Source organism: Talpa occidentalis, unplaced genomic scaffold (genome assembly GCF_014898055.3).
Source record: "Talpa occidentalis isolate TD23 unplaced genomic scaffold, MPIMG_talOcc4v2.1 talOcc4.4, whole genome shotgun sequence".
Taxonomy (NCBI): Eukaryota; Metazoa; Chordata; class Mammalia; order Eulipotyphla; family Talpidae; genus Talpa; species Talpa occidentalis.
Window position 1 is genome coordinate 133,307,397 of NW_023604295.1, and position 101,053 is coordinate 133,408,449.

The 101,053-nt window shown below is 37.8% G+C and overlaps 1 protein-coding gene and 1 pseudogene across 1 annotated transcript; one reads left to right on the forward strand and one right to left on the reverse strand.

Annotated features, from left to right (window-relative positions):
- Positions 1–3,442: 3,442 nt before the first annotated feature.
- LOC119257959 (probable ATP-dependent RNA helicase DDX60) lies at positions 3,443–70,623 on the reverse strand. The gene is given in 39 exon segments (XM_054701040.1): positions 3,443–3,806; positions 9,713–9,775; positions 10,936–11,087; positions 12,403–12,545; positions 14,509–14,656; positions 15,707–15,828; positions 17,908–18,049; positions 18,270–18,374; positions 22,174–22,374; positions 24,274–24,378; positions 26,281–26,433; positions 27,694–27,841; positions 29,516–29,674; positions 32,457–32,581; positions 32,887–33,015; positions 34,858–34,962; positions 38,895–39,004; positions 39,101–39,243; positions 40,326–40,441; positions 41,368–41,463; positions 43,494–43,613; positions 45,596–45,745; positions 47,134–47,289; positions 47,815–47,981; positions 49,814–50,066; positions 51,535–51,602; positions 51,605–51,691; positions 53,872–53,987; positions 54,456–54,561; positions 56,924–57,079; positions 58,002–58,143; positions 59,904–60,062; positions 61,512–61,673; positions 63,754–63,870; positions 66,569–66,910; positions 67,115–67,304; positions 67,771–67,831; positions 68,026–68,093; positions 70,476–70,623. Coding segments are annotated over 39 exon segments (5,229 nt in total). The 5' UTR covers positions 70,520–70,623; the 3' UTR covers positions 3,443–3,706.
- Positions 70,624–74,361: 3,738 nt separating this feature from the next.
- Positions 74,362–75,053, forward strand: LOC119257010 (thioredoxin-dependent peroxide reductase, mitochondrial-like; annotated as a pseudogene).
- The last annotated feature ends 26,000 nt before the right edge of the window (positions 75,054–101,053 follow it).

The window sequence follows — 101,053 nt, forward strand, 5'->3', positions numbered from 1 at the left end:
TCCCAATTTTAGCAGAAGATATACAGCTATAGATTGAAAAAATGAAGTAAATCCCAAGTAAAACAAAAGATACAAAGGAAACATAACTAAGCTTCTGAAACTAAGGACAGAAGAGTATTGAAAGCACACGGAGAAAAGCAGCATATAACCAACGCCAACAAAAATGACAATGGATTTCTCACCTGAACCAGGCAGGTCAGAGGAAGAGGCATGACTTTTTTCAAAACCTGAAATTTTTTAAAGCTTGTCATTAGAAATTCTACAATTCTACCAGTTCACTAGCAAAACTACTCTTCAAGATGAGGTAAAGGAATTTCTCTAAATAGAGAGGAAATCATCACAAAAAAGAACCTGGCCTTTCAGAAAGTAAAGAAAATCAGAATGGGTGAAAATAGGACTAAATAGGATAGTCTCGTGAGTTTTTAAATCATATTTGATGCTGAAGTGAAATTTTGAACATCATCTGATACGGAGCTCCAGGTGTGTATTCTTAAGACAACTACATAAGTGAGGAGGGTAAAGAACCGAAGAAAAGGTTAGGTGCTAAAACCTATAGGAGGTGATACTCTTCAAAACACTATAAATAAAAATGGAATCCAAAAAATATCATGTAAGGCAGGAAAATAAACACAAACCCAAAATGGAAACAACCCAAAAGTCTTTCTTTTTAATTTTTTAATTATTTTTTTTATTTTTTACATCATTGTTCATTTTGAAACAATATTTGCTTCCACCCCTCAGGTGGAGTCCCCATAGTTTCCTTCCCCAATGCACTCGTGCACCATCACCTCAGCCCCTGTGCTCCTCCCTCCCTCCCTCTGATCCCTCTCCCTCCTCCTCCCCTGCAGATTGTCTCTGATTTATCATTGTCTGTTTTAGCTTTGTTGTGTTTTGTGCTGTTATTATTTTTTTACACTGATGCCTTATTGGGTCCCCTATATTCCTGCTATAAGTGAAACCATCCGATATTTTTATTTTTCCTTCTGGCTTATTTCACTGAGCATAATTCCTTCTAGTTCCATCCATGTTGCTGCAAATGGCATGAGTTTATCTTTTCTGATTGCTGAGTAATATTCCATGGTGTATATGTACCACATCTTCTTGATCCAGTCATCTGTTTTTGGGCATTTGGGTTTTTTCCAGGTTTTACCTACTATAAATAGTGCTATAGTAAACATAGGGGTACAGGTGGTCTTTTGAATCAATGTTTTTGTGTCCTTTAGGTAGATCCCCAGGAATGGAATTGCCGGGTCATATGGTAGCTCCATTTTTAGTAGACTGAGGAACTTCCTGACAGCTTTCCATAGTCAACCCAAAAGTCTTTCAATGCATTGAATGGCTTTTAACAAACTTGGATATGTCCATATTGTGGGATCCTATTTAGCAATTAACTATTGCTACAGGCAAAACCTTGGAAAAGGGGGTGTTGGGAATTATGCTAGGGAAAAAAAGCCAATTTCAGATTCTATGCTGTATTGTTCCATTTATAGAAGTCTCACAATAACAAAATTACAGAAATAGAGAAGAGTTAGTGGTTTCCAGAGGTTAGGGACTTGCGGACGGGTAGAGAATCGGGTAGGGGGGAGTTGAAGGGAGAGCTGGTGTATCTCCACTGTGATTGTAGATACACAAACCTACAAAGGCAATAAAATTGCATAGATCTAAATACACACAAATGAGTAAATGATATAAAACTGAAGACATCTGAATAATGGTTTATTTTTACATTCATTTCCCAGTTCTGATATTGTATTATACTATTTATGCAAGACTTTACCTTTCAGTAAACTGATTACATCTATATGGGATTTTTCTGGGTTATTTCTTGTTACTGCATCTGCATCTACAATTTTCTGAAAATAAAAATTTTAAATAAACAGCTATTCAAGAAGATCCTCTTTTCCTCTCTTGGGAAAAAATATCATCTTTTCCTCTCGGGAAAAAACATGGGAATAAATTATGGCCATATTAATCATTCTCCATTAAATCTCACCAGGGTCTCTGTGTATGCTTCTTAACAAGAAAATCACATTATAATATTATTACAATTAAAATATAAAATGACTTCAGAATTCCTATGTAAACTGTCTTCATGAGTAGTTCCAATGCTGTTGCTAAAAATTAAAAAGGGCTGTCCATTAGGATTCAACTCTGAGGGGCTGGGAATAACCCACTCTTTTAAGAATACCAGATCGCAAGACATAATCTTATTCTAAAATTTAGAGAGCCAGATTGACTCAGTCATATGGAACAATACATCTTCATGTCTCCCTCAGGTTTATGAAATTACTGGGGTAAAAAAAACCCAATGGGATAATATATTGTCTTTCATTGTTTCAGCGATTAAGAAGCAACAGAAATCATTTTGGTTTCTTAGTTCTTGGCTTTCCGAAATTGTTTGTAGTATGTATTTGAAAACAACGAAAATTGTTTCAGCAAAAAGAAATAGAAACCCCTAACATGGTACATCTACTAATGAATCAGTTTCAGGAAATAAGAGTATTTCATCTCCAAACAAAATGAGCCACAGATATTTTTCTAATCCAATATCATTTATGTATAATAGTGTCATCTATTATACATATCACCTATGTATAATAATGTCATCTGAGTAGTAAGAAAGAATTGACCTTTTGCTCTGAGGATGAAAGGTTCTACTCAAGTTTAGAGTCTAAAATAGAATGTTATCTGAGGTTGAGGCTATGCAGGGAAAATGATTATGTATATAATATTGAATATAAAATGTGTGCAAATGGGTTAACAGATGCATAGATTTAACACAAAGACACAAGAAGTAAGCAGATTAAACTCATTTTATTTATTTATGGTTTTCCAGTCACTTGGATACAATTAAAATCAAGCCAAATCATCATGTATGTTTTTATTTGAAAACATTTTAAAAATTATACCAATACTCTTATTTATATAAATATATTAAAATTTAGCTTACACTTACTAGAAGTTACTGATACCCAAATATCTAAGTCACATACGCTCATGTAAATTAATCTGAGAGAATATATTTTCATTTCAGGACACTGTAATCATTTACTCTAACTTATAAAACTTTTTACAAATTATGACATTGAGGAGAAAAACAACTGAGAATATATTTGTTTAGGCCTCACAGAGTAAAAATTTACTCTTTAATCACATCAAAAATCCTTGCAATCTGTAAACTAGCTGGTACATAAGCAGCATCACTCAACTTTATAAAGAAACCAAATTTGAGATATTCAATAATATTAAAAAGGAATTCATGAGAGCACACGGTAGGTTCGATGGCAACTCTGGCTCCACTGTGCTTGCTCTTTCTACGTCGTTATATATAGCATTTCTGACGAAAAGCAGGAGAATCACAAAACATGACTTGAGAAAAGCCTAAGGCAATATTTTAAGTAGTTTGGATGGACATTTGTTTTTACTTTTTTTTTTTTTTAAAGATTTATTTACTTATGCATACAAGAGCTGGGGTACAGGCCAGAGGTGTGAGGAGTGAGGATTCACCAGAGACAGGATGGGGAACAGAACAGGCAGATGATTGAAATACACTGCTGAGGGGAGCAACGGGTGAGTCAGGAGAGGTCTGCTGTGCCATGTGGGTAGCTCCCTGGCCGGGGATCGAAATCATGCTGCAGAGGCTGTGGATCGCTTCATCGGTTGCATCTTAACCCTTTGTGCCACCAGGGAGGCCCGATGTTTGTTTTTAGACAACACTAAATTTATTAAAAAAGGTTTCACTCAGCTGTTCAAATGCTAAGACCACATTGTCTTCTTCATTTTCACACAGCTCTCTCAAGGAAACACTGTAAATGGAAATACATATATTATAAATGCAACAAACCACCCACTTTAGTGAGGGTATTATAAGCAGGACTTTCCTCAAGTACACAGAAATAAGTAAATCTCACTGGAAGATGAAATGTTAGTAAAATATAAACACTGATAAGAAGCATAATTATCTAAAAATAAAAACCTTGTACTAAATAAATAGAACAAGTTCCATGCAGTTCCTGTCCATGTCTACTACCAAGATTTTGAAAGGTCACAAAATTCCACATTCCTATCCCTTCTTCCTTTAAAAGCTTCCCTTCCTGGGATCATACTCAGCAAAATAAGCCAGAAAGAAAAAGAAAAATAACGGATGGTCTCACTCATAGCAGGAATCTAGAGAACCTAAATAAGGGACCAGAAAAAAGAATAACTTTAAGAAAGAAAAACTCAAATAATGAAGCTGGCAAGAGGGAAGAAACAGATAACATTCAAAGGAAAGCCAATCAGGCTGACATCAGACTTCTCCGAAGAAACACTACGGGCAAGGAGAGAGTGGAGGGACATAGTCAACAGACTCCAAGAAAACAGATGCCAACCAAGAATACTCTATCCCGCAAAGCTCTCCTTCCTCTTTGAAGAAAGAATATGGACCTTCCCAGACAAACAGAAACTCCGGAATTTCATTGCAACTAAACCCCCACTCCAAAAAATACTACAAGGAGTCCTAAAGCCAGAACCTCAGAGGGACGAATAACAATGAAAGAAGGCCAAAAAAAAAAAAAAGTTATTAAAAGAATAAATAAATAAAATCAAAGGAAAGACAAACACAATGGCAAATACAGATGTTAACATATCAATATTAACTCTAAATGTAAATGGACTAAACTCTTCAATAAAAAGACACAGAGTTGCAGCCTGGATTAAGAAACAAAACCCAACCTTTTGCTGTCTCCAGGAAACACATTTAGCTACAAAAGATAAAAATAGGCTCAAAGTCAAAGGATGGAAAACAATCCTACAAGCAAATGGGCCAAAAAAGAAAGCAGGAACAGCTATACTTATATCAGATAAAACAGATTTCAAACTCAAAAAGATAAAAAGAGACCCCAATGGTCACTACATTATGATCAAGGGGACAATACTTCAAGAAGAAATAACACTCATTAACATATACTCACCAAACGAAGGAGCACCAAAATATATCAGACAACTGTTGTCTTCTCTGAAAACAGACATCAGAGAAAACACATACGTAGTGGGAGACTTCAACACACCACTATCAACAATGGATAGATCAACAAGACAAAAAATAAGTAAAGAAACCAAAGCTCTAAATAAGGACCTAGAGCAATTGGGCTTAACAGACATCTATAGAACACTAAACCCCAAAAAAATGGAGTACACATTTTTCTCAAGCGCACACGGATCATTCTCCAGGATCGATCACATACTGGGGCACAAGACAAACATCAACAGATACACCAAGATTGAAATCATACCAACCATCTTTTCTGACCATGAAGGCATCAAACTAGAACTAAACCATAAAAAGAAGGCAAGGAACTTTCCTACCTCATGGAGATTAAAAACCACACTACTGGAAGACCACTGGACTAATGAGGAGATCAAAGAAGAAATTAAAAAATTTTTTGAATTGAACGACAAGGAGGACACCAATATCCTAAATGTATGGGATGCAGCAAAAGCAGTAATAAGAGGAAAATATATAGCAATAGAAGCTCACATCAAGAAACAAGAAAGAACTCAAAGAAACAACCTAATCTCGAAGCTCAAAGATCTAGAAAAAGAACAACAAAAAAACCCCAAAACCAGTAGAAGAAAAGAAATAATAAAAACCAAAGCAGAAATAAATGAAATTGAAACTAAAAAAACAATCCAAAAGATCAATGAAACCAAGAGCTGGTTCTTTGAAAAAATCAATAAAATAGACAAACCCTTAGCCAGGCTCACAAAGGAAAAAAGGGAGAAAGCACAAATAAACAGGATCATCAATGAAAGAGGAGAAATCACAACGGACACAGCAGAAATCAAAAGAATAATCAGTAACTACTATGAACAGTTATATGGAAATAAGTTTAATAATCTAGAGGAGATGGACAAATTCCTACAACTCTACAATCACCCAAAGCTAGATAAAGAAGAAATAGAACACCTAAACAGACCAATTACAATTAGCGAAATTGAAATGGTAATCAAAAACCTCCCCAAAAACAAAAGCCCAGGACCTGATGGATTTACAAATGAATTCTACCAAACATTCAGAGACGAATTAGTGCCTATCCTTCACAAACTCTTCCAAAAAATTGAGAAGGAAGGGACAATACCAAACACGTTCTATGAAGCCAATATTACACTAATACCAAAACCGAACAAGGACAACACTAAAAAGGAAAACTATAGGCCAATCTCCCTAATGAACACTGATGCAAAAATCCTCAATAAAATTTTAGCCATCAGAATCCAACAATGTATCCATAAGATAATTCACCACGACCAAGTAGGATTCATTCCAGGGGCACAAGGATGGTTTAACATCCGAAAATCAATCAACGTTATCCAACACATCAACAAAAAGAAATATAAAAACCATATGATAATATCAATAGATGCTGAGAAAGCTTTCGACAAAGTGCAACACCCATTCATGATAAAAGCCCTTGAAATTCTTGGGATACAAGGAACATACCTCAACATCATAAAGGCCATCTATGACAAGCCAACAGCCAGCATCATTCTCAATGGTGAAAAGCTGAAAGCAATTCCATTAAGATCTGGAACAAGACAAGGATGTCCACTCTCACCACTGCTTTTCAATATAATACTGGAAGTCCTAGCCAGGGCAATAAGACAAGAGAAAGACATCCAAGGAATCCAAATAGGAAAAGAAGAAGTCAAACTATCACTATTTGCAGACGATATGATATTATACATAGAGAACCCCAAAAACTCCACAGAAAAGCTAATTCAACTCATCAATCAGTTCAGTAAAGTGGCAGGATACAAAATCAACATGCAAAAGTCAGTAGCCTTCCTATACACAAACAATAAATCTGAAGAAGAAGAAATCAAAAAAACCATCCCTTTTGTTATTGAAACAAAAAAAATCAAATATTTGGGAATAAATCTAACAAAAGAGATAAAGGACGTATACAAAGAAAACTATAAAACACTGTTAAAAGAAATAGAAGAAGACACAAAGAAATGGAGAGACATCCCTGCTCGTGGATTGGAAGAATAAACATTATTAAAATGGCCATCCTTCCAAAAGCAATATACAGATTCAATGCTATTCCAATCAAAATTTCAATGTCATTCTTCAAAGAAATAGAACAATTATTGATGAAATTCATATGGAATCACAAAAAACCCCGAATAGCCAAAGCTCTCCTGAAAAAAAAAGAAGGGAATGGAGGCATTACACTCCCAGACTTCAAACTATACTACAAAGCCATAATCATCAAAACTGCATGGTATTGGAACAAGAACAGACATACAGACCAATGGAATCGAATAGAAAATCCAGAAATAAATCCACAGATTTATGGTCAACTAATCTTTGACAAAGGAGCAAAGACTATGCATTGGAGCAAAGAAAGTTTGTTCAATAAATGGTGCTGGGAAAACTGGGTCGCTACATGCAAAAGAATGAAGCTTGACCACTACCTCACACCATACACAAAAATCAACTCAAAATGGATTAAAGAACTAGACATAAGACCTGAAACCATAAAATATATAGAAGGAAATATAGGCGAAACACTACGTGATCTGCACATCAAAGACATCTTTACAGACACATCACCCAAAGCAGTGATAGTGAAGGCAAAGATAAACAGCTGGGACTACATCAATTAAAGAGCTTCTGCACAGCAAAAGAGACAATAACAAAAACAAAGAGAAACCCCACTGACTGGGAGAACATTTTTGCACCCAACACTAATGATAAAGGACTGATCACAAAAATCTGCAAAGAGCTGATGAGACTCAGCAACAACAAAGAAAATAATCCAGTCAAAAAATGGGCAGAAGAGCTAAAAAGAAACTTCTCTGAAGAGGAAATGCAAATGGCCAACAGGCATATGAAAAAATGTTCAACATCACTTGCCATCAGGGAAATGCAAATCAAAACTACCATGAGATACCATCTTACACCAGTGAGAATGGCACATATTAAAAAAACTAGCAACAACAAATGCTGGCGAGGGTGTGGAGAAAAAGGAACTCTTCTGCACTGTTGGTGGGAGTGCAAACTGGTCCAACCACTGTGGAGAGCTGTGTGGAGATTTCTGGACCTACTAAACATAGAGCTTCCATATGATCCAGCAATTCCACTCCTAGGTATTTACCCAAAGGACACAGAAACATCAATTCCAAAGAACACCTGCACCCCTATGTTTATAGCAGCACTGTTTACAATAGCTAAGCTTTGGAAACAACCCAAATGCCCAAAAATAGATGACTGGATCAAGAAGATGTGGTACATATATACCATGGAATATTACTCAGCATTCAAGAAAGATAAACACATGCAATTTGCAGCAACATGGATGGCGCTGGAAGGGATCATGCTCAGCGAAATAAGCCAAAAAGAAAAAGAAAAATACCGGATGGTCTCACTCATAGCAGGAATCTAGAAAACTTAAATAAGGGACCAGGAAAATGAATAACTATAAGAAAGTGAAAATCAAAATCAACAAAAAACTATGAACCAGAGACACTTTTAGGCGGGCGGGGGCGGGAGGGGAGGGATTGGGGTCAGAATGGGGGCTGCAATTGTATGGGGAATATAACAATAAAATTTATAAAAAAAAAAAAAAAAAAAAGAATTATCAAAACAAAAAAAAAAAAAAAAAAAAGAAAGTGAAAATCAAAATCAACAAAAAACTATGAACCAGAGACACTTTTTGGGGGGTGGGGGCGGGAGGGAAGGATTGGGGTCAGAATGGGGCATTTGCAATTGTATGGGGGAATATAAAAATAAAATTTAATATTAAAAAAAAATAAAAAAAAAAAAAAAAAGAAAAACTCAAAATCAACAAACAACTATGACACAGAGACACACTATGGTGGAGCGGGGAAGGAGGGATTGGGGTCAAAATAAGGGGGTTGCAATTGTATGGGGAATTTAAAAATAAAATTAAAAAAAATAAAATAATAGCTTCCCTTCCTTTCTTCACACATCCCTTACAGACTCATTTTGTGTTCTGTTACTGTATCCAGTATCTGCTGAAACCTTTTCTAAAGGAAGACAGAATAATGTCCTCCAAAGCTATGAATGTGGTAGGTTTCATAGCAAAGAAGAATTAAGATTGCAGATAGAAATTCCTACTCAGTTGACCTTGAAATGGAAAAATTAAGTTGGCTTAAACTACTAAGTTTGTAGCAATTTCTGACAGCAACAGTAAGAAACTAATATGCAGGTGGCAAGAAAGGAGAAAGGAAATCCAAAAATAAATAACGCAACTTGCTTGATGAAAGACTGAAAACAGTCATGATCTGATTATTTACCTTATTTTCAGAGTTTGTTTTTTTCTTAGTGTCTTCTTTGATCTGTATCGACAAAACTAAATTTCCTCCTAGTTATAAACCCATCATTGTGACCACAAGGCACAACTGTATGTACATTGCATAGTGAAATCTTATTGACATCTATGCCTTCAGTGACTGGGTTTATTTTGGTACAGTGTGACTAGGACTAAGCCTCTAGTCTAGGTGGAATTTTATGTCAAAGGAACTGTGGAACTAATTCCATTACAGAGACAATACCACAGAGTATTAAGAAGTTCTGTAAAACCTTTGGGGAGTTGAAATTCATAACACCAATTAGACTCAATGACATCTGTAAATATGAATTCAACATTTTTAAATTATTATATTTTTAGAGCTCTGAAATTAGTATTTAAAATATATAACACACCTGATACTTTTAATGGTGAGTGCAAAATCTTTCAACATGTTATAGGCTTCTCCTTCATTCATCCTAAACAAAACAACATTTAGAAAATTAATAGTATAAAAAATTAACTTATTTCAGATGGAAATGTTGGATTTATTAATAATTTACTGAATATTGATCAAAAATTGATTATTTACAAGGATCATTTCTTTCATAGACTCCCAGATAATGATTTAATCGATGGGAATGATGATTATGAATTCCAAAGTAACAAGTGTCAGAACCACAAAGAATCAATGAACCCGAGAGGTTGCTCATCTCAGGAGAAAACCAATGTAAGAAATTAAAGTTCAGAAGGATGAAGGGAGCTAAAAAACCAAAAGGATAAAGACAAATGAATTATTTACTAATAAATATCACAACTACTCTATTCACAAAAATGAATCATAATTTTTAAATGATCATTTTTCAAGTGTGTCAAGTTTTATATATTTTAATATATATTGTTCAAAATTGTATGTACATTGTATATTTAAATCCTGATTGGTGTGAAATCCTACAGACACCTATGCCTTCAATGCCTAATTTCTCTAATCCTGATTTTTTTTTTTTGGTGGAATCCTGGATTTTGATTTACCCCTGCTTACTCTCATTGAAAATGGTTTTCTTGCTAAATGGCTAAAGTAAAGATCATGGTCTCAATCCTCAATAATGTGAATTATTATATGCTTTATGTATACTCTTCTCAGATAATGGAGAGCATGGCACTATTTCCTACTGCTGTTCAGTTTGCAAAAGTCTAATAATGAATAAATAATAGAGTAACAAATGAAAATATATCTGTGAATATGTGCAAATATTTTTATCTGTAGAGGATATCTTTATGTCAAATGAGTTACTGTAAGCCCCAAGATATGGCTGGTAAAATATGAATAAAAATAACAAGAATTGCACGATTAGGTTACACTTGAAATTATAAGAACACTTTTACTTAAAATTTGTTAAGTTCATCCATTTGACATCAATAAAGAGATGGAGTATAGATAACCATAGAGATGGAGACAGATATAGAAATACAGGTAAAGTAGAAATGAAAGACATGGACATGGATATAGACAAAAAGACAGAGGTAAGAAGTGGAGGTAGAAATAACAAACCTTGAGGGAGAACTGTAACAAGAGAGAAAGAGCTTGTTAGAGAGCGAGAGAGCAAGAGAGAAAGCCAGAGTGAGCTCGAGAACATACCTGTTGTCCTGGACTAATCCTGTCAGGGAACCATGTCTATAGAAATCCAGTGCATAAGCATTAAGAGGCATTCTTCTTCCTTGGCAATCATATTTCTTTGAACTCAGCATAGGAGCCTGATTATGATTGATATTGATTGTGTCCACAATGGCCTGCAGAAATACAATTTCTCTTAATTTGCCATTTATGAGTAAGGAATGTTCATGGTTTCTTCATCATGCTTTATAGTCACTACTGTTGATCAATATTTTTAAAGCACTTTCCTCAAGGGAAAGGAAAAGAATGTCTTCACATACACTGGTCTGGAGAAATCCTAAGCAAACCTAAAGAATGGATTGGCTCTGTCCATAAACACTGCTGCCTCACAGCATAATAATGACAATTTCAATCATCCAGATTTTAAATATTAAAAAAATAGGTAGTTTCCAATTTGAATTCAACAAAATAGAAAGTGAATCTAATCAAGTTGTCAGTTAAGATAAATTAAAAGTAAACATTGATGATGATATGAGGCATGTAACTCAAAAGGAATTAGAAAAATTGTGTATTATTATTATAACAAAAGTTGTCCCATTCTTAACATCTATTTGACTAAGGTATCTTAGTATGCACATTGAGATCTGAAATTAGAACACTGTCTTATTCTGAAAATAAGTAAATATTCATCCAATATTTTATATGGACTAATTCAAAAAGAAATAGCCTATCTCATTAATATATGCATTTCCAACACAATATTAAATTTACTTTTAATAATTACCAAAATTTGTATTATTTTCAAGTTTCTGTAATCAACAGAAAATAACTATGAAATTGAAAGTATACACTATTTAAGCTAAGAAATATGATGGAGAGGATGATTCCTTGGGAGGGAAGAAGGGCAGGACAGATAGATACATATAGCGGTAGCATAAGGTAAAATTATACCAGGGCAAGTAAAATCAAAATAAAGTGTGAAACCTTAATATCAAATGAAATAAAGCTTATTTTCTATTTCAATTTTTGCATTAAAATGTAAAATTAAATTTCTACAAGTTTATTCCAACATTCAAATGGATTATCCAGTATCTTCTAAATATGTCCAATTCCTTGTATTCCATCTAGGACATCAGTGATCCAGAATATAAATGGAGTTTACTGTAACATAGCAAAACTAAGAAAGCCTGAAAAAAAAATTTATGTGCTCTTTTCAAGGCAAACCTGTCAATCTCCCTAAAGTCTTCAAAAATGGAAGTGATAGTGCCTGGGAACTCTAGAATGAAGCAGGATCCCTCAAGTCAACACTAAGAAATGAATCATACTGGTCTCAAGAACATGTATCCAATTTTCTGGATATACCTGAAATTTCTGCTACATCTGGCATTTTTGTTTTCAATTTGGGAAAGCTGAAGTCCTTTCTAGGCTGACCAGAAGTATAAACCCATTCTTTCTGAAATGCCTTTATAGCAAACCACATTTTCCACTTACATGGTTTGGAGTTCCTGGTTGAAGCAAATCACTATCAGAGTTCCCCGAGAGACAAAAAAATGGAGAAACAGCTACTCTTCCTTCCTTGCAGTTCATCAGGTGAGATGCAAGTTGGGAGTCTTCACATTTTTCCCCTGTGAAATCTGACCAGAGTAGGTTGGGATAGATTAGTTTTTAAAAATCAGCCAAATTGTTAAAGCTTACACATGTGTTCCAGACCATCTCACTTAGACCATGCCACAAGAGGACCCACTCACAAGTTTCCAGGTCCCATAACTTTTTTTTAAGATTTATTTATTTATGCATACAAGAACTGGGGTACAGGCCAGAGTTGCCAGGGATGAGAGGATTCACAGAAGAGGCAGACTGACTGGAATACACTGCTGAGGGGAGCAGCAGGCGGCCAGGGATTGAAGTCGTGACTGCAGAGAGCTTCATAGTACTGTACTTAACCCCTTGTGCCACCATTAAGGCCCTCCAAGTCCCATATCCTAATAAAGACTAAATAAGATATATCACATCGGGCCTCCCCTGGTAGTGAAGCGGTTGAGTGCTGGGCTGCGAGGCTGCCCGCAGCCTCTGCAGCACCAGTTCATTCCCCGGCCAAAGGCAAGGGTCCCACCAAAAAAAAAAAAGATATATCACATCAAGTGAATAGCACATCTTGGCATAGAATACATTCCAGAAAAGTTAGCAGTAAATATTGCTATCACTATAAATATTACTATAAAAATTTGTATTATATTTTAGTTGCTCTGATCAACAGGAAATAAAAGGCTATAAACAGTATTTTCTACTTACACTTCAGAATTATTTTCAGAAGTAGTATTACTTCGGTATTTTTTTCCCCCACTGAACTCAGACTTGGCCTCAGAAACTTTCCAAGTAGTCACTGTTAGCTTTAGGTTTGGAAATGGTATGTGAAAAGGACATTTTTTTTCCTATTTGTGTTCTTATAAAGCACCATGCATGTTCTTATAAAGCATCATGCATAGAAACATGGCTTTGAATTTTAACAGAATAGTCACACTCCGTCATGCCTCCTGAGGGTGCTCAGAGGCTCCACTACCAGCGTCTGCTTTTTGTCATTTTAACGGGGCCCAGGAAACTACAAACTCTACTTCCTTGACTTTTTTCTTATTTTTTTTCTTTTTTTAAAGATTTATTTATTTATGCATTCAAGAGCTGGGGTACAGGCCAGAGGTGTAGGGGGTGAGAGGATTCACCAGAGACAAAGTGGGGAACATAACAGGCAGACTGACTGAAATACACTGCTGAGGGGAGCAGCGGGCGAGTCAGGTCTGCTGCGCCATGTGGGCTGCTCCCTGGCTGGGGATCAAACTCTTGCTGCAATGGCTGCGGATTGCTTCATAGGTTACATCTTAACCCATTGCGCCACCAGGGAGGCCCCTTTCCTTGACTTTTTTCAGTTGAGGATGTTTGCGGATAGTGAAACCAGGAAATTACTACGCAGAGTGAATGCCTGCCTTTTACCCTGGTCACCTTTTCTTGCTTACTTTTTCTTGAAGATTCCACCTAACAGTTTATGAAACATAAAAGCAAAGTTTAAAAGCATTTACGATGCGACAGATGCCATTTTTAAGATATTCACATATATTAATCATTTAAAGTTCACCCAAACTAGGTAGCCTAGTATTCTCTTTCTAATATATTTACTAAGAAAGCTAAGGCATGATCATGCCGTCATTTCTCCAAGGTCCATCTGATAACAAATAGCAGAATTAGCGGCTGGACTCAGGTAATCTCTCCAAAGTCTATGCTTATGCACAACCAACATTATTTCCCCTCAGGAAAAGTAAATAGCCCTTAGTTCCTCTCCATCTCACAGATTACTCCATCTTCTGGGCCTGAACCAAAAGCAACCTTTACCAAGGCTTATAAATGACTCTTAAGCTTCATTCTCTCTCGTCCTTTTAACTTCTAATAATCGTAGTTTCTTTCTTTGGAAAGCAGAAGAGAGCCTTTTACTCTAAGGAGGACTTATCTTTCAGGAGAATCCAGGATTCTACTCTTCTGGGGTAAAATATTCTTCACAAGGTTATTTACTCTTTAAATTATTCTACAATGGTGCCAAGATATACCTACCTATTTTCGACAATGGGAGTTGATACTCCTGTTTCATATCAGCCAATTTGGAAACAATTCGTAGGAAAGAGGCAAAATCCTCTGAAATGTTCTTGTTATACTCTCGTAAAGCAGCATCAAAATCCTCAGGAAGGTCTTCCAGGAACACCTAAATCATAAAGAAGATCATCAAGGACACCTAGAGGTCAAATATTTTTTGGAGACGTCTATATACCACTCTTGAAAACTAAAACTTGGGAAAAAGAACAATGCAATATAATTCTGTAGCTGTTTATTCAAGGTCACTTTCTCATTCCTTCATGAGGTAAAACTCAGATTTTGTTCTATTTGCTTCTATAAAAAGTAACACCTTTTCTCTCAATAATTTGCCTTCTTGCTATTAAATCAAAATCATCTTTTAACAGGAAGCATGCCCTTAAATAACATTAGACTTGCAAATATGTCAAAGAATCTAATAACACACTTGGTGGGGAAAGCAACAAAGTACAATTGCATAGACCTTACTTGACTATGAAGGATTTTAAAACCTCACTGGATTTATTTTTGCCAATATTTTGTAAACTATTATTTCATCTCTAGTCTTAAAATAGATATTATCTGTGTGTTGACAATTGCCTGCCCCTTTCCTACTAATTGGTCATATATTTTTGTTTTTTCTCTTTTTTTAAGCTTCAGGGTTTTTTCATCAGTAATTATTTATAACAGGATCTGATAGCCTTCAAGTGATGTTATACTCCACCAGAAGGAGTGCCTCTCTTTTCACAGATTTATAGAGGGAAATATGAATTACAGATTAAACATACCATTGAAAACAAAAAGAACAAATTATTCTACAAATTAATCTTGTGTGGGAGCTTGTATTATTGTGTGCCTCAACTATTCAGTGTCTTTGCTTTGATTATTCTTTGCTGTGACTGTTCCGTGCCTCTCCCCGTTTGCCTGCTTGCTTGTTTGATCTTTTTACTTTCTGTCTGATTCTAAATAAAAATGAGACTGCCCTTGGAGCTGGGCTGCACTTTCTTGGGGTACTCTCTCTAGGGTTCTCATTGTTCTGGACATGGACTCTGGGTAATCCATTTTTCATCCCGCCACCACACGTCACAACGAGACAATAAAATCTCACTCCTGTTGCATCAATTCTGGCAGGATCTATTAAATTATCTTAATTACTAAATATTATCAGAACTATAAATCTTACCTTTGATTGATGAAACTTGATATTAGCTTCTTGGAAATTTGCTGGAAAATACCTTCTTCCAAACAGATGTGCCAATACCAACAACAGCTTTTCCATAACATCTTGAGAAAAACATTTTGATCCTATGCAAAATAAAATTTCTTGTTTTAAATGTAATAAAGTTAGTTAATCCCAACTTCTAATATTTAAATTGAATGCTACATTGAATTTTATTTCATGGGAACTAAAAATTAATGACAAATATAGCAACTAAGCAATGACTAAATCTGCTACCAGTTTTACATCTATGCCTTCTTTCTTTCATTTTTCCCCACTTTAGTTCAGACCCCACTCACCCCATCCACAAATTGCCTTATCACCTGACTTAGATGCCGCTCTTCAGTCTATCCTAGTAGGTGAATGTTTTTCCAAAGCATTTTATGATCATATCTCTCACCTACTCAAAAAACTGATTGCAACTCTGTGCTTCATAAAAACAAACTAGGGCCTCCCCTAGTTGAGCTCTGGGCTGTGAAGCGGTTGAGCGCTGGGCTGTGAAGCTGCCCGCAGCCTGAGCAGCGTGAGCAGCGCCGGTTCGATCCCCAGCTGCCGGCGAGGGTCCCACATGGCACACAGACCACTCCTGCCACCCGCTGCTCCCCTCAGCAGTGTACTTCATCTGTCTGTTCTGCTCCCCACTCTGGCTCTGGTGAATTCTCTCACCCTCCCACGCCTCTGGCCTGTACCCCAGTTCTTGTATAAACAAATCTTTAAAAAAAAAAGAAAAGAAATAAAATATGACCCACTTGACTTACTCTGTATTCTTCACAACAATGCACTCTAAGGTAGTGGCTACAGAGGTGTTACATTTAATAACTTGGGCTGTAGAGCCAATTACTTATATTTGAATCTTGGCTCTTAACACTAAAATTTTGTGACGATGGCAATTTATTTAATGTCTCTTTGTCTCAGTTTCCTCATTTGCAAAGTAATGATAGAGGTATTATGGCCTCATGATGTCACCAGACTTACTTTCTCTATCTTTATAATCATCTTTATACACCCAACCCCTACTCCCAACACACACACACACATACACACATCAATAAAAACAACTGTAATTCCTATGGCTTGAAATTATTTATTCTCTTACAGAGCTTTATTTTATTTTTTTTGGGGGGGGCAGGGGTGGCGGTGGACAGAATTTCCTGGGGTATCTTTGTTTTGCATGACAAAGAATTTACAGAGAATAGTGACTAGACCTATTGTGCAAATTGCAGTTTTTCTATCAGTTAATGATAGAAGATAAAGTAAAATAATGTGTGAAAGGCATTGAATTCACCAGGAACTGAAAACTGGAAGAAATTTAAACACAAGAAAGAACAGTTTGTGGGGATTTATTGTTTAAAAATAAAACTCAAGACTTGCAATAAAAATTGGTAAAATGGAATATGAAGAAGCACTGCAAATGGTAATTAAAAAAAATATACACACTGGCAAATAATGACACTATTTAAATACACTATACAATTATATTCAAAGAAAATATAACTGAAAGAAAAGATTCACAAGTATTAACAATGAGCATTATTTTTAACATAATGCTTTCCTACATCCTTTGTCAGGAGCATCTATTATATTTAGTTAGAAGAAAATGCTTATTAAAAAGTTATATATTACTTAATATGCTCTGAATCCTGGAGCCAAGGACTCCCTGAAGTTAATAATCCAGAGTTGTTGACATTTTGAAATAGGTACAAAATATGGCTATATTCCACATAATCTATATTAGTAGCTATGAAACTTTATCTTCTCTAGATTATCTAAATATTTGGGCCTCCCTGGTGGCGCAGGGGTTAAGATGCAACCTCTGAGGCAATCCGCAGACACTGCGGCACGAGCGCGATTCCTGGCCAGCCAGGAAGCTACCCACATGGCGAGGAAGACCTCTCCTGACTCGCCCACTGCTCCACTCCGCAGTGTACTTCGGTCAATCTGCCTGTTCTGTTCCCCACTCTGTCTCTGGTGAATCCTCTCACTCCCCACACCTCTGACCTGTACCCCAGTTCTTATATTCATAAATAAATAAATATTTAAAAATAAATAATCTAAATATTAATTAATACTCTCTTTGCAGAAAAAAAAAATATTTCTGAGGTGCTAGCTTCACGTCAGTTTCTGCGACGCTTTTTGGACTACACACTACAATACACCTGGCTTACCTTTTCTGGTTGGCTGACAGAGATCATGGAAAAGGCCTCTTACAAGAAAATGGACAAAAGCAAAATTAGAAGGCTCGTGATAATGCAAATGTGATACGAGTCCCGCAAACCCTGTTGGATGACCTTCTTGATCTAAATAGCCCTAAAAAGCAAGAATTATTTATTAGTCTGATGACTCAGTTCATCACATACACTAATAAGTTACTAAGCGCCAATATAAAATAGTGTATAATACTAACATAAGAGAGACTGACAATCACTATATGGCCCAATTTTTATTATTCTATCACTTATTAGTAAGATAAGAAACAGAGATAGATAGTAGCCATCCTATATCACAAAAAGACAAAAGCACATCATACCTCTTTTATCAGGAACTGCAAAGAAAACAAAAAGTAAAGCTTTAACATTTCCACAGCCCTGGGCTTTTTGAAGGACAGCAGTGAGTGCTTTAGCACTGACAGCACCTGCAAAAACAAGAGTACTTTCATTCATACAATGTTAGTGCTAGGAAATACATTTGCAAATGATAAATAGGTGCAGAGTATTTTTTTTATATATTTGATGTTTTGACTTTTTTTTACAAAGATTTATTTATTTATGCATATGGGGTACAGGCCAGAGATGCAGGGGGTGAGAGGATTCACCAGAGACAGACTGGGGAACAGAACAGACAGACTGACTGAAATACACTGCCGAAGGAAGCAGCGGGGAGACAGGAGAGGTCTGCTGCGCCATGTGGGTTGCTCCCTGGCCAGTGAGGGATCCAACTCGTGCCGCAGAGGCTGCAGATTGCTTCATAGTGCGGTACTTAACCTCTTGCACCACCAGGGAGGCCCTGTTTTGACATCTTAAAAAAACTTTTCTGGTTGGGAAAAAAATCCTCCTCACGGGGCTAGTGAATTACTATAGAAAATGACAACTTGCGTAAGCTTGTGTCTCCTGTGCAAACCAACCAAACCCCAAGTTTTCCCCCCAATTACTTTCTTACCTTACACTCACACACCAACCCAATTATTTCCTCTGTCCTAAATCAGCCAAAGGTCAGATCGGTGCCAGGTAACTAGAGAGCACTGCAGACCCCAAACCCCAGCGGAGTTGTTCAAACAGGACAGTCTGAAACTGCTTTCTCTGCCAATGCTTGCCTTTCCCATGGAAACACCCACGGCTGAAACCGTGCCCAGCCCTGGTCTCCCCCAGCCCCGGCTGACTGCCCAGTGCCTTTCACACGTGGCCCTGTGTGGGTAAATTTGCTTTCCTGAATCTCAGCTCTCTCTCCTCTTGTGACCACACTGACAGTCCATCATATAAAAGAATACAGGGCCTCCCTGGTGGCTCAGGTTGTTAAGCACAGCACTATGAAGCTATCCACAGCCTCTGCAGCATGAGTTCAATCCCTGGCCAGGGAGCTACCCACATGGCTCAGCAGACCTCTCCTATCTTGCCTGCTGCTCCCCTCAGCAGTGTGTTTCATCATACTGCCTGTTCTGCTCCCCACTCTGTCTCTGGTGAATCTCTGACCCCCCCCCTGCACCTCTGGTCTGTACCCCAGGTCTTGTATTAAATAAATAAATCTTTTTTAAAAATTACAAAATAAGATAAATACTACCCATGTCACTTATATTACATAGATACCGGCAATATATAAGAATCAATAATTAGATTCCATAACATTTGTTTTACCAAGTTTTACATGGCACATTCTTCCTTTAACAACACAGAACACTTAAAACAGAATTAGAAGAAATGAAACATTGCTAAAAATCTGGTAAAAAGTATGAATTCAGTTCAAAGGCTTATAACTATTAGGTTGATCTAGAAGAAAACAAGATATATGATAATATATTATTCCATGGTCTCCCATGTTGCCAAAATAATGAAACTTGGCTGAATAAAACTACTTTGGTTTCCAATATAAAGCAGTAACTAGGTGGTATTTCAGGTATCTTTCAACTGCTCACTAAAATGTCAGTGAGGGTCAAATAAAAGAGACACTTAACAACATCATCAAAATTTAAGCCAGGCTACCATTAGGCTAGAGAGGTAAAAGAAAGAATCGCTATTCACCACAAGGCTAGCAGACAAGGTAGCAGCAAAGAAGTGAAGGAGAAAGGAGGAAGGAAAAAGACATTTGCTTTTACATTTACAAAAAGAGCTGACTTAAGAAAATTGTTTTCCTTATGCAGCAAAAGAATTTCTTTAAAAAATTATTTGGCATTTTTCGCTGCTCCCGTCAGCAGTGTACTTCCTCAGTCTGCCTGTTCTGTTCCCTACTCTGTCTCTGGTGAATTCTCTCACCCTCCCGCACTTCTGACTGTACCCAGTGCTTGTATAAATAAATAAATAAATCTTAAAAAAAAAAAAAAGAATTTCGGGTTTAAAACTGATAGCTCCCTCAAAACAAAAACATAACAAAAGAAAATGTCAAATTTAAGAAATCTTTCTTAGTTCCAAAACTACCAACAAGAATGCACTTAACATACTACTGAACTGTATGCTTTTAAATGGTCAAGATGGCAAGTTTTACGTTACGTGTATTTTATCCCATTAAAAAAATATCTAAGCATCAGTCTAAAAGTGCCCAAAGAAAGAATAGCATATCCTGGGGGAAAGAATTTGAAATATAAGGATAAAAAAATTCATATAATTACTTAGGCAGAAACAAGTCAAATCAACTAAATGAAAACAGAAATTAGAATGACTTGTCTAGAGGAGACACTACATAGTAAATGCAAAAAGCAAAGAAGCTATCTTGGTTCAATACAATGAGTGAAGAGAATAGTCTAGGAGTATTTTCACATTTAAGAATCTTCTAAATGTGGTTACAGAGACATCTTAACAAATATGTTGGCAAAGAAAATAAACCATTCTAATAATCTTTTTTATTAAAAAAAGTTAAAGTCTGGCAAGATAATGTATTTTTATCTCCCATATAAGAGGTAAAAATTAAGAACTCAAAAGTAGGAAAGTTTGGGTCTAAAATAATATGGGCCTGTTCTCTAGGCCATAACAACACAGGAGTCACCTCATTACAAAAGTCCTAGAAGATTCTTCGCTCCAGCAAATAGCATCAGATTTAACTGGGTGTGCACATCAACATACAAAAACAGGAAGAAGAGGTCTTTTTTACAATGCATATTCACAAACATGAGAATCAAAATATTTAATTATGATTTTTTTTTCTCTCATGGTGGAACTGGACACAAAATATTAACCTGTGCAAAATACCTCAGGAAGCGTTTATTGCCATATTCTGAAATCCATCTAAATATAAATACAACATTCTTTAAAAATGAACACTTGTGCCTAGAAAAATGCCTGGAAACAAAAGAGGCCTGGGTCACAAGGCATGAGTAGAGAATTACAGGGGCTTTGTTGGTTTTCATATTATAATATGAAAGCGACATATGAAACAGTGAAGAATTTCAGCAAATTAAAGTCCAGCAGAATTAAAATCCACATCTGTGTTACTAAAGAGCAGTAAATATCAAACTAAATTCCAACCTAGGAATTTGACCATGGTTGAGATAGAGCTCGTGAGACATTCATTAATAAGTGAGTATTTCATGGGTGTTGTGTGATGACACACACCTGAGGAAGTTTGAACCTCTTTCCCTAAATCATACACTATTGTAAACCAATGTCACCTCAATAAAGTAAAAAACAATAAAAATTACTGGAAAAAAAATACCAAAATAATCATGTGATTGTCTTTGGACAGTAGGAGTGGATGGGTTTTTTTTCTCTTTCAACTTTATATTACCCAAATATTCTTTGATAAACTTGGGTTACACTTTTATGAAAAAATATTAACTCCTTTATTTTGAAATTATAAAAATAAACTTTTATGTCCCTAATGGTAAAAACCGGAATCTAACCCAGGAGCTTTTAAATCCATAAGCTACACCTCTACCTACAATAGGACAGCGGATGTCACATATGAAAACAGTAATCTTGGGAAATTCCAAATGTATGTACAGCCACAAATTTTGTTTGATTAGAGGAAACAAATGAAGTCAATTATTATTCTCCCACCCCACCCCAATCCTGCACTGTTCAAGAACTTACAAGATATTAGAGAATGATGAAAACAAAAAGTAAAAATTAAAAGTTGAACTCCATTCCCTCAATATACAATAGGAAGGAAAGGAGAGAGGGAGGGAATGAAGGAAGACAGATGAAACTGAAAAGTTGCTGCCACAGACTTCTAAAAGAAGAGTAGACCCCACTGTAGCCCATCAGCCTCAGACAGTGTCCACAGGGTACCTTTGCCTTGGCGTCCCCTGGGTCATCTCCCTTGGAAGCCAGCAGCATGAGTCTCAGCACCAAGGTTATGCTGAAAGGGAACTGCCCTCTCAGCTCAGGGACTTTGGATTTTATGAGTTTCCCTATTTTCGGCATTGGGATATCAAAGAAATATACATCTCCCAGCAGGTCTTGGCCCCGTCTTCCAGCACGTCCAGACATCTGGAAACAAGACAGAATCACAAAATAAATTTCTCTAAATGCTTTTTCCATCCAAGTATTAGAATTAGAATTGAGCCTTCTACACTGGGTTTTTGAGCACGTAAATGCTGAATACACTTAATCATTAAACTTAACTCAACTTAGGAATTTGACCATGGTTGAGATAGAGCTCCAGTGAGACATTCATTAAGTAAATATTTCATGCTAAAAAAAACAGGCTAGATATTTTATAATGGCATATATAGTACACAAGAAAAAAAAAAGACTACCTTATGTCAAGTTCCCTTACAGCTGACCTTATTACACCAATTCTCTCTTTTCCTTTTCTTTGTCCCTTTCTCTCCTGCTCTCTCTTACACACAATTGTGTTGTTACAAATGACCATAAAACAAGTACCTAAATCAGGGAAATATATGAGATAAAACTCAAAAATGCTACTTATAGAAAGCAAGCTAAGAACAGTCTTTATACGATACATTCATTTTCATTTCTTAAGTGCTCAGAATGTGCCAGATCAATTAAACAGACTCACAACAACCACATAAAGTGAATAGAATGATTATTCCCATTTTGCATGTCACATGGGGCATGACAATTTAAGAAACCTGTCCATAGTCAACCAACCAGGATGTGGAAGAGTCAGGACTCATGTCCTGACATTTCCCAAGTCCATCATGCAAAATACCATAACACTCAGGCTCCAGGACCCTTAATATGAGATTCTCACAGATGCTATAGGAGGACAGTTCATGCAGAGCATCGAGGCCTGGGAAACACTAAGATATAATATTGGGTAAGAACAAGGTCTATGAGGGAATAAGATATAAGTGTTTAGAGAAGGAAGGAAGCTCTGAAAAAACCTTGAATGTTGGTTAATCTATCTAAATTCAATGCTGCTAACAGAAGTATTCATCAAATGCTCCTGAATAAGGAAACCTTATGAAGATAAACTATGCTGTCTGCTGGCCATAGCACAGTGAGGAGAATTGAACATTAGGAAAACTTTTAATAATTCAAGACCAAGAATGTGTGATGAAAGATAATGGGAACAGAAATTACAAGGCAAAAATCAAATACCACTCAGGAGAACAATGAAGTAGTCTTGGTAATAGACTGAAGAAAGAAACATAAAATCAAGTGCACAGGGAATGAACAATTAAATGTTTATGTGCACCTTCGATGTGTACCTTCCCCACAAATTAGTTCATTTAATTCTTGCAAGATGACTGAATTTGTGGAATATATACTCAGTGGAATACTATTCAGCTATTTAAAAAGATGAATTAGTGTTATTTGGGACAAAATGGATGGATCTTAAGGAGGTTATGCTAAGTGAAATAAGTCAGGAAGTACAAGACAGTTACCAGATAGTTTCACACCTTTGCAGAATATAGAATAAATATCAAAACAAAACAAGCTGAGGAAGTATATACTGAATTATTCCACTGAGTATATATTCCATGGTTTATCCTGTTGAGTTGCAAGATCTTACTAAGATAAGGGGATAGGGTACTGGCACTGAAACTTTGGTGGAGGGTGAGTGAGGCATGAAATTGTACTCCCAAAATTATATCAATGACTGGGAAGTCAATAAAATTTGAGGAAAAAAATTACTGCATTTGTTGCAGGTTAGTAATTATTATCCCTATTCTGGAGATAGAAAAGAGATAGAAAAGAAGGATCAGGAAGTTTAGGTAGCTCATCCAAGGTCACACATCTGGTTAGTGATGGTCACATAATCCCAAGCTCACGTGCTTCCCACTATATCACAGTTACAAATGAATGTCAAGGTGTGATAGACAGCAAAGTGCAGCATGTTTGCAAACTAAAGACACAGTTTCAACAATTTTATGGCCACATCGCAGTAATGCAATAGCAAGTTTATGCACATGGCAATACCTGTCTGTAATTTAAAGCATCCAAATAGACTGAGTTTTGAGCAAAAACCACAGATTTACAAGGCATGTTGATTCCTAAAGCAAGAGTCCCAGTAGCTGTTACCACCTAGAAAGAGAATAAAACAATTACATTATAAAATAGCATTTCAATAGACTGCCATATAGTTACTGAAATTCTTTGACTTCAATGAGAAGACAGTGGGAAAGCTAGAGATACCAACCACATTGGTATCATTGGTTTTCCAGACACTCCACGTACCTTCCAGAGCAGTGTCATAGTAATCACTCTTCCCTCTACCCAGAATATTCTTTTCCTAAATACTCACTTATTTGGTTTGCTCAATTCTCTGTTCAAATGTCAAATAGAAATGTCTGGACTATTATATCTAAAATAACTACCTTTATGATCATAATTTCTCCCTAACCTACATTATTTCTTTCCATAACATTAATGACTTCCTCGAATATTATTGTTTGTTTGTCCTACACCAGACTCCAAACCCCACTGCCCATTGCCTCCCTATCACTGAACAAAATACAGACACATGGGTCTCCCTGGTAGCACAAGGGGTTAAGATACAGCCTGTGAAGCTGTCTGCAGCCACTGCAGCATGAGTTCGATTCCCAGCTGACCAGGGAGCAACCCACATGGTGCAGCATACCTCTCCTGCCTCGCCCGCTGCTCCCCTCAGCAGTGTACTTCATCAGTCTGCCTGTTCTGTTCCCCACTCTGTCTCTGGTGAATCCTTTCACCCCCCACACCGCTGGCCTGTACCCCTGCTCTTGTATGCATAAATAAATTATCTGACTAGAAAAAGCATAGGACAAAATTTAAAGTTTCTTAAGTAATTCACTTCTGTTCATTTTCTTCATGTGACACAGGATATTTCTAATTTCTCTCTTTATATTGTTTGTTATACATTCTATGGTTAATAGTAACGTTTAATATACGGAGGAAACTAAGTATTCTGGAAGTGATATTTCGGTATCTATCAAAATGCAACAAAACAGAAAACATTAAATTTATACTATAACTAGAACAAGTACCTTTTTTTAAATATGCTTTCGATAATAAAGCTATCTCTATACCTTTTTCAATTGATGTAGTTATTCATTTATTAAACTAATAGTAATGTTGTGGCCACTATCCAACATACACTACTTTTGTTCTAGTATATGCTGATTAAAATAAATGTGACACTTACCCTCAATTTAAAAACATGTAGAAAATCCTGTTTCCATTTATTGAGCTTTAAAATAAATGACATTAGTGAGGATAAAAGCTAAGTATATCTTGTTTTTTCCAGATAATAGAACTATCATTTAGTTAAAATGTTAGATTTTCCACAACATTCACTTTATGAAGATTAAAAGATGCAAATACTTTTTTGAGTTTATCCAGACTATCCACAAGCATCCTTACAGGACATTTCTAACAAAACATAAAGGATTGGTTTACATGCGATATTAAGTTAATCTTCCTCTCATCCACTGTCAGTGATTAGAGGGAGAACAGATAGGAATAACTAGATATGCACTGGTCCCAAGCAAGCAATGTATTCTTACTCTTACTTCAGCCATGAAGTTAGGAAAAGATCTGGTAAAAATGCTATCATAAAAGTCCTACAAGTCTATGAAAGAATGTCTGTAGCCAAAATTATATGAACGACTGAAAAAAAAAATCCCTTGACATTACAATAAATGAAAAAGCTAGTTGTTGTTCCAAGGTTATCATAGGGTGTATTTCATTATAGATATATTTAGAAAAACATGTATTTAGGGAATATCTTAATTTCATCAAATAAAAAGGCAAACTGAATGCTAAACTTCAAACCCCTTCCCTCAATTAAATGAAAAGGGAATATTCAGTTAACAAACTTAGGTTGCAAAAAAAAAAAAAAAAGTAGCCACAATGGTATGAGAAGAGAATGTTTGCATTTTCCACTTTTCATGGGCATTCAGTTTCACAGACACAAGTCCAACATAGAGAATGAAAAAATGTACCTACCCTAATAAATCCTTTCCTAAAGAGAATCTCCACTAACTGTTTTTCTTTGTTACTCATAGCCCTGTGATGATATCCAATGCCCCTCATTGCCAAAGTCTTGAGTTCTTCACCTTTTCTTGAAGAACGGACTCGATTGAACACCATCTGCAAAGACTAAAAACAGTAAGAGATTTAGGGACTTTGATAATTTATCTAATTTTAATCAAATCTGAATCAAAATGTTTAAATGAAAATGACAACAGACTATGTAATAATTTGGCTCAACAAGGCAACTACTTGACATGGACTTTTCAGAACTATAAAAAACATTTTACGGCAGCAACAGTAACTAAAGGTACTATTCTCAAATCTTTGAAGACTTTCTCACCTATTTCACCCCACAATGCTTCATTTCACTTGAGGGATGAAAGATACTGAACAAGCAGTAGATAAAACCCCCAGGGGAGGTGTGAGGCATGGCTGTCTTGGTTCTGTCCTGGAGTCTTATAGTGTCCCCAGGGAAAGACAGAGAGCTGGGTCCCTATTCTAGATGATCAGAGATGCTTACTTCACATTGTGAATTGGTCACTAATGACCTTAAAAATATTCTTGCTTTATGGAGTAAGTGCACTGTGTACAGTTATGGACAAAGATAAACACTGTCTGTGAGAGGAAGAGAAAAGAAAAACAACAAAGTCTAGGTATGCAAAAGCAAAATTTCAGTTCTTTAAGTTATCTACACAATGGAATATTAAGGATCCATTAAACTGATGATGTGAAAACATGATTATTAAAAAGAGATCATGAACTTGACAAAATAATACAAAATGAATAGAATGTATTCTATTCATGTGTTTATGTGTTTGTTTACATGTATATATGTACATATAATCATCTATACATACTCACATGCACAATATACACATACATGACATCATGTGTGTGTATGTAGTCACAGATAAAATGTTCTTCCAGAAAGGCACTGATTACTTTTGAATGAGTGATGATGGCTTTGCTACACCAAAAGACTATCGTTCTTAGATATTCCAGGGCCTTTTTGGTGAAATGTTTTGACTGTAGTAAAGAAAGCCTCTGATTTTAAGATATTCTGAGTACATTATTTAAAGTGTATTGTCAGCAAATATTCAAATAAGGCATGTGAGCTTGAGGTTTAGGATTCAGGCTGTGAAAAACAGTGTGACAGAAAGAAATAACACTTTGGGTTAATTGTTAAGAAGCATGAAATAATCTATAAATCCTAATTCTATCCTTTTCAAACTTTCTCTGCTGAACTCTAGAGTCATGTGCAGCTGGCAGGTCTGTCGCGGTAGGGATCGTGTTTACTTATTACATTTGACACTGTCTGTAACTGAGAAGTTATGGCTGTTGAGTGGAGTTGGTTCCTCGAGGACCTTTTCACTCAAAAGGTCTCACCTCATCGTCTATTGCTTTTGGATCAGCAAATGTGCAGTCCAGAGGGATTCCTAGGTTCTTCTCTAGACTCTTGAGTAGACTGCTGTATTCAGCTTCATGTACTAGGCTTTGATCTGTATTTCTGGGCTTTTTCTGGCTTTTTTCCTCTCTGTTCATGAAAATAAAATTTTAGGTAATGAATGTTCAGATTTCACCAACATAGGAAGCCCAAGGTTTCTCTGATGCCCCTCTCACCCAGACATTCAGTGTAATAAACATCTGTCTCTCCTGATTTCATCTTCCTCAAACATACTTCCTCATTTGTCTCTGGAATTTGTGCATACTCATGAAAAAAATCTCCTATGCACTCACATTTTCTCCAAACATTCCCTTTCTTTTTTTTCTTTTTATTTTTCTAAAGATTTATTTATTTATTTATACAAGAATCGGGGTATAGGCCAGATGCACGGGAGGGTGAGAGGATTCACCAGACAGAGCAGGGAGCAGAACAGGCAGACTGACTGAAATACACTGCTGAGGGGAGCAGCGGGCGAGACAGGAGAAGTCTGCCGCGCCATGTGGGACCCTCGCCCGCTGGCCGGGATTAAACAGGCGCGGCAGAGGCTGTGGACAGCTTCACAGCACAGCGCTCAACCGCCTGCGCCACCAGTGGAGGCCCATTTTCTTTCTTTTCTTAAGTAACTTTCTTGCCAAATTCACTTTTACCAGATGGTCCTAATTCCCTTTTGTAAAAGTGCTGGGATTTGCTAAAGTGATGAGCACTGTCCTGTTCTTGGTCTTACTGACACTAGTTTTGCTCTTTGCAATTCTAGGTCATTCTTCTTCCCTCCTGGAAGTGGATACCATAGCTGCTCTGAGATTGGTGAGTAAGGGCTCTTGGGTGCACTATTCCCTGGAGAATCGCTCTTGACTGAGAAGAACGTGCTGGAAATTCCTGTGAGGTTATTATCTCTCCTCAGAGTAAAGAATTGGCCCACGGGTGGTAACTGACTGAATGGAAGTACAAAAATCAACCACATTGGGTCAGAATCTGGAAAAGTATAGATATGGATGAGCAAGTCAAGTCGAAATATTAGGGCAAAGGACAAAACATATGGGCATATTTTCCACAACCAGATACTTTAGTCTTCATCAGGTAAGCAAGGAAGAAATTTGATGCAGGATAATTAAATCCATTGCAATGTTAGCAAGACCATTATTAGCTAACTTGGAGAGTGGTGAATCTTAAGGTCCAAAATTCCAAAAACAGAATGTCTGCAGACATCCAAGGAAGATACAATGAACAGGCAGTGACTAAAGATGTAGAGCATAATAGGGAAGGATAAACATTTGGGCCTCAAGTTAGCAGAATTAGACATTGGGAACATGGAAGAGATGTCAAACAAGCAAACTTTTAGGGGCATAAATTTGGCATTTCAATTCATTCTCAGGCTTATTCTGTGTTTACATATGTGACTGTGAGGATATATCAGCACATTTCATATAATGATCCAAGATATGAAGGCTTTCTCAAGTCTTTTGAGGGCTGCCTGAAAGTCAAGATTCCCATGTGTCAAAGATGGGCTTATTCTGAAGGGTGATTAAGTCAGGTACATCATCTGCCTATACTCCTCGACTGTGGCTTTGCTTCTCCCAAGTCCTAATTGAGACTCATTAATTCAACAAAGAATATATAAATATTATGGTCACTTCTCTTTACTATATTCTGCCACCCAATTTACTGCATCTGTAAATAAATTCAAGCCATAACTAAACTGTCTTTCTAGCACATTCATTGCATGTTTCCTATTGGGACCCTTTTAGTCACCTTTTGTTTACTTACATCACCTTTTGTTTCTCAATAGATTTTTTAACTTTCCGAAGTTTGTTACTAATGTCATGGGCTTCTTTATCTGCTTTGGGAGGCCTTTTTTGCTCTTGCTTTTGCTGCAGGTAAAGGCATGCATCTTGAGCACATTTTTCTACAGCTCCTAACTTGAATCTTGAAACAAGTGAAAAGATTCATAACAAGTGAAAATAACATAAATAAAAATTAGTCCTACTTCCCACCTATTACTGACATAGGTAATCCACCTGTTTGGATTTTAAATTTTTCCGGAGTCATCAGCCACTTCAGGCAAGAATGGAAGAATCTTGGGCTCTCACTCTAAACTTTCAGAATGTCACTATGTCTTTTCAAAGGCCAGATAAACTCCAAGCGTTGCTGGCCTTTAGGATCCAGAAATCTTTCCAATGGTCTAGCCTTTATGCCTTACTTTTCATACAAGGGGTAGCACAGACTTGACTTGGATGAGCAATAAACCATGATCTGATATGTAGTAACCGAATTTAATGTGTAGTTGTGTTCTTTCTCTCACTTTTCTGCAAAAGGAATAATCACTAAAATAAACACTAAGGGGCAACTGATCCAGATTTCCTGGAAACAGGGATTAAACAATACCTTCTTCAGGTTGTAAACATTAGGTCCTTTCAGACCCAAGCAGCTAACGAAGCAAATGGCTACAGATCAAGTTCTCATGGTATGTGAAGAATAAAGTGTTTCCAGGAATGTAAAGTCAAACATGCCTTATCTTTCTATCACATATATTTTCCTATGTCTGAAAGTTAGGGCTTTTGATAAGAAGACTGAAATATCCATGGTTTTATTTTCCCCCAATACCATCTTGCCAATGCCATGCCTGGAACTAGATAAAAGCCATTATCACTAAATATATTAAACATAGCTTATTACAACAAATCATAGGTTGAGTCTACACAACCAAGTTTTTCACATGTAAACTGTAAGACAATTACAATTTTTACTATTTCGAGCTAGAGGAAAAGTTATTAGCTAGTGAGGAGTAAATAAATTGGCATATGGTGAAGTAAGGATTAAAAGAAATAGAAATACATGCTACATGGTAAGAAATTTCAGAGGTGAAAAATAAGGATATTTAACACATATATAATACATTTGACAATATTCTAAGTTCTTAAATATATTAACTCATTCAGTGCTAGTAACAACAACTGAGGAGAACTCTATGATTATCCCTATTTTGCAGATGAGAAGATGAAGACATAAAGAGATGAAGTGACCTGCCAAAGATCCTACATTTGTACATGGCAGGGTCTAGCTTCCAAACCTATGTTCTTAACTATGACATAACTATAACTCTTTCTCTTTTTATGTGATTGCAAGTTACGGTGGTCTAGATGCACATTATGTATTAGATGGTATAATTTTCATCACCTTACTCCATTTAAAAATGTCAATATTACTTGGAAATGATTTTTCCATTTAAGTTTCTTTAGGAACCTATATAGAATGAATGTGATCTAGAGATTGAATCTCAGCCAGTATTTTGTAGTACCCTATAGCTTTCATAATTTATTTTTATTTTATCCCCACCCCAGCCCGATGTGTTATTATTTTAATTACCTCATTTTGCAAATGAGAAAACTCAGGCTCAATGTCAAAGTCATTAAGTAACTGGCAAGAAGTGAAAGAACTAATAGAGGGCAGAGGTGGAATCCACACTTGAACCTGACCACAAAGTGGTGTTCTTAAGCAGACCCTAATACTGTCATAAAACATGCATTTCTTTCCCCAGAGACCAGACTATTATTTGAAAAGCTCCCAGAGGACAGACTGAGCCTTGACAAATCCTCAGATTTACTGGTGATCTAGAATTATAAGGACTAAGTCAAATTGCATTAAGGATTTTCACAGTAGGTTTTGTGAAACCCAAATTGCATAAAAACATGCCAAGACTCAACTTCTCAAGAAGAATTAAACCCATCATCTTTTTTGTGTCATATATCAGTTTCTGAATGCTTAAAGTGTATGTGGTTTATGAACACAAATACTTTTTGGACTTCTGCTTTGCAGTTAGACTTGCAGAAAAATCCCAGGGGTACAGAATTGTGTTTGCTTCAAAGTGAAATGGGTGAACTGTGGAATTTCTTGGTAATATAGAAATTTATTTTCCTAGTCCCAATAAAAGTGAAATGCACAATTTTATTACATTCCTTAAAATTTTCAAACACAACCATACATTCAGTTATCACCATTATCTTAAAAATATACCACCAGTTATAGTTCATTAGTACACTTATATTTATGTGTCTCACTAACTTTTCCACCTGAGTAAAATTCTGTGAACTTATTTATATAAAGCTTGAAATTGTATCAAGTAAATAAAGTATTGTTTTGATCATGAATTAGGTTTCCAAATTTAGTCCAGGATAGATTGTTATCCATTTAATAAATTAATACTTGATGTCATTTTATCAAAAGTGGCCTATTCCATTCAATTTTAAACTATTTTATGCTATAACATGTACAATTTAACAATATATCAATGTATTTTAGTTATATATCACATAAATATAAATTTAAAACAATAAAATATCCCACCAATAAATATTCTAGCACATTGTAAGAATGTTTAATTTTTATGATACTTGTGTGCATGAACATTCCATTTGTTTTGCAAAAACTAGTTATCTACTGAAAATTATCAAGATCTAAATAAAAATATGATCATTAAGAGTAAAAGAAAGCCAAAAATGGTGAAGATGACTAAATAAAGAATGAAATTTATAATCAAAAAGTAAAATTAATTTTTTAGGAACTGAACTAGAAAGGTGTACTTTTAAAATACACATTCTGATAACAAATACACAACAAAAGCAGCAATTAATACTATGTTAAAACAGTGAAGTTCATTAACTTAAAGAGATTAGTCAAGTTACAAACAAAAACACATTAAACGACTTACAAAAAAAATAGTGCAGGCAACTTCCCCATTTTCCTTAGCTTTTCAACAAGAAGTGGAAACATTGTTAACATGTTTCCTGAACTTGAAATTCCATCAGGTTTAAGTCTCCTCAAGACCATTTTGGCCTATAGCAAAGAAAAAAAAAATAGTGTAAAGTCTGTATAATAAGGAGAGGAATTAGCATTTTTGTCTAAAATATTTTCATAGTTTTTTAATCTATGTTTTGTGTTTCTTTAAAATAAATACAAAATAAAAATAATGATGAAAATATATTATAAAACTCAGCATGGAACCATTAAAGGAATATATACAAATCAATCAAAGCAATGTACTAGATAACAAAACTACACACACACACACACACACACACACACATCTATACACAGACACATGAAATTTATACATGCAATTATTTAAGGCAACAGATTACCTCTTCTGCATTGCCATTTTTAATCCAATTTGTTAATTCTGCCTTTAAAGTCTCTTCATATTTTCTAGCATCCAACTTTTTAATGACTATTTTATTCTTAAAATGAATGAAATTCTCTGGACACAATTCCTTGAAAATAAATACCACAAAATTAAATAAAATCCTGCAAAAAAAATGCAAAGATGTTTCTCAATTAAGTATTTCACTAACAGCAACATGTACTTCTTGAGAGAAGAGACTGTTGAACTTCGTTTAGCATCCCCATAGTTCCTAGTACCTAAACCTAATAGGATGGATGAATTCTTCAAAGCACAGAATGCAGAGCAAAGCCAAGTAGAAGGTGAAAACAGACAGCAGCTAAAACACAGATTAAAAATGGGATACAATGAAAGAAAATGGACTAGACATCTAAGAGATAAGAGGAAACAGGAAGTTTTCTATTAAATTTCCTATAATACTAAAGTATTATGCTACCCCAGAAGCTGAAAGAAGTAGTATTTTTGGAACAGTGTAATCTCCAGAGAAAGGGGAGGTTCCATGATTCCTGTCCCACCTAAGGAAGGGTGGAACTGAGTAGCAAAGGATGCTACAAAGTACTGGGGAGGGGAGATGAGAAGACTTGGAGGAGGCACTTGGAGCAGGGAGACATGTCAGGAAGGACGCATCTGCCTCTCGGCTTTGGACTCACACTGGGGACCCGGGGGACACAGAAGGAGACACATAGAGTCAAGATACATAGAGACACTTGGAAGAGAGTGAGAGACCCATGGAGTGCCTGACAATGGCAGTTCTTACCTTAATTTATACTTTGATTTTGTTCCTTTCCTTCCTGGCCCTTTCTGTCCCTGACTAGGTTCCCCACTAGAAGATGCCTTAGACTTTTGGCAAGTTTTTGGGGCTCACTTGCCCCACTTTGGACCAGCCCTGTTTGCCTGGGCATTTACCCATGAGGTGATAAGTGACTTTGAGTGTTTCATTGGGAAACCAGTATCTTTCTTCTGTTTCATTGGGAAACCAGTATCCTTTCTTCTCTTCTCTCTCTGTGCACACTAATTCTATTCAAGTTCTTTTCTACTAAGGTCGTATGCACTAAGAGTATGCTTTGTCTTTATGCACCAGATGGCAGAACCCACTTAGCGCATGCAAGGTTTGGAGATCCAGGAGTGCCCCCTAGTCTGCTCACTGACATCTTCAGGAATTTTATGGCACTGAGAAGTAAAGTATTTTATTTTGAAGAACTCCACTGATAATTTTTAAATATCAGATACAAGCGATTAAAAATGGTAAGAATTTATCTTTCAGAATAACATCTTAACCATCAACTCTCACAGTGTAACAGGGAGGTACCCAGGAAAGGGGGAGGTTCCAGGTTCCCTGCCCCACCCAAAGGAGGGTGCAGCTGAGCAGGGAGAAGCAGCAGCTAGAGAAGAGACAGGAAGGAAGGAAGCAAGATGGTGAGCAATGAGGAGACCTGGAGGAGGCACTTGGAGCAGAGACATGTGAAGAAACTGTGCTTGCCTTTTGGTCCTTGACTAGGTGACACAGATGAGGGTGAAAGACCCGTGGGGAGGTTAACAATGGCAACTAGTACCTTGATTTTGATTTTGCTCTTTTCCTCCCAGACATGTCTGGTTGTTTCTGATTCTTTTCCGTAGGTCCCCACTGGAAGGTGCTTTAGACTTGTTGCAGGCTTTGGAGCCTTGCTCTGGGCCAATCCCGTTTGGGTGAACTTTTACCCACGAGGGGACGGGTAACTTTGGTGCTTGGTCTAGAAACTATATTCTTTGTCTTTTCTGTATTGTTCACTAATTGTATTAAAGTTCCTTTCCATTGAAGGCCTTACATGTTTTGTCTTGATGCGGTGGATGGCGGAACCTATTTAGAGCAGGCAGGTTTGGGGGTTCTGGGGTGCCCCTCTCCCTGCCCTGTACCAATAGCGTTAATCAAATAAATTATATGATTATTCTTTACCTGGGCTCTGGGCCAACTTTCCCAGGATTTCAACATAGTGTCATAAAGCTGTATGCTTTCTCGAGGTGAAAGAGCAAGATCAGAAGGGAATCCATACTTTTCGATCTATATTAAAAACAAAGTTGAAATATTTAATATTCTTGTATTTTCTTATGGTCTATCCTTCACATAATAGTCATTATCATTGAAAACACGATAGCAAAATGTTTAAATGCTGATAAGTGCTAAATACAAACAAAATACTAGCCAAGAGGATCCCTGATTTAGTAAAATAGAAAAAGAAACCCCACCAGTGTTTTTATTATTTTCTAAAATCTTACATTTTGGATTAATTCTTTAGGTACTGCCTGAAAGGTTTGGTGAGGTAAAGAAAAGAGGAGCCAGGCTAAACTTTCTCAAAGGAAAGGAAAATTTATTGCACCCCCGGGCAAGCTTCAAGGACCCAAGGTGGGGGTCCATGAAGTCATGCCCGTTGTGGGGGGAGATGTCCTTTTAATAGGGTAAGGAGAGGTTAGTCAGGAAAACTGGGTTGGCAGAGGTGGGACCAGGTTTAGGCAGAACAAAGTTGTTTTTTGTGGAGCCAAGTTGTTTTTCTCCTGTTTATGGCTTCAGTTTCGTTTGATGGTAATGGTGTTGGGGCCATCTTGTTTTTTCTATGTGGGCTTCCTCATTCCTGGCCCCTGCACTGATCTTTCACTGCCATCATAAATTCAAATCAGATTAACTGCAAACCTGGATTTGTGGACTCATTTTAAATAAGAAAACACAATCTCTACCCTGAAGCAGGAAGCTGACCTTGATTTAATCTTGGGTATGATTATTCTGCTTCTCAGGTCCTAGCAAGGGTCAAAGGGGCAACTCTTATTTGCTTAATTTCTAAGATAAAAGCAGGGTCAACTACCAGATTAAGGCTCTCAAGCCCCCTTTAAGAAACAAAGGAAATTCGCCCCCAGGTCACTGCTTTAAACAGTGGTGTTTCCTTAAGCTTTCTGAATATGCACGCCATTCATTTTTTCCACAAATACTTTAAATGTCAATGAAAACAAAAAAAAAAAAAAAAAAAAGCCTGTTCTCAAAAAGTTTACATGATAGTATTTTCTACTGGCTTCAATCACTATTGGTAGGGAACAGTTGCCTGGGAACCATGGCCCCTGAGAGGTTAAAAGGATTTCTTTAAATTAAATGAGGGTGGCAGGATGTTTTCGTAAGTGTTCATTTAGGTCTCTTTGAAGCTTCTCACTGGAAATTATAAATCTCTAAGAAGAGACTACAGTACACAGATATCCCCAATAAGGTTTGGAAATTCTGGGCTAAAAAAGCCACTCCAGATTCATCAAAACCATAATAAAATACCACCTTACACTTGTGAGACTGGTCCTCATATAGACCAGAAACAGGAAGTGTTAGTGAGTTGCGGAGAAAAAAGAACCCTAATACACTGTTGGTGGGACCAGACTGACCAAACCCCTAAGGAAAACAGTATGGAGATTTCTCAAAATATTAAAAATAAATCTACCATATGATCCAGCAATTCACTCCCAGATATTTACTCAAAGGATGCAAAAACACAAATTTAAAGGGATATATAAACTCCTACGTTCATTGCAGCACTATTTACAATAACCAAGGGATGATAACAACCTAAGTGCCCAATGACTGGCTCAAAAAGACGTGGTATATATGCACAAAGGAATACTGATCAGCTATAGAAAAATAAAAAGATGAAATCTTGCCATCTGCAACAACATGGACAGAACGGGAGAGGATTAAGTTAAGTGAAATAAGTCAGAACGAGAAAGACAAATAATGGATGATTTCACTCATATGTGGAAAGAGAGAAACAAAACAGGGAAACAAACAAGACAAACCGTAGAAATCTGGCTGTATAGTTGAGCAGAGGGTACAATGAAATGGTGGAGGACCATGGGTGATGGGTATGATGTGGTAACACACATCTGAAGAAGTATGAATCATATCATAAATGGTGCTGTATGACAACAGTACCTCAATAAAAAATAATACAATTTTTTTAAAGTCTGGGTTTCCTCATTTCTAAAATGAACAATTCTGCCTATGCCAAAATGTATTGAAATAATTGACTTACATAATATATTTAACCAACTTTACAAAAATTCTGGTACATGAATGATGCCTCAACTGTTATTGTGACTGACTAATGATCAACTTGCAGGTCTTAATTTTTAAAATCACTCTAACAATTCTGTGGCAAAAGCTGGGTATTACATCCAGCTGTTCTCCACTACTTAGTATTAATGAGTTAGCAAATTCTGAGCCAGTCTAGGTAGAAAGGAAAAGAAATAAAAGGTCATAGAATTGTACCATTAGACACATAGTAGTGTAAATCGCCATGTTATTTCTGTGAGTCACGCTGTCCCAAGCCATAGGTGATGGTAAGCCAGTTCATGCTCAGCAGAGAGTTAGGCTCTAGTTCTTTCAAGGACTCCCTGGAGCTGACTGCTCTCCAGGAGCTAGCAGCTGGTCTTACATGGCATCATAACTGGTGGCCAATGCCAAACTCTGCTTTTTGCCAGAACGTAGTCTCACATGGGTTCAAGGCGATCCCTCCTCACCTCAGTTGAATTAAGGTCAGAGCTCTGCTCTGGTCCCACCACACCCTTCCTTTTTTAAACCATTGCTCTGATAGCAGTACAGAAGAAACCACCAAGGTGGATGGTTCTTCTCTTGATGTTGCCACAACTTACTATGTATTTTCTTGTCACTCAGGTCTTTCATATTAATCTGAAGTATGCTACTCAAGATCAGGAATTCTTTCCTTATTTGGAGAGGTTTTCTTGCTTGTTATCACTGCTACTATAGGAGATATACTATATATAATGATGCCACACACCGTTGTTAAACCATATATAATAACGCATAAATCATCCTGTTCATCCTGCATTCCTGCAGCGAAAATCTAGAAAGTTTAAGAAGACTCATGCAACAGCACGACCTTTGCAGGAGTCACATAGGGTCAGAGCACACTGTAGCAGCTCCACTGCTTTCCAGCTACTCTATTAATAGCTCTCAGAAGAGAGGAAAGGCACTTGGACCAAAACAACGAATCGCCAATTACTCCACACTTCTACACTCATTACTACTTAAAGATACCTGCCTCAAACCATTTTACCCAAAACAAGTAACTTTTTTAAAACTGTGTTCTTTAAAAAAAAAAAAAAAAAAAAAAAAAAGCTAGATAATGATGGGGAGAGAGAGAGAAAACAATCTTTTATGATTTATTGGAGGCATATCATCTACAGTCAAGGTTTGAGGTATGACTTAGGTCAGGTCACAGGAATTTTGTCTCCATATTTAAGTTTTATTTGGAGTTTGGATGGGGGCTGATGCCACACAAGAGAAACTTTCATAGCAAAATCATATTAGAAAATGTCATTCAAATTCACACAGTGGCTTTAGAAGTCACTGCATCATAGTCCAAGATTATAAAGTGATTCTCACTGAAGATTTTGTTCAAGAGGTCATTAAGGAGACTAAGATAAGGAGCAGGGTCTAGGGGGCCAAATATGGGAGATTGCATCCTGCTCTGACACCTAGGGATGCAACAGTGATTAGTTAAGTCCTCCATGCCTTACTTTCCTAATTTGTAGAACAGGAGTATTTGTAATATAATTGTCCTAAATTCATTTTTTAATGACTAAAAGAGACAAAATATGTCAAATTCTTAGAACACAAAGTCAGTGCTCAATTTTGGTCAACTATATTTATTTCACATACATCTATTAGACAAATAGGGGACCTGAGAAGAAAGAATATGGGCAAAGGTAAGTTCAAAAAATAATAAATTAAAATTTTTAGTCATTTTAAAGACTAAAACCATTGTGAACCCAGATACCATTGAGGAACCAATGAAAATTATGAGGTTATTCTTATAACCTTTAAAACAAAGGTTTTATAACTGTTATAAAATATCTATCCCGTTACAAGAAGGAAGCATTTTAATTATTACATGCATAAATAATTTACATTACTCAGAAAAATGTAGCTTAAGTATTACTTACATGATCTGTTGTTAATGCAGCACATGGGTGGTAATGTTTAAAGCCAATGTCATTATGTTCTACTGAACATACGTATTTCTCTAAATCATTGTATCTCTCTCCGTAAAGCACTAACAATGAAGACAAGGATAGTCAAATCAATGGACAGGTAATTAATAGTCATTCTAAAGTAAAAGATGCAAATTCTGCAAATATATCAAACATACCAAGTCTAACTTTGTATGACTGCTTTATTTCCAAGTTGTCTTTGTAGGAACTGGCGCAAGAGCCAGCAATTCTTTTAGGAGCGATATTTTTCCTCATTGTGTTGTCTGCTTCTTTCCAGTACCATTTTACTGATTGGAGCCACCTAAAAAATTAATGTACATTTTATTTAGGCAGAACATGGAAAGAATTTCTATGACACTAAGTATTTTAAGTAAAGAAAATTGCATGTGCTTTAAAAATTGTACTGGCCTCCCTGGTGGCGCAAGGGGTTAAGCACCACACTATGAAGCAATCCGCAGCCTCTGCAGCATGAGTTCAATCCCTGGCCGGCCACGGAGAAACCCACATGGCACAGCAGACCTCTTCTGTCTCTCCCACTGCTCCCCTTAGCAGTGTATTTCAGTCAGTCTGCCTGTTCTGCTCCCCACTGCTCCTCACTCTGTCTCTGGTGAATCCTCTTACCCCCCACATCTCTGGTCTATACCCCAGCTCTTGTATACATAAATAAATAAATCTTAAAAAAAAAAAAAATAAAAATTGTACTTAGAGTACATAGGTCCCAGAGCCAGACTACATGAGACTGAATTCTAGCCTCTTTACTAGCTCTGGCTCTTGAATTATCACTGAATCTTGCTGTGCCTTTTCCACATTTTAAAATGGAAGCAAAGATAGTAATGTTGACAACACTATTTATTGTAGTAGTAATGGAAATAAAGTAAAATCATAAGTTAATATACACAAAGCACTTAGAATAGCACCTGGTATACAAGTCTTTGCTGTACTTGTTATTATTACTTGGCAGAATTTTAGCACAATGACAAAAATGATATAAGGATTTTCAACAAATAGGACTTTGCTATCTTTCTAAACTTCCACAAGTGGAACAATCTTAGTTCTCAACTTCCATGGCAGAGTTTGTCAGTAGACCATTTTATTTTTTTATTTCTTGGTAAAGAACAAAGAAAAAGGAACACAAATCTATCATTTCTGGTGAACCTTTTCTTGAGATATAGGGGGAAATGTCACACTCAACTGCAGATCTGGCTGGGGGAGTCTGTGATTTTTCTCTTTATAGAATGTGGCCTTGCTCAGCACTGCCAGGAGGTTAGAGAATATCAGATACAAGTTGACAAAGCTCACCAGAAAGCTAAGACACTTTTCAGAACCCACAGAGAAAGTAAGAAATTCAAACATTCTAAGATTGAATGGAAACTCAATGCCTACTGAGTGAGATGTTCGGGGTTGCTGATGGTGGCCGAAAGAGCCAAAAAGGGACATCGGATCATGACTAGGAGATGCTCCCAGACTTCTGCTCCAATTTCTCCACCAAGGCAATGGACCTATTAAAAAAAAAAAAGTCTCCATTGAAAAGTTGATTTAGGGCCTCCCTGGTGGCACAGGCATTTGAGCGCAGTGCTATGAAGCTGTTCGCAGCCTCTGCATCATAGGTTCAATCCCGGCCGGCTACGGAGATACCCACATGGCACAACAGATCTCTCCTGCGTCGCCCACTGTTCCCCTCAGTGTTGTGTTTCAGTCAGTCTCCCTATTCTGCTCCCCACTCTGTCTCTGGTGAATCCTCTCACCCTCCCACACCTCTGGCCTGTACCCCACTTAATTTATGCATGAATAAATAAATCTTTTTTAAAAAAAAGTTGATTTAAAAGGAATGAATACAGGCCTCCCTGCTGGCGCAAGGGGTTGGGCACCACACTGTGGGGCGGTCCACAGCCTCTGCAGTGTGGGTTTGATCCCCGGCTGGCCAGGGAGCCACCCACATGGCGCAGCAGACCTCTCCTGCCTCGCCCACTGCTCCCCTCAGCAGCATCTTCAGTCCGTCTGCCTATTCTGCTCCCCACTCTGTCTCTGGTAAATCCTCTCACCCTCCCGCACCTCTGGTCTGTACCGCAGTTCTTGTAAAAATAAATAAATAAATCTTTTTTTTTAAATGACATCATTGCTTTAGAAATCAATGATGGGGTTTTGAAATCGCTTACACCACGGTGGTTAATTCTGTTTCTTTGAAACAGTAGCCACCAACAGCAGGTTCCTCTCCCATACAGAACTCTGCAGCATGCTGTTATAAACCCTACTGAGTCACAACAGGAAAACAGAACCCAAAACTGAGTGTAATTCACTGGGGAAACCACTCAGAAGAAAGTGCTGCCCCTACTGAATTCCATACAAAGGGAGAGTTGTCCTGAAGCACTGAACAGCCTCATTACTGTGCTTATATACACCGGGAAATCAATAACACCAAACCTACCTCATCAAATATAACATATCTGATCCTTTTCACCCATGCTTGGCGATGAGGACTCAACAGCAGAATTTCCAAGCAGGCAGGAACTGTAACAAGTACCTAAAAAAAATTACATGCAAAGAACAAACATTTGGAGCACTTACTATGTATAGACATAGTAATAAGAATATAAGAGGTATAAAGCAAGACACCTGAAAGCAACTGCTGATAATTAGGATATAATATTGCTTAAGAATGTTTCATTAAAATTGAGACATACTCCTTTGAACCTTATGAAGCTGTAATTTTATAGGTTAAAAGTGATCAAGTATCAAATTAGAACTTTAAATTCGTATGAAATATTCAAAGTTATAGAAATAGACAGAAGCCACTGTCACAAGTTTGGTTTTTCAAAATAAGGCTCCATGACAGTTTAGGTTAAAAAATGTTTATTAAGGATCAGCAACCATGGATGGAAAAAAGCAGGATTGGGCAGAAGAAAAAGCTAAATGTCAAACCAAGCCTGATGAAACCTTAGCCAACCTGGACTCAGAATTGGACTTTTACTGATGAACTTGCTACATAATATATACAGAAGTTATATGTAATGATACAGAAGTTATATGTAATGATGCACACTTAAAACTTACATAATATTATAATGCAATGTTACTGTAATAAAAATTATTTTAAATAATTAAGAAGTGAATATTGGCTGTTTGACATCAAGCCAACATGGCTTGGGAATTCACCCCTGCCTCACTCAGTCACAGGATACAGACTGGAGGCAGAACTGAGGGACTGACAGCTGGCATTTGTCTGAGTAGCAAGTCTTTCCTTGAAAGGCCATCTAAGTAACTCATCTCCGTGACTTCCATGTAAGGTTCCATAATCAAGTTTTCATTTTTCATGTAAATTGTTTATGGATTCAGTATGGAAGAAAACTGTCTGCTACTTACTTAACATGAGGTACTCTTCCAGGAACTTATCAAACAAAAGTAATTCAGATTGAAAATTGGGGTTTGTTAATTTTTCGTAACTGTAGTGTAGGTAAAAGCTAACAGGCTTTTCTGCCCTCCCGCCGTTAGGATAGATGATGGAGCCCTGCGGTCCTGAATGCATGCCTGATGGCGGGCACCTGGAGTAGGGTGTGGGCATAGGTAGATGGGATTCGATTCGGTTTTTAAGGGCGGCATCATGGGGACGCCAGAAGCCAAGAGAGAAACAAGAGAAGCAGAAGCCGAGAGAAGGCCAGAGAGCCCAGAGTGAAGACCTGCTGTGGGCTGGGAGGCCTGTCAGCCTCCCGGCTCCCCAGAGCCTCTGCCTGCCATGCACCTGGTAATCCCAACAGAAGACCTGCAAAAGCCACTGAGAGCTCTGACTCCTTGTAAGGGCAGGAATGGACACGGTGCAGGTTCTCTGATATCCAGCAGACCGGGTAAAGGAGAAGTCAGAGTCCTCAGTGGTTTTGCAGGTTTTTATTGGGATTACCAGGTACACAGCAGGCAGGGGTGCTGGGGGGGGGGCCGGGAGGCTGGCAGTCCTCCCAGCCCCCAGCAAGTCTTCACTCTATCTGGGCTCTCCGGCCTTCTCTCGGCTTCTGCTTCTCTTGCATCTCTCTCGGCTTCTCTTTCGGCTTCCGCTGGCGTCCCCGTGACGCCGCCCTTAAAAGCCCAGTCTCAGCCCAGGTGAATCCCATCTACCTCTGCCCACACCCTACTCCAGGTGCCCGCCATCAGGCATGCATTCAGGACCGCAAGGATCCATCATCTGTCCTGATGGCAGAAGGGCAGAAAAGCCTGACATTTTTCCTTACCCTACACTCCTCTTTCCTGGTCTGCTGGACCAGAAAACCTGCCCTGGGTCCTTCCTGACACTACAATAACATTGAGTTCTTTGGATCCTTTTGAGTCTATGTAAAACTAAGATGATGCAACAACCTATAATTGGAATCTGAATTAGAATGTAGTGTCCATAGAGAAAGAGGAGTTTGATTTCTCACTCTTTGGAAGTAAGATTATTAGATTTTCTTTAAAGAAATTTCATCTTTTGTAAATTTAAGAAAATGATTTCTACAAGGTCTTATGAAGACAGAATTCTTAGTGAGAGACATGTAAGTGCTGTTCCAGAACCACATGACCAATTCCTACCTGAGAGTTTAGAGCGTCATGACGATACTCCCTTGTAAAGACACCACACAGAGCTTCACCATTAGGTAGAGTTTTGGTAAATCGATTTTGAACTGTTGCTGACACTTGGTTAACAAGGGCCTGATGGATATGGAAAGAGATCCATTAATCACAAGTAAGGAGAGGTAGTGAAACCTCAGAGGACATATCTAAAAAGTCCTGCTGTGAACACAGAATGCTTAATAACCCCTTTCATATATTCGTCTTCTCTAAATATTCTCAAGTGCTCTCACAGACTTCACTAGCATGTGAACCTCATTGAGAAACCTCAACTTAAAGTAAAACAAGGAAATAATGGCTTCATCAGAAGTTAAAAACAGGAAAGTTTTGGCTCACATTAGGAAAAAAAAAACAAAAAACTGAGTACCTAGATGACCAGGGCTTAGAGAAAAGCTGTGAATCTACTATGGAACAAAGGCAAATGACAGATGGTAGACATGGATTTGTGGTTCCTCTGGGAACTTCACCCAAATATCTAGAGTTTTACTATACGCATGGGTCTTCTTTAGCTCCAAGCATGATGTTGAATGACAAGATCACAAATGTAGGGTAAGCGAAAAAAATCAGGCTTTTCTCCCTGATAAGCATTAATGCCACCAATAGCATTAACAATGGATCCAAGCGGTCCTACATGCATGCCTGATGGCGGACACCTGGAGTGGGGTGTGGGCATGCAGAGGTAGGCACACCTGCACTGAGACTGGGCTTGTAAGGGCGGCGTCACGGGGAACTAGCAGGGAACTAGCAGGAACGGAACCAAGAGAAAGAGCAGAGTAGAAAAAGACTAAGAATAGAAGAGAGCAGAGAATGGGAGAAAGAAGAGATTCCACAAGGGAACGCCAGAGAGCCCAGAAAGAATGACGACTCGCCGTGGGTCGGGAGGCCTGCCAGCCTCCTGGCCCCCCCACCACCCCTACCTGCCGTGTACCTGATAAAAGCTCAATAAAAGCCTGAAAAGCCACTAAGGGGTCCAGGACTCTCCTTTATCCATCTGCATAGCTTCCAAGAGCTCCTGCCCTAGGCCTTGCTGGCACTACAAGATCAGACTGCCTCCTCACAATGGTTCAAAGCAAACTGTTGTATTATAGAATCTATGTGTAATGGCAGGAAGGCACAGAGCAGGTTCTTATGATTCTAGCAGATGGGGTAAAGGAGGAGTCCTGGAGCCCTAGGTGGCTTTTGCAGGCTTTTACTGGGATTTACCAGGTACACAGCAGGCAGGAGTTCTGGGAGGCTGGGAGGCCTCCCAGCCCCGGCCAATCTTCACTGTTTCTGGTCTCTCCGGCATTCTCTCGTGGCCTTGTTCTCTCTCACGCTTGTTCTTCTAGTGGGTTCTGCGGTTCCGCTGTTCCGCTTCTCTTTCTGTTCATTCTCTCTCGCTCTGCTGGTGTCCCCGTGACGCCGCCCTTATAAGCCCAGTCTCTCAGGCCAGGTGCACCCACTTACATTTGCCCACACCCTGCTCCAAGTGCCCGCATCAGGCATGCATTCAGGATCACAGGGATCCATCATCTATCCTCATGGCGGGAGGGCAGGAAAGCCTGACTACTTACCCTACACTATGAAACTGGAGAGAGAAAATGCAGGTTAAAAAAAAAAAAAATGAAACTCCTAGAAACAGAGAACAGATTGATGCCAGAAGCAGGAGTGATGGTGGAAATCAATGAAACTAGTCAAAAACGAGTCAAAATGTAAAAATTTCCAATCATATGATATATTGATTCTGGAGATGGAATGTAGAGCATGGTTGCTCCAGCTAACAATACTCTAGTGTATATGAAAAAGCTTTTAAAGAGCAGATTGTCAAAGTTCTCATCACAAGAAAAAAGGTGAGTTGAATGGTAGTTAGATCACTCGTGGTCATTTCACAATGTATACATAGATCAAATTTTTGTTAGACACTTTCAACTAATAGAATGTTATATGTCAACTGTATCTCACAAAACTTGAAAATATATAAACACACAAATAACAAAATAAATCAAACACGAAGCATTCAACACGAGGTATGTATTATATTAAGAGATTCAAGAAGGGAAAAATCAAAGTCCCTTGGGCACTACCTTTGTCGGTGCAACATACACAACCACACCTTCATTGCTTTCTTTCAACACCTTTTCCATGCAGTAGTAGGAAGCATAGGTTTTTCCTGAGGATGTGGGGGCAACAATCACCGCTGACTCATTATTATCCACAACATCAAGAAGCTCTCGCTGTGGGATTGAGAGCACCGCTAAGTCAGTCATGTAAATTACTTGTTACCAAACAAATACTTTAATATACTTTCAGTACAATTCTCAGAACTTCAAATGGAATGATCAGAGCTGCAAACACACAAAAGCTGTATAGAATAAAACAAAGAATTCGTATCATCTCTCAGAAGACAGAATTTTCATGCTTTTGAACATCTGGAGGTGAGTTTTGTATGCGAAAAATGGAGAGTGATCTGAATATTGTTCTTCATGTTTGTTTTGCTTTTGTTCTTGTTATTGTTTCTCTATTTGCCACTTACTAAGTGCGGAATTAGCTTTAAGAAATTTAGTTCTAAGTGAAAGTCAGTATGTATTTTTGTGATGGTAAAAAAGATAGCTAAAGAGGAAAAAAAATCAATGATTCATAATTTTATCATTTATCTACCACTTTCTATATGGAAAAAATCCAGGTACCTATTTGGAGGGCATGTGCTGCTTTATCCCATCAGTGTGTGCTTGTACTTATTAAAATGAAAACTGATCAAAGAATCAAGCCTGTATAGTGAGCAGAAGATGGGAAAAAACACCCCAAAACCCCAATCTACATATTCTCTTCAATCTAGGTCCACTCTGGGCCACACCCCAGAGTGAACTTGGCATCAGGAGAATTGCATGCAATGGTATTAATGAAGAGCACTCGGCTTCCTGGTGTCCTGTCCTGAACTAAAGAACTGGTTCTCCTAATCCTAAAAAGGCGACAGGAATTTTTAAGGGACCCCATCATCATCAACATAAGAAAGGTAAAAATAGATTTTAATAGGACAGTTTATTCAGATTTGAAACTATGAGACTGCACTTTTGTAGGTAAACGTTGAATTGTTCAATAATGTTATACAGTTAGTCCATTTTATTCCAAATCTTACATCCGTCTATGTTAACCTTTACATTTATTATAGAAAAGTAGCTACTATTTTTCTAGTAGGTGCTAATATACTATAGATGCCACATACAAATATCTGAAAAAAATGTTTATACTATTTTAAACTACCCAGGGAAAAATATCTCTCTGCACATTTATATATTTAAATAATGAAAACCTATTGACACAGGGAAAACTGTATCCGTGATGATACAGCTAGATGATACAGACAGAACCTCAAAAATGTATAGATGTGAAGCCATCAAAGTACTTTGAAGGATATGGACTATATATGAGCAGTGAAATGAAAGTTTTCTTTAAATAGGAGAAAAGTCTACATTTTGACATTTTTAATGATAAAATAATTTTAAATCACATGACTCAATAAGATTATGCCAAATATAATACATACAGCTACAATAATGAGAAGCTCCTGAGAGCACATTTAATAATAAAAGAAAATAAATGACTATTTCATTTACAGCATTACCTGCCATGTGTCAGGAATAAAGTCCTGAACTCTGTGGTCTGGATCTTTTCTCTCTTCTCGTATCAAATGACGACCCATGTGTTGTAACTGAAACCGAGCTGGTCCGATGTGAAGGGAATACTTATTCCTTTTCTTCTGTATGTCATCACCTGCAACCTACATTATTTGAAAGTCCATTTGGGAAGAATTCTAAATTACAACATCATTTAAATAATTCAAATATTTTGTTACTGAGTACCTTTTATGAAAAAAGCATTTTACCATGCTTTAAGTTTTGAAATACTTATTAAATGAGTGCTCTACCATCTAAATCATCATCTGAGTTGTGAGTAAATTAGCAGACAAGATTTTCAAAAATCAGTATGGCATTTGTAGCTACAACCTGATATGTTTTGAGATAACTGAACAATCACAATATAGTTTTTAATGCTTTCTTAGAATTAACTACAGGATTTGCTTAATGGTCTGCACAGATTTCTTGGTATTTAATGTTTGTTCATACAAATATTTGTATAATCTTCTAATTCTGAATTACTTCAACTTTGGGTAACTGGATGACAGAAAGTGATTATGAACTCAGAATAAATATTTCTTGTAAAAAAATCTGTAACTATATTTAAAGACTTTTTATATATATGACACCTAATAATTACAAAAGTGGAACTATCCTGAAAACATTACCTGAGTTGGAGATAAAGAACTTGCCAACTCTTCAAATCCTAAATACATAAGACATTTAGCTATAAATTGCTGATCTGACTCTTCCAGAAATTCTGGGTATTTTTTCATCAAAGAATGGATCCTTTTCATCATTTGAACAGCTATATTTAAATCTTTTCTTGTTTTACCTTGGCAAAAATAAAGAGTGAAATTGTTATAAAAATCATCAAACATACGCAGCAATCCCTCTGCCCACCTGTGACTATGCAGCTGCTTCTTTTCGCCAACTCTCCTTTGCAGGGCAGCAGCCTTCCTGCCTGCCAGTGCCCTGAACCTGCCGGGACTTCCCTTCACTGACCTCCCTCAGAGGAGGTTGCTCTCCTCAAGGCCGCCACCTGCAACCATGCAGGCCTCTTGGCAGCTCTTCCTGTCCACTTCTGCCTATGCAAGTATATTTTACTTTTCTGTCCCTTTTCCTAATAAACCTGCCCTTTAAATATTAAAAAAAAATCAAAAATAAAAGTTTGATTATCCAAAATTAGTGAGGTAGTATACCAATCTGACCTAGTAAAAAATTACAGTTTTACTTAACTTTTTTTTAAAGATTTATTTATGCATACAAGAGCTGGGGTACAGGCCAGGGGTGTGGGAGGTGAGAGGATTCACCAGAGACAGAGTGGGGAACAGAACAGGCAGATCAACTGAAATACACTGCTGAGGGGAGCAAGCGGGAGAGTAAGGAGAGGTCTGTTGCGCCTTGTGGGTTGCTCCCTGGCCAGGGATTGAACTCAAGTTGCAGTGGCTGCGGACAGCTTCATAAGTTGTGTCTTAACCCCTTGCGCCACCAGGGAGGCCCAGTTTTACTTAACATTAATGGAAGTTTTGGAATACAGAAGACTAAGTAAAATAAAACTAAAGTGCAACTATACTCACGTCATCAACTCCAATGACAGATGACAGGATTAAAAAGATATTGTGTGTGTGTGTGTGTGTGTGTGTATACTAGGTAATATATATATATTACTATATATATATATTATATATATTACTATATATATATATTACTACTCAGTAATGTAAAAGTGGGGTGGGGAGGGGCGGCAAATGAAATGAATTCTTACCCTTTGTAAAAACATGGATGGGACAGAAAGGATTATATTAAGTGAAATAAGTCAGAAAGGGAAAGACAAATACCAGATGGTTTTACTCATATGTGGAATATAGAGAAACTAAATAAAGAAACTGACAACACTAAACCAAAACAAACCCTGGAAATACGATTGCAGAATTGAGACCACAGGAGGAGCAGGGAGTGAGAACAAAATGGAGAAAGGAGCCAGTGGTCTATGGTAAAGGCCAGTGGGTGCTTTGATGGTGGGTGTGGCGTAGTGACAAAAATCTGAGGAGTTGTAAAGCTACTCCCCAAAATATAGTGTTTTAAACAAATGTTATCTCAATTTAAAAAAAATTTAAATCAATTATCAGCTTGGAGGCGTCATGGCAACTGATTATTTCATCTGCTATCAATTTACACATCTCTATCTAGTCTTCTTTATCTTCCTCTTTCTAGCATTTCTTTTTCTCTTTTCCCTCTCTACTGTGGAAATTGTAAAGCATAGCTCAAGGAAGCCACCATAGCTTCTGGAGGAATCCAGAAGGCTAGACAAACATGAGCCTACTTTCACCCTTTGGATATCAAAGGTAAATGATGGATTTTTCCTGGTGCCTGACCATATTCCTTGGTTCCCTTCACCATACCTACAACTACCTACACATTTATATTTAAACCTATCTTTGATTATGATTAAATATGAATTTGCTTATGAATTGTTTATTGATAAAAGAGGCAATACTTAGAGGAGTTTCATAAAAAGTAAAATTTTATGAATAAATTCATAAAAATAAAATAATTTTACATGCATAAAAATAATGCATATAAGATGCTAGCACAAATTTATGATGTCATCTATTATTATTTTGCTTATTGATTCTTAATTCATCGAAACACAAAATTATATACCTTCGCCTTGACAATGTTCCTTCCATGCTTTCAAGCAGGCAGTTAATCCTACCATTTCTACTTTAAATTTCACTGAGGTACTTTTACATGACTTCAAAAAATCTTCCAGATTCTTTGTTCCAGAATTTAAATCCTCTTTCAACTCCTCATCAATAGAAAGTGACAGAACTTTCCATTTTTGCTGTTCTTTTTGTTCTTCCTTGGCAAGTAACTTCTTCTTATTCTCTCTAATAATTATATCAGCCTTGGTCTCCTGCCCAAAATGGTAAGAAAGAGATCATGAAACAAGCCGGATAATTCCAAGATAACATGTCATGAATGAGACAATATTTTTAAGTGTATGTTGATAACTTTGACCATTCTTTTCATCCCATTCTCTGGTAGGCACAATTTTAGTTTCCTTGTCTGTGTCTTAAAATTAAAGTCTCTGTTCATTGAAAACTTATGACAAATCAACATAATAAATAATAGCCTCGGGCCTCCCCGGTGGCGCAGCGGTTGAGCGCTGGGTTGCGAAGCTCCTCTTGGCCTCTGCGGCGCTGGATCGATCCCCGGCTGCTCCCCGGCCACCGGAGGAGGGTCCCACATGGCGCGCAGACCTCTCCTGCCGCCCGCTGCTCCCCTCAGCAGTGTACTTCGGTCCTTCTGCCTGCTCTGCTCCCCGCTCTGGCTCTGGTGAATTCTCTCACCCTCCCACGCTTCTGACTGTACCCAGTGCTTGTATAAACTAAACAAACAAACAAATAAATAAATAAATAAAACATGAAAAAAAAAAAGATTAATTTCTTAAGGCGTATGTGCCCTAATTGTCCGTGTGTTCCAAACACAAAACATTTAGTTCTTAAAGTTTGATGAGTGAATGAGGAAAGGGATAGAAATGGATGCATGAGGGCAGGAAAATGACATCCCAAGAAAGAAGAAGGCTAGGTTGCAAAACTCCAACTACACAGGAAGAGAAAAATGGATGCTTCTAGACTTCCACCATTGGCAAATGGATCAATTGCTTAAATACTCTGAAAAAACAGAAAAATCTTCATTATCCTGGTAAAAAATAAACAGGTATTTCACATCTATTTTTCTCATCTCGATATAAAAATTCTTTCATTAGCATTAAGTGAAAACAACTATAATATTAATGTTACTTCAACCTTTCAGTCCAGAGCTTTAGTCACTAAATGCCTTACACTCTTTTTCAAATAAATATACATTTTAAAATGTATAAAGGATCATATACAACCTATTACATGGAGGTTTGACCTTAAGCAAGGAAGTAAAATAAAAAATGATCATATATAAAAATTAAAAGTATGGAGTGGAAAGAAACTACTGAAGAGATTGAAGAAACATCAACTTAAAAATGATAAGAGAGGGCCTCCCCTGGTGGCTCAGGAGGTTGAGCCCAGCGCTGTGAAGCTGTCCACAGCCTCTGCAGCGCTGTGAAGCTGTCCACAGCCTCGATCCCGGCGGCTAGCAAGGGTCCCACATGGCGCGGCAGATCTCTCCTGTCTTGCCCGCTACTTCCCTCAGCAGTGTATTTCGTCAGTCTGCCTGTTCTGTTCCCTGCTCTGTCTGGTGAATCCTCTCACCCTCCTGCACATCTGGCCTGTACCCCGGTTCTTGTACAAATAAATAAATAAATCTTTTTCTAAATAAATAAATAAATAGTTTAAAAAAAAAAAAAAAGATGAGAAAAAACCCAAGACAGAATTTGCAGAACCTACATTTGTCTTTTTACTCTTCTGTTCACTGAAATTCTTTGTCTTGACAGCCTGGGTTACAATAATTTTGAAGTAACTGATTCTAATGAACTTCCATAAAATCGTTGATAAGCATGGTATTTTTGGTAGGATTTCATAGCATAAGAATTTCCAGATTTTTCTGAAAAAAAGATAAGATAATATGTAACACTTCTGTATTTTTTCAATAGTATTCTCACTAATTCTTCACACGATCCCAGCCATGCATGTGCTTTTCTTTTGATTTTGGAACAGTAATTTAGTCTGTTAAGAAGGACTCTTAAGTCAGACAAAGGCAAGAATAATTTCTTACTTTACTGGAAGTGACAACATAATCCCTCATTATCTACCTCCAAAAACAAATACCAGGAGGATACAAATAATGACACATTTGGAGCATTACCACTATCATGTGCCCTATAAATGGGGTTAAGAAGAGGAAAGTAGAAAGAGTGAAAAAATATTACTATCAAAATATTCCAACTTTTTGCATCACCAGATAGAAAAACGCTTACTCTGGGGATAACTACAGAGCCAAGAGCGGGTGGATGAGAAAACCTTTACTGGGGTAAAATCCAACGGCCTAGGAAACCCAGCAATCACACCTAAGAAATTATAGTACTAAGTAAGTTGGTTGCTTCTTGGCAATAGTTTATTTATTTAAATATAATTATAAACTATCTTGTCCAATAGTTCTCTAACTTGTAGATTACAGGACAATACATTCACCTGTTTGCTCAAAATTAGAGTAACAGAAAATTATTTTGGAACTGCCAATTCAAACCACTACAAAAAAACTAAATCTACTAAGTTCAACAGTTGGTTTGGCAAAGGGAAACCCCACCGACTGGGAGAAAATTTTTGCACACAACACTAATGATAAAGTACTGATCACAAATATCTACAAAGAGCTGATGAGACTCAACAAAAACAAAGAAAATGATCCAGTCAAAAAATGTGCAGAAGAGCTAAAAGGAAACTTCTCCAAAGAGGAAATACAAATGGCCAACCGGCATAGGAAAAAATGTTCAACATTACTTGCAATCTGGGAAATGCAAATCAAAACTACCATGAGATACCATCTTACACCAGTGAGAATGGCACATATTAAAAAACTAGCAGCAACAAATGTTGGCGAGGGTGTGAAGAAAAAGGAACTCTCTTGCACTGCTAGTGGGAGTGCAAACTGGTCCAATCACTATGGAGAGCTGTGTGGAGATTCCTCAACCTACGAAAGATAGAGCTTCCATATGATCCAGCAATTCCACAACTAGGTATTTACCCAAAGGACACAGAAACAATAATTCCCAAGAGCACCTGCATTCCCAAGAGCACCTGCACAGCACTATTTACAATAGCTAAGCTTTGAAACAACCTAAATGCCCAAAAATAGATGACTGGATCAAGAAGATGTGGTACATATACACCATGGAATATTACTCAGCATTCAAAAAAGATAAACACATGCAATTTGCAGCAACATGGATGGCACTGGAAGGGATCATGCTCAGCGAAATAAGCCAGAAAGAAAAAGAAAAATACCGGATGGTCTCACTCATAGCAGGAATCTAGAAAACCTAAATAAGGGACCAGGAAAAAGAATAACTATAAGAAAGAAAAAATCTAAATCAACAAACAACTATGAACCAGAGCATGCTATGGGGTGTGGGGAGGTGGATAGGAAGTATTGGGGTCAAAATAAGGGGGTTGCAATTGTATGGGGAATATAAAAATAAAATTAAAAAAAAAGAGTTGGTTTGGGTGTTTCTTTCTTTTTTTTTTGTTTTGTTTTTTTGATGGTGGTAAATGTTCCACAATGAAATGCATAACTATTAGGTGAATAAATTAACCCCTATTTGTACTAAGATAGCAAACAACTTCCTCACTCTCTAAGAACTGTGTCCTTTCTCAGTCTGGTCAAAGGTGACCGCTATTGTATTCTTACACCATTGACGTCGTGCCTCTTGCAGAATTTTATATAAATGACATGTCTAACTTTTATTTGGTGTTAGCTATTTGAATGGGTGAGCGGAAATCCCTTTAATTTGCATTACTGATCTGTAATTATGTTGAGTCCATCATTACATGCTCACTGGCTGTATATCTTCCTTTGTGAATTAATTAATTTTTTTCCACTTATACCTACATACAGCTGATAGTCAATAAACAAAGTAAAACTTACATCACCATCTTTGCTGGCATGTAGGTATTTTACAGACTGTTCTTATTCAATAAATACAATTTGTGGCTCATAATATAATTTGTTACTAGAAAAGCAGAGTGAAATTGATTTTAATTTATTTCACCAATCACAGAGCTCACCTTCAAAATTACACTTGGTCCTCTCATAATGGTCACTAAGGGGTCTGTGAGAATGCCAGTGTACAAGTTCATCAAATTCCTTTTGTTTAACCAGTGATGTTACAATAGGATCATCACTATGATACAAAAAGAAATATGCACATTTTAGATTGTATGTCTCCAACCAGATATAGCACAAATTAATTTTATAATAGAAACATTAATGATTTTTACAATAATTTTAAAAATCATAGCCTCCTTTTCTCTTTGTATGGGTAGTAGCAACCAAAGAGCAATTTATTAGAGGCTTAAGAACTAAGAACCCACTCCACGTCTATAACGTAACACCAACACCAACAAATATAATTCATCCTTTCATTTCAATTATGCAGCTGGAGTAATTTTACTTTAAAATCAAACTCAAGTTAATTTTCACTTAGTAATGATCAAAGAACCTTAATAAATTTGTTATTAAATTCATTATGTGTTATAAACATACATTTACATCTAATAAGCTTTATTTGGTCTCTTGCATTTCAAAGAATTTTTAATGAGTAATTCATCTATTCCATGCAAATTATTGATTGAGGCACTCTAGGATATACCTCTTTAGGAAAGGCAAGTCTTTCAAAATGTCTCCAACAAATTCATCAACCACCTCACAGGACATTGGAATGAAGCCTAAATTAGGAATCTTTTCCATGGAGGTATCTGTAAACAAGCCAAAAATTAAGATCAAACATGAAAATTTCATACAGGAATATTACACATTATTTTTTGAAATTTCATATTAAAAATAGTTTTCATTGATTTTATTTACATTCAATTACAGTCCTTTCCATAAAACTATTTCCCACATTAAAGAGTATAAACAAATAGATGGCATTTAGGTAGAGAGAGAGAAAGAATACTGTTTTCTTTTTTTGAATGTTTACTCCTTTTATGAGACAAACAATTTAAATGGGAAACCTCAGAGATTTCCTACATATATTTTTTTCATTACACCAGAATAAAAAAGTAGCAGGGAAATGCAGATGGCAGTTTAATTATTTTATATCATTACAGCATTCCCTTGAGATCTTTATACATGTGTATATATGATTGATAGATACCATAATATATATCACATACATAGCATATATCATATGCTAGCTAATCAAAGCCTTTTTATTTAGATTCCAGATCATATTCTAGGTAAGCTGCCACTGCTGTACTCATCATCGCCTTGGTGTTTGCTGTTCCTGTGTTTGCCAGATACCTTCCCACTACAAGTCCCTGCAACTACCTGCCTGAGCACTTATCTTTCTAGAGACCATTCTGGGCAGACCAAAAGTGCTAAAGATTAATACCGCAGAGATAACCCTCCCACAGAGATTCCCATTAAAATATGCCAATAATTGCCTATAATGGAAAAATACCCATTAATGTGTCCTTCACTCCTGTAGTTCTTATCTCACCTAACCACTCCCTTATTTTACCTTCCTGGGATCAATAACCTACTGACTCAAGAGCATTTGTCAGGCAAAGTTTATCCTGACAGGAGGATAGAACAGATAGTTCTTTCCCATATTCTGAATATACACTTTTATTATTATGTCCTATTCATTATATACAAATATCTTCAGTGATGCTATGATGAATAAATCAGTTTTTGTATTTATGAAAACATTCATATTACCCCTTCACTCTTAAATCATATTTTAAGATTCATATATAAAATCACTATATTCTGGCTTCTATCATCATTATCAAGAAAGCCTATTAGACTAATTTTTCTTCCCTTTTAGGCAGCTATTTCTTTTAAGATAATTATTTTTGATATTCTACAATTTTACTGCATTGTGTTTTTATGTGTGTGTGTTTAATTTATGGCACTTATTACTCCATAATACAAGCTGAATGTGAAATTCTGGTCTTTTATCAATTCCTGCAAGTACCCAGTCATGATCTCTTCAAATATTGTCCAACCCATTGTGTTCATTCTGTTTCTAAAAGTCTAAATGAATGAAGTGTGGACTTCTTCATTCTATCCTGCGCATTACTTTTAACATTACTTTTCTATTTTTATCTCAAAATCTTTTGCTTATTTCATTAAATTTTCTCAGCTTTGTTGAAATATATCAACATATCATATTTGTAAGTGTAAGGTGTACATCTCTATTTCAACACATGATTGATTCTTTTGATCTATTTCTATTTGACAAATTTTCTTGAGCAACATCATCAACTTTTTCATTCATTACAATATTTTTATTTCTAGAAGTTTAGCTATTTTAAAATGTGAATGGTATTTTTTACAATATTTTGTTATTTTCTCATGTTTCAAACTTGGTATTTGATCTCTTTAAGCATAAAGACACATATTTACTTTTGAAAATTACAAAATAATACATCTAGTTCTAGTACTTTAGCTTACTGCTTCTCTTACTTGTTTATTTCTTCTGTTATTTCATGAATTTGTATTTGCACTCATATTTGGCAAAGAATCCTATAAAATCAGGGTTTACAATGTGTTCCACTACACAGAATTTGCCAGAAAGCTTTGATCACTTAACATTAATTTTCTGGTTTACAATTGTTTTGACTCTACAAGTACAGTGAATTGAAACCTCAGATTCTTGGGAGGCAGTCCTATAATTAGAAATTCTAAGAACAATTTTACTTTGCATTACCCAGAAATAAGTCTCCCCTTCATTTTTGGTCCCTGAAAATTTCTATTCTATTGTTTTGAGTTTAGCTATAACTATGTGAAAAGATGTTTGATGTCTCTTGTCCAACATTTCAATTTTTTTCGACAAGAGCTCTCAGTTGATCTATAGACACACACTCACACGCACTCACACGCACACACATCTCGGCTTTTTTTTTAATTGACAATGATGCTAATTCCAAGCAAAACATATAACTCTTCAAATTATAACACATCACCCCATAATATGACAGAAGTGATAATTTATTATTAAAATGCTTAGTGTCAGCAAGTTAGTTTTACTTGCATTTAGCTAGAAGAACTTTCAATTTCATTTTTCAGATGAACAAAGCTTTTACTCCAAATTAATTTGGAATTTATTACCTTTGACTGGTGATGGTTTCTTTTTAAGGAAAGGAAGTTGTGTTGTTCTTAGAGGAAATGGCTTTCCAACATCAAACTTAGTGACCAATTTTGATACAGTGCTCCAGAGATGTTCATAGTCATTCATAATGGCACGACCCAAATTCAAATTCAGGCCTAGATGATAGTGAAAAATATTAAATGTCTTGTTCACAGACAAGACACGTTTAAATATTAAATGTTAATGACCTTTTCAGTGAGTTCCACGTCACCTAAATGAAAACAGTCCTAAGTGTCGAACATGATGTTCTAGAGTTTAAAATTTATCTTGTTTCCCTATCTGACAATATATAGTAAGATTATAACCACCCTACCTAACAATGACAAATGGTGGATATCAGAACACTCTTTAAGATAATAAAAATATCATACCAAACATAACTTACAATGGATAAAACTGAATAAAAACTGTAATTTTTAGAGACGAAAAAATTTGTAGGGGATTGCTAAATTTATATGTAGCAAATTAATTACAATTTTTTCAATATAAAGAAACCAAATCTTAGAGGTCAAAAAAGCTTCAATAATGTTCAGTCATAGTATGGTTCTCCTAAAATGTCTTTTATTATCACTGGTTATTAAGAAACAGTGAGAAAATAATTCAAAACAGAAAAATGGATTATATAATATAGATATATTAATAAGGTTTATATTTAAAAATGTTAAAATTCCCTAATATCTAGTAGTAGAAGTGTTCCACTAATTACAGCAAATATGAAAAATTAAGCATATACTTAAATGAAAAACTCAACTATTAAAATTACCTAGAAATTCTAGAAATGTCAAATGCCCAAACACACATTTTTTTTCCAAAAAATACTTGTGGAGCAATAGTCAGTTCAAAATGTTTTAAAACATAAGATTTACTCAGATTACAACTACATAAAAGTGATACACACATGAATAAACAAATATTGAAAGGAAAATAATTGATAGGTTATATGTTGGAAGTACAGGATAATGATTTTAAAGCATTAGATCTTGATAATGTCACTCTTTGAATGAAAGTAAAATTATTGTAATATAACTAAGGTGGTACCTTGAACACTTTCATCTTCATAATAAAAAGCAATATTCTTCAACAAAAGGTCATCACTTAAGTCAGAAAGGTGAGTTAAATTCAGATCCCATGATTTTGATTTGTTTATATTAGTCAGGATGAAATATTCACACCACTTTTTCTAAAAAAAAGGAAAATAAAACTAAGTTATTGGTCATTTTACATTAACAATAAACTATGATTTCAAACATGTCTATAATTCAGGGGCCTCGCAGGTGGTGCAAGGAGTTAAGATGCAGCACTATGAAGCTATGGGCAGCCATTGCAGCACGAGTTCAATCCCTGGCCAGGGAGCTGACCCACATGGCTCAGCAGACCTCTTCTATCTCACCTGCTGCTCCCCTCAGCAGTGTATTTCAGTCAACCCACCTGTTCTGTTCCCCATTCTGTCTCTGGTGAATCCTCTCACCCCCTACACCTCTGGCCTGTACCCCAGTTCTTGTATGCATAAGTAAATAAGTCTTTTTTAAAAATGTCTGTAATTCAATAGAAAGGCAATTTGGTAGGACTTCTCCAGTTCTTACTAATGAATATAAGCCCTTTTGAACTGGAGAGTGATGAAAACTTTATACTTTAAAGATTAAAACATAAGCTCAAACTGAACAAAATTGAATTCAGCATAGTTCTTTATTCTGTTTTTGAAGGTGGTAGGGTGGGATGTTTAAGTATGCCCTCATTTTTCCTCAGTGATTCACCCAATACAAGTATATTAGGTAAGTATTTTGAACTGGCTTCATACTGGGTTGGTTCTGAAATACTTTCCTTGAACATTTTAACTATGAACTGAGATCCTAATAAAAGGTTTGTATTAAATGATCTACTAATCTCATTTCTGGGCATCCAGTCTAAGCTACCCCCAAATGAAAGGAAGAATCTTACAAGCAAAGAAACTGGAGAATAGTAGAATTTCTAAAAACAACAGTTTAAGCCCTATCAATATCCCAGGTAGAGAAATGGGTAAGTAACTTGTGGTACATCCACTAAAAAAGGGACGGATAATCATTAGAAATGATGCTAACTAAGAGTATGAAAGAAAATAGAAAAATATATGTATATAATGTATATATAATGTATATATACATATAAAATGTATAAAATAATGTATATATACATATAAAATGTAATACATATATTACATATAGTTCCAATGTAAGAATAACAAACAGCAAAGGAAAAAAACTGCATTTAAAATAAAGAAGTCAAAATATTAATAGTTAGTCAATATTGATTTAAGCAGGTAACATTTTTCTATTTACCTCAAGTCTACATATTTTCCCAAAATAGCCTCTATTGTGGACGCAAATAGTAAACTTTAGGTTGATCTCAATTCCTCTACAAAACAGACACAAAAACCTGACCTCCACTGAGAAGTAAAAAGGAAACTGACAGCCTTTTTCATTAGGTCGAGTAGATATCATGCTATTGCTATGACTACCAAGCAGAGCTATTGAAATTAGAAAGGGATTGATTTTTTTAAAGGTTTGTTTATTTATGGATACAAGAACTGGGGTACAGGCCAGAAGTGTGGGGGGGTGAGAGGATTCACCAGAGACAGAGTGGGGACAGAACAGGGAGATTGACCGAAGTACACTGCTGAGGGGAGCAGCAGGCGAGTCAGGAGAGGTCTGCTGTGCCATGTGGGTAGCTCCCTGGCCAGGGATCGAACTCGTGCTGCAGTGGCTGCGGAGAGTTTCATAGGTTGCAACCCAACCCCTTGCGCCACCAGGGAGGCCCAGAAAGGGATTGATTTAAGTCCATAAAAATCTCTGAAGTACCCCCAAAGGAAGATGTTCCCAAATAAATATATTTGTGACAGTGACTGTCATTTTTATCTACAAAACAGTTGAAGCAAAAAAATAAATAAACTAAGAGTATATTTACCATTTTTAAGAAAATGCGAATGTCCTTATTCCAGTGGGAAGTGATGACTCTAGAACAAGCTCTTTGAGAAAGAGGCAAGTGGATTAAAAGAACCACACTGAGACAATGCAGTTTACACAAATCTTCCATATCTTGCAGGGACACACAATTACTTTCCACCTGCATAAAATAAAGACAGTTTTTCGAAAGCAGCAGATGGTAGAGCAGACTTTTGCACATGCTACACCAAGGATATCCTTGTCATGCAGGATTATGGCATTATTGCATTCTTCACTCTATACTTTGAGAGTCTTTTTCTTCATACATAAACTCAACTGCAATTACACAGGTGAGAGCTAAGAGGGATGGGAACTGGTAACTCCACAGCAGTTTACATAAAGCATTTTCCAATATTTTTAGTTAAGTCAAACGTCCTTGATCTAACCAGGCAGTTCATAAACCCATGGTCGCCGGCTTGACGCTGGTAGAATTGCATAGCAAACGCTCTATCTGTCCAAGACTTTGTATTTTAAAAGTAATATTGAAAATGACAAAGGTGAGAGAATCAGGAAGGAAATATACCTGAGAAAATTACTCAACGTGAAAAAGAGGGAAAAGTGGGCACATTTCTCGTGACAAGACAAGGACCTCATAGCTACCTTCAAATATTTGCAGTGCAGTCAGTGGAACAAGATTAACATCTGCTAGAGGACCTCCAGGGAGCAAATAGGGCCTAGTGACTAGAAGTTCCAGAGGGCACATGTGGTTAAATATCATTTTTATGATAATGATTTAATTTGGCACACTAAGTATGTTTATTTCACTACAAATATTTCTACACAAAAAAAGTAGATATTGAAAGGCCAAATAGAGAAAATGCTAGGTAAAAGATGATGAACCCTGTCCACTAAGCATCTCTCAGCATTCAGATTGTATAAAATACAAAGTATATGTACATGTGTGCATGTATGTGTGCACATCTATAGAAGGATGACCAGCTGGGTAGCAAACCCACACTGGACAACAGATAGTTAATGGACCCTGTTAGCCATAAAGAAGGCTAAGAACTTTAGCATTTCTCCAGCTAGGATGGCATCAAGGCATTATAGCAGGAATGTTCTTTCAAACAGTTTGGTCTTGTAGAACTTTAGCAAGACAGACTTGGGTTCTATCCATACTGCTATTTAGTAACTTAGGTTTAAGAATTGTTAAGATTGTCTGAAACTCAGTGCTCCCAAATGTGAAATAAAAATACCAACACCCCCTTCGAAATGCTATTGTGAGGAATGAATGGCACAAGGCATATAAGAAGCCCAGAAAATTGTCACATTGTAGGTTCTCCCAGGTGCTAATTTCCTTTCTTATTTCTCCTTCTTTTGTAGATTGAATAAATTAGACTACATATGTATTAAGGGAAACATCTGAACAGTAAAACATGAAATCATGTAACAGCAAGTAGATGTTTCTTAACAAAAATAAAAGCTAGTTTTTCCCCCATTTTTGGAAATTCATGTAAATAAATTAGGGGAATACATCAAATAACAAATGGAAGAAATAGAAGAAGAAAACCAGTAAGATTTCATAAATGGAGAGCAAAGGGGTTCCATAGTAAAGCGCTAACAATCTCACCTGTGTGATGTCAATTTTCTGATCAGAGTCAGTCTCCTTTTTGTTTTCTAAAGACTGCTGGTACATTTCCAAAGACAAGGAGCAAGCAGTAGCGCAAAGAACACGCCGAATATCAGATCCTTCAGGCCAGAGTTGATCAAGCAGAGACATAGTTTCACAGGCCTGTCATAGAAGGGAATAAGAAAATACTAGGCCTCACTAGGCCCACCACCAAAATAAATAAACAAAATTTCCACTAACATGCTGGACTTTGCTAGACTGTCAGAAAAGGACACCATTAAATTAACCTAAATTTGATTAAGTGATTAAGTTAGGGATCCTGTAATATACCTATCATAAAAATGAAGAAAAAGAAAGGGAAGTATCATGAGCTACTATAAAAAATGATAGCAGGGGGCCTCCCCGGTGGCGCAGCGGTTGAGTGCTGGGTTGAGAAGCTGCCTGCAGCCTCTGCTGCGCCGGTTCGATCCCCGGCTGCTCCCCGGCCACAGGAGGAGGGTCCCACATGGCGCGCAGACCTCTCCTGCCGCCCGCTGCTCCCCTCAGCAGTGTACTTTGGTCCTTCTGCCTGCTCTGCTCCCTGCTCTGGCTCTGGTGAATTCTCTCACCCTCCCACGCTTCTGACTGTACCCAGTGCAGGTATAAACAAAACAAACAAATAAATAAATAAATAAAACATGCCTCTATTAAAAAAAAAAAAAATGAAAAAAAAAAAATGATAGCAGGAAAAAAAACTGCACAGATTGACTGAGGAAAATCTCATTGTCACCATCAAAAATATCAATAACAACTGTGACAATAGCTATGAAGCAGAAGATACTCTGAGTTTATACTTTAAATATGATTAGACTAAATCAAACACTTGATAATATGAAAAATGATCTTTATGCAAGGACTCATAAGCCAGAAATAGAAAGAGTAAGAACATGACAAAGTAATTAATTCAGCAAAATCTTAGACAAGGCAAATGAAGAGTAAATTACAAGATGCCTGGAAGTTGCTAATCTCAAAAAGGCAATAAAAGCCACTTGAGAAAGGTTAGTTCCCAGATCTTGGCTTCTAAATGCCCTTTTCCAATGAAAGTAATCAGAACTCTTCAGAGAAGAGGAAATCTTGAATTCAGAGCTGACCAGGGAAACAGAAGATAAGATTGGAACATCTTGTGGTTTCAAGCAGTAGAGAGTGATCAAATAATGGAGCTTAATGAGATGGGAGATGAATATACATCCATGAACCCATTGCCACTTCTAAGACATGGTTCATTTTGAAAGAAGAAGATGGAGGCTTGTGAAAAGATGCAGATGCAAACCTGAAGGAGTTTCTAATGTTTATACCAGAAGCAGTCTGAAGACCAAAACAGTTATAATATAGCACTTTAACTATAATATAAAATAAGTAGCCACTAGCCCATACTGATATAAGTAAATAAGCAAGTCAATGGCAAAGAATGAAACAGAAAATAGTCATTAGACAAAAGCATCTTCCATAACCGTTCAGATAAGATTCAGTGATGAATTCTAAAATTAATCAGCAAAATTTTGAGAAGAAACAGGGGTTGCACTAATATATATATATATATATATATATATATATGTATATATTAGCTTCAAAGACAGTATATATATATATATATATATATATATATATATATATATACTATCTTCAAAGACAGTAACTTCACAGTAGAAAATGCAGGCAGGCACCAACTTCACCAGTGGTAAACACATCAATATTATGAATCTTTGATACAATGCACTGAGAACACAACATCAATGCAGAAGTTTTCTTGCCAAGAATACGTAACCTCATTGCAATCATAGGAAGTCATCAGACAGCCCTACTGGTGGGGTATTCAAAAAATATTTGGTCAATATTCTTCTGAAATATCAAGGTCATGGAAGGCAAGGAAAACCAAAAAAAAAAAAAAAAAAAAAAAAAAAGATTACAGATTGGAGGAGACTTGAGAGAAATTACAACTAAATGGATGTGATCCCCTGGATAGAATTCCTGGAGCAGAAAAAAAAAAATTAGTGGGAAAAGTAAATGAAATATGAATAAGTTTAATAAATATTGGTGCTAAAGTCATGGTTTTGGTAAATGTACAAGGTTACACATATTAACATTAAGGGGACCTAGGTGAGAAGTATATGGGAACTGTATCCTATTTCTGCAACTTCATAAGTAAGTAGTTAAATAAGTCATCCTAATAAAAAGCTGGTTTTTTTTTTTTAAGTTTTAGTACCTTTTCCATCATATTTTCCCATTTCAAACTTCCAGAAAGGCATTCTAATGCTGAAACTCTACGGTGCTTCATTTGTTTAATCAGGGCATGATAAGCATTTTCAATCACCATTTTCTTCTGTAAAAGGAATGAAAGTCACATAAATTTTCATGAATGAAATATCTAATTACTTCATCTAGAGAAAATATATTGAAGATATACTTGTTACAATATATTTTTAAGTTTAAAAAATGACACTAATATCTAAATTAGAGAACATCAGCAATGTTTTAAAAGTCTAGTAAACAGCATTCATTTGTCTTTGACAAATTAAATTTTGACTGGGAATTTAGAGAATTTTGCTTTTTAACACCTTTATGAAGGTATAACTAACACTCAATCCAATGGTATAATCCAATGGTTTTTGACAAATTAACAGAACAGTGCAACATCATCAGAATCTAATTTTAATACATTTCGCATACCTCCAAATGAAACATCTTACCTATTTAGTGCATTACATTTTATTATAAAAATTTTCAAATATGCACCAAAAAATAGAGCAACACAACCTCCCACCAGGATACTTGTCATCCAACTGAAACCATTACCAACCTACATCGTATTTTCATTTGTATGTCTGCAGTCCTCAAATTGGTAAGTAAAATAAGTTCTTTAAAATGCGTGTTCAACAATATGGACATTTTGTTCAATAAATGGTGCTGGGAAAACTGGACCACCACATGCAAAAAAATGAAACTAGACCACTACCTTTCGCCTTACACAAAAATCAACTCAAAATGGATAAAAGAACTGGACATAAGACCTGAAACCATAAAATACATAGAAGAAAATATAGGTAAAATACTACAAGACATCGCAATAATATCTTTAAAGACTCATCACCTAAGGCAAAGATAGTCAAGGAAAAGATAAACACCTGGGATTTTATCAACTGAAAAGCATCTGCACAGCAAAAGAGACATTAACCAAAACAGAGACACCCCACCTGATTGGGAAAAAAATCTTTGCACCCCAGTCAACTGATAAGGGACTGAACACAAAGATTATACAAAGAGGGCCTCCCCGGTGGCGCAGCGGTTGAGCGCTGGGTTGCGAAGCTGCTCGCAGCCTCTGCAGCGCCGGTTCGATCCCCTGACGCCCGGTGAGGGTCCCACACATGGCGCACAGATCTCTCATGCTGCCCGCTGCTCCCCTCAGCAGTGTACTTCGGTCCTCCTGCCTGCTCTGCTCCCCGCTCTGGCTCTGGTGAATTCTCTCACCCTCCCGCACTTCTGACTGTACCCAGTGCATTTATAAACAAAAACAAAACAAACAAATAAATAAATAATAAAAACATGCCTCTATAAAAAAAAAAGAAAAATGACGTAAAAAAATTTTTAAAATTAATATATATTAAAAAATAAAAATAAAAAATATTTTAAAAAGCAAGTTCAACAAATTAGGAAATTAAAAAAATAGAAAATTTATAATTTTACCAAAAAAGGAAATTCTCCACTAAAAAAAATCTTCTTAAGGAGAGATTTAGAAGGATATTTGCAGGCTACTCTTCAAACCCAAAAACTGAAATGGTGTCAACAGAATAACATGAAATCAATTGATTACAGAACCTCCTCCCAACATGAAAATGAATGTGGAGGCTGTTCCTGCTCATAGCCAGCGAACAACCTCGGCAACTGACTGGAGTACTAACTAAAGTAATATAAACTAATCTCAGATTCCATGACAATCATGTACATGTTTCCAAATACCATGAAGCATAAGATATTATTTCCAAGGAGTAAGAAATAAAGACTGAAAAAATCATTTTCTAATTTAGAATATAGAATTCACCAAAAGTAGTGAAACTTAAACAGAAACTAGACATTTATAAAATTGGAATATACTTTTGACTTCCAAAAACTTTAGTTATAATTGTCAAATATATCGATGCAGCAAAATATCATGGCATTAAAATTCTAAATACTTTGAAGTTTCTATTAATGATTTGATATTAAGAAATAACGTTATTTTATTTCTTTCCCTACTCATCAACTTTCTTGTTTTATCATTAGAAACCAACATATTACCTGTTTTATTATTACATCTCAGCTACAGAGCATAACTTTTGCCTCCGATTTCATGTATTTCTGGCATTCCTTACCTTGAAGGGAGTAACCAGAGCAGTGAAGCACATCAGGGCTATAATCGGAGGGTCTCTTCAAATACATGCTCTATTATTCATTTGGCATTAACAGTGGGCAGATTACTCATTTAAATATCTATTTCCTCATTTATAAAGCAGATCTGCTATGACCTGCCTTCCAGGATTGTTGTAAAGTTTCAATGAAATGACTCATGGGAAGACCAAAACCATTGTTATGACAAGAGGTGCTCAATAAATTATGGCATGTGTATTATTTGTTATTACTACTATTAAATTTCTATACCTATCTGTGAAACCTATGATAATTTCCATAGAAGAGGTACAAATAGGGCCTCCCTGATGGCGCAGGGGTTAGTCTCAGCCACTGTGGCATGAGTTCAATCCTGGCCAGGGAGCTAACCCACATGGCGCAGCAGACCTCTCCTGCTTGCCCACTGCTCCCCTCAGCAGTGTATTTCAATAGATCCGCCTGTTTTGTTCCCCAGTCTGTCTCTGGTGAATCCTCTCACCCCTGGCACCGCTGGCCTACACCCCAGTTCTTGAATGCATAAATAAAAATTAAATTAATCTTTATTAAAAAGGAAGAAGATGTAGAAATAAAGCTGACTCAAGCAATTCAGAAAATTTTACAAAACTCTGGAAAGATTTTGTCCCTCAGATGCAAATTACCTCCTTGTAAAATATCTGGTTTCTATGCAGGCTTGGCATAAGGTATGCATAAAGACGAAGAATATCAGATTCTTGTCCATAGGAAAGCACAGCATTGATCTTCATTGACCAAGAATGAATGATTAAAAAGTTGAAAAGGTGTGTTTGTAGTTGGTTCAGACCTACATCTGCAACTATCACAAAATATGGGCAACTCTCTTCCAAGAAAATTTTCCACTCTTGTGACAAGCATCCAGAAAATTCTGTTCGTATATCAATATTGGTATTATGCTGAAGATGTAGAATTAAAGCAGTTCTCAAAGAAAGAAGTTCAGGGACACTGAAATATGCAAACTCAGCATCCTGTGGGGTAGAAAGAGAAGTAAATTATTTTGCATTTATCAAGTTCACTGGTTTAATTGGGTTATACATGATACAAGTCATTAATTTTCTTAATTTTTACATATACATTGCTTTGTAATAGGAAAAAAAAAACCCTATAAGACAATGAGGAATTTTAGTATTGGTTCTCAAATCATACAAAAGAACTCAACTGTCACATGTTACCTGGAAAAAAACTATAGCAAATTGTCCTCCTTTTCTAGTAAGATCCACAAGGTAGTGTTCAACCAGATAGAAGAAGTGCAGTTCCTGTCCCGGTTTTAATGATTTATCACATATGCATGAGATAAGTAATGCATCGCCATCAACCAGGAAAAATTCAGATTCGACAAAATCATTGAATAAACTGGAATATCTAAAATAAAGGCATTACGCACAAATTACATATAGATTAAATAATGTCCCGATAAGGCAAAAGCATTGTTATTATCTCATTATTTAAATGGCTGGATTTTTGACCAACTGTTTTACATTGGGTTCTATGTTAACACATTTTAACTATATCCATATGCAGGGCTATCCTTCATAAGAAGACAGGAGCATTTCCATTTTTTAGCAAAAACAAAAACTGATCAGTCAGTCCAATTCCTTTATAAAACCATGGGATCATTGACAAATCAACAATTGAGGATAAAGAAAGAAAACAGTTTCCAATAAGCATAAAATAGTGCTCTAAAAGTTCAGTGTTGACAATGATAGATAGATAGATAGATAGATAGATAGATAGATAGATAGATAGATAGATAGCTAACACCTTAGGCCAAATAGATTAAAGGGAATATAAGATTTTACATCCCTTTGTCTATTACAACAATACTTACTCAGCTCCCAGCATTTCATTCAAAATTAACTGTGACATCTGCTCTAAAATCATTGTGTCTTCTAAGAAAGAGAGAAAGAGAATAGATCATTTTTAATGATTAATCTTTTTTTAAAAGGGCTATCATTTACTTATCATTTGAGAAAGAAAAAAAAGTAGTAGTTTAGTTCTATTACATGTATGTAACTTAAATAATCATTATTTTACAATCTATAAATGTTTTAAATTGAAACATCCATTCTTGCTATCAACCAACCTGAACTGGAAATTATTAAGTAGCAAATATCCTTAATATCCTTGGTATTGTTAATGAAAATGGCAGACCTATAAAGAAAGAATATAAGAAAGTCATTTTTTCCATCAAGAAGCAATAGTAATACATGTTAAGCAAAATATTAAGCACTGTGGTTGCAAGAATGAGCAAAAATCAACATGTTTGCATTCTCATGGAGTTTAAAATCTATCATGAAAAACAAGTATCAGTAATTTAATCACATAAACAATGGAAAATAGCAAATGTATCAAGGATAAAACCATCAGAGGAAGCTTCCCTACAGAAGTAATGCTTAAGCTGCGCTCTAAAGGATGAAATAAGGATTAATTAAGCAAAGGGTAAGAGTGGGAGTAGCTGGATTCTAGGCAGAGAGGATACCCGAATACCACTTGTAACAGTCATGTGACATGAAGAAGTGTTGTAGATGGAACTGGATCCTAATATGAAGTCATGGGCCTAGAATGGAAGGAAGAGATACCTGTGCAACAGAAATATAAAGGTATGCAGAATATTTGAGGGCATATTATAGAATGTTCTCTTCATCCCAAAGTCCATTAATAGAATTTTTAGTAGGTAGTAACTTTGCATCTTGCAAATTCATTCTGACCACAGTACAGAGAACAGATAGAATGGGAGCAAAGTTCCTGTTAATAGAGCAGAGATAAAAATCTGTTATTCAGAATAGAGATAGATGTTTGTGATTAGTTTGGCCTAATAAAGCTGGAGAGATCGTGTTATTGAAGGACTTCATAATTTAGTAGTGGGTAAGAGATATGGATGGAGCAGAGGGAAAAGTAAGGGTTGTCAAGAATGACTTAGGATTCTCTACCTAATACAAAGGGGATGGACATTTAATTAGGCCATTCCTTGCGCAGGAGACTTGGAGCAAGCCCACGTTTCAGGGGAAGATCATGAATTCATTTGCAGTCAATCTGAGTTTGAATTGCTTTGTAGACTTGCCATGGAACATGTGACCTAAGTATTTAAATCTACAGAACTAGAGGTCAAACATAAAGTCTGGATTAGATCTGAATATATGAGTACTGTGAGTATTAAGTTAAGTGAGGGCATTGGTGAAGATGCACTTGTTTGGACAGAGAAAGCACCATGAAAGAAAAGAAAATCCAGTTTTGTGGATGACTAGCATTATTAAATATACATGCCATATACTAAATATATAAATACATTTTATATAAATAATTACATTTATATAATATAGGAAATATAGAGATAATCTATAGGCCATAATATGTAGCAAGAGTGGATGAAAACTTCAAAAGTAACTGAAAGAGCTACCAAAGGCACAGGAAAAATGGGCTTGAACATTTTTGTCATTGAAACATTCCTCAAATATGCCATTCAATGTGTTGGGATTTTAAAACTTAAATAACAGATGATAGGTGATAAGGAGAAGAGTGAAAAGGAGGGGAGAAGAGAGAGAGGGAGTGAGAGGGAAAATTGGGGGTATTACTCAGAATTAGGGTTATTACTGATGTCGTTTTGATGAGGTATTGGGTTCAGAGATGGGGTCCTTACCTCTGAGAAGTCTCACCAGAGTTCCCCTTTCAGCAGCACATGGTGAGTTTCTCCACAAGGCAGAGAGGTTTAGTTATATACAAAAGGGTAATTTTGTTATATAAATGGACACAAGGAGGCAGAGCAGCTACCTCTGAAAGGGACAGATTTGTTAAAAGACACTCCTGCATAGACACAGGTGGTAGTCTTGGAAAGAGAGCGGCCTTTTTGAAAGGGGTGGGTTTAAGAAAGAGACTCCTGCACAGACACAGGTGGGCAGGAGAGCTGCTGCTGCTTTGGAAAAGAAAGGCTCGGCATAGTCCCAGGCAGGTAGGAAAGCTGTCTCTGAACAGGGCCAGGTTTGCTGAAAGAGAGGACCTCATGGACACAAGAGGGCAGTCTTGAGAGGGAAGTGGAGTCTTGCCCATGCAGGAATACTACTAACACAGTGCTTTACATTTGGGGAGTTCATTCCTTTGTGGAATTGTTATAGGACAGGGAGAGGGGCAGCCCAAACCCCGCAAACCTGCTTATTCTAAATGGGTTCTGCCATCCGCCGCATCAACACAAAACATATAAGACTTTAATGGGAAGGAACTTTAATAAAAACTAGGAAACAATATAGGTAAGGCAAAGAGTCTAGTTTCTAAATGAAGCACCCAAAGTTACCCGTCCCCTCGTGGGTAAAACTCCATCCATATGGGATTGGCCCAGAACAAGGCCCCAAAGCCTGCTACAAGTCTAAAGCATCTTCCAGTGGGGACCCACAGAAAAGGGTCACAAACAACCGGACAAGCCCGGAAGGAAAAGAGCAAAATCAACATCAAGATAAAAGCTGCCATTGTCACCTCCCCACAGGTCTCACCCACATCTGTGTCACCCAGTCCACGACCAAAAGACAAGCGCAGTTTCTTTACGTGTCTCTAGGCTCCATGTGCCTCCTCCAGGTCTCCTTCTCCATCCTGCTTCCTTCCTCCGTCTCTTCTGCAGCTTCTCCTCTTCCTGCTCAGCTCCACCCTCCCTTGGGTGGGGCAGGGAACCTCCCCCTTTCCTGGGGACCACCCTGTTGCAGAATTGTTATCTAAATTCCTTCTAAGTTGTGAGTTAGTTGATTTGTAAGGACCAGTGATTCCTTACAATGGTCCTCAATCTCCATGTCCCCACCTGTGGTCTGTCTGGTCTCCGCCTCCGGATCCTTTCTACAGAAGGCTGATGCTTGCCACAGCAGTTGGGACTTGAAGAGTTTTCATTTCTATAGCTGGCTTAACAACTGTGTTAATCATTTCTACCCACACCTCCAGTTTCAGGTCTTGTGATGCCTCCATCCTAAATTTTCATTTATCTGAGAAATCTTACCCAGCTTCCAGTGTCGTTCCTATGAATCACCCTCTCTTTCTGCACGTTGAGTTCGCCTCGCTCTGTAGCTCCAACTCATTTCTTAGCTCAGGACATACACCCCATGTTGCCTCATTGTCTTTGAAATCTACATATTCATGATTAAATGTTTTTCCCCACCTACTAATCTGTCTGATATTAATTTTGTTAATGGGCCAGTACCAGAAAAATGCAAAAGGGTAGAGGGAAATTTCCCCTCATCCCTCACACTGTCATAGCAGAAAGGAGAGGTTGTCCTCTTTGAGACTTAAGCCACCATGCAGAGAGGATCAGCAGGACAGGACCTGAGGGTGGAATCTAGGGGCAGAGAATAGCACTCAGCTAACAGCCAGCTAGAAAGCAAAGAACCTCTATCCCACCTCCACTGAGAATTGGATTCTTCCAACAACCTGACCCAGTACCCAGAGCCAGGTGAGCAGGCAGACACCTTCATTTCAGCCTGGTGAGATGCTGGGCTTTATGATCCATAGAAACGACAAAATAGTAAATTTTATTGTCTTCAGTTACTAAATTTGTGATTATTTGTCATGCAGCAATAAAAAGTTGATACAAGCCTTCTGACCATAAACATACTCTTGATTGTTACGTAAGAAATAAATTCTTATTGTATTAAGTCACTGGAATGTAAGATGGATCGGAATCTCCTGGGCGATCTTACTGAAATGCAGAGTTTGATTCTGTAAGTTTGCAGCAGGGCCTGGGGGTCTGCCTGGAGGAGTTGCAGCCTGTTATCAATATGGAGATATTTTTGGCTGTGCCCGTTTCACCTCCTTTAGTTTTTCCTCAGTACCCCAGATTTCCAGCACCCCCTTTTTTTAAAGATGACCCCTCCAATGCCAGAACACTCTCCTTTCTCCAGCTCTCCGAACTCCCTGCTCCTCAGGAGTGTCCCTTTTTGCAGCTTCTCCCCTGCCCTACCTTCCCCCGGCCGCCCCGCCCGGTGCGCGCTGCCGAGGCGCCCCCACGCTAGCCCGGGCTCCCGGGAGACGAGCGCTGGGCCCACCGCCCCTTTCACAGGGGCCGGGAGTCCCCGCCCGCCTGGTGTGCTCCAGGTCCCTCCCTTGGACGCCCCTAGCACTCCTCACCCCAGACCCGGACCCGACCTGTTGCCTTCGTAGAGCCGCCGCTAAGTGGAGCGCCCCGCAGGGTGGCAGTGGCCGAGGGGAGCTCCTGCAGTGGAAGCTCGGGTGACCTCTGGACCGCTCAGGTGACCCCTGGACTAGGCGAGGCACAGCTTGGCTGCAGCTGCCAGGCACGGTGTTTAAATGCAGCAGTTAGTTTCGTTTCCCTTTCTCTCTCCTGGGCACTTAAGTTTCGTTTCCCTTTATCAAAAATAAACCAAGGCAGGTCTGGGGAAAAGTGGATGTTGGATAAGAGACTTTCAGGCTGTTCCGCCCTCCCACCATTAGGATTGCCCTGCCTGATGTGGGCACCTGCATTTTGTTATATTGTTATTTTAAGTTGTGTTGTTTACTTCTGTGGGCTATGGCTGCAGTATAGATACGTCTCCAAGACAAGCAGAGGAGAGAGAAGGGGAGAAAGAACCCAGAGAAGCGCAGAGTGAAGATCTGAGGGGGCTTGGAGGTCTCCCGGCCTCCTGCCCCCCACCCCTCCTGCTATGTACCTGGCTGCTCAATAAAAGCCTGGGAAACCCACCGAGGGCTCCAGGACTCTCCTTTGCTCTGCTCTGCTTGGATCATAGAGAACCAGCTCCTCGCCATCCTGCTGTTAGGGGAAAAGGCTGTCCTAAAGCTAATTCCATACAGGCTTTGTGGACTCCACCCCCACCCCAGGCCAAAGCCAAAGACACTGGGAACTCCCAATCCCATCACCACCAAAGGGAAGGTGGCTGGGACCTGTGGGTGGGGTTAAGCAGCCAGGCTGATATAAGGCAGACACGTGGGCTTTGGAGGGGTCCCCCATTTTGGCTCTCCGCCAGCTCGCAGTGTCAGGCCAGCTCTGAGAGTGCCTTTGGGTTTCCAGGTCGGCGGATCGGGTAGGACGCATTAAAGACTTTATTTCCCTATTTTCTCCCTGAGTTGTACATTTTCCTTATTTCCTTTTCCCTTGTAAATAAACCTTTTATTAACCTTTTGTGTGTGCCTGTAGTGGAGGATTCATAAGTCCCTTGTAAGCGCACAGGTGAGGACCCACAGCCAGGCACCCCGTTCAGTATCGGGGCTGCTCTATAACAGAGCCACTACAGGGGGCTTTAGCATCCTTCCCTTAATGGCCATCGTAAAGAGACGGCTGAAAAATCGTTTGGACTTGGGAATTAAGGCATAAATAGAGAGGGAAGCTAGGCAGAGAAACCTGGAACATCCAAACAGGATCCAATCAATACGAGGGGGAGCTGAGAATTAGATGAAATACAAGACGGCGTGGAATCTGCAATTCTCCCGCCGCCCCACCCACCGCCGCCCAGAAAGTGGGAGAACATGGAGGTGGAGCTTGTGTTTGGGGAGCTGCGAGGAATGCGCAGTGTGAGCTCTATGTGGAGCTTGCGCGCCGACAAACACATCAAAACGATGTGGGAAAAGCCAGAGCTGCTTTTCTTTAAGGAAAGCAAAGAACAAAAATGCAGGCGGTGTTCTGCTGGGGACCGACCAGGGAATTGCACTAGGCCCCAGAAGGAAGCCAGCCACGGGGTTTATGGAGAAGTCCCAGGACGAACACTGCCCAGGCCCTGGGCAGACTCAGCAAGCGGAGAGCTGCCCGGAGCAGTGAAGGAGTAAGGTTGCTAAGGTATTGTTCTTTCAGGTTGGGGGGGGTCATGCCTCTTAACTCTGCACACCTGGCTCCCACTGTTACAGGGCAGGGAGCGGGGCAGCCCAAACCTGAAACCTGCCCTTTTCCTGGGGACCACCCTCTTCCACTAACACCACCCTTCCCCAGTCCAGACTGATTGAGCTTCCCCTCCCCACCTTCTTTTAGAGAGGGCGGGGTTCTGTGGTTAAAGTCTTCCCAGGCCCCCAGACCTGCCACACCTTATCCGGGCCTTGAAATAAAGCAGCCCCTGCAGGGCTGCGGCAGGACAGAAATGCAGCTGTGCCCCCAGGGGGAGTGTGGGAGCCCTTGTCCACCCCTAAAGATTCCACGGGGAAAGCTGTGCAGAGAAAGCAGTGAAAGACGTAATTTCTTGTTATAAAGAGAATATAGAGTCACTTAAAAGGTGGGAAATTCGGTGAGGATGGACATTTCTCACGTTCATCTGGCTTGCATTCATTCACGCACTCATTTTATTATTTGTTTTTTAGAAATTTGTGATGTGTGTGTTCACAATAAAATTGTGAAAAGGGACCCGGCACTGACAATGGCAGTCAAGGCGGGAGGGTCACCCCAAGTGTCCGGTGGGTGACTCCTAAGCGCCATTCTTGGAGCATTAGTGCCTCTTGCAGCGGCTGCTTCTGGACGAACTTGAAGGGATGTATAGTGGTCTGGTTTCCAGTCAAGCAAAATTTGCCTTTAGCACCAGTTCCTCATACCATGCTCCTCCTGTCACCCTAATGCACTCTATTTTAAGGATACACCTGTTGTAAAAGTTCAAAGAACTCAGTTCAAAAGATAAGCCTTGATGACTTTAAGCGGAAGTTCTTGGTGCCCTTCTACCCTTTGGATTTCACCCTTTACGTGCCCTTCAGAAATTGTTGCTCTCAGTGACAAAGCCAATTAATTTCATGAACTTTGACATGGCTGCACTTTCAGTGGATTCCCACTTTTGCCATCTTACGTGGGAAACACACCAAGGAAGAAATGTGCCTTGAGCCACATGAACCCTGTACTCTTGTCTGATTTTACTAAACACCTGCCTTTAGAAGATCCTGGTCTGGCCCTGAGAAGTCTCTTCATAATTGATCCCAAGGGCGTCATCAAGCATTCGAGTGTCAGTGAGCTCCCAGTGGATCTAAGTGTGAAGACACACTCTGCTTGGCGAACGTCTGTGGAAAAGTCTGCCCAGCAAACTGAACACTGGATTCTTCTACAGTCAACCCACATCCGACTGCTTCCAAGGAATACTTGGTGATCATCCCACAAGTACCTGCGGTTTCTCACACCAGAAAAGAAACCACAACTGGAACTCACTTTTAGCATTTCAAAGATTATTCATAGAAGGCAAAAACCCAGTTATGCTTATATTCATAACTCTAAATGATTTTTGTCATAGTGGGTAAGGCTTTTTAAATGTGATGACTACCTTAAGGAACCCTTTCCTGGCAACCTCTTGATGACTAGCCAGTGCATATAGAATTCCTGGTTCTCCTATTTCTTGGATCATGTCTTCATTGGGAAAGGCAAACTCTTTGCCTTGCTTGAAACTTTGTATGTATCAGAGTAGTACAACAAGCATTAAAGCTTTTGATCAAGAGTCCTGAAATTTTCTTCTTGAATTTCTTTAATTAAACTGAATTTTCTTTTACAGTAACAAAGATCATTGTTTTAATGGCCTCAGTAACTCTGTTTTTCCCTGGGTTTTTAAATAAATCCCATTATTATTGTTCTCTGAACACTTTGGACAGTGTCCTTGGCTTGTTTTAGTGCCCCTTGCTGCCCTGTATCAAAACCAAGGGAGAAGAGGGCCTTTGGAAAAGAGAAAGTGGTTAACAATCTCAAATAGAGTGGGAAATAAATGAAGCATGAACTAAACAAGCATTATTTGGATTTCTCAGTCAAAGAGGAGGCTCCTGACTGATGTTTAACAATGATCTTTAACATCAGTTTCAGGACAGGTCTAAATGAAAGGGGCAGGTACATTAAAGATATTGGTGGGGCCTTCCTGGTGGCCTAGAGTTTGTCTCAGGGCTATCATCTCTATGTTCTGAGTTCTGTCCCGAGCCAAGGAGCTAGCCCACATATGGAGCAGCAGACCTCTCCTATTTCACCCGCTGCTCCCCTCAGCAGTGTGTTTCTGCTCCCTACATTGTCTATGGTGAATCCTCTCAACCCCTGCACCTCTGGCTTACACCCCATATCTTCTATGCAAAAATTAAAAAATTTAAAAAATGGTATTAGTGAAGTAAAAATTCAAATGTAATATGAGACCAGTCATTTCTCAAGTTCCATGTTCTTATTCCTTTGTTAATTTTAAAATATTTAATAATGCATACTTTACATTAAGTACTTCAGCAGAAAAAAATAATTATAATGATTTTAAAATAATCCCTGGATTTCAATAAACACCCTTTATAATTATACCGAATTAATATTTAGAAATGTAAGTAGATACTAAGTCAACCAGCATATAATAAACTGTAACCGTTAGGGATAGAGAACATGCATGACCAGTGAAATTATTTTGCCACCGTGTTCTTTCAGAAACATGATTCACATTTGGATTGAGACTTTTAGGGAGTAGGAAAAATGCCTCCCTAAGAAGCGAAGCAGCCATGTAGCCCTGAGAAGGAGAACCAGATGGCCACCAATAACATGAACATTAGAGGCACCCCCCCTTCCTTTATGGCCACTAAAAGCATTGCAGAATCTGTGTGGTACCGGTGTACAGAGTACATGTCCCCAAGGGTGGCACTGGTGACACCCACCAAGGATCCATTTGCTCTTTGAAGAGCCTTTAGGGTCCCTTAATTAAGGTGATTAAATCAACTGCCAGGGGCATATAAAGGAGGTGGAGATCCATTTAGTGCGTTCTTCAAGAGCTCAATATTAAATATTCTGAGAAGTGAAATGAGTTATTAGTCACTATCAGTAATGTATGGAACTCCAAAGGGGATAAAGAATGCCCTGGTGAAGTGTTACACTTTGGCTTTAGCATATGAAGAGATATACGTTACCATAATTTATATTTTGGTTATCTGTGAAGCAAGAGTCTTCCAGAGTTCCTTACCCAAAGGGAGGATCTCTAGGCCCTGGTCCAAGAACATGTACAAACATACAGATGTGGCCAATTATTGACCAGAGTGTCCAATGCTGCGATGACTGTCCAAAATTGGGCCAATTGTGGTGACCCTTGGCTTACCTCCTTTATCAGAGAAAGCTTGGCAAAAAGATGCAGCAATATCTCTTAATGAAAACAGAAACATTCCACAGAGCTCTACCACACGCACCGGTGGTTGTTTCATCTACAGAAATCTACAAATTCTTATTTATTTATGTATTTATTTTATTTATATATATTTTACATCATTTTTCATTTTTTACAATGTTTGCTTACTTTTCTCAGTGTAGTCCCGATAGAATTCCCACCACCAGTTCACCCGTGCACCATCACCATAGTCCCTGTGCTCTTCCCTCCTCGTTTTGACCCCTCTCCCTGCCCCTCCCCTGCAGAATGTCTCTGATTTATAATTGTCTCTTTATTTTTGCCTTTAAAATCTACAAGTTCTTATTTCTCTTCACCCAGTTGATCCCAAGGGACCCCCTAGCTAGCCAAGGTTTCTGGGAGAGCATTATTGTGGCATCTGGCAAGAAATTGAGGATAGGGCATACTGAGAACGTGTATGTATCCCAAAAGTGAGTTGGCACCATCCTGTAGCAAGGAAGCCATGCTCACAATTGCAAATTTGTGAAATGTTGCCTCCAAGAGTCAAGCATAATGGGTAATGTGTACAAAGGGTTCATGGCTAAGGTCTGTAAGAACATCTGTTTCCAGAAGACCCCAGTATATAACCAGTCAATACCATTATAATGTGTATAGTACACAGCTGAGAAAAGGGAAGTATTTTTATAAGTAATCTTTGGGGAACTCATGGCCATCATGGGTGGCCTAGAGACCAAGAGACATAAGAGGAGGTTGTTACAGTCTCTGAAGTAGGCATGTTGAGTACAATTTGATAAGATCTTATAGAAATCTGTTAGAGAGGACCCCATTTTATGTAAACTAATTTCCAAGTCACTCCATCAATGAGATGACATATATTGCTTCCAGTACCCAGAAAGGACTCAACGGATCTTGGCATTGTCAGAGATGGAGCAGCCTTCAGATCACCACATAACTTTCAGGGATTTCACCAGGGTGGCAGGACCTTGCATTCCATATAGAACAATGGCTCATCCTTATAAACTCCTTTGTTAGTCTCCATAAGCATTTCAAATGAATGAATCTCCTCAGAGGAAGTTGTCATCAATTCAATGTTGACATCCCTGTGCTCCTGAAGAAAAGAGAACATAGTCACAATCTTGATTCCAGAGACAGCCAGGCTGTGGAGGTTCCCATATTAGTGTCTGTTTTGTCCCTTCAGAGATATAAGAAACTGAGGCTGAGAGGCTGTTGAAATAGGTACTGAACAGAACATGCAAGTCTAATTATATTCATCATATATAATATGAACATACTATGTTTACACATATAAATGTATGTAACATACTATAATTAGTACATCGTGGCAAATTATTTACTTACTGCTGAATGGAGCCAGTAATTTTAATAGTATTAGTTATTGAGTATGAGGGACTTTATAGGACCCAGAGCATTAAGGTTGTAGTAATCCACTATAAGGAGCACATCTTGATGGATTTAAAGCTATTTTCAGGCTTTAAGACTGTGCCAATTTGGGCTGTTAAATGGAGGAAAGCCTTTCAGGTAGTGTAGGGGTTAAGTCTCAGTGCTATCATGTTATCACCGCTACCACCTGAATTTGATCCCCAGGCAGGGAGTTAACCCACATGTGGCATAGCAGACCTCTCCTGCCTCACCTGCTGCTCCCCTTAGCACTGTATTTCAGTAGATAAACGAATTCTGCTCCTCACTCTGTCTCCAGTGAATCCTCTCACCACCCCCGCACATCTGGCCTACACCCCAGTTCTTCTTTGCATAAATAAATAAATAAATAAATAAATAAATAAATATTTAAATAAATAAATGGAGGAGCATCACCCCACCATTCATTAGGTGTTATGTAAGAAGCAGTTTTAGGGCCTCCCCGGTGGCGCCGCTGTTGAGCGCTGGGTTGCGAAGCTACCTGCAGTCTCTGCAGCGCCGGTTCGATCTCTGGCTGCTCCCCCGGAGGAGGGTCCCACATGGCGAGCAGACCTCTCCTGCCGCCCGCTGCTCCCCTCAGCAGTGTACTTCGGTCCTTTTGCCTGCTCTGCTCCCCGCTCTGGCTCTGGTGAATTCTCTCACCTCCCGCGCTGCTGACTGTACCCAGTGCTTGTATAAATAAATAAATCTTAAAAAAAAAAAAAAAAGCAGTTTTATACTACATTATTTTGTTTTTTACTTTTTATCTGATTATGATAAGATTGGGCTTCAGGAGCTTATATGACGCATGACTTTGTAAAGGAACTCATGCAAAATACTAGTTATTTTTCTGGGAATAATAAGTTTTTTAAAAGGCCAAGATGGTTGCTTGCTGTCTTAAAATTACAATGCCAACACCTTAAATTTGTTTAGGTTTGAATTGTGCGATCATAACCTCAACATTAAGTTTACAAATCATAATCATAAATAAGCATATGGTATTAATAAATTCATATGTGTACTTATGAAAAGCAAATGTGTGAGCCATAGTCTACCTCTTTGTCCTGCAGAAACACAAAAAAAATCAAACAAAATGGCAGATGCAGATATAAAATTAAAGTGAACACCCTGGTCTGTGATATTTCTGCCACAGGCTTTTCAACACCTGTTGATCAGTCATGAAAGGAAACAAAGGGGGCTGAAAATATGACAGTTCTGGAAATTTTTTCCTAAAATAGTGCTGAGCAAATTGCTAGGCTCACAGAAGCAGACAGTGGACAGACCTCAGGATTTTGTGTGGCACAGCAACTGTCTTCACTGGCTGGCATTTTTTAAATATTTAAATTCTTCTTTAGTCCAACAGCTGATTTCCTCCTTTGTCATAGTCTTCCTTCCTTCCTATTTTCCCAGGGAGTGACAGCCACATCCTCCACATTAGACTGTCTTGAGGAAGCAGCTTCTAAACTGCTGTCAGTCCTAGTTATTGGGCAGTGACTACTCAACTTACAGATTTGATATTCCCTCCTAGGGATGTCCATGAGGAGGGCAGAATGCAAATTATAAGAGGCTGGGAGTGCTGGTTTCAATCCAACAAGTTTTAAACACACTTTTTTTTTAAAAGATTTTTTTTTTTTTTATTTATACACTAGCTGGGGTACAGGTCAGAGGCACCGGAGGGTAAGAGGATTCACCAGAGACAGAATGGGAGCCAGAACAGGCAGAGGGACCAAAAGCACTGCTGAAGGGAGCAGCAGGCGCAACAGGAAAGGTCTGCCGCACCATGTGGGAATCTCCCTGGCCGGCCAGGAATCAAACCCACGCTGTAGAGGCTACGGACAGCTTCACAGCTCTGCGCTCAACCCACTGCACCACTGGGGAGGCCCTCAAACACACTTTTAACTATCAGATTTTCTTGTAGATTTGCTTTTCTTGTGTAATAGAGGGGGAAAAAACAATCAGCCATATCATCTAGCCTAGCCTTTATTTCTCTTTATAATTAGCTCAAATTAAAATATTCAGCAATCGCAAAAGAATATTTCCTTTTTAACCATGCATTTATATTGTAAAAACAAAGGATTCTTTCTTCATTTCATTGTCATTCTATAATAAGTTTAGTCTATGCTATTAAATGGTTCATAAATATCATTTTTTTCTGGCCACTTCAAAATTCCATGGATTTACTTAACCATTCTACTGGAGATTTATGTTGTTGTTGTTGTTGTTTTCAATTTTTTATTATTAGTAGTAACATTGGAGTGAACATGACTTCAAGTATGTCCTCACAGTAGAATAGGATAGGATGCGTCAAAGAATGTGAACATTCTAAAGCATAAATATATAAAGTATACAATACAAAGCTAATCCACTTATAAATGGATTTAAAGATTAACAGATTCACGACAAGAACTGAGGACACTTTGTTTCAGGGATTTAACATCAATGAGGGTTATTTTTAATGTTCTAGATAAAAACATACAAAGTTCAGGTGTTTTGCTTTAAGCCTTGGATAACTTGTTATACAGCAACTCACAACCGATACACGTTTTGATTTAGGATTTTGAAAGTGGAGCATATTCAAATCTGCCTGTGTAACCAAGTGATTAAAGATGAAGAGAGGTGAAGCTCAATAGATCTAAGCAAGTCAAACAACAAATATGAAGCAATATGCCAGGATGTGGAATAAACAAATGACTATTGATCTCAACCAAGAAAAGCAGGCCTTGGGGTAAAGAAGAAAACCAATTGCTCAACTGGATCCAAAGTCTTAAATAAATAAGAGGAGGAGGCTGGTCTACAGAAGTTACAGAAGGGGCAAAAAGATTTAATCCTTTGGAAACTGCACTGGACCCAGCAAAAATGTCACTACTTTTTTTTATGATTTATTTATTTATGCATACAAGAATTGGGGTACAGGCCAGAGGTGTGGAGGGTGAGAGGATTCACCAGAGACAGAGTGGGGAACAGAACAGGCAGATTGACTGAAATACACTACTGAGGGGAGCAGCAGGCAAGTCAGGAGAGGTCTGCCATGCCATGTGGGTAGATCCGTGGCCAGGGATTGAACTCGTGCTGCAGTGGCTGCAGATAGCTTCATAGGTTGCATCTTAACCCCTTGCACCACCAGGGATGCCCACTGCTTCATCTGTTTACCATCTTCTAATAATTTCATTGATTTTTTAACCTTTAATAAAAATCCAGCAGGGTTAAGAGTAAGCCAAAATATGTTCATTTAGAAATAGCACAGAACTGCAATTCAGGGAGCATGGGTTCAGGTAGGGGAGGTTCTGAAGGGTGAGGTTATGAGGACATGAATGAAGTGACAGTCTGATGAAGGAGTTCCAAAGCACACAGATCAGGTGGCGCGGTCACAACAGGAAAGTTCTCTTTAGATTGCTTTCAAACAGGATATTCTCTTTCTGGTTAACCTGCTGGAATACAAGGTCAGATCCACTTTAAAGAGGACAGGAAAGCCCCTTTCCTGTGGTGGCTTTCTGTGGTCCTATTTTGATATAGCCAGAATGATGTCACTTTTCACAGATTTTTGGCATCTTCTGCTGTATCCTATCCAATCCTTGTCCTTGTAGGTTTGCACTATCATATGAGGAGGAAGGAAGGCTACTAGGAGAAAAACACAAATGTTCAATGAGGCCAAGCACTCTCTCGCTAAGAAACTTGTTTAGATGAGAAACTAGATCATATATCATTACGAAGTATCATCCACATAAGGGAAAACTGAGTACTTCAATTCTAAATGAACAAAACAAAGTTTTTTATTATCTCTTTCCCCCTGGGATATGGTTCTGCTTCCAGATGTTGGGGCAGAAATGTCTTTTTTTCCTATTACCTATAGTTTGTTGTTTGGGAGATTAAAATATTAGGCTCCATCACAAGAAGATGCTATAAAATGAATAATATATGTTTGTGAAGTATTTTTACAGCTACAAGAAAGCCTTACCATGGACAAGTGTCTTAGCCACAGAGTATATTCTATTCAGACAACCTCTGTTGGCTTTGGTGGCACATTTATTAGAAATCTTAATCTTTGGCCACGCTAGTCTTCATTTATGCTATTTATAAATATTTACAATCTCCTTTAACATATGTTAATAAATAAAATAAAAATGGAAAGATAAGTGGTTATCTATTGAATATAGACAGATAATTGGGCTTTTTATTTTAACCCTATGGATAAAATATTACAAAGCTCCAACACAAAAAGTATGTGGTTTTCTGTAAAAATATGCATATTAGGTTTATCTGCTCAATTACTTCAGCAAATATGTTTTGGATGGATTTGTGTGCCAGACACTGAGCTCAGAGTAGCAAAATGATGTAAACTCAGTCCCTATCTAATCCTCTTGTTATGGATTATGTCTGTGATATTCATCATATCTGATGATCATTTTTCTCTAACCATGTGAATAAAAAAGATAGCTTTTTTTAATAGCTACTAAATTTCTATTTCAAGATTATCTACTAATGAATAAAATTTAAATGCACATAGCAGAGGATTATAATCCAAATAGCATACTTTATAACTGTCACACTTAGAAAATTATTAGAATCACATACTGTACTTTTAATTAAGTGTTGATAAAAAGTGCAGGTGGTGATTTTTAGCCAGAAGGAGAGTACAGAGGTATACATGTAAATCCTATATTTATTAGTTTCATAAATATAGTTCTTTCTGCAATAAGTAACTTAAATTTCTAAGAACCTACCCCTCAGACCTGGAAGAAATGATTTGTTTCCCAGCCCGTTGCTGGCATTCCCAGTCATGGCCACCTGCTGAAACATGAGTTCAGCAACTTAAGTATAGTTGAATGGAGTATGAGGATAGATGCGGGTCTGAGGCCTCCATTGCCTCAAAGTGACCATGGACCAAGCAGCCTTTAATGCATAGGCAAGGCCAACCTCCATTCCCCCTGAAAAGAAGAAATTCTTATCTGAAATCTGTCCCGACCCGTGGGATTCGTAGGCACGAAAAGAGAAGGGCTGAGGATTGAAATGAGGGGCTTGAGACAACTTGACGCTAGCGTTTGCTTCTTTATTTTTCCTTTACCTTTCTTTTACTTTTCCCTGTCTTTCTACCTTCCCTGACCTTCTCTCTGCTCCTCTCGCAATAACCTCTCACAATAACCTCCTCCCGCAATAACCTCTCACACTAACCTTCTGACCTTCTCGTGGTTCTCTTCTTATATCCCGGTAGCTCCTCCCATTGTACCTCCCAGTCTCATTTGATTAATAGGAAACACCTGTGGTTTCTCAGCAGGTGAAACGGTAAAGCGAAACTTAATTAATGGCACGTGTGTTGCGCAACACGGCGCATGCTCCAGGCGGCTCCGGACAGAAATCCACCACCTTTTTGGAGTCTTCAAACAGACCAAATGTTGAAAGGTCTGTAACATATCTCTTCAAATCATAACAAACAGTGCAACACTTTAAAAAGATTGCTTTAAAACTAAAAATACCATTGTATTTTGCCAGAAGTTATAATAGTATTTAGAAAATGACTTGCTTTTTGCTTTTTTTAAGAAGTGATAGGAATATTAAGTCTTTTCAAAATAGATGATATATAAAATGTGTAAACTGTAAGCATGTTACAGTGATACTATCGTAAAAGGATGAAATGTATTCACAGAGCCAACTTTTGTCAGGACTGTGCTTGTGTTATATTTCACAGAAAATAAGAATTCAATCACCTAGACCCTCATCCATACTTAAGCTAAACCCTGATATTCTGCACTTTGTAGTGACATTTGAAGTTGGAGCCAATTTCTAGGTTTCCTAGCATGGTGACCATTATTTTTTGACACTCACAGTCATTAGTGAAACAAAAGAAATTTATGGCACTATCCATGTATCTTAGGGCTTATACCTCAGGGTGAACAAGAATAGAGAGACAAATGGTTCTCTCTGCATCTGACATGTTATTTATTGACTTGACATTTGGTGATCTTTTTTTGCTATCACTCCACCAGAGCAGAATTTTAGCTTTTTACTAGTTCTCAGTAGCTGAATGCTAGGAATGAACACATTGTTACTTCCAAGCCTGGCATTCCCCCTGAGCTGCAAATCTGTGATTGTGACTGCTAGACATTTCCCACTGGTGTTTACAGGTATCACATGAAATAATGTCAACTTGGAACTCACTGATTTTGATGCCAGTCATCATGCTATATGCCCCTCCTTTCATTAATATTATTGTTAGCCAAATTAAAAACCCCAGTTATCATCAATAACTTTTGCCCCATTACATGGATTTCACTTCTTAGATATTTTCCTAACTCTCCCTTCTGTCCCTACTCTTGCTGCCTTAATTCAAATTCACATTATAGCCTATTTGGATAAAGCTATAGCTTCGTACTTCAGTTTCTTACCTTCAGTTTCTCTATCTCTTGAGTCAATTAACATACATCTGCCTGAATCATGTTTTAGAAATAACATGAATCAATGCATTACTTATCCTTAGAAACTTCCCCTATCTCATCCCTGCTTACCACTTTAAATCAAATTCCATAGTATGGAAAAGTAAAACCCTTCACTAAATAAAGCCAAATTCCCTTTAAAGACTCTCCACTCAGCCTTTTCTCCCTTCTCTACCATAATCCCTGTATTCTGCACTCCACCGATATCAACCCGATACCTCGCCCTAATGCATCAGGATTTTGGACACTGTTCCCTCTGCTGGAAGTTCTCTTCTATCACCCTATTTTTAATCGTCTTAATGCATCCTCACTTACTTTTTAAAACAAGATTGGCAAAATACTTCTATAATGTTTTCTCTCATCCTCGTTGCATTAGTCATAAAGTTATTTGTGTTAACATAGTACTTTGTGTGTAACTTAGTCTTAGCACTTACCACATATGAAATTCGATAAGATAGTTTCTCCCTTGACACTGAAGTCTCTGGAAGAATGCCTCTAATGTGTCATACCTTAACATGAACGTGGTTGATAAGTGGATGACTGACTAAATGAGTTATTGTTCCTGCTCCAACTTTTGACATGTTAAAAGCCTCATTTTACAGATAACAAAATTCAAATGCAAAAGGTTAAGTAATTAGCATAATATCTCATGGTTATTAAGTAGTAGAACCAGCATTTGGACCCCATTTCAGTTGTAAACACTCAACAATCTTGTCTCTCAAGAAAGACATTGCAGAAAAGTTCTATTTTAACGTTTCTGTTTTCTCCTTCATTTGCCACAATTTCTGTTCCAATTTCCCAGTCTTAACCCATAGGGAATTTTCAAAACAATGGTTCATCAGTAAATTCTATTTTTTCCCATTGTACAGTTAATGTTTGGTAATCGTAACATTTCTCTGGAAAATAGAAGGCATAAGCTAACTTATTATCTGAGGATTAAATACATTAATAGAACTACTATGCATTGAAGTCTTTATACCATCTTTAAAACATCCAATGTCCAGATACTTTCTTGTGGCAAGATTATTATTTTTAAAATTGTTCCAAAATGAAACTAAAATTTTCATACTGATTCTTGACAAAGAAAGTCCATATTCATTTCTCATATTCCCCTACTTGGCAGCAATCAGTAGAAAGGAGGCAAAATCCTCCATCGCTTTCAAGTTATACTCATGTAAAGCAGCTTTAAAATCCTCCTGGAGTTCATCAACAATCACCTACAGCCAAAATACTTTTTAGAAAGTGCTTTTAAACAATTAAACTGCTTGGTGGAAAAAAAAAAGTGCAGCATAGTTTTGTTGATTAAAGTTCATTCAATGAAGTCAGTGCTTACTTTATTCATTTGTGAGATTAAGGTAAAATCCCACTGGGGATTTTGCCAACATCTGTGAATGCAAATAACTTTCCTCTTAAAAATCTGCTTTGTTTTCACCAAATCAAGATCACCATTTAACTAGAAGCATGTCCTAAGCTGATCTTAAATTTGTGTATATTTCATTTACTAGAGGGGCATGTTTAGAGAATAGTAATAGTAACATCGATTTGTTATAAGTTCTGATTATGTGTCAACACTGTGCTGTGCTTTGCCAATGAGCACTTGTGTATACTAACTCAGTTCACTTTCAGGACAATCTTTAAAGCTGCCATTTTCATCTACATTTTATATATGAGAAAACTAAATGCACAGAGATAAACTTGCTCTAGGGCACACAGAGAGTGGGTGAAGAAGTAGCTGGTATTACAAGCTTGATTAAATTCCAAATTTCACAACTAAAATTCTTTTAAAATTAAGACTAGATGTTTCCTTGTTGCATTTAAATAGCATGAATCACAAACTATGACTTAGAAATGTCCTTAAGTTTCTGGCTTCCAACCACTGGTTTTGTTATTCAGTTGGTATTTTCTTTATTTTATTCATACCCTGCACTTTTTCATGAATTAAGGTATTTTATAATGGTGATGATAGCACAATAATATCATATAAATCAAATGCAGGAAAGAATAAGCACAAAGACAAGAAGCTGAAACAGACCACAAATTATACTTTACATACCTAGAAGCTATGTGTGAAAAGAAAACCTCATCAGTTATACATTTCACAATGTACATGACAAATATTTCTTCTTAGAGCTAAAACCAGATAAGAACTTATCCAATAGATTCTTACAAGAGCACTGTTTAAGTGTCTTGAATAATATCCCTAACCAAATCCTTAAAATGAGCAGCATGACATTTTCCTAGGTATATTTTTCATCCAATTCTCAAGCTGTGGATGAACAAAAACCAAAGAACAAGTCAATAAATGCAATGTGTACTAGGGCCAACGTGATGTGTCCTCATTTCATATTTGACAAATACTTACTGCTATGCCTTCCACATCCCTGTTACTGTGCTGGTGCTGGACGCTGCACCAGGGACCTGTGAAATGAATCATCTTCCCAAATATGCACACCTTATGTTTCTAGAGACCAAGCTCTTTGAAGGCAGCCACTATGCCTTCTAACTGATCTTTTTATAGTTTTCATGTATTTCACATTCCACAAATGAGATTATTCCTCAAATAATTTATGTGAATTGACAGATATAGAACAGTTTTCCCCATATTGTGGCAATTTTAACATTAAAATTGCTTGAAATGGGGCCTCCCTGGTGGCGCAAGGGGTTAAGCACCTAAGCACCACACTATGAAGCAATCCGCAGCCTCTGCAGCACGAGTTCGATCCCCGGCCAGCCAGGGAGCAACCCACATGGCACAGCTAGACCTCTCCTGTCTCACCCGCTGCTCCCCTCAGCAGTGTACTTTGGTCAATCTGTCTGTTCTGTTCCCCACTCTGTCTCTGGTGAGTCCTCTCGCCCCTCGCATCTCTGGCCTGTACCCCAGCTCTTGTATGCATAAATAAATAAAATCTTTAAAAATAATAATAATAAAAATAAATTGCTTGAAATGATTTACCATAGCATACAGATGGAGCATCTTTCCAAATCTTTATCTCTTTCCAAATCTCTATCTCTTTTTTGCTAACCCCAGAAAGTCCAGAGGGGGCAGGGCTCTAATATCTGTCTAAAATTTGATAATCTCCCTATTTATTAAAGTGAGGGGAGACACAACTAAGAACTGTGCTGATTACACTTGATTATCTCACCTTACTGTTAAGACCAGAGATCCTGACTTCCCTTTATAGTAGTATTGGGAGGAAAGGATGTCCTGAACAAATTCTACAAATAGACCCTACCCCTACCCCAAATGGACCCTACCCCTACCCCAAACCAAAGAGATCCAAGGCACCAAGGACTACAGATCCCATAATGTCATCACCACCAAAGGGAGGATTGCTGGGAACTGAGGTTGTAGTTAGGCAGCCAGGTTTGGTATGTAACCAGACATGTGGGCCTTGGGGGCCCTTGGTTTATCACCAGCTTTCAGCATACTTTTGGGGTTCCGGCTCAGAGGAACTGGTTCAGCAATTTCTCTCTCTCTTTCTCCCTGAGTTATTCATTTCTCCATTTCCCCTTTTTGTAAATAAACCCTTTATTAGCCTTTTTGTTGTGCCTTCAGTTGAGTCTCATTATATGTCTCTTTTAAGTATATGGGTGAGGACCCACAGTCAGGCCAACTCATTTCACCTTGGGGTAGCACTGCTGCAATACTAGTAAATAAAGTTTCCTTTTGAAATACTTTCAAATGTAGGGCATTTAAAAAAAAATCACTGATAGTTTCAATAGTCTAAAATGTGGAGATCTATCAGTAACTAAGGTTACTGGAGATATATTCAGTAACTTTTTGTAGTTAGAGAGTAGAGATTAGTGCTAATCTCCTTGGTATTACCTATTCATCAGTTATTTTATGGAAGTCAGCTTCTGTATTCTCTGGTTCTAGTGGAGGTTTTCCTGATTTGTTTATTTTTTATTTTTTTTTAAAGAAATTGGGATCAAAGAAAATGTTACAAATGAATCTATTATTGCCTTGCTTTGTGAGAAGAATGCATTCTCAGGAGACTAGATTCCCTGCAAAGGCACGTGCTAAAAAATTGAGTCCACAAGGAGGAAGACATACAACCTCAACCCAGATATTCAAAGAGATCTAGAGAAAGAACAAGATTCTGACATAACTGAATAAAGTAACTGGAGTCAGTTCCTAGGCAACCAGTTTTGGAACAAGACACAGCCACAGAATAGGGATCTCAGAGAATCCTTTTGATCTGTGCACATAACTGGATTATCTACAGTTGCATATTTCTAGACAATAACTCGATTGTGGAGTAAGAAACATAAATCCACAAAAGACTGTTCTTTCTTTTAAAATTAAAGCAGAGTGCATGTTTACTCCAAAGTGATATTTACTGTCAAAATATTGACTCAGCTAAAACAAGATTGCAAATATAGGAGAGAGATGATTGAACTGTTTGTATTATTTGGGATATAACTAATGTAGTATTTCCAAATGCAAGCAGGAGAATTAACATTTTCTAGTTTTCTTTTAGTGACACATCCTTATGGACAAATTATTAAAAGTGTAGAAATGTGATTCAAGTTTTCTGACTTAACTGTATTTCTCCAGAGGTAACCTGATATCGGGGAAGACAAGGCAGTTACTCAGAGGTGTGAGGTCAAGGTAAGAGCCCCCAGAAAGTCTGTTACTAACTCTCCAGACACAGACAAGCAAAATCCATGAAGGGAGAAAGGCATTTTCTCTCCCTTAAAAAGGTTACGCCAAGTCTTCAGGCTAGAAAAACAAAATAACTCCACTCACATTAAGCTCCACACTAAATGAACAATGCTGGAGATCTTCCAGGAAAGAGATTTTGGTAAGGAAAGAGAAAAAGGGAAACTAGAATTCTAAAGGGAAGTAGGAGTCCCTTAAGAGAAATTTCATTCACTGTAAATAAACACCAAAAATGGGAAATTCTAACCCAGGCTGGACTTACAGTTTTTCATGGCCAAAGAGCACAGGCCAAAAAGGGATCTGGTCCATGGCTGTGTTTGGAAAAAGAGCAACATGATGCAGTATTTTTAACATGTATAATAAAATGCCTCTCCTCCTCCTTCTTTTACTCAAAGGAGTTAAAAGAAAACCATTCTGGGACCTTCCTGGTGGTGCAAGGGTTTAAGACATCCCCAGTGGCGCAGATGGTTGAGTGCAGTGCTGTGAAGCTGTCCGCAGCTTCTGTAGCAACAGTTCGATCCCCACCGGCCACAGAGCAACCCACATGGTGCAGCAGACCTCTCCTGTCTCTCCTGCTCCTCCCCTCAGCAGTGTATTTCGTCAGTTTGCCTGTTCTGTTCCCCCACTCTGGCTCTGGTGAATCCTCCCTCCCAAACACACATCTCCCAAACACACATCTGGCCTGTACCCCAGTTCTTACATCCATAAACAAATAAATAAATCTTAAGGAAAAAGAAAACCATTCTGAGGGAAGATTATAAATCCAAAGCAAACTGTCAAAGCAATTTAGTATCCCTATCATTTTTTTAATGTAGAATAAACCCCTTTAAACAAAACTCTCCTGAGTATTAGAAAAAAATTTCTTCCCAATTGTAATTCCTAAGTTTAAACAACAATAGACATAAATACTTTGATGACTTAGAGCATGGCTGTTAGAGTACATATTTCATAATAAATGAGCTTTACCCAAGAATTATTAATTTAAAAAAAAAAGAGCAACATGACTTTTAAAATTTAAACAGCAGTATCATAAAAGGTCGTGAACTGGACATAAACTCCTTTTATTTGTAGAAATTGCAATCTCCACATTGTAATCTGGGGTCATTACCATGAATTATATTTAAATGACAAAAGAGGAAATTCTCAAAAGACTTCGAGACTTTAATAAATATCCTCGTTATTTTCTTTACAGTGTGAAGAAAGGTAGTTTTACTTTATCTTCTGAATTATAACATATGATAACACAGTTCTGTGTTATCAGTCATAATGGAATTAAATGGTGTTCCTGTATATTATCTTTGTCTTGATTCGTCTCTGCGTGTCTGAGATCTTTCTCGTTTATCTCTCTTTCTCTTGCTCTCACTTTTGAGTTTTTCTTTTGCTTGTCTCTCTTTCCTCCCTTGCGATATAATACCAAACACAGTTTGATTCTTGATTTTTAAAAAGTTTATTTATTTATTTTTTTTAAAAGTTTATTAAAGATTCCCAGATAGCATCTCTATAGAAAGTCCACTAAAATGATATTACAGGATTTTTAAAAACAGAAACACATATTGAGGTGAATGACAACAAAATTTTGGAATTTGGAGGGTGGATAATAAATAATCCAAAACATTCTTTTTTAAATGTGCAGTAAGAAAGTCAAATTTTGTCTGATTTAAATGACAGAATTCCTGAAAAAGTCCAGAATTGTTGATACCAAGTGCCATACATATAAAAGGCAAATTAAAAGATTCTATTTTATTAATAAATACATAAAATATGGGTGTAGGTATACAATGTAGAAGAATGAACATGTCTGAATTGTGACATTGTTTTTATTTTTGTTATTTTGTGTTTCCAACTATTTCTGGGGTGAACATGAATCTCTGGTATTATGAAAAATGTTTAAATGCCATGTCATCTTCAGTATCTATTTAATGGCATGTCTTACACATCAAATACAGAGAAGAAGGCCTCTGGCCCCAATTCCTCTCTCCTAGGTGTTTTCCTTTCCTGTGTGTCCAGGAAAATCTGCCCAACAGATTGTGACCTCATAAGCATTTTAAGCCCATAATGGCAAAATTGCTTAAGGAAATACTTAACATTTCCTTTTGTTTCTCCAAAATAAAACCCAAAAAGTCTGGAAGCCACCTCATCCAGTCTTGCATACTTAGGGCACTGAGTTTCTATTTCCTTTCTCCATCCTGAAGCTTTTCTAATAGAAGAATATTGATCTGCTATTGGTAGGTCAGCCCATCCAACCATCCGTTTACAACGAGAGTTCCAGGAAGGTAATACCAGAGCTAGTGATGTGGTATTTGGGATATGGGTGTAAATATATGAGTATCATTGGCAGAGAAATCTGGAAGTCTAAACAAGATAAAAAATGCAGTACATTGGACTATGAAATTCTACAGAGAGGTGTAAAGTTTTCTTCTCTTGTGCCAATTCTGGGCTTAGAGGGTGCTCAGGACGGACCACTCCAAGATTCTCATAGTTCTCAGGATGACATGGAGATTATTTTGAGTTGAGGACAACTGAGGCCCTGGAGTCTAAGGAGAAGCCCTTGCCCTTCCCTGATAGAAGAATCGATAGCCAATCCTTTTACTACCTAGAAAGATGAAAATTAGGAGTATTACCTAGGTATAGAATCATCTGCAGCAATGTCCTCTCTTTCTGAGAGATCTATTTTTATTTGCACAGTAAACATGAAGTCATCCCCTCTTTGTCATGTGAAGTCCCCATTCTCTATACTTGGCACCCCAGTCCATTACCCCATTCCTCAATTCAGGATTTTAAGCCCTATGCTTCCCTGCTAAGGCAAAATCCTCATCATCAGTGTAGAGCCTCTGTGCACACATTATTAAATTGATCTTTTTCCTTCATCAGGATTCACAGATGAGAGGAATTTTGCCTCAGGCTTTATTCATATCCAAATGTCAACTGTACCTGACAAATAATTTAGATGATGAGATAAGAATGTTTTGATTTAGTGAGATTTAGATAGGATTTGGGGTGAAGCTGATATTGTCATGGGTTGCAGCTTTGGGAAATTTTGGAATGGAATAAATATGAAATAAATAAATAAATATGAAATGGCAATAAGACATAGATGTGACTCTTTGGAGACAAAGAATGAACTACAACAGACAAAGAAATGATCCTTAAGATGTCCATGTTCTGTTCTCCAGAACCTGTGACTATTACCTACAGACAAGAAGAAATTTGCATATATGATTGAAGATTTTTCAATGGAGGTAGTATCCATGGTGCACCCAACATAATCTCATAAATTCTTGCAAGAGAAAGGCAGGAGGTCAGAGAGGAAAGCATATGATATGCTCCAGGAAATAATAAAGTAAAGATCAAAATCAACAAACAACTATAAACCAGAGACACACTACAGGCCAGGAAGAAGGGAGTAGGATCAAAACAAGGGGGGGGTGGGAATTGTATGGGAACTATAACCAAGATGAAAATGCATACATTGTGCAAAAATGAAAAATGATGTAAGAATTATATAAAATTTAAAAAAATAATAAATAAATCTTAAAAAAAAAGAATATAATATGCTGTTAACTTATAGATGGAGAGGGTGCTACAAGTCTAGAATGGGTCTGTTCCCTGGACATTCTGTTCCCTGGGAGCGCTGGTGCCCGGGGGAGGGACAGCTAAGCTTCCTGAGATAAAGTGAGCCCAGAGGGCTGAAGGTAGAGCGAGGTCTGTGTGGCCGAGGTGAGAGACGGAGGTGAGAGTGGAAAAAATCTTAAAGTTACAAAAATAAATTGACAAATCAGTTTGTGTGTGACTCTAGAGAACAAGATAAGGACTCTAACTTTTACTGTGACTGTGGGAAGGCATGGCATGAAAAATACATTGAGAATTTTGAAGTTTTCTTATTTTTAGTGAAAATTTGAATAATTCATATACAGGTATTTGTTTTTCTTGGGATATATTTTAAAGAAAAAATCAAGAAGAGAATTTTATATAAAACTAGTATAACAAATTATATCCCTCAAGTGTCTGACAATCTAACACTTTATATGTTCCTTTTTTTTTCTTTTTCTCTAATACTGATATGACTAATAGCTTTTCTGCCAAAATTAAGTTGAGAAACTTTAATATTGTTTAAGATTATGATATCAACATTTCTTTGAAAAGTTCATTCTAAATCTGAATCTCGTTGAGATTTCAGCTGTGTTATCATTAGGACAATATTCAATTTATATTTCACAATCACACATAACTATAGGGTATTACGGAATGCATACGCTTTATCTATGCAAAGGCAGTTACTATAAATGTAAACATTCGTCAGCTTCTCTCCTACAGGAAGGCTCCTTGGTTAACAACAACATAGTGCAGAGAAACTACACTCACAGTTACAGAATTCAGACAAGTGCCCGGGTCTGTGATATTTCTGCCACCAGCTTTTTCAACACCTGTTGATCAGTCAATCAGAGGAAATCTCGGGGGCTGAAGATAGGCCAGCTCTGTTGAAATTCCTTCCCAAAATAGCAATAGCTGAGTAAATTGCTAGGCTCGCAGAAGCAGACAATGGTCAGACCTCAGGATTTTGTGTGGCACGGCAACTGTCTTCATTTTTTCAATATTTAAATCCTTCTTTGGTCCAACAGCTGATTTCCTTCTTTACCATATTCTTCCTTCCTTTCTGTTTTCCCAGGGAGTGACAGCCACATCCTTCCATATTAGACTGTCTTGAGGAAGCAGCTTCTAAACTGCTGTCAGCTGTCCCTAGCTGTCGGGCAGCAACCCTCCCAGGGACGTCATGAGGTGTGCAGAATGCAAACTCTAAGAGAAACAAGAGGCTGTGAGTGATTAGGTCAAATATGTCCATGTTGGGATTTATTATTATTATTATTATTATTATTATTAGGGATTTTAATATTTGCATATATTTTTTAATATTAATCTGTTTTTATTGAGGTGATATTGGTTTACTACACTGTATATGACTTGGGGTACAGGATCACACCTCATCTGATGTATGTTACCGCACCAGGGCACCACCAAATCACCAATAATCCTTCATCATAGTCATACTCCCTATCAAACACCTTCCCCTCTAGAAGCCTCAATTCTGCTCTCAGATTTCTAGGGTTTGTTTTGGTATAGTTGCCTGTTCTTTGCTTTGTTTCTTGACAATCCACGTGAGTGAAATCATCTGGTATTTGTTTTTCTTCTTCTGATTTGTTTCACCTAGGATAATCCCTCCAGGTCCACCCATGTTGTCACAACGGCAAGATTTTCTTTTTTTTTCATTTTTTTTTTTTTTTTAAATATTAAATTTTATTTTTATATTCCCCATACAATTGCAAACGCCCCATTCTGACCCCAATCCTTCCCTCCGCCCCCCACCCCCCAAAAGTGTCTCTGGTTCATAGTTTTTTGTTGATTTTGATTTTCACTTTCTTATATTCATTTCCTGGTCCCTTATTTAAGTTTTCTAGATTCCTGCTATGAGTGAGACCATCCGGTATTTTTCTTTTTCTTTTTGGCTTATTTCGCTGAGCATGATCCCTTCCAGTGCCATCCATGTTGCTGCAAATTGCATGTGTTTATCTTTTTTGAATGCTGAGTAATATTCCATGGTATATATGTACCACATCTTCTTGATCCAGTCATCTATTTTTGGGCATTTGGGTTGTTTCCAAAGCTTAGCTATTGTAAACAGTGCTGCTATAACATAGGAGTGCAGGTGCTCTTTGGAATTGATGTTTCTGTGTCCTTTGGGTAAATACCTAGGAGTGGAATTGCTGGATCATATGGAAGCTCTATGTTTAGTAGGTCCAGAAATCTCCACACAGCTCTCCATAGTGGTTGGACCAGTTTGCACTCCCACCAACAGTGCACAAGAGTTCCTTTTTCTCCACATCCTCGCCAACATTTGTTGTTGCTAGTTTTTTAATATGTGCCATTCTCACTGGTGTGAGATGGTATCTCATGGTAGTTTTGATTTGCATTTTCCCTGATTACAAGTGATGTTGAACATTTTTTCATATGTCTGTTGGCCATTTGCATTTCTCTTCAGAGAAGTTTCTTTTTAGCTCTTCTGCCCATTTTTTGACTGGATTATTTTCTTTGTTGTTGCTGAGTCTCATCAGCTCTTTGCAGATTTTTGTGATCAGTCCTTTATCATTAGTGTTGGGTGCAAAAATGTTCTCCCAGTTGGTGGGGTTTCTCTTTGTTTTTGTTATTGTCTCTTTTGCTGTGCAGAAGCTCTTTAATTTGATGTAGTCCCAGCTGTTTATCTTTCTCTTCACTATCACTGCTTGGGTGATGTGTCTGTAAAGATGTCTTTGATGTGCAAATCACGTAGTGTTTCGCCTATATTTCCTTCTATGTATTTATGGTTTCAGGTCTTATCTAGTTCTTTAATCCATTTTGAGTTGATTTTTTGTGTATGGTGTGAGGTAGTGGTCAAGCTTCATTCTTTTGCATGTAGCGACCCAGTTTTCCCAGCACCATTTATTGAACAAACTTTCTTTGCTCCAATGCATAGTCTTCGCTCCTTTGTCAAAGATTAGTTGACCATAAATCTGTGGGTTTATTTCTGGATTTTCTATTCGATTCATTGGTCTGTATGTCTGTTCTTGTTCCAATACCATGCAGTTTTGAGTGATTATGGCTTTGTAGTATAGTTTTGAAGTCTGGGAGTGTGATGCCTCATTTCCTTCTTTTTTTTTCAGTAGAGCTTTGGCTATTCGGGGTTTTGGTGATTCCATATGAATTTCATCATAATTGTTCTATTTCTTTGAAGAATGCCATTGAGATTTTGATTGGAATAGCATTGAATCTGTATATTGCTTTTGGTAGGATGGCATTTTAATAACGTTTATTCTTCCAATCCATGAGCAGGGGATGTCTTTCCATTTCTTGTGTCTTCTTCTATTTCTTTTAACAGTGTTTTATAGTTTTCTTTGTATAGGTCCTTTACCTCTTTTGTTAGATTTATTCCCAAATATTTGATTTTTTTTGTTTCGATAATAAAAGGGGTGGTTTTTTTGATTTCTTCTTCTTCAGATTTATTGTTTGTGTATAGGAAGGCTACTGACTTTTGCGTGTTGATTTTGTATCCTGCCACTTTACTGAATTGATTGATGAGTTGAATTAGTTTTTCTGTGGAGATTTTGGGGTTCTCTATGTATATTATCATATCATCTGCAAATAGTGATAGTTTGACTTCTTCTTTTCCTATTTGGATTCCTTGGATGTCTTTCTCTTGTCTTATTGCTCTGGCTAGGACTTCCAGTATTATATTGAAAAGCAGTGGTGAGAGTGGACATCCTTGTCTTGTTCCAGATCTTAATGGAATTGCTTTCAGCTTTTCACCATTGAGAATGATACTGGCTGTTGGCTTGTCATAGATGGCCTTTATGATGTTGAGGTATGTTCCTTGTATCCCAAGAATTTCAAGGGCTTTTATCATGAATGGGTGTTGCACTTTGTCGAAGCTTTCTCAGCATCTATTGATATTATCATATGGTTTTTATATTTCTTTTGTTGATGTGTTGGATAACGTTGATTGATTTTCGGATGTTAAACCATCCTTGTGCCCCTGGAATGAATCCAACTTGGTCGTGGTGAATTATCTTATGGATACATTGTTGGATTCTGATAGCTAAAATTTTATTGAGGATTTTTGCATCAGTGTTCATTAGGGAGATTGGCCTATAGTTTTCCTTTTTTGTGTTGTCCTTATTCGGTTTTGGTATTAGTGTAATATTGGCTTCATAGAACGTGTTTGGTATTGTCCCTCCTTCTCAATTTTTTGGAAGAGTTTGTGAAGGATAGGCACTAATTCGTCTCTGAATGTTTGGTAGAATTCATTTGTAAATCCATCAGGTCCTGGGCTTTTGTTTTTGGGGAGGTTTTTAATTACCATTTCAATTTCGCTGCTTGTAATTGGTCTGTTTAGGTGTTCTATTTCTTCTTTATCTAGCTTTGGGTGATTGTAGAGTTGTAGGAATTTGTCCATCTCCTCTAGATTGTTGAACTTGTTTCCATATAACTGTTCATAGTAGTTACTGATTATTCTTTTGATTTCTGCTGTGTCCGTTGTGATTTCTCCTCTTTCATTTATGATTTGTGTATTTGTGCTTTCTCCCTTTTTCCTTTGTGAGCCTGGCTAGGGTTTGTCTATTTTATTTATTTTTTCAAAGAACCAGCTCTTGGTTTCATTGATCTTTTGGATTGTTTTTTAGTTTCAATTTCATTTATTTCTGCTTTGGTTTTATTATTTCTTTTCTTCTACTGGTTCTGGGGTTTTTTTGTTGTTCTTTTTCTAGATCTTTGAGCTTCGAGATTAGGTTGTTTCTTTGAGTTCTTTCTTTTTTTGATGTGAGCTTCTATTGCTATATATTTTCCTCTTATTACTGCTTTTGCTGCATCCCATACATTTAGGATATTGGTGTCCTCCTTGTCATTCAATTCAAAGATTTTTTAATTTCTTCTTTGATCTCCTCGTTAGTCCAGTGGTCTTCCAGTAGTGTGGCTTTTAATCTCCATGAGGTAGGATAGTTCCTTGCCTTCTTTTTATGATTTATTTCTAGTTTGATGCCTTCGTGGTCAGAAAAGATGGTTGGTATGATTTCAATCTTGGTGTATCTGTTGATGTTTGTCTTGTGCCCCAGTATGTGATCGATCCTGGAGAATGATCCGTGTGCGCTTTGAGAAAAATGTGTACTCCGTTTTTTTTGGGTTTAGTGTTCTATAGATGTCTGTTAAGCCCAAATGCTCTAGGTCCTTATTTAGAGCTTTAGTTTCTTTACTTATTTTTTGTCTTGTTGATCTATCCATTGTTGATAGTGGTGTGTTGAAGTCCCACTACATATGTGTTTTCTCTGATGTCTGTTTTCAGAGAGGACAACAGTTGTCTGATATATTTTGGTGCTCTTTCGTTTGGTGAGTATATGTTAATGAGTGTTATTTCTTCTTGAAGTATTGTCCCCTTAATCATAATGTAGTGACCATTGGGGTCTCTTTTATTTTTTTGAGTTTGAAGTCTGTTTTATCTGATATAAGTATAGCTGTTCCTGTTTCTTTTTTGGCCCATTTGCTTGTAGGATTGTTTTCCATCCTTTGACTTTGAGCCTATTTTTATCTTTTGTAGCTAAATGTGTTTCCTGGAGACAGCAAAAGGTTGGGTTTTGTTTCTTAATCCAGGCTGCAACTCTGTGTCTTTTTATTGAAGAGTTTAGTCCATTTACATTTAGAGTTAATATTGATATGTTAGCATCTGTATTTGCCATTATGTTTGTCTTTCCTTTGATTTTATTTATTTATTTTTTAATAACTTTTTTTTTTTTTTTTGGTCTTCTTTTGTTGTTATTCGTCCCTCTGAGGTTCTGGCTTTAGGATTCCTTGTAGTATTTTTTGGAGTGGGGGTTTAGTCGCAATGAAATTCCGGAGTTTCTCTTTGTCTGGGAAGGTCCATATTCTTTCTTCATGGAGGAAAGAGAGCTTTGCGGGATAGAGTATTCTTGGTTGGCATCTGTTTTCTTGGAGTCTGTTGACTATGTCCCCACTCTCTCCTTGCCCGTAGTGTTTCTTCAGAGAAGTCTGATGTCAGCCTGATTGGTTTTCCTTTGAATGTTATCTGTTTCTTCCCTCTTGTCAGCTTCATTATTTTTTCCTTGTCCTGGATTCTTGGGAGCTTTACTATTATGTGTTTGCTGTGTTTTTCCTTTCGTCGTGGAAGTTGGGTTTCTTCTTGCTTCTTGTATATCAATTTTCAGCTCCTTCTTCTCATTTGGGAAGTTCTCTTCAATTATATCCATGAATATTTTCTCTGTTCCTACATCTCTCTCCTCTCCTTCTGGAATTCCTATAAACTCTTATATTTCCTTTCCTCATGGAGTCAGATAGTTCCCGAAGTCTTTCTTCATTCTTTTTCCTTCGTACTTCTCTTTCCTTTTCTGTTTTGGTTCTTTTTATTTCTGTGTCTTCAAGATTACTTATTCGTTCTTCCATTTCATCTATTCTGCTTTCATTGCTTTCCCAGAGTTCTTTAGTTCCTCCATTAATTCTTTGATCTCCTGCATTTTCTACTTCCCTCTTTAGGGACTCAATTCCTTCTTCTGATCTATCACTTTTTTAATCATGGCAATTTTAAATTCTCTTTCTGGAAGGCTCAGAAGTTCTTCCAAGTTGCTGTCGTTGCAATCTGGGGAGTGGTTTCTTTTTTGTGGTGTGCTTCTTTCCTGAGGAGTTTTTAGGTGCGTGTGGTTTCTTCTACTCCCTACTGTCTGTTTTCTAATTTGTCGTATGCGTGGGGACACTGTGTTGCTCGGACTGACTGACATCTTGGGTGAACTTCTCCCTCCCCTCTGGCTCTTCCAGGAGCCATCTCTGTCTTCTGGGGGAGCTTTCTGCTGGTTTTAGGCAGTTTTTACTGAAGAAATGTCCCTGTTCTCAAATGGCGAAGCGGGATGCAGTCCTGCGCCTCCGGTTTCAGGCACACTCTTCTGCGCACCCGGTCTGCCCGGACGTGGGTGCCTGCTCCCTCTGTGGGCTCAGACTGCTGGTCGGAAGGGGCCTGGCGTGGAATAACTTCCCGGCTGGCCACTGGGTCCTCCAGAAACCTTCTGCCCTTTTCAAGCAGTCTTAAGAAATGTCCTGTTTTATAGGGGGTGTTAGTGACTTTTTTTTTCCTGGTCGCTAGGTGGCGCCAGAGAGATCTCTCTATTGTCCTTGGGGGGCTGTTTTTCGCCTCCCCCCACCCCGTGGGACAGAGAACAGAGCGGGGAATGGTAGGGTACACCTCAACAGCTTTGGGGGTGCTGTGTCTGCCTTGTGCCCCACCGTCGTGGAGAACCCACGCCCCGAATTTTCGGTGCCCCGGGGTCTCAGTTCAAAGCCCTCAGTTCCAGGACGCGGGCTGTAGCCCCAGTTCAGTGGCGCGGGGAATGGCGCCTTTTGCAAGCTCCCGTGCCTGGGCGCCTGGTTCCTGCTCACTCAGGGCGGGACCTTCACCTCAGTGAGGACCTCCGTGTGTCTCCCCGCAAGCCTAGGTCGTCTCCCCGCAAGCCTAGGTCGCAGGCGCGGGGACCTGGGCAGCCGCGATTCGGTCTGCACTGCTTTTCAAGCCCCTAGCGCGCCGCGTTTCCGCGCCAGCTTACCGGAGCCGGGCTGTGTGCGCGTCTCCCGGGTCTTTGTTCTTCTCTAATGGCCCGGAGCCGTTCGCTCACCGCGCGGCGGATCCTGCAGGGTTCGCCTCAGCTCCCGTTCACGGGGTGTGGTGGCTGCAATAGTTCCTTTCCACTCACAGTCCCGCTTGCTGCGTCGTTTGTTCTTGTTGGCCGTTTTGGTTTGTTGTTCCTCTCTCTGCAGGGCGGGAGAGTGCCGCCTCTGTGGGCGGGGGAGGGGAGCAGGGTTCTGCGCTTCCCTCCCTTCTAGTCCTCTTTTATGGCCCACTTTCTTCTTCGGGCAGTTCGCTGGCGTCACCCGTTATCTTCCGTGTCCCAGTTCTCACTGGGACCTGCCGCTTTTCCTCCCTATTCTTTTTTTAATGGGAGATCTTACTCGCAGCGTCTCCTCGCCGCCATGTTGCTCCGCCCCCCTTTTTTTTTCATTTTTTTTTTAAACTGAGTCATA